The following is a 112,757-nucleotide window of genomic DNA, read 5'->3' as shown; positions in this document are numbered from 1 at the left end:
GGTTCATGCACACGGCCATATTTTATGAAACGTCCTGCCCTCTGTAAGAACAGTCCTATACTTGTCCACAAAACTGACAAGAATAGGACATACAGAGGGGGAAAGCATATGGTATGCTGTCTACATATTTTGAAGCCCCATTGAAGTGAATGGTCCACAAAATATGTGGATCGGATGCGGACAAAATCCAGGGTCGTGTGCATGAGCCCTAATTTCACATGATGCGGATTTCAGATCTGCACCGCAGTCTAATTTCTGCTCCAGATTTCTTCTGCAGCGCATGGATGACATTTGTTTAAGGGTACATTCACATGACCGAGCCGTGTTTAGTGGTCTGCAAATTGCAGGTCCGCAGAACACGGATACCGGCCGTGGGCGTTCTGCATTTTGCAGAACGCTCTGGGCTGGCGCTATATAGAATTTCTCGCCTATGATTGCAGACAAAAATAAGACATGTTTAATATTTTTTGCGGGGCCGCGGAACGGAACTACGAATGCGGACAGCACACGGCGTGCTGTCCGCACCTTTTGCAGACCCATTGTAATGAACGCAAAATTGCGGAACATATGCGGACCCATTCATACGGTCGCGTGAATGTAGTCTAACCCTCATCCACTTTACTGCTACAAAATGCTGCAGATTTTCCGCATGAATAAAATGACAACAATCATAACTGTAACCTTCGTCCAAAGCAAGTCATGGTGCCATATTCAACAAATAACCTATAAATAGTTAATAATACCACACAAACTTCAAATGGATGAAAAGGCCGCGGTCTTTATTAAATTCTTGCGGGTTACATAATTCAACCACTTTAAACCAATATAAAACCATATTGAATAATATTAAAGTCCATATACTGAAATAATTTAAGTCCACCCAGAATTCTGAGCGACTAACCCCCCTAAAAATGAAACAAAGACCGCGACAAAATGCAGGGAGGGTGGGCGGGACAAGCCTCTTCTCTTCTCTTGACACGACGACTGATCTCCACAGGTACGGCACCTTCTTAAATAGGTAAACTTCCCGCCACACCGCACTTTTAACCAATCCAGCTCCTAGATAAAAATAGAACAAGGCCCAGCAACCGGACAGCAACAGATTTAACCAATGACAAACACTGACCCTTCAGCTAAACTGACCAATCCTGAAGCTGCCCGGTATCCAGCTGGCTTACTTCACCTGAGGAGAAATAAACACATACACCACAAAACAGAGAAAATGAAAGGGGGGGGGGCAGAACCAAGCCCACCGGCACCATATGTCTCAATGGCACCATGAGGTGCAAAGCCCATTCAGGCCATGCCCCTAACAATTTATGCTGCAGATTCCCGGCATGGATTTTACTCTGCAATGTGCGGGTGAAATCCTCTGCAAATCCACAGGTAAGGCTATGTTCACAGTAGCATTTGGAATCCGGTAGTCTGATTTGGCTGAGGATACGACTGTGTACCACTGGATCCTGATTGAAAAGCGTCCGGATGCCATTATAGTCAGACAATTTTTTTTTGCATGCAGCAGTTTTTGTTCTGGCCGTCAAGCCAGCCATACAAATTCCTATGCAGGTTGTAAATGGAAAGAAACTTATTGGTTATATTCTCCATCTCATATCTGCATCACATCTTGGGATAAACCTACACTCGCCATTTCTATAGCAGAGCGTTAATTACAAACATTAGAAATGCGGCAGCACTCAGCGGAAGCCGGAAACAAATCCTTCTAATGGCAGAGCGCAATGACGGACGAGAGTGTTCATTGAAGGGGTTATCCGACTCTTTGTATCTGATGTTCTGGGTAAAGTGTACATGACCTCGGACCCCCCACCAATCAGCTGCTTGAGAAAGCCCCGGCGTTCTTGTGAGCTCCGCTGCCTTCTTGCTGGTTACTGTAGGCCACTGACATCATGACATCGGTCACGTGGCCTGGGTGCAGCTCAGTCCCATTCACAGGAGGGCAGGGGACTTCTCAAATAGCTGATCTGCAGGGGTCCCATGTCTTGGACCCCCAAGCGGTCAGATGCTGGTCTCCTATTCAGAATAACGTAGAATAAACCCTTTAAGGTGGCCGTACAAACCAGAGAAAAGGCAGCTGAACCTCGCGACGTTAGCCGACTATTTATTTATTTATTTATTTTAAGCACTTATATAGCGCTTGACAGCTAGAAAAGGTGCATGGGCAGCACAGATATTAGATTGTCAGCAGATTGTCTATGGCTATCTTTAGTGTGCTCAGCAGATTTATTCTGTAAATTCGGAAAGCTGTTATCATCAGAGGAATCTTCACATTCCCTGCAGAGATAACTGGCAAATGAAATAATTACACACAAGGAGAATATGTACTTTCAGACATTGACTTACAGGATAACTACCAATAGGTGGCGCATGAGGGGCATTTTTCTCCTCAGGAGGACTTCTGGAGTTATTTTGGACACTTTACCCATAAAGACTTCCAGCTGTCTTCGGGATCTTGCAATGCAAAATGGTCCTTTTTGTGAGACATCCTGAAATACAATCAGTGTCATATAAGGATCCCACATATTCTCCACCATAAGAACTACTGTTTGCACCAGATCTGGCTGATAGGATATGTTCACATGAGTACGTTTTCTGCCACAAATCCACCATCAAAACGCTATCGATAGCTTTCCATTGATTTATTTGAAATACATTACCATGTGGAGATCTGCTACTGAAGTGGCATGGTACTTCTTAGGCTACATGCACACGAATGTTGTATGTTTCCGTGTCCATTTGTTTTTTTTTTGCGGATAGGATGCGGACCCATTCATTTCAATTGGTCCGCAAAAAATGCGGATAGCACACCGTGTGCTTTCCGCATTAGTATAACAGTTCCGTAGCCCCGCAAAAAAAATAGAACATGTCCTATTCGTGTCCGTTTTAGGCATTGTTACAATAGATCCGCCCAAAAAAAACGGAGGGCATACGGATGAGCAATTTGCGGACGACAAAACACATACGGTCATGTGCATGTAGCCTTAGAAGCAGATTATTAGTGGAGTTTATATAAAAGTCAATGGGGAAACAGAAAAAAACACTAGTAAAGTTTAGAAGCAAGTTTGTAGCTGTCTTTCCTCCATCAAAACCAAGAGCTGGATAGGAAAAATGCTGGCAAAACCTCTGCTAAAAACTCTTCCAAATCCTCAACAGAGTACTCTTTTAAGACTACATTCACACAACCGTATGTGTTTTGCGGTCGGCAAATTGCGGATCAGCAAAACACGGATACCGGCCGTGTGAATGTAGCCGGCCCTATGATAGACATGCCTATTCTTGTCCGCGATTGCGGATAAGAATAGGACATGCTGTATCTTTTTTGCGGCGCCGCGGAAAGGATCTACGGATGTAGACAGCACATTGTGTGCTGTCCGCATCTTTTGCGGCCCCATTGAAATTAATGGGTCCGCACCCATACTTACAAATCCATTAAGGCCCCTTTCAGACGAGCAAGTGTACTCATTAACTGAGCAAAGGGAGAGGTGGCAAGTGCTAGGGACAGTGTAGAAAGCTTTTAATTGTACAATATTGGATAGATACAGTGTAGGGAGAGTTTTTAGACACTGTAGGGAGTGCATGGGGAGATTACAGGTACAGTACAGGCTCTGTGTAATCTTGCTGTGCATCTGGTTCAACTGCTGTACCATTCATTTTTTATTTGTTCTGTTAGGCTGGGTTCACACGGGCATTGCGGGTGACGTGCGGGAAAAGATGCGGGTGCGTTGCGGGAAAATGTGCGATTTTTCGCCGTGAGTACAAAACGTTTTAATGCTTTTGGAACGCGCGTGAGAGAAATCGGCATGTTTGGTACCCAGACCCGAACCCGGACTTCTTCACAGAAGTTCGGGTTTGGGTTAGGTGTAGTGTAGATTTTATTATTTTCCCTTATAACATGGTTATAAGGGAAAATAATAGCATTCTTAATACAGAATGCTTAGTAAAATAGGGATGGATGGGTTAAAAAAAAAATATATTTAACTCACCTGATCCACTTGTTCGCGCAGCCCGGCTTACCGAATACAGCACTGTACATTGTATAGCAGCTGTGCTTGGTATTTCTGCTCAGGCCAATTTACTTGAATAGGACTGAGCTGCACTTAGGCCAAGTGACCATTGAACGTCCTTAAGAGTAGAATTTGCATCTGGCACCTCAGAAGAAACTGGACCAGGAAGCAGAATACGCAGAATGTTGCCCGTAATGATGGACAAACAAGTTCGCGGCGGGTCCCATTCATTTTAATGGCAGGCGAACCTAAAAAACCTTCAGTTCATATTTGCAGCCAAGAAATAATTACTAGAAGTGCACAAATAGTCCCACAACATGGACAGTGACATACCAGATGTATTATTGGAATTTGCAATCTCCATTCATTATTTTTTTTAATGCGAAATATCGGCCATATAATTTTCGCGTACGCGCATGCGCAGATGCACTATACAGTACCCAAATGCACTATAAAGAAAGTATATTGGTATATAAAACCCCGCTTCAAACTGTTTTTTGGGGGGGTGACAGGCATATTAAACCAGTAGAAATTATTTGTTCCAATAGCGCTTGTCCCTCTATATAACTGCAGTATCGCAGCAGAACCGCACACAACTGCCGCACAATACAAATGCACTATAATATACTTTCTAACATAGAAAGTATATTATAACATTGTACAAGGAAGGCAATCCATTATAATATACATGAAGATAAAACGTAACCTTTAATGTCACTATGAGGGGCCATTCACACGTCCGTAAGTGTTTTGCGGATACGCAAAACACGGACACCGGCAATGTGCATTCCGCAATTTTCGGACCGCACATCACCGGCACTATAACAGAAAATGCCTAATCTTGTCTGCAATTGCGGACAAGAATAGGACATGTTATATTTTTTTGCAGAAACGGAAGCACAGATGCGGAAGTGCAGACCCGCAAATGCGGATGTGGATCCGCAAATGCGGACAGCACATTTCGGCCCCATTGAAAATGAATGGGTCTGCACCCGTTCCAAAAAATTGCAGAACGGATGCGGACCCATTTTGCGGACGTGTGAATGGAAAAGATATCCCTCAAAATGAAAATAAATTTAATTATTAAAGTTAAGCAAAAAGCATAGATGTAGTAGGCAATAACAAGTGCTCGGCGGCACTAAATCAGGTGCTCGGCGGCACCAAATCAGAAACCATATGTCATACCACAATCCAGGGGGTTCCAGTGCACATCCATGAATCCCGGAGGGAAAGCAAAAAACATCCATCCCTGGGATAGATGATGATGTGGTATTGAAGGACAGGGTGGGCGAAGAACTGTCCCTGATATTGCCCTACAAGGGGGGTGCTATTCTGGCCCTGATAGCCTAACCACAGACCACCCGCCCTGATAAGAGCGACCCTGTCCGGAACCTTACCCTATATAAAAATGGCCCTAGTAAGCCCCTAGCCCCTAGGCCTCTGACTTCCAGGTGATCACTATATAGATCTATGTGTTTTTGACTCATTATAAAAGTATATTATAAGTATATCGCACCCCTCTGTGTATCACACCTATCGATAGCACACCTTTACTAGTGCTTAAAAGGACTTTTGTGGCCCTATTAGCTAGCGTTTGGTGTCCCTAACAGCCTGTCCCTGCTCCACACAGCAACCTCTCCCTACACTGGCAAAACACTGAATGTAAAATGGCGGCCAGATCAGGTTTATTTATAAGGTAGGGGGTATGTCCATGTGCTGAAACGTCTCAATTGGCTGTCCTGTACCAGCTGATGGATGTGTCATGGGTTAAAGTTCTTCACGATATAAAAGAATATGGCGGGCCCGAATATCTCCATGTGTTCGCATGTTTGGCGAATCGCGAACACGCAAACTTCACTGCGAAATGAACGCTGGGCAAACCGCAAGGCCATCTCTAATTGCCCGTACATAATTTAGAACCAACTTCTGTTGGTCCTGAAGATGTATGTGAGGTAAAGCGTATCCTTGATGTCAAGAAGGCTGGGAAGAATACGTTCTATTTGGTGGATCAGAATGGATTTGGTCCGGAGGAGAGGTCTTAGAAGTCTGCTGAGAATAACAATGTACCAGGTCTTGTCAGAAAACTCTCAGATAACATCTGTGATAAGGACCAAAGAGGAAGAGGTGTAAGGGAGGCACACCATGATGTAGCAGTCCTTACCCACAGACATTTCCTCTCTCCTGATGGGGTACTCAAACAGGCTCCCTTTAAGAGTGCCATGAAATATATCCGGATCCTGGTTGTGTCAGGTACGAACTGACCCTTCTATGACCAGCTTAAAGGGTCATTGAGTTTTCCAAAACTTTTAATATGTGCCGAGATCCCCACCAATCACTAGAAAAAGGAGAGAGAAGTCCTTGTGAATCTTTCTCTCCTCGTTGCAGAAAATCTGTGGGCCCATCTTGATTCTGCAGTGAGCAGAGAGCGCGAGGGCTTCTACATCCTTTTTTTAGCGAGCGGTGGGGGTCTCAGCACACACTCACCGATCTAAACTTTTGATATGTCTCTAGAATAGCACAAATATAGAAAATTCAAAACTGTATCAATCAACTCAACCTTCTGGCCTGTCATCAGTCATTAGGTCTGCGTACATACAGGTGAAACAAAAAAAAAATTGAATATCGTGCAAAAGTCCATTTATTTCAGTGATGCAAATTAAAAGGAATTGTATTAATGCAGCCTAAAATTAGAATTTTGTGAAAAGGTTCAATATTTTAGGCTCAAAGTGTCAGACTCTAGTCAGCTAATTAGTCCATACCCCCTGAGCGACGGGTACCTCAAAATGGTGACTTTCGGGTTTCATAAGCTGTAAGCCATGTAAGCCAAATTATAACAAATAAAGGCTTGAAATATCTCCCTTTGCATGTAATGAGTCTCATATGTTAGTTTCACCTTTTAAGTTGCATTACTGAAATAAATGAAGTTTGCAGGATATTCTAATTTTTTGAGTTTCACCTGTACCTGGCCCCAGTGATATTGTGTCCATAATGAAGTGTTATTACAGATTATATTGTTGCAAGAGATATAGGAAAAGGTTAATTACCATATTGGTTTCTAGTCTGCTATGGCAGCACTGGTTAATTATAAGCCGTATTATACAGTGCTGCCCATAATTATTCATACCACTGGCAAATTTTGACTTAAAGTTACTTTTATTCAACCAGCAAGTAATTTTTTGATGGGAAATGACATAGGTGTCTCCCAAAAGATAATAAGACGATGTACAAGAGGCATTATTGTGGGGAAAAAACATTTCTCAGCTTTTATTTACATTTGAGCAAAAAATACAAGATGTTCCGCACTGTGGAAAATCTCAGGGGACGTGGTCGGAAGCCAAAAGTGACACCTGTGCTGGCCAGGAGGATAGTTAGAGAGGTGAAAAAGAATCCAAGGATCACCACCAAGGCCATCCTGGTGAATCTGGGCTCTGCTGGTGGCAATGTCTCAAGGCAGACAATCGAACGGACACTGCACACTGCTGGGTTCCACGGATGCAGGCCAATAAGGATGCCACTTCTCCAGATAAGGCACACAAAAGCTCGCTTGGCCTTTGCAAAAGCTCATCTGGACAGAGAAGAAGACTCCTGGTCTTCTGTATTATGGTCAGATGAAACAAAAATTGAATTGTGTGATCACAATGATGTTTCCTTCATTTGGCGTAAAAAAGGAGAAGCCTTCAACCCAAAGAACACCATCCTCACTGTCAAACATTGTGGTGGGAACCTAATGCTTTGTGGGTGTTTTTCAGCCAATGGACCAGGGAACCTAATCACAGTTAACGGCACCATGAAAAAAGAGCGATACATGAGGATTCTCAATGACAACATCAGGCAGTCTGCAGAGAAACTTGGCCTTGGGCACCAGTGGACATTTCAGCATGACAATGACCCAAAACACAGCAAAAGTGGTGAAGAAATGGTTTACAGACAACAACATTAATGTTTTGGAGGGGGCCCAGCCAGAGTCCAGACTTGAATCCAATTGAGAATCTGTGGAGGGAGCTAAAGATCAGCTAAAGATTTGGAGCTCATTGCTAAAGATGAATGGGCAAAAATACCTGTGGAGACATGCAAAAAGCTGGTCTGCAATTATAGGAAGCGTTTGATTGCTGTGATAGCCAATAAAGGCTTTTCTATTGATTATTGAGAAGGGTATGAATAATTTTGGACTGGACACTTTTTGCTCAAATGAAAAAAAAAGCTGAGAAATGTTTTTTTTCCCACAATAATGCCTCTTGTACATCGTCTTATTATCTTTTGGGAGACACCTATGTCATTTCCCGTCAAAAAATGTCTTGCTGGTTAAATAAAAGTAACTTTATGTCAAAATTTGCCTGGGGTATGAATAATTATGGGCAGCACTGTACATGGAGCATATGTGACAATGTGTAACAAGTTTTAACAAGTATTCAGGAGACAGCTCTGAGCAATTATTAGGACACTCCTATATAATAACCAGAGTAAAGAAACATTTGTTATGAATTATTAGCAAAATCAAAACTTTTAGAATGCTTTTTATATAGTTCTTATTCCTGCTCTGTATAATCGACTGTTAATGCTGCAGACATCCTATAAGAAGCATACAAGTGGCATGCCTGCAGTGCAGGTTTGGACTGGCTCACCAGAACACCAGGCTGGTGTGCCCAGGCTCTGATTCCGCACTGGGCCACAAATGTCCAAGAGAACCAGTCACCTGCCACTAGGATCTATTTCTTTGAATCAAAACCCATGAAACTTTATTGATAATATTGCGGTTGAACCCTGAGAATAACTTTCTCTGGTGGGCCCAAGGATACTCAGTCCGACACCAGAGGAGATGAGAATCCTTAGATAGTATTAGAATCCTAATACCCCCCCATCTCTATATCCTTTTAAAAACATGTTTATTCATTTTATATTGCCATTCCATGTGTATTTTATATTATACTGTATAAGATACATGGGTGCTCCACCTTGTAGGTATGCAATCCAATTTGTATTGCTTTGTCTTGTAATATCAACTGTTGTCACTAGATGTCACTGCTGTAGAAACTAAGCGGTTAGAAAAGGGGCTGCTGGCAGGAAATCTGTCAGTGTGTGGCCGTGCCACCTGGCTTGCATGTGTGCCTGTTCTGAGCAAAGAAAAGACTATGTGTGAGGCATGGATTAGGTCCTAAAGAAGGAGGGGGAGGCTCAGAGGAGTCTAAAAAGTGCTGCAGCTGCAGAGAGTCATGTTGGTGATGACATGGTTGCAGTAAAGCTAGGTTGACATCTTTTATAAACAATAGTGCATCATACAGTGATTTTTTAACTGGTAAAAAGATGGACACTAAGTCAGTGTAGTCAATAATTTGATGGATCCATCACAGCTGAAATTCTGTATTTCTGTTGCTATGATAGAACAAAAAAAAAATTGAATTCCTAATAAAGATGGGGACTCCAACTGAACTCTGGATGGGCATGATTTGATGAGAGACTAAGACAGTAGGGTGTGAGATTTTGGATTTATGGAAGTATTTTGTTGGTGCTCTGATGCAGCTGTTCTGTGGATGTGCCCTGTGTGTCATACCCCAGACCTGGGGGTACTACTATTGTGTTCTTGTTTCCTGCATTTTATATGTTTTATATGCAATCTGTTGTACATTTCATGTGTACCATTTCATTTTATTCAGCAGGGGAGGTACTGGTTGGCAACGGCTGGCTGTAACAGGGTTAGAGTGCGCTGGTAGAACTTCCTATTTACGCCAATAGGCTACCGGTTGGGCAGGGTGTGCGGTAGGAGGTGTAATGATAGCATTGGCGTCCAGATACTAGTGCCAGAGGGGGTTTAAATATTCCTGTGCCACATAAAAAGACATTAATAAATAGCACATAATATTTGGTGGGCCCAGGAGATACAAGTTAAAGAGTAACTAAACTTTTAATAAACTTTTTGGAAAAATGTCCCTAATGCCCTAATTTGTAACATATTTTATTAATGGATTTTGAATTTTTAATAGCGATAGCCCCCCCCCCCTAAAGCACACAGGGAAGTGCGCTTAACCCCTTAGGGACCCATGACGTACCGGTACGGCATGGATCCCGAGTCCTTAAGGACCCATGACGTACCGGTGCGTCATGAGTTTAAATTGAGATTGTGGCGCCCCAGGGGTTAATCCGCACAGGATGCCTGCTGAAATCATTCAGCCGTCATCCTGTCACAATGCTTGGGGGGGTCATATGCCCCCCCTGTATCGGCGATCGCAGCAAACCGCAGGTCAATTCAGATCTGCGGTTTGTTGCGATTTCTGCTGTTTCTGATCACTGCGGTCCCTGAAACTTTAGTGTGGCACAAATATATAGTTATCACCCCCCCTGCACCCCTGCATGATTTTAGCCTGGTGGGAGGTGCAGGGGGGGGGTGTTGCGGGCGGTGTGGGTGGTGCGGGAGGCGGGCGGTGCGGCAGGCGGGATCGCGATCCCCCGCCCGCCTCCCACCGAATAATCACATTGCTGACACCCTGCTATAAACGGCTGACATCTGTGAATGGATGTCAGCCGTTTAACCCTTTCCATACAGCGGTCCATACGGACCGCTGTATGGAAAGAGTTAACAGTAAGATGCGGCTCCCTCCCTCTGCCATCGGGGGGCTGCTGTGCCTTTGCAGCCCCCCGACAGGATGGGGTGACAGAGGGAGGGAGCCCCGGTCCTTACCCTTCCCCGTCTGCGAAGTTGTGGCCACAACTTCGCAGCGGGGGAAGGTTCCCATGGCAACAGGACGCCTTCTCAGGCGTCCTGCTGTCCATGGTGCTGAACAGATCTATGCTAAAAGCATAGATCTGTTCAGTGTAAGTAAAATACAGTACAGAGCCCTGTTCTGTACTGTATTATACAGACATCAGACCCACTGGATCTTCAAGAACCAAGTGGGTCTGGGTAAAAAAAAAGTAAGAAAAAGTGAAAAAAAAGTGAAAATCAAAAAACACATTTATCACTAATTAAAAATGAAAAAAATAAAATTCCCTACACATGTTTGGTATCGCCGCGTCCATAACGACCTGATATATAAAACGGTCATGTTACTTTCCCCGCACGGTGAACACCATAAAAATAAAAAAAATAAAAACTATGAAAAAATTGAAATTTTGCCCACCTTACTCACTTATAAAAGTGATAACAAAAAGTCGCATGTACGCCAAAATAGTGCCAATCAAACCGTCATCTCAACCCGCAAAAAATGAGACCCTACCTAAGATAATCGCCCAAAAACTGAAAAAACTATGGCTCTTAGACTATGGAAACACTAAAACATGATTTTTTTTGTTTCAAAAATGAAATCATTGTGTAAAACTTACATAAATAAAAAAAAGTATACATATTAGGTATCACTGTGTCCGTATCGACCGGCTCTATAAAAATATCACATGAGTTAACCCCTCAGGTGACCACCGTAAAAAAATAAAAATAAAAACGGTTTAAAAAAAGCAATTTTTTGTCATCTTACGTCACAAAAAGTGCAATAGCAAGCGATCAAAAAGTCATATGCACCCCAAAATAGTGCCAATAAAACAGCCATCTCATCCCACAAAAAATGAGACCCTACATAAGATAATCGCCCAAAAACTGAAAAAAACTATGCCTCTTAGGCTATGGAGACACTAAAACTTTTTTTGTTTTAAAAATGAAATCATTGTGTAAAACTTACATAAATAAAAAAAAGTATACATATTATGTATCGCCGCGTCCGTGACAACCTGCTCTATAAAATTACCACATGATCTAACCTTTCAGATGAATGTTGTAAATAACAAAAAAAAAACGGTGCCAAAAAAGCTATTTCTTGTTACCTTGCAGCACAAAAAGTGTAATATAGAGCAACTAAAAATCATATGTACCCTAAACTAGTACCAACAAAACTGCCACCCTATCCCGTAGTTTCTAAAATGGGGTCACTTTTTTGGAGTTTCTACTCTAGGGGTGCATCAGGGGGGCTTCAAATGGGACATGGTGTAAAAAAAACAGTCCAGCAAAATCTGCCTTCCAAAAACCGTATGGCATTCCTTTCCTTCTGCGCCCTGCCGTCGGCCCGTACAGCAGTTTACGACCACATATGGGGTGTTTCTGTAAACTACAGAATCGGGGCCATAAATAATGAGTTTTGTTTGGCTGTTAACACTTGCTTTGTTACTTGAAAAAAGATATTAAAATGGAAAATCTGCCAAAAAAGTGAAATTTTGAAATTGTATCTCTATTTTCCATTAAATCTTGTGCAACACCTAAAGGGTTAACAAAGTTTGTAAAATCAGTTTTGAATACCTTGAGGAGTGTAGTTTCTTAGATGGGGTCACTTTTAGGGAGTTTCTACTCTAGGGGTTCATCAGGGGGGCTTCAAATGGGACATGGTGTAAATAAACCAGTCCAGCAAAATCTGCCTTCCAAAAACCAAACGGCGCACCTTTCACTCTACGCCCCGCTGTGTGGCCGTACAGTAGTTTACGGCCACATATGGGGTGTTTCTGTAAACGGCAGAGTCAGGGCAATAAAGATACAGTCTTGTTTGGCTGTTAACCCTTGCTTTGTTAGTGGTAAAAATGGGTTAAAATGGAAAATTAGGCAAAAAAATGAAATTCTCAAATTTCATCCCCATTTGCCAATAACTCTTGTGCAACACCTAAAGGGTTAACAAAGTTTTTAAAATCAGTTTTGAATACCTTGAGGGGTGTAGTTTATAGAATGGGGTAATTTTTGGGTGGTTTCTATTATGTAAGCCTCGCAAAGTGACTTCAGAGCTGTAGTGGTCCCTAAAAATTGGGTTTTTGTAAATTTCTGAAAAATTTCAATATTTGCTTCTAAAGTTCTAAACCTTGTAACATCCCCAAAAAATAAAATATAATTCCCAAAATAATTCAAACATGAAGTAGACATATGAGGAATGTAAAGTCATCACAATGTTTGGGGGTATTACTATGTATTGCAGAAGTTGAGAAACTGAAACCTTGAAATTTGCTAATTTTTCAAAATTTTTGGTAAATTAGGTATTTTTTTATGCAAAAAAAATAATTTTTTGGACTTCATTTTACCAGTGTCATGAAGTACAATATGTGACGAAAAAACAATCTCAGAATGGCCTGGATAAGTCAAAGCGTTTTAAAGTTATGAGCACTTAAAGTGACACTGGTCAGATTTGCAAAAAATGGCCAAGTCCTTAAGGTGAAATAGGGCTGAGTCCTTAAGGGGTTAAAATCCACGTTTCTGTGCACCGTTGACTGCTCAGCGGTGTACAGAGTACGGACTCTACAGTTTATGAATGGGGCTGTAGTGAGTACGGGCAAGAGCGCACATTGCTGCTCCTGCCTGTGCCCCCCTGGGGTTTACTAAATCCTGGCATAGCACATGGCTACCCTGTAACCATGTGCTATGCCAGGATTAGCGGAGCGGCTCCTGCCTGTGCCTGCTTTGCTAAGCTAAAAGCTGACATGCAGGACTTTTAGCTCCTGCCTGTATTACATGCGCTACGGCCCCATTTATAAACTGTAGAGCCCGAACTCGGTACACCGCTGTGAAGTCAGCGGTGTACAGAAAAGTGCATTTTAAACGCACAGGGATAGGTGCGCTATAGGAGGGATATATTTATTCAAAATTCAAAATCCATTAATAAAATAATACTTTTTGTAATGTATTAGGGAATTAGGGACATTTTTCCAAAAAGTTAATTCAAAGTTTAGTTACTCTTTAAACTTCAGTATAATAGATTTAGATCTGTAGCACTAGTATAAGACGGGCATACATTAGTTAGTATTTAACATTGTAAATTTTATCGATCAAGCAAAATGGACTCTTAACAGTAGCTGGAATCATCGGCTGGGTGACATCCGTGATTTTGTATACAAAAAGTTTACACGGAAACGACCTATAGACATCCACCAATTGAATAGATAGCCGGTGAGATAAATATTGGACTTTTTTTTCTGTTTTCTTAGCAGCTTGCACCCTTTAGAGTGATAATGTTATATGCAGAAGGATGTGACAAGTCCAGTGAAGTGGTAAGTAACTGTAGGAGGAGGTTACTTTAATCAATGCTAATTCTCCATCTTTGACACTTCGCTAGACTCTCCTCTCAGCATGGGGCACACAAGAACTTCCTGAGGCTGAACCACCAACATCCTAGGGGCTTTAGTCACTGTTCTCATCCCCCCACCAGACTTCAGGGTGGAATACAAGAGTCAGCAGCAGGGGAGGAGGATTTGGGGCTGGGGAATAATAACCAGGCCTCTCAGTTATTTGAGTCACAGTAATAAGAAGCAGCTGCCGGCAGCTGGGCCGCCCCCTCTGCCTCCCTCACTTTTGCCTGAGCTCTTGTGAAGTGGGGAACAACGTGACACCCTTTCCGCCGGTGCAGATTTCTTATGCCAGGTAAGCGGACATCTGCTAGTTAATGCAGCCTGGAGCTCCAGATGGTGTCTGGGGATGGCTTACGTGTCCATCTTCATGGAAACAGTCTGATAATTCAGTAGTGAAATCTGTTCTTAGACCTTTTGCTATGAGGATTATGCTGCCTGTACCACTACTAAGGGTATGACAACACGGTCACATTTTCTGGAAGCCAAAACCAGGAGTGAATTCGGAAAAGAGGACAAGTCTTATCTGTCCTTTATACTTTCTCTCCTTTTATGATCCATACCTGATTTCTGGCTTCTAAAACGGCATCAGGAAACCTGACCAAGGGGCCATATCCTAAAGCTATCCATTATTATACTAAGGCTACATGCACACGACCGTTGTTTTGGTCCACATCCGAGCCACAGTTTGCTGTCCGCATCCGTTGCTCCGTTCCGTGGTCCACAAAAAAATATAACCTGTCCTATTCTTGTCCATTTTGCGGACAAGAATAGGCAGTTATATTAATGGCTGTTCGTGCCATTCTGAAAATTGCGGAACGCACACAGACGCCATCCACGTTTTGCAGATCTGCAATTTGCGGAAAGTACACGGACGCCACAACGGTCGTGTGCATATAGTCTAACATATACCATTGTGCTTACAATCAACAATGCACAGACCCAAAGAACAAGTATTGATTAAAAAAGTGAGATCCTCCTGCTCATCAGAGCGGACAGTCTAAAGTCAGTACTGACACATACAGACGAGGACGGAAGACGTGTGTAGATTTGGATGGCCATTGTTGCGTAGATTGCACATTGTCACCGTCATGGTTGCAATGCTGCTTGTGTTGTTGGAAGCCGTTGCCATGCCGGTGCTGCTTGCACTCTGTTCCTGGTTAGGCTCAGGCTATGGGACTGCTGCCTGTGTTAGATGCGGTTCAGATCTCTTGGAATTTCCTGCTCTCATGTTACTGCCACAATTGTGCAGATTTCGCCCCAGTCAGGCATTGTTATGGGATGATCCAGCTGTGGCTCTCCAGCACACACTGAGCTTTATGTAAACTCTTTCTCCGAAATATTTCGTGGATGAGGTAAGAGTTTTTTTTTTTATTAACGTTCGGAAAGTATTTTCGCATTCAGTCTTGCTGGATCTTAAGATTTCTGCTTCATACATAGAGAATAGGAGTAGTAATCCATCAGGAACTGTACAAGGGCTATTTAGTGATTCAATGTGTGTTGCCCCAGGCTACACTTTTCACATGTTGATGTTTGCAGAGCAGGAATTGTTGTGCCTGTGGTTCTTCTAGACATAAGTGTAAGATCTGTTCACAGAAATCTGATGGACCCACTGTAATTCAGTGGGATCTGTTATGAGATAGATCATATTGCATCAGTCCTATGCAATAAATTACAATTACGAGGATATCTGCATTCTCAGGATGCAACACATAATGGACATACAAACATCAAACAGACGTGTCTCTCATCTTATTCCATTTTGATACTCCGTTGTTGCAAAAAAGTTCTAGATTGGGGGCAGGGGTACAATATAAAAGCATGAAAAAAAGCGCTAAATAGGGGGCAGGGGTACAATATAAAAGCATGAAAAAAAGCGCTAAATAGTACAGTTTATAGTGTCCTCCTAATAAGAAATTTGCAAATGTTAAGGTTTTCTGGGAGTACAATATTGATGCCCTATCCTCAGGATAGGTCATCAATATCAGATCCAAAACCCCAAAGCCGGAGACCAGTCCGTGCATGGACTCCCTGGAGAAGCAAAAGGCAGACAATGCAAAAAGAAAACAAATCCAACGCTCAGTGTCTCACCTAAAAACGATATTTAAAGCAATTAATGAACGCAATACCGCGTGGCAGGCCTACGTGTTTTGAACCAAACGGTTCTTAATCATGACATTATTATGAAGAACATTCACAAGATATTTAATACATGGAACAGGTCACATGTCCAATCACTCACTAAACACCAGGTGAACCAGTTGCAGCACAAATATCCAAGAAGCCTCTAGATTGGTTATTTTTTTTGCCCACGTTGTGGTGGAGAAGATAACAAAAAATTAACCAATCGAGAGCCTTTTTGGACATTTGTGTTGCACTCTAGGATCCCTAAGGGGTTAAATTAGAGACAGGATCTTATTTGCTGCTTTTAGTCCCCGATGGTGTTTTCTGTATGATTTGGTCATGTGACTCGTACCATGTTTTAAATGTCCTGTGAATATTGTTCATATTAGGGTCCATTCACACGTCCGTTTTTCTTTCCTGATCTGTTCCGTTTTTTGCGGAACAGATCAGGACCAGTTCTGGACCCATTCATTTTCAATGGGTCCTGGAAAAAATCGGACAACACAATGTGTGCTGTTCGTTTCTGTTGTTCCGTTCCGCATGTCCGATTAAATATAAAACTTGTCCTATTTTTTTCCGCAAAAATCGGATCCTGGTACAATACAAAGTCAATGGTTCCGCAAAAAAACGGATGACATTCGTATGTCATTACGTATGTCATCCGTTTTATGCGGAATCCGTTCCTGGAAATTAAATCCTGCCCACAGAAATCACTTAAAAAAAATTCAAAGAAATCCAAACAACTTTATTTGCTTTGTGAAATTTATACATGTTTCCGTTTTTTGAGGATCCGCAAAAAACGGATGACATACGGATGAGATACGGAAACATTTTCAGGAACAACGGATCCGGCAAAAAACGGACCGAAATTCGGGATATAGAAAAATACTGACGTGTGAATGTAGCCTTAAGGTCATGATTAAGAACAGTCTGATCCGAAATGCGTAGACCTGCTATGCAGTATTGTGCTCATGGAATTGCTTTTAATGGACTGCAATAAATAATATTTTTAGGTTGGACAACAAGTCCTGGAATTTACTTATTTTGTACCAGTATTAGATTGGAGAGGTTTCTACTCCTTGCACCCCACCAATGAGCTGTTAGAAGGGACTATGGCGCTCCGTTAAGTGATACAGCCTTTTCCTAGGCCAGTGACATCACATTAATCAGTCACTCACATGGACCTGGGCTGCAATACCAAGCACAGCCATATACAATGTACGGCGCTGTGTTTGGTATACTGTGAGGAGGCCATAGCGCTTGCCTGAGTTCTGTGGTCCTTTCAAACAGTTGATTGATGGCTGTGCCAAAAGTCCCCCACCAATCAGATGTTGATGACCTCTCCTGAGGATAGATCATCATCAATATTGTACTCCAAGAAAACCCCTTTAACTGTTCCCCTATCAAGATGACCTCCTACCAGTTCCCTCTGTCAGATAAACATGGAGTAAACAGATCCTCTAAAAACCACATGGGTGGTCATCTTGTTTTATTGTGTCATTTGTTCCATAGGGACGACCAGTTCACAAATACATTTCTGTCTTGACATGTGCAAAAGGATATCTGAAAATAAAATTGCGTAAAAAGTATGTAAAAAGTGTCTGGAGTCACTGTGCAGTCATGCATATGTAAACCTGGCAATAACAAAGAAAGTTACTAAATAATTAAATGGTTTTTCAGACAAAGGCATGCTAATGAGGAAAGCCCGGCGACATTTTTCACTTCATGGTTAAACGCTGTTTAATGTTCTAGTTCCAGCTTCATTTGTGATAGGGCTACCTCTGTTGTGTTCTTTGTGGGATAACTACTTGCTTCTTTTGTCCCCACAGTCAGCAGACTTGACAGTTGTTAATGATGAGTGTGCTACCCCCAGTGCGGAGAGATCGGATTGTGGCAGAGATCCCCCAGGTAAGAAGAAGTGTTACTGGTTTATACCCTAATCAACATTGTCCTTCTGTTTTTGCCTAAAATTATAATTTATCAGATACAAATAAATGTTCATCTTTTTAAGCAGTTTATTTAGCATTATTTTACAACAGACTTGTTACCAGTGGTTGGACATTCCACAGTAATATTTATTTTACGCAGGCCGTTTCTTGGTTGATGAAATAGCTTGTTGATTGACTCCTGTTTGTCTCCATTTACATGGAGCAATCATTGGGACGGTATGTGATCCTCTGGATAGGTCCTCAGTATCTGATCGATAGGGTCTGACAACCGGTACCCCCACCGATCAGCTGGCAGTAGCACCACGGCCTTCTTTCATCTCACCTAACACAGCGCCATACATTGTATAGTGGCTGTGCTTGGTATCGCAGCTCAGCCCCATTCACTCCAAAGGGGTTGAGCTGCACCTAGGCCTAGGTGAACGTGACGTCATATGGCCTAGGAAAAGCAAGAGAAGGCCTCGGTGATACTGTGAGTGCTGCTGGTTTCTCAAACAGCTGATCAGCGGGGCTCCCAAGTGTAGCATACCAAACCACAGGGGAAAACACATGAGGCTCAAGGTGGGACAATGGGTTCAATAGTTCATGTACTCACGGTTAGCAGATGCCTCCCTAGGCTGGCGTACAGTGGATGGGAAGACAGCACAAAATCCTCCGGGGCACTCTCGGTTGCAGGGAACACCAGCCAGATGAAAGTTGAGGTGCCCTTCATGGTAATTGGTGTTAGGTGCTTTTGCGGCTGGGCCCCTGGTTCGTGATGCCAGCAGTATTAGGTGCAAATGTTGAGAGTAGCAGTAGTAAGAATGAGGAGTCGGTTGTTGTAAACCAGTTGAACATTGACTGAAGAATCAATAGTCTCTGGACAGTTGGTACAGTTCGTCAATGGAAAGCTTTTTGTATGGCATAAGTAATAATAAGTTCACTGGTAATCCTATTATCAGGTAGTGGCAGTTGTCAATGAAGGAGTTGTCCTTTTTAAAGTAGACACTTTACAGGCAAGGATCCTGGTGGTAATCCCAAGTCCACTTTATAACACTCTGGTACTAAAGTATGCTGATATATATAGTTACTATGAGCTATCCTTTAAGGGCGTTCCCCTCGCGGCAGGCAAACACGTCTGCTTCATTATTTGCAGGATACTCTTATAAATAGGTTTTTCCACTATGAACCGGAATGCTTGTGTAGTGGACAAGGACAATTCTACACACTAACTGTCCATTTGTGTCCAGGCACTCGGAAAGCTACTCCTGGTCACTTGTGCTAATGAGGTCCATAAGCTAAGTTTAGCTGTTATAAATCACAGAAAAAAATGCACCAAATGGATATGCCACTGACTATACTAGCTAGTCATACAAGCAGATATTAAAAGCTGAGACTTTTGCCAATATATTCCTGTCAGGAACACATCGGAGCCCATCATGCACCACGTCACGGTCTCTCAGCATGGCAAGGGTCCTACCACTACGCTAACTATGGTCTGAAAACAGTCTGAAGGTGATGAAATCACCTGGTAACCTCCATCACATGGTCTGATATGGGTGTGGCTTACAGTCTTGCTTTATCCACATTGCATTAGTTGTCCTGCTATGCGGTTGTGTGGAAGCTTGGCTGTGAGCTGGCTTTCATCACCTTCAGACCGTGCTCACACCATAGTTAGCGTAGTGGTAGGACCCTTGCCATGCTGAGAGACCGTGACGTGGTGCATGATGGGCTCCGATGTGTTCCTGACAGGAATATATTGGCAAAAGTCTCAGCTTTTAATATCTGCTTGTATGACTAGCTAGTATAGTCAGTGGCATATCTGTTTGGTGCATTTTTTTCTGTGATTTATATAATTATATTTTCATCTGCACAATGCTCCGTTTTGTGTAGGATGCCTTTGTGGTGCATGTGGACCGCGCCGGCATCCTCCATTGTACGCATTTTTTGCTGGGGATGGTCGTTTGCTGCGGTCCACATGCGGTGGGACTGCTCCCCCAATGAGAAACACGCTACAGTGTTTGGGTTTTGAGCAGTTCCCCATATTTGCCACTATATTTCTGTGATTAAGTTTAGCTGTTACCCTCGCTAGGCTCTCTGCATCTTTGTACATAGACTCACTTTCTAGTGCTTGGTTGCTGTGGTAGTCTTCTCCAGGCTTGATCAGGGCCCAGAGGAAAGGAAAACAGCTACATGGTGACTTTAGCCTGTGTCTCTCCTCCATAAACTTGCTTCTCCTTCTCTCACACTCCAACTTCAACTAACTCACTTCCTGTCTAAAAAAAAAAAAACCCCACAGAAATAAGATAATAATGCCCGCCTACCGAACGCCTGTGGATTTTTTTGTCTATGTAGTATTTGCTTGAGGGAGTGGCACCTTCAAGTGTGAATGCGCCCCTATTTTCTCTTGGGAGTAGCATTCCTCTGCACTTTTGCCCTTCCTATCCAATAGAGCGCCTTGATTAGGTGGTACATATGGGTGTGCTTGCTCCTCCTCCCATTGGTTGCTTGATGCACATGGAGGTAACTAGGAGCAGCACACCATATGTGTGGCGTCTGCGCTCCTGAACATAGAAGCCCAACGGTTTAGGTAGGTTTAGCGTAGGACCCGCCTGACCTGAGACCACCTAGGCGTTCGGTAGGCGGGCTTAGATGTGTTTTGATCAAAATATATTGACTAAGTGTCTCAGATATTATCATATCAGAGTGAGGACTTTGTCCATATATAGTGCTTGCATCTACTTTACTAAGTGCATTATTATCTTATTTCTGTGGTTTTCTTCAATAATATGGCCAGGGACATCCGCACATTTGTACAGTATATCATATCGTGCAGGATTTTTTTATCTTAGTTTTTTCTGTGGATTTCACTTCCTGTCTAGACACACGCAAGCTACATAAATTAGGTGGTGCCAGCACCACCTAACGGCGAGTGGGTGTAATGACATTGCCAGCCAGATAATATAAAATACCATACATTGCAAATAAACATATATATATATATATATACAGTACAGACCAAAAGTTTGGACACACCTTCTCATTCAAAGAGTTTTCTTTATTTTCATGACTATGAAAATTGTAGATTCACACTGAAGGCATCAAAACTATGAATTAACACATGTGGAATTATATACATAACAAAAAGGTGTGAAACAACTGAAAATATGTCATATTCTAGGTTCTTCAAAGTAGCCACCTTTTGCTTTGATTACTGCTTTGCACACTCATGGCATTCTCTTGATGAGCTTCAAGAGGTAGTCACCTGAAATGGTCTTCCAACAGTCTTGAAGGACTTCCCTGAGATGCTTAGCACTTGTTGGCCCTTTTGCCTTCACTCTGCGGTCCAGCTCACCCCAAACCATCTCGATTGGGTTCAGGTCCGGTGACTGTGGAGGCCAGGTCATCTGGCGCAGCACCCCATCACTCTCCTTCATGGTCAAATAGCCCTTACACAGCCTGGAGGTGTGTTTGGGGTCATTGTCCTCTTGAAAAATAAATGATGGTCCAACTAAACGCAAACCGGATGGAATAGCATGCCGCTGCAAGACGCTGTGGTAGCCATGCTGCTTCAGTATGCCTTCAATTTTGAATAAATCTCCAACAGTGTCACCAGCAAAGCACCCCCACACCATCACACCTCCTCCTCCATGCTTCACAGTGGGAACCAGGCATGTAAAGTCCATCCGTTCACCTTTTCTGCGTCGCACAAAGACACGGTGGTTGGAACCAAAGATCTCAAATTTGGACTCATCAGACCAAAGCACTGATTTCCACTGGTCTAATGTCCATTCCTTGTGTTCTTTAGCCCAAACAAGTCTCTTCTGCTTGTTGCATGTCCTTAGCAGTGGTTTCCTAGCAGATATTCTACCATGAAGGCCCGATTCACACAGTCTCCTCTTAACAGTTGTTCTAGAGATGTGTCTGCTGCTAGAACTCTGTGTGGCATTGACCTGGTCTATAATCTGAGCTGCTGTTAACCTGCGATTTCTGAGGCTGGTGACTCGGATGAACTTATCCTCCGCAGCAGAGGTGACTCTTGGTCTTCCTTTCCTTGGGCGGTCCGCATGTGAGCCAGTTTCTTTGTAGCGCTTGATGGTTTTTGTGACTGCACTTGGGGACACTTTCAAAGTTTTCCCAATTTTTCGGACTGACTGACCTTCATTTCTTAAAGTAATGATGACCACTCGTTTTTCTTTACTTAGCTGATTTTTTCTTGCCATAATACAAATTCTAACAGTCTATTCAGTAGGACTATCAGCTGTGTATCCACCTGACTTCTCCACAACGCAACTGATGGTCCCAACCCCATTTATAAGGCAAGAAATCCCACTTATTAAACCTGACAGGGCACACCTGTGATGTGAAAACCATTTCAGGTGACTGCCTCTTGAAGCTCATCAAGAGAATGCCAAAAGTGTGCAAAGCAGTAATCAAAGCAAAAGGTGGCTACTTGAAGAACCTAGAATATGACATATTTTCAGTTGTTTCACACTTTTTTGTTATGTATATAATTCCACATGTGTTAATTCATAGTTTTGATGCCTTCAGTGTGAATCTACAATTTTCATAGTCATGAAAATAAAGAAAACTCTTTGAATGAGAAGGTGTGTCCAAACTTTTGGTCTGTACTGTATATATATTCAGATGTTTAAAGTGTCCCATTTACACACATATGTGGGACCCTGCATACCCCACTGCTAAAAGATAAGTCATCCTCGATGTTTCCAGTGACTGAAGCTGTGGATCTCTACGCCGTCTCCTGAAATACACAAAGTACACGCCAAAAAAATACAAATATGGTTACAAACATTTCAATATATATATATTCAGATGTTTAAAGTGTCCCATTTACACACATATGTGGGACCCTGCATACCCCACTGCTAAAAGATAAGTCATCCTCGATGTTTCCAGTGACTGAAGCTGTGGATCTCTACGCCGTCTCCTGAAATACACAAAGTACACGCCAAAAAAATACAAATATGGTTACAAACATTTCAATATATATATATTCAGATGTTTAAAGTGTCCCATTTACACATATATGTGGGACGCGGCACAAGTGTGAGACCCCCACTATCCAGACCATTGGTCATCACTAAAAAGCGCTCAGAAAACCCCTTTAGTGCAGTGTCATTATTGCCAGCAGCACGTCCATGTTTATATGAGGAGATGTTCTGCCAACAACCGATGATTTTTATGTCTGCTTAAAAGGTGCGATCAGCGGAGAAATTATGATTTGCTCATCTATTGGCTGATCATTAAGTGTGCTCACATGCTGCAACGACTGTGTATGAATGCCCATACAGTGGTTCATTTGCCTGATTATTGCCACGTATTACAGATTTTTAAAGGTCCTTTTAAACTGACCGATAATGATTCCAATTATCGGGGATAAGTGTTTGTATAAACAGTCCTTCCTGATAACTGGCCTGTGTAAAGCTGCCGGTGATCACTTGATAAAGGAGCAAACGCTCGTTCATCGGGTCATCATGTCTTTCACCAAAAATTATTGGGGAACATTTATCAATAATGATGTAATTTGTGCCAAAAAATACTAACATTACATTATTTTTTTTACCTCATATATCAAAAGGTGCACGCCATTTTTAAAATGCGACTTTAACAAAATATAAGCTTGATTATCTGCCTATTTCTCTTGATTTGCAACATTTTAACGCCAATAGCACGAAAATGTGACTTTTTTAAACTGAAATGCGCCATTTCAGCCACCTCCTGCCAGACCGCACTTGCGACTTTTGAAGCATATTTGCAACATTTCCACTGGTAAATTGCGACTTTTGTCTTAGATGTTTTTGTTAATGTTTTGTTGGATGTCAATTATTGACAGAACCCTGTCGTTTAGCTCATTTATATTAGATAGAAATAAATGCCTCCTGTTTTAATACATTAATATCACTTGTTCCCATAATGGGTTGGTTTTTCTTTCTTATTACAAATGTGACTTTTTGACAAAATGTCACATCTTTATGCCATAAATGCAACTTTTTACACCATGCACCTCCACATAAGTTGGCCTAATTGTCCGCCGATAAGAGGATGATAAATGAGGTGTAATATGCGCCAATTTGATAACTCCGCCCACTATAACTCATTTCTGGAGTGATGCATTCTTTATAGTGATAAATCTGGAGAAAAGAGTTGATATATTTGGCGCAAATTAAAACGTTATTCTTTTTGGCGCATTATATGCCTAAATTCTTGCGCAACATGCTTAGTAAATGTCCCCTATTGTTTCTGTGAACCACATCTGCTGTCCAGAAACATTCATTTTCTATGACAGGGGTATGCAACCTCTGGCACTCCAGCTGTTGTGAAACTACAACTCCCAGCATGGGAATTGTAATGCCGAAGGTTGCTGACCCCTGCTCTATGGGATCAAGTGATTGCAGCAGTGGTTGCCAATTCCCATACAGCGGAGGTGATTGCTACATGTTAATGCAGGTCTCACCTCTGACAGGCCAGCAATTATCAGAAATGAACGTCTTGTTCCTGTTAATTGAGTGCTGTGTTGGCCTAGCTAAAAGCTTGTGAATGAAAACAAGCCTGGAAAAGCATAAGGCCCCTTGCAGACGAGCATGTCCAGATTAGGTCCGGATGCGTTGCGTCTGCGATCAGGGAAAATCGTGCGAGTAGGTACGCAATTGTAGTCAGTTTTGACTGCGATTGCATTCCGATGTTCAGTTTTTATCACGCGTGTGCAATGTGTTTTGCACGCGCGTGATAAAAAACTGACTGTGGTACCCAGACTTCTTCACTGAAGTTCGGGTTTGGGTTCGGTGTTCTGTAGATTTTATTATTTTCCCTTATAACATGGCTATAAGGGAAAATAATAGCATTCTTAATACAGAATGCTTACTAAAATGTGGCTTTAGTGTTTAAAAAATGTAAAAAAATTAACTCACCTCATCCTGTTGTTCGCACAGCCAGCATCATCTTCTTTCAGGACCTGCCAAAGGACCTTTGACGTAATTGCGCTCACCACGTGGTGAGCGCGGTGACGTCAGCGCAGGTCCTGCTGAATGAAGATAGAAATAATTACGTCATCAAAGGTCCTTTGGCAGGTCCTGAAAGAAGAAGAAAGAAGATGATGCCGGCTGCGTGAACAACAGGATGAGGAGAGTAACATTTTTGGTCTTTTTTAACCCCTAAAGCCAATATTTTAGTAAGCATTCTGTATAAAGAATGCTATTATTTTCCCTTATAACCATGTTATAAGGTAAAATAATACAGTAAATTAACTTTTATCAATTTACTTACATCATCTCCTAGCAACCGTGAGTAAAAATCGCACCGCATCTGCACTTGCTTGCGGATGCTTGAGATTTTCACGCAGATCAATTCATTTCTATGGGGCCTGCGTTGCGTGGAAAAACACAGAATATAGAACATGCTGCGATTTTCATGCAACGCACAAGTGATGTGTGAAAATCACCGCTCATCTGAACAGCCCTATTGAAATGAATGGGTCCGGATTCAGTGCGGGTGCAATGCATTCACCTCACGCATTGAACCCGCACAGAATTCTCGCCCGTGTGAAAGGGGCCTAAATCTACTTTAAGATTAAAAATAAAAGGGTAACACAAAAGGGCAGGCTAAGTGAACCATATGTTGTTGTTTTTTTTATCTTCTATATTTTTATGCTTAGCACCCCATTAGCCAGAATTGCAATAGATGCCTGGTGCCTAAACTGGCCATCCTAACAGATCCCACCGGCAATCATGGAATATACGCTAATACAGTGATCACCAACTCTCCAGCTGTTGCAAAAGTACAATTCCTATCATGTCCTGATAGCTGCAGGCTGTCATGGCATGATGGAAGTTGTAGTGTTGCAACAGATGGAGAGCCACAAGTTGAGGAACATTGCCCTAACTTCTACCATAAGGAGAAGAAAGGATTGGACAACAGGGATTGTTAACCTATTCTTTTCTGTTGCTCCTCCTGAGTATCAGCCTCAGATTTCTGCTGCAGGCCCTATTGAAAAAATCTGACACATGTGAACATACCGTTGAAGAAAATCACAGAAATAAGATAATAATGCACTTAGTAAAGTAGATGCAAGCATTATATATGGACAAAGTCCTCACTCTGATATGATAATATCTGAGACACTTAGCCAATATATTTTGATCAAAACACATCTGTGCCCGCCTACCAAGCGCCAAGGTGGTCTCAGGTCAGGCTGGTCCTACGCTAAACCTACCTAAGCCATTGGGCTTCTATGTTCAGGAGCGCAGATTCCGCACATATGGTGTGCTGCTCCTAGTCACCTCTATGTGCATCAAGTAACCAATGGGAGGAGGAGCAAGCACACCTATATGTACCACCTAATCAAGGCGCTCTATTGGAGCTTAGGTAGGTTTAGCGTAGGACCCGCCTGACCTGAGACCACCTTGGCGTTCGGTAGGTGGGCTCAGATGTGTTTTGATCAAAATATATTGGCTAAGTGTCTCAGATATTATCATATCAGAGTGAGGACTTTGTCCATATATAATGCTTGCATCTACTTTACTAAGTTCATTATTATCTTATTTCTGTGATTTTCTTCAATAATATGGCCAGGGACATCCACACATTTATATATCATATCGTGCAGGATGTTTTTATCTTAGTTTTTTCTGTGATTTTTTTGTACATGTGAACATACCCTAAAGTATCTGTGAAATGTATCATGGCTCTCGTAAAAACGTAAAAGCAATATGCCATAACTTTATGAGATTGGAATAACCCCAATCTAGACCACAACAGATAATACCATTAACTTGTTTTTCAGGATTGTACAAAATTAGGCTAGAGGAAGGAAAAGCTTAAAATAAAACCTGATAAGTCTTCTTCTCCTCTAGTTCTGCTGCTCCCGTGGCCCCTGGGTACACACACTTGACCGCTGCAGCCAATCACTGGTCTTACCCTTCTTGTGCCCTACATGCCAGCATCACTACTGAGTCCATGATTACTGCAGTGGTCACCTGGGTGTACAGTATGTCACCACTGCAGGGAAATCATCAAAACTGGCACAACAGTTGGGGAGGCGGAGGGTTTGCAACATATGCCTGAGGAGTGAGCGCATGGAGGATGGGAGTGGTAGTGGCTTTGGTTGCAATAATTATTCACAGTCGCAATCCTCACACCGATGCTCCCTAGGGCTGGGCATTTATAGGAGGGCACACCTTTTCGTCCCTCGGTGCAGACTCTGATGTTGGGGCTCCTGTGAGTTTGGTGGGGGTTCTAGACAGGAGATGTAGGTGCAATGGTCGTTGAATGGTGCTGGAGTCAGTAACCAAGCCAGTTGTAGAAAATAAATGTCTCTCTTTCCTGAAGTGCAGAATGGGAGTTGTAGTACATCCAACGGTATCAAGGCCACTCACAGTGCAAATCTTCAGAGATAGTGTTGTATTGATGTGAGCTCGGATGTGGATTATAGTACTCCTTTTCCTCTATCTTTTTCTCTCCCTCTCTGCAGAGACTAAGGCAGGGAATAAAAACACAGTGCCATACTCACTGACTCCAGTGCTCGGCCATGCAGATTCTGGACCTTCTTATCCGTTCTCTTTCCTTTCCTTCAGGAGTACTGTCAAGTAGAGATGGTTTCCTCTCTGTGGATCTCTCAGAGATTGTGGTTTTCTAGGATTGAGGCCTAGTACTCTTAGAAATGAGCACATGTAGCTTCCTCTCTCTTCCTCAGCTAGACTCACATACTAGAACTGCATACTGAGCTAGGGGGTGGACCTAAATCTAACCTCCGAGAAGGGGCTGAGTCAGGACTGTTAACCCCGACAAATCCATACAAAACTACTCTGGTGCATTACAAGACATTAACGTATTAAATAACATTACATAACTAGAAAAGTTTACAAACACCCGATTCTGGGGTACTGCAGATTTATGGTTCCTTTTTCAATTGATGCCATGTCTTTCCTTTAGGCCTCATGCTGTATTGCGGTCCGCAAACAGCAGGTCTGCAATATGCGGGCACCGGCCGTGTGCTCCCCTTATCACGGATGCGGAACCAATTAACTTGAATAGGTCCGCAATCCAGGCCTGCGCTGCGGAACGGAGGCATGTAACCCCACAGAAGCACTGCAGAGTTCATGTTCATTTTTTGCGGTGCGGACGGCTCACAGACCCATTCAAGTTGAATGGGTCTCAATCCGTCCCGGCCGCCGGACGGATGTTGCCCGTGCATTGGGGACCGCAAATTGCAGTCCCTTATGCATGGAACGGCCACACAACAGCTGTGTGCATGAAGCCTCAGCCTGATTTTTCCCCAAACCCAATTACCGCTTTAACCCCTTCATCAACCTAAACCTCCAGGAATATTAAGTGGTAACCCTTAAACCACTCTAGACCTCGAGAAATATAAGGTTTTAATCAGACCACCAGACATATTAGCTAATTAACCCCTAAACCGCTGTAAAAAAAAAACATGGTGTGTATATAAAGTTGGCAAAATGTGTATAATGGGGGGCATACTATTCTCGAGGGACCACTTAGTGAATAATCTGTACTATGTTGTCTTGGGAGAACAAACCATACGTGTAAATTAAAGTTTGTGTTCTACATGTCACAAATAACGTGTAGCTGTTGCTGCTTTGTCATGTCAGTTGTATGGTGCAAGTACTTTTCATAGACTAATATGTCAGATCTTTGTCTCGTTTCCACCACACTGCTGTGTAACATAACACCCTCTCTCCTGACTCAGCCTCCAGCGCATTCACCTTGTGTGGTCCCAATGTTCTGCATGTGGCCTTAGATCTTCATGTCTATGCAAGTAGGATGAGCAACGCAAAGCAAGCAGCCTAATGACTGCTGCCAGGCAGGAAGTTACAGTTCACTTTTTCTGAGCTCAGGCTTGGATCTCAGACAAAACCAACATCTCAGCCCAACACCAGCAGAGAGGATGAGAGTGTGCAGTTTTAGAGGAAAGTTATAGCTAATACTAGACAGACTCTGTGCATATAACTACCGTAGCCTCAGAGGTATACATTCACCAGATGTAAGTGCAATGGCCGAGCCCAGCGCCTGGGGTATCCCTTGCCCCTTAGGAGGTTTCTACAAAATATGTCCCTCTTATAGAGCAAGTAAACGTGACGCCAGTTGCGGTTAAGCAACAGGAACATGGAGTCCCCTTTGTAGATGGCAATGTTGGTACCCAGTGTAGGAAGGCCAGAGTGGTGTTGAATAGGCCACAATATCCCTGGAGATGTTGTGTAGCACTTGTGTCACGGTGCTCCTACCTGAAAACGGGTGGATCCCAGACGTGGTTGACCAAGGCAATGCAAAAGGGGAATGAAGAACTTGGATGGGGTAAAACAAAGTTGAGTCCAGACTTGGTAAATGTTGAACAGTTGCCTTTACTTGGCATAAACAATAATCCATACCGTTTCCAGACTTTATCTTGGTTTCCAATAGGTTTCAGCAGGCAAATGGCAGGCAAATACTTTCTCTGCAACAATCTCAGCTCTGCTATGCTGTAGCTTCCTCAGCACTGCTATGTTAGCAGTAGTAGCAGTCTCTTCGGGTAGATATTCCTAGGAACTTCTTGTCCTAGTATTTAGTAACTCAAGCTTCGGCTCAGCTTGGGTGAAGGCAATGCAAGCCCAGGAGGGGACATGCAACCAAACTGCACTTTAGAGGCAGAGCCTCTGGGCCCAGCAGAGCAGGAAGAGCTCTGCTAGCCAACACACAACCTCTCCGCAGGAGGGGGTAGGCTAGACTGACTACTAACTAAACTACTCTCTTTCTTCCTCTAGAGGGAGAGAGAGACTGGACAATCCAGTCCATTCCCTGCTTTAGCACTGCCAAATGTTTGCTGCCACCTTGTGGTCACTAGGCGCATTACATGAACATAACTATTAAATGGAGTAAATATGCACAATATTAGAAGATGACATAAGATACATGAGATAACAGGAATTAGCACATAGGAAATGGTAGCAAGGTGTCAAAAGGAGTGGTAATGGCACTCTGGGCCATTACGTAAGTGCGGCATCCATCACCCATAGACTCCCAGAGTAAAAAAAAAGTATAATACATAAGGTAATTTTTTTGTGTTTACCCTATGTATAAGGCCCCATTCACACGACCCTGGTTTTGGTCTGCATCTGATCCAAAAATGTAGACAGCACACCTTTCTTGTCCGTTTTACATTCATATGACCAATGTATTTTGCAGTCCGCAAAAAATACAGATGACGTCCATGTTTTATCCATTTCTTTTGCAGAAGCATTGTAACATGGACTATTCTTGTTCTATTTTTTTTTTTGTGGGACTGCGGAGCTGACAAACGGATGCAGACAGCACATGGTGTACTGTCCGGATTTTTTTGTTGCCCCATTGCAATGAATGGGTCTGCATCCAATCCACAAATAATGTGGATCGGATGCAGACCAAAAATACAGTCATGTGAATTGGGCCTTAGAAAGAGCAGTCTTAAAATACGAGAGACTAAATTGAAAATCAGCGATCCTAAGATATCTACAGAATTGCACCGTAAAGGGAATGTCACTCCAATTTTTCGACCATTAGCTACAGTAACATGAATAGTACTGCAGATAAGGAGTCCAGGTCACTATTTTTTATTTTTCTACTGCCAGCTGTCAGCGCTCAGAGGCACATGGAAATACATTGTAATGACTTCTGTGCATGCGCATGAGTCCTTTTCATTATGTCGGAACAGCACAGCAGTGTGGACTGTGTATTTCAGTGCAGCTTTGAGCGCTGATAGCAGGGAAACCAGGGTCAGTAGGAAAATAGTGATCTGAACACCTTATCTGCAGTACTACGTATGTATTACTGGAGATAGTCCAAAATCAGGGTGATGGATTCCCTTTAATGTAGTTTATTTCCCATGTGTGTTAATTTCCTTATAATTTTTTTTCTCAGTGGTTTAGATGCTTTTAGTTTATAATCCTTCCATGCTCACTGTAGTAGACAGATCTATCCATGCACTGAATAACTGGTGAGCTTGTGATCAGTGTCAGACTGGGGTGCCTAGGGCCCACCAGTAAAATTAATTTTGGGGGCCCACCGTACGGATACATTCAAATATTAGCTGCTCACACAGCAGCGAGATACTACCCGATGATTGATTATAGGGGTCCCTACAGCGACTTTGAGAAGGTAGGTCCTGGGGAGAAGAGGATACTGGCTAGCTTTCCTCTATACCCAGAAGTCATCTCAGCTCTGATCGTGTCTATAATAATAAACTGGGAAGTTTCTTTAATAATCTTTCTTTAAGTCTACTGTGTTATGTGCCACTGGTGCAGAGCCCTGGTGGGCTCAGGCGCCCACCAGGGGATTGACCAGGACCCCTGTGGACCAGTCCGAGCCTGCTTGTGATGAGCTTGTGCTGATAAACCCCAGCCAATCTAAATATACAGAGCTACACTATAAGGCACTCCAGAGAACCTCATACTGCCATTAGATAATGCAGCTAAGATGTGGTCACTGATCATAACTGTGTCCTAAAGGAGAAGAGCTAAAACTGGCTGCCAAGAAACAAACCAATAGCAATAGCAGGCCACAATGGGATACCCGCTTTAGAAGCTTAGGTATAATTGTGTAACAGTTTTGTCTATATATGTAAGGCCCCAGAGTGGCATTACCACTTCTGCACCCTGCTACTATCTCTAATGGGCTAACAAAATGTCATCTTATGTATTTTGTTCAGGTCCACTACACTGCATTTCCAATGTTTTGCAACTGTTATGTTCAGATGTAATGTGCCTGGTTCACCAGCAGGTGGCAGCAAACATGGAAGAGATACAGTTAGGTAGAATGGAGCTTTCCATTCCATTCTAACCCCCCTCTGTGGAGGAGTGGGTGAGTCCCACTTCCTGCAGGGAGGGTGGGGACTAGGGAGAGTTAGTCTAGCTTATCCCCTGCTAGGGGACAGGTGTGCAGGGCATGTCTCTGCTGGACATGTCCAAACCAGCCAGAGCACCCTAAGCTCTGCTGGCCATGGAGGCCAAAGCTTAAAGCCTCAGAAGCCAGGAGCATAGTTCCCTGGCATAACCTAGAGTCAGACTACAAAGAGAAGTGCAGCATCAAGAAGAAAGCAAAGTTATACAGCCAGCCTGTCAGTACAGCAGAGCCAGAGAGAAACAGATGTAGCAGAGAAAAGTTTGCCTGCCAGTTTTCGTGCTAAAGCCTGCTGGAACCAAGACAAAGCTTGAAGATTGTTTCTGATGAACGTTTATTCAAGTAAAGCTGCTGTTTAACTACATACAAGGTCTGGACTCCATTTTTCTTGCAAATTCCTCAATTATTCCCCCTATTTATTGCTTCGGAGCGAAAGCCTGGGGTCCAGCTGTATCCAGGAAGGAGCACCGTGACACATATAAAAGGACATTTTAGGCCGCACTATACCACTCGGCATTCCTATACCTGGGTCACATTACATAGAGGGCCCTAGGGAGAGGCGCCTGTTGTATATAACAAAATGTATCCTAATTTTCCTTTTTAATTTGATTAATTTGTGTTATGTGTTGTTTTTACAGTGTTTCAAAAAGGAGGCATGTCTTAACACCAGAGACTCCTTTCATTCTAAAGTTATCAGTGCCTGCAAGCAGCAGAGAACCGGGACTGTGGGGTAAGCAAAGTCTAGATGAAATATATATCAATTAGACTGATTTAGCTCCTCAGTACGCAAAGCGCTCGATGTACATTTTGTTAACAAACTGCATTGTGAATCCCGGCAGTCTGTTCTAACAGAGGACCAGACAGCTGGAGTTCACTGTATCCGGCATAGCCAGACACCACAATCCACTGCCGAGTCAGTGGCGGATCCAGAGCCTGGTCTCGGGAGGGGCACTTTCAGATTATTTTCTGTCCGCCGCCACAAAACAATAGTGCTTATAGAACAGACTACACAGTGTATGCTATATGTGTATAACAATCATATTTCACATGAACACTCACAGTTACTTGGCTTGGCCCTTCGGGATCTCGGACGCCACTTCCACACTTTGGCCGGGGGCTCGGCGGAGCTGATGTGTTTTATCCTAATGAGAAAGATTTCATAATAAGTATTTGGAGAAGGGGCAGAGGGATAGCAGAGCAGGGAGAGGATGGTGCTGCTACTAGGGGGCTCATACCATGGGGGAGTAATAAAGCCCACCATAATGCCCCCCCCCCCCCCAGTAGAAATAATTCTCCTTATAATGTGACAGTGCAAAAAATACCCCCTTGTAATGCCACCAGTTGAGCTAATGTCCCCATAGTGCCCCCATAATGTGCCAGTATAAAATACCCCTATATAGTGCCCCTAGTAAATGACCCCATAGTCCTCCACACCCTCCTTCCTCCTAGTACCCCCCATAATGTACCAGTATAAAATGCTCCAGTAGATGCCCTCAGTGTCCCCCATAATTTGCAAGTATAAAATACCCCTTCTTAGTGCCCCCCGTAGATGACCCCATAGTACTCCTCTCCCCCCTTCCTCATAGTACCCACCATAATGTGTCCCAGTATAAAATTGTACTGTACAGAGAGCCCATATAAAATACCCCTTCTTTGTGGCCTCAGTAGATGCCCCTATAGTGCCCCCAATCATGTGCCAGTAATAATAGCCCCCCTGTGCCAATAATAGCAGCCCCCCTGTGCCAGTAATAGCAGCCCCCCCCCCCCCGGTGCCAGTAATAAGAGCCCCTCTGTGCCAGTAATAACAGCCCCCAGTAATAAGAGCCCCTCTGTGCCAGTAATAACAGCCCCCAGTAATAAGGGCCCCTCTGTGCCAGTAATAACAGCCCCCAGTAATAAGAGCCCCTCTGTGCCAGTAATAACAGCCCCTCTGAGCCAGTAATAACAGCCCCCCGCCAGCACTAGGCCGGCAGCCTATCAGAGGAAGGGAAAGGGACACGCCTCTCCCTTCCCTGCCGCAGCACAGGCAGGCATCTGTATCGCTGTCCTGAGGACGGCAATACAGATAACTGGAGATGAGCGCTTCCACAATGGAAGCGCTCATCTCCCTGTGCCCCGCTGCCGCCGCCGCCCGCCGCCAGCTCGGGGGGGGGGGGGGGGGCAATTGCCCCGTTGCTCCCCCCCTGGATCCGCCACTGTGCCGAGTTCCCATTCACTATAATAGGATCTGGCCTCTTCACAGCCTATATGCCAGCTTTCGGCCAGACAAAAAATGCTGCATGTAGTGTTTTTTGTCCGGCAGCTTTCCGGCATGTATGCTGGATACAGTGCCTGGAACAGAGTGCTGGAGTTCACAATGCAGATATGAACCCGGTCTTAGTGGAGACCGGGAGGCGAGTGTATAACAAGCCCTATGGTTGACTATGGTGTCTCCTTTGTACCTGCATTGTATTATGCTTTTTGTGATATCTTTCTCCTTGGTTATTATTACCTATCACCACAGCCCCTGATGAACCACGCTTTGGCGTGGGGGAGGAAACGCGTTGGAATTTATTCTGGATAATTATATAACAAAACATTGAATGGTGGTGTATATTTCTGTTATCCGTCTTGATACCAGTAGATTAGTGTAGCAAGATTTCAACTTTGCTAGGTATCAGTGGTTTGATAATTGTCCCTTTTTAGTTCGGGAAACCACAATGGATGTAGTTCAGAGTGTTCTTGGGAGAATTCTGAAGACAGTAGGATCACCCTTATCAGTGCAATTGTTCCGCTTTAGGATGGGCACCCAGGGTGATATTAGGGTTTTGTATCATTTGGGGCTCTCAGCATTTGGAATTTTTATTTTCACTTAAAATAAAGGTTCTGTGAGCATACTGTTTTGTTAGCCCAGAAAATCACTGTACCCTATCCAGCTGCCATCTACTGGGCATCAATCCAGTATAACACACACATAGGGGGATAACACTTAGGAGTGAATTATTTGATCTAATCCACGCAAAAGATGCGGACAGCACACCGGTTGCTGTCCGCATCCGTAGTTCCGTTCTGTGGACCCGCAAAGAAGATCCGCCGACAAGAATAGGCATTTCTATCATAGGGCTGGCCATATGCTGTGTAAATGGACCCATAAAGTGTACACCCAGACTGCCCCCCATGAACTATGGAGCAAGATAGAAAAACTACCTAAAATACTAGATGGAACTTTTTGCACCAAAATGCAACTCATTTTAGACAATGTCAAGAGTCAAAGAGACAAGTCCATAATGAATCTGGGCCATTGTGTGCACTTAGCTTATAAAAGACTAAACAAAATATAAAATTGGTTGTCTGAGTTATAGAAAAACCTGGGAAACCCCTGTAAATGGCCTGAAATAACAAAAGAATGGATACTCACCTGTTTTATTTCCTGCTCTGGTCCTCCCCACCACTGATGTCATCTTCCTGGCTGCAGCGGGGACATTCTGGCACACAGGTCACTCTACAGCCAATCACTGGCCTCAGCAGTGCACAGGATGCTAGGGAGGCTCATCCCCGTCCCCGCCTGCCATTGGCTGCTCCCCCCTGACGCCGGATGTGTTCATCTGTGTACAGGGAGAAACAGCAGGGACCAGGAGTCGTGCGGGGAGCGGGGTAAGTATATTCCATGTGAGGGGCCTGGCACATGTGGGGGGCTGTGTATGACATTGGATAACCCCTTTAAGTGAATGGGCCTGGGCTTTAATACCAAGTACAGCCACTATATAATGTATGGCGCTGTGCTTGGTACGCAGTGAAGAGGCTGCAGCACTTACTGGAGCACCATGACCTCTTCAAACAGCTGATTGGAGGATGTGCCAGGCAGGGGCGTTGCTATAGGAGAAGCAGGGGAAGCGGTTGCTTTGGGGCCCTGATCCAGAAGGGGCCCATCCAGGAGGAGGAGGACTAAAAGATTTGGTCAGGGCCCCCTCAACAGTATTGCACAATTAAATTATATACAGTGACAGTATAGACAGTGTAGCGAACGGATGGAACAGCTGCCGGCCCTGGTCTGAGAGAGCGATCTTTACTAGCCACGGGAATGGGGGCGGCATGAAAGGAAGGGGTTGTGAAAAACTGACTGGTGGAGGGGGCCCCATTCAAAAATTTGCTGTGGGGCCCAGTCATTTCTATCTACGCCACTGGTGCCAGGAATCAGACTCCTACCAATAAGATATTGATGACCTATACTCAAAAAACCTTCAATCCCCTCACGTTCTTTATATGTTTCTATATTGTTTGTGCTGTTTCTTCTTCATCTGAGCGGTGACTGATATAAGTGGGATATTTGTTTCCTCCTTTCAGGGGTCAGTTGTAAGGCTTGGTTTATGATCCACTCACAAGAACATTCCTCTGAGTTCATTCTAATACACCCTGACTTTCCCAAATATCTTCTAAGTGGGCGTGCTCCTGTTATGGGCGTGCTCCTGTTATGGGCGTGCTCCTGTTGGATATGTTCTCCCCACAGTTGTGCACGCTCACTGCAGGGACATAAAAGTGTCATCTTTACATAGAGATTGCTAACCTGATTCTACCTTCGGTGGCAGATTTACTTCTGGAGAGAAGCAGAACAGAGAGGTCACCTAGTTACTAATAGCAATAAATGCAGCATATACAGTATTTTAAGACTTCATCAAGGACACATGCAAAATTATTACACAGTCCCTGAAAGCAAACATAAGACAGTTAGTTACTTATACTTTATATGTGTGTAAGGGCTCATGCATGAGCACTGACCGTATGACCGCCGTATGCGGACGCAGGGCTCATTAACTTGAATTGGGTCCGCGATCTAAATACGACGGTCCACACTGCTAAAAAGTAGTGCATACACTACTTTTTTGCGATGTGGAGTTACGGGAAGAAAACCCACGGAAGCACTCCGTAGTGCTTCCGCAGGCTTCCGATCCGTGCCTCTGTTCAGCACCGCACCGCGTCTCCCGGATTGCAGACCCATTCACGGCCGGCGCCCCTATGTTGCAGACCCATTTGTATAATGCTTCTTCATTGTTGGCCAGTCACTGATGTGTTCATTGTGTAGCGGCCGTGCCTAGGTCTGCAGCACAGTCCCACTCATGTGAACGGGATTATGCCGCAATACCAGGCACATTCACTACACAATATGGAAGATTTATGAAGCTGTATAAAAGGAGGGTGTCTTCTCTGCCCATAGCAACCTATCACAGCGCAGCTTTCATTTCTTATTGTGCTCTTCGAAAAATGAAAGCTGTGCCGTGATTGGCACCAAAGACAGTCTTTCTTTTAGACAGTCTTCGAACGTACGGAGCTGTACCTGGTAAACAACAAAGGGGCCGCAGGGCTCGCCACAACACCACAGCTCCTTCACAATCAGCTGACCATGATGATGAGAGTCGGACCCCCACCGATCTGATATTGATCCCAAGAAAAGACCATACATTTTAAAGCCCTGGAAACCATGTTTATAGTGTATTATTAGTCTCTGAATTTTACTTTAATTTTACTTTTTACTTTTCTTTCCCAGCAGATTTAAGATTTCCAAAGTCATTGTGGTCGGAGATCTTTCAGTGGGCAAGACGTGTATGATAAATAGGTAAGATTTAGATTTTTTTCTGCTAAAAAATAGCTAAAGTAAGTCTAGATGTCCTGCACAGCATGTCCGTATTGTTGTATTAGGCGTCTCAACCTTTCTCTGGCAGTAGCACTGGAAAATCATTGCTTGAAAATGCTGAGCTTTTAGATGGAGATGTATTAGGCCCCTTTGACACGGGCAAGTTTTCCGCGCAGGTGCAATGCGTGAGTTGAACGCATTGCACCCGCACTGAATCCGGACCCATTCATTTCTATGGGGCTGTTCACATGAGCGGTGATTTTCACGCATCACTTGTGCGTTGCGTGAAAATCGCAGCAAGCTCTATTTTGTGCGTTTTTCACACAATGCAGGCCCCGCAAGCATCCACGAGCAAGTGCGGATGCGATGCGATTTTCACGCACGGTTGCTAGGAGACGATCGGGATGGGGACCTGATCTTTATTATTTTCCCTTATAACATGGTTATAAGGGAAAAATAATAGCATTCTGAATACAGAATGCATAGTACAATAGGGCTGGAGGGGTTAAAAATAAATAAATAATAATTTAACTCACCTTAATCCACTTGTTTGCGCAGCCGGCATCTCTTCTGTCATCTGCGAGGAAAAGGACCTTTGATGACGTCAATGCGATCATCACATGGTCCGTCACATGATCCATCACCATGGTAAAAGATCATGTAATGGACCATGTGATGAGCGCAGTGATGTCATCAAAGGTCCTATTCCTCACAGAACAATACAGTAGAGATGCCGGCTGCGCGAACAAGTGGATTAAGGCGAGTTAATTAATTTTTAATATTTTTTTTAACCCCTCCAGCCCTATTGTACTATGCATTCTGTATTCAGAATTCTATTATTTTCCCTTATAACCATGTTATAAGGGAAAATAATACAATCTACACAACCTTGAACCCAAACCTGAACTTCTTTGAAGAAGTTCGGGTCTGGGCACCACAGTCAGTTTTTTATCACGCGCGTGCAAAACGCATTGCAGCCGCGCGATAAAAACTGAACAACGGAACGCAATCGCAGTCAAAACTGACTACAATTGGGTACCTACTAGCTGATCATTGGGGTCTCTAGGAGTCAGACCCCACCAATCTGATATTGATGACCTGTCCTAAGGATAGGTCATTAATATGTAGGACTTGGAAAGACCTGAAGCTCATATACATTAAGGCTATCCTACTCAAATATAAATTGTTAAAGACTAGTGATTTTTTTTTTTTTTAAGGTTTTGCAAAGATGTCTTTGATAAAAATTATAAGGCGACAATTGGGGTGGACTTTGAGATGGAGAGGTTCGAGATCCTGGGAGTTCCTTTCAGTTTGCAACTGTAAGTACAGTAACTCATTAGATACTTACTGTTAGTCCTAATCAGGATGATAACCTGAGAACCATGTGTACACAGATGATTTACTATCATAGGAACAGTTTTAGAGGAAAGTTCCTAATGTCGCAAAATGCTGTAAATGTATTCCTCCACTATGGGGTTTTTCTATCTGAACAGAGTTTACAGTGAAAGACCATTGATAGCTGTGAACAGTTCTGATACTGAGCCATCTCTGAACATAAAGCAGACCATAGACAGGACCCAGAAAGATGATCAAAATTAAGGTTATTTAGTTTAGAAAAAAAGATGGAGCGATGGAACTATCTATATACAGTGCTGGCCATAATTATTCATACCCCTGGCAAATTGTGACTTAAAGTTACTTTTATTTAACCAGCAAGTAATTTTTTGATGGGAAATGGCATAGGTGTCTCCCAAAAGACGATGTACAAGAGGCATTATTGTGGGGAAAAAAACATTTCTCAGCTTTTATTTACATTTGAGCAAAAAGTGTCCAGTCCAAAATTATTCATACCCTTCTCTAATCAATAGAAAAGCCTTTATTGGCTATCACAGCAATCAAACGCTTCCTATAATTGCAGACCAGCTTTTTGCATGTCTCTAACAGGTATTTTTGCCCATTCATCTTTAGCAATGAGCTCCAAATCTTTCAGGTTGGAGGGTCTTCTTGCCATCACCCTGATCTTTAGCTCCCTTCACAGATTCTCAATTGGATTGAAGTCTGGACTCTGGCTGGGCCGCTCCAAAACGTTAATGTTGTTGTCTGCTAACCATTTCTTCACCACTTTTGCTGTGTGTTTTGGGTCATTGTCATGCTGAAATGTCCACTGGGCCCAAGGCAAAGTTACTCTGCAGACTTCCTAATGTTGTTGTTGAGAATCCTCATGTATTGCTCTTTTTTCATGGTGCCGTTTACTGTGATTAGGTTCCCTGGTCCATTGGCTGACAAACACCCCCAAAGCATTAGGTTCCCACCACCATGTTTGACAGTGGGGATGGTGTTCTTTGGGTTGAAGGCTTCTCCTTTTTTACTCCAAATGAAGGAAACATCATTGTGACCAAACAATTCAATTTTTGTTTCATCTGACAATAACACAGAAGACCAGAAGTCTTCTTTGTCCAGATGAGCTTTTGCAAAGGCCAAGCGATTTTTTGTTTGCCTTATCTGGAGAAGTGGCGTCCTCCTTGGTCTGCATTGTGCACTGTCCGTTGGATTGTCTGCCTTCAGACATTGCCACCAGCAGAGCCCAGATTCATCAGGATGGCCTTGGTGGTGATCCTTGGATTCTTTTTCACCTCTCTAACTATCCTCCTGGCCAGCACAGGTGTCACTTTTGGCTTCCGACCACGTCCCCTGAGATTTTCCACAGTGCGGAACATCTTGTATTTTTTGCTCAAATGTAAATAAAAGCTGAGAAATGTTTTTTTCCCCACAATAATGCCTCTTGTACATCGTCTTATTATCTTTTGGGAGACACCTATGTCATTTCCCATCAAAAAATTACTTGCTGGTTGAATAAAAGTAACTTTGAGTCAAAATTTGCCAGGGGTATGAATAATTATGGGCAGCACTGTGATCACTCAAAAACGCAAGCATCGATTTCAACGAAACTTGGTATACACATCCCTTGCTAGCTGGAAAGAAATATTGTTTGGGTCACAGCTCTCTAGCACGTACCATTCCTGAGATATTCCCAAAAAATGCAAATATGGCACATCACATGACCTACATTAGATAATAGAAGCCTGCAGGTCTTTCTCTTCATATCCCAACTGCTATACACAGGGTCACAAATCTCTTATCAGCCAATAGAAGCGTACAGGGCCACGCCCCCAATCTGGTTAGGCCACGCCCCCTCCAACTCAGCAGCCAACAGGGATTGAAAAAATGAAGGTAAAAATCAACTTCTGTCTGCTGCCGGGGTGGGAGGGAGGGTGACGTTCTCCCTGCAGCTCACACTCAGAGAGCACAGACTTCGGCACAAAGGAGCCAATACATTCTAATACTGTACAAAGGGCTCGCTCCATACAGTATTCAAATGAAGTATTATGCGAATCGACTTCGGATGTTTCATCAGAAGTCGATTCGCTCATCCCTAGTGAATTCACTAAAAGAGAAAGGGTCTGGATGTATTTTTGGAGTGTAATAATATTACAGGTTATAGTTATTAGATTTCTGGAGAGGTCCAGGGAATTTTTCTGATTGCAAGCTGACTTGGACAAACTTACTGTTTGGGCCTCCGCTTGGCAAATGAGGTTCAATATAGATAAATGTGACGTTATGCACCTTGGCGCAAATAATCTGCATGCAGCATATGTCCTGGGGGGGGGGGGTAAAACTGGGAGAGTCACTTACAAATCATACAAATATATAAATGGACCATACAGAAAATATTGAGGGAAGCTATTCTGTGTTAAACCCCCTCTAAAAACAAGGGGCCACTCCGTACACCTGGAGAAAAAAGATTCAGTCATAAGAAGTGACAAGCATTCTTTACAGTAAGGGCTGTGAATCTCTGGAATAGCCGCAGGCGCTGGTCACAGCAAATACAGTAGATGGCTTCAAAAAAGGTTTAGATGAATTTTTAATTCAAAATAACATTGAGGCAGGTGACAATGTATAGAAATCTTGTTCTATGCACCCTTTCCCTTTGGCCCAACCCCTTTTTAAAAGGAAGATGGACATTGATCCAGGGATTTGTTCCGTGGGTCAATATAGCAGGATTACAGGTTGCACTTGATGGACTTTTGTCTTTTTCCAACCTTAACAACTATGTAACTATGGAGTCAGGCTTCTACCTTCCTCTGAATCAAGAGCATGAACTGGATGGACATATATATATTTTTTCAGCCTTATAAACTATGGGACACATTTATTAGGACCGGCATCTTAGATAGATTTATTAGGACCAGCCCCATTGCTAGCGGAGGATCCACCGGAGTTATGAAGAGGCGCCGGCCTCTCCATAACTTTGGCGCAACCAGCACCAGTTCTAAATGTAGGTCATATATTATCAATATATCATCAATATTAAGCCACACCCCCTTTCTGCTAGGCCAGACTCTTTCCCCAATTAAGCCACACCATCTTATTGAGCAAGATGCGGTGCATTATTCTTTTTGATGCATTTACTTCATAAACTGAACATTATGGGGCACATTTATTAGTCCCGGCATTTTAGCCAGCAGCCTTAATCTGGCGGTGGATCCGCCGCAGTTATGAAGAGGCGCAGGCCTCTTAATAACTTCGGCGTATACAGCGCCAGTTCTAAATGTAAAACAACTTCGAAGCTGTCTTACATTTGGACCATTTTCTACACCTAAAACAGGCGTAGAAAATAGTGAATGAGACGAGCCTGCTGGTCCATCCCCTTCCCCGCCCATGCCACACTCACAATTTTAGAACTGGTGTGAGCGGGGGGAAGTCGCATATAGCGGCGCAACTAACCATTGCACTGCCATCTGCGTCTGACATACACCAAAGTTAGGCGTATTTCAGCTTAGCCCTATATTGCTATATTACTATTTAAACTCAATTGGACCAGTACGTCAATATTTTGTAGTATTGGAATATTGCCCATTAAAGGGGCTTATATGGAAAAAAACATTGCAGCTATAAATTGATCTCACAGCTCAGCTGAATCACTGTCTATTATGGAATATGCATTGGAGGACATAATTGAAGCAGAAATATTTTAGGGCTTAGTGAGTATTTCACCATATTGACTATATCCCAGTGTTAGTAAAGTTGACATTGACTTGCATTAACTATGTCTACTGACCATCAAAAAATGTTCTGGTTCGGCAAAAAATACATGTACAGTAAATGTATTTTTTTAGAAAGTCAACCCACTTTCATTTGCATTTGATACAGTAAATAAGTAGTTTTCTACTTTTTTATTTTTCTAATAGATGGGACACAGCTGGACAAGAAAGGTTTAAATGCATTGCTTCGACATACTACAGAGGGGCTCAGGGTATGTTTTTGATCACTAGTTATATAATTTGCACTATCAAAAGGTTTTCTGGGATTACGGTATTGATGGTCTATCCTCAGGATAGGCCAGCAACATCAAATTGGTACTGGTCTGACTCTTGGCACCCCAATCAATCAACTGCTTGACACAGGGCCTCTTCATTGCTTACATTGTTCCATACACTTGTACGTCATACGCTTAGTATCGTCTATGCTGCATATTTCAGCTTTATCCCATTCATTTAAATGGCACAATGCTGTAATGCCCAGCACAGCCTCTAATAAGCATATAGCCCATTTGAAATGTGTAAGGTCCCTTTCACACGAGCGTGATTTCCGCGCGGGTGCAATGCGTGACGTGAACGCATAGCACCCGCACTGAATCCTGACCCGTTCATTTTAATGGGTCTGTGTACATGAGCGTTGTTTTTCACGCATCACTTCTGCATTGCGTGAAAATCGCAGCATGTTCTATATTCTGTGTTTTTCACGCAGCCCTGGCCCCATAGAAGTGAATGGGGCTGCGTGAAAAACGCATTGCATCTGCAAGCAAGTGCAGGTGCGATGCGTTTTTCACTGATGGTTGCTAAGAGATGTTGTTTGTAAACCTTCAGTTTTTATCACGCGCGTGAAAAACGCATCAAAACGCACTGCACCCGCGCGGAAAAAACTGAACAACTAAACGCAACCGCAGACAAAACTGACTGAACTTGCTTGCAAAATAGTGCGAGTTTGGCCTCATGCACACGACAGGTTTTTTTCACGGTCCGCAAAAACGGGGTCCGTGGGTCCGTGATCCGTGACCGTTTTTTCGTCCGTGGGTCTTCCTTGATTTTTGGAGGATCCACGGACATGAAAAAAAAGTCGTTTTGGTGTCCGCCTGGCCGTGCGGAGCCAAACGGATCCGTCCTGAATTACAATGCAAGTCAATGGGGACGGATCCGTTTGATGTTGACACAATATGGTGCCATTTCAAACGGATCCGTCCCCATTGACTTTCAATGTAAAGTCTGGAGTTCTTTTATACCATCGGATTGGAGTTTTCTCCAATCCGATGGTATATTTTAACTTGAAGCGTCCCCATCACCATGGGAACGCCTCTATGTTAGAATATACTGTCGGATATGAGCTACTTCGTGAACCTCAGATCCGACAGTATATTCTAACACAGAGGCGTTCCCATGGTGATGGGGACGCTTCAGGTTAGAATACACTACAAACTTTGTACAAGACTGCCCCCTGCTGCCTGGCAGCACCCGATCTCTTACTGGGGGATATGATAGCACAATTAACCCCTTTAGGTGCGGCACCTAAAGGGGTTAATTGTACTATCATATTCCCCTGTAAGAGATCAGGGCTGCCAGGCAGCAGGGGGCAGCCCCCCCTCCCCAGTTTGAATATCGTTGGTGGCACAGTGTGCCCCCACCATCGCCCCCCCCTCCCTCCCTCTATTGTATTAAATCGTTGGTGGCACAGTGTGCCAACCACCATCGGCCCCCCTCCCTCCCTCTATTGTATTAAATCGTTGGTGGCACAGTGTGCCAACCACCATCGGCCCCCCTCCCTCCCTCCCTCCCTCCCTCTATTGTATTAAATCGTTGGTGGCACAGTGTGCCAACCACCATCGCCCCCCCCCTCCCTCTATAGCAGTAACATTGGTGGCAGTGTGCGGTCTCAACAGTAGAAGATTCATACTTACCTGCTTGCTGCTGCGATGTCTGTGTCCGGCCGGGAGCTCCTCCTACTGGTAAGTGAAAGGTCTGTGCGGCGCATTGCTAAGGAACTGTCACTTACCAGTAGGAGGAGCTCCCGGCCGGACACAGACATCGCAGCTCCCAGGTAAGTATGAATCTTCTACTGTTGAGACCGCACACTGCCACCAATGTTACTGCTATAGAGGGAGGGGGGGGGGCGATGGTGGTTGGCACACTGTGCCACCAACGATTTAATACAATAGAGGGAGGGAGGGGGGCCGATGGTGGTTGGCACACTGTGCCACCAACGATTTAATACAATAGAGGGAGGGAGGGGGGCCGATGGTGGTTGGCACACTGTGCCACCAACGATTTAATACAATAGAGGGAGGGAGGGGGGCCGATGGTGGTTGGCACACTGTGCCACCAACGATTTAATACAATAGAGGGAGGGAGGGGGGGCGATGGTGGGGGCACACTGTGCCACCAACGATATTCAAACTGGGGAGGGGGGGGTCTGCCCCCTGCTGCCTGGCAGCCCTGATCTCTTACAGGGGAATATGATAGTACAATTAACCCCTTTAGGTGCCGCACCTGAAGGGGTTAATTGTGCTATCATATCCCCCTGTAAGAGATCGGGTGCTGCCAGGCAGCAGGGGGCAGTCTTGTACAAAGTTTGCAGTGTATTCTAACTAGAAGCGTCCCCATCACCATGGGAACGCTTCTGTGTTAGAATATACTGTCGGAAATGAGTTTTCACGAAGTGAAAACTTAGATCAGAAAAAGCTTTTATGCAGACGGATCTTCGGATCCGTCTGTATGAAAGCAACCTACGGCCACGGACACGGATGCCAATCTTGTGTGCATCCGTGTTCTTTCGCGGACCCATTGACTTGAATGGGTCCGTGAACCGTTGCCCGTCAAAAAAATAGGACAGGTCATATTTTTTTGACGGACAGGATACACGGATCACGGCCTCGGCTGCAAAACGGTGCATTTTCCGATTTTTCCACGGACCCATTGAAAGTCAATGGGTCCGCGAAAAAAAACGGAAAACGGCACAACGGCCACGGATGCACACAACGGTCGTGTGCATGAGGCCTTTCACTGAACACACTCTGAACGCATCCGGCCCCAATCCGCAACGCCCGTGTGAAACCAGCCTAAAGCCGACCATGCATTTGCATGGGACAAAGCTGCAATACTTATCGCCACTAAGTGTATGACATGTAAGGCCCCTTTCACACGGGCGAGTTTTCCGTGCGGGTGCGATGCGTGCGGTGAACGTATTGCACCCGCACTGAATCCTGACCCATTCATTTCTATGGGGCTGTGCACATGAGCGGTGATTTTCACGCATCATTTGTGCGTTGAGTGAAAATCGCAGCATGCTCTATATTGTCCGATTTTCACGCGACGCAGGTCCCATAGAAGTGAATGGGAAGCGTGAAAATCGCATAGCATCCGCAAGCAAGTACGGATGCGGTGCGATTTTTACGCACGGTTTCTAGGAGACGATCGGGATGGAGACCCGATCATTATTATTTTCCCTTATAACATGGTTATAAGGGAAAATAATAGCATTCTGAATACAGAATGCATAGTAAAACAGCGCTAGAGGGGTTAAAAAAAATAAAAAATAATTTAACTCACCTTAGTCCACTTGATCGCGAAGCCGGCATCTCCTTGTGTCTCCTCTGCTGAACAGGACCTGGGGTGAGCATTAAATAGAGGTTAAGGACCTTTGATGACGTCACTCCGGTCATCACAAGGTCTTTTACCCGTCGGCTTCCGTTTTTTGCGGATCCGCTGTTTGCATGTAGCCTTAGTGTTCGTTGGGTTTGACTGACCTACGTCTATTTTGTATACTGTTGACAGCAAAAAGTTGTATTCTGTAAAATAAAATACATTTGGGTCCATGTACATTAATGGAATTACTCCAGATTTCTGGCTCTGTTTTAGTCACACTATTTGTAACGTAATTACAGAAATTATCCAATTTTCTAGTGGAGACTACACCATGTTGTATTCCTAAATTGACGTGCCCAGGATACACTGTAATATTTGACCAAAACACCACTAGGCGACACAGTGGCCTTAGTAAATGTGCTCCTGCTTCATTACCAATATTTAAAGATTTATGGGGAGATTTATCAAGACCGGTGTGGTATGCTGGTCTTCATATCCCCTGCACTGCTGGAGAATGCTCTTAATTTATGGTGAGGCGCAGACTGTGCCCCTAAACCGAAATCTGCAGCAGCTCGTAGCTGCCATACATTAGCCTTTATTTACACCAGAAAATTGGTCAGAAAGAAGCTGGATGTGCTCGGTCGCTGGGCCTCCCCCATGGCAAGACCGGCGTACAAATATTAATTTGAGGCTAAGTTTAGTTGCACATCCACATTTAAAAAAATTGCAAACATGACATGAGCTGATAAATCTCCCGCTAGGTCTTCTCAACCACATGCTAACATCAGCATCTTCTGTCTTACAGCCATTGTTATAGCCTTTGATCTGACAGATATTTCATCATTAGAACATACTAAGTAAGTGAATTCTCTCCGAATTATACGCTATGGGTACATATGGGACATATGCCGCCGAGATTTCTTTGGAATTGTGTCTAATTCATGTTACTCTACTAACAGGCAGTGGCTTCAGGATGCTCTAAAGGAAAATGACCCTTCATCAGTGCTACTATTCCTGGTTGGGTCCAAGAAAGATCTCAGTGTAAGTATTGTATTACCACAACACGACTCGTCTAGTCCTTGGGGAACCCTGGAGTCATGTTTTCAGGATTTCCCATAAAGAAGACATCTATATACAGCAATATTATAATACTACTCGTGCAACTTTAAGGAAATCATAAAAAATGGACTCTTCAGGGTTTCTTAATAATTGCAATGAAATATCAGTACAGTAGAACAGTTAAAGGGGTTCTGCAGTTTGTTTTAAGTGAACGGAGCTTAGCCGCGCCCAGGCCAGTTGATACTAGTCGGGAAGTCACTGGGCCAGCGGTAAACAGTGAGAAGGCCACGGCACTCCTGGAGCGCCGCTGCCTTCTCAAACAGCTGATCGGCGGGGGTCCCGGGTGTCGGACCCCCGCCGGTCAGATGCTGATGATCTATCCAGAGGATAGATCATCAGTTTAAACAAACTGCAGAACCCCTTTAATTTTGGATTTCAACAATTATTTTGATTTATTTCATTCAGACTCATATTCACTTCATATGTCTCATTTTTCAGAGGGGTGTTTATATTTGCCATATAATTAATACCTCACCTTAGTATTGATGATACTTTCTAGAAGTAAAGTAATCATGCAACTAGTCATTTATATTGTTTTAAGGTTTGTCCAGGATATAAAAAAAATTCTAAAGGCAGGGAATGGTTTAAAATTAAAAACAAAACAAACAAAAAACATAAAACCAATACTAACTCATTTAATCCTCTGCCACTCCAGATGTCCCCGCCATTCTGTTGACTTCCATGTAGTTGGTATTGGCCTCAGCAGCCTCATACCTTCAATACAGATGAGACTGCTGAGGCCAGTTATTGGCTGCAGTAGACGGCACATGATCGGCAGCACGGAAGTAAACAGAGACAGGCGGAGCCACTAGAGCAGAGTCACGGACGTACCGAGACATATGGACGTCCCAGTGACAGTGAGTGGCAGGAGATCTTTGAGACTGGCAACATGTGGTTTGATTTGACATGTTTACCTTGTGGATCAATAGGCGTCTGTGTTTCTGGTACTGGCCACACCCTTAACCTCCAGGTGTTGCCATTGTGGTCATTTAACTTTCCCCATTTATAGTTGTTTCTCCCACAATGCTGTGCGGTTTATAGCTTCAATTGGACCTGTGGATACCTAGTGTTTGGATCTCAGCTGAGTTCCTGGTGCTGCCATAGCTTCTTGGAAGTTAAAGAGGACCTTTCACCTTGAAAAACATTGTGAACGAAGTATGCTGCCATGTAGAGCGGCGCCCAGGGATCTCACTGCACTTACTATTATCCCCGGGCGCCGCTCCGTTCTCCCGTTATGCCCTCCGGTATGTTCACTCTCTAAGTTATAGTAGGAGGAGACTGTCCTTGTCCTGTGGGCGTCTCCTCATAGGCTGCAGCGCTGGCCAATTGCAGCGCACAGCTCACAGCCTGGGAGTTTTTTTTCGGAGGGCATAACGGGAGAACGGAGCGGCGCCCGGTGATAATAGTAAGTGCAGTGAGATCCCCGGGCGCCACTCTCCATGGCAGCATACTTCGTTCACAATGTTTTTCAAGGTGAAAGGTCCTCTTTAAGTGTTACCTTTCCCTTTGTATTATTGTTTTTCTCTGTGTTGCATTTCCTTGTCGTTTTGGTATTAGGCCTTAGGGAGACTCCCGTTCATCCTTCCTTTTGGAGGAACATGTTGTCTCGTTCCTGTCATTAGTACCAGGGTCCTTTAGTGTTAGATAGGACTTTAGGTATTCCTGTGTATGAACTCACCTACCTCTGGGGTCTGTTCATACTGGTAGTCAGTCAGGGCTTTGGTTGGGGTTTTCACTAGGAGGTGTCCATCTTCCTTCCCTAGTTTTCAGGCCTTATTTCTCTTCCCCTTTCCCTCCTATGTTCGGTGTGGGGTTTGCCTCCGACACTAGAGCGTGACAAGCAGTGGGGGATTAAACAGGGAAGTATTGGAGTTTTTTTTTTTCTTGCCTTTAGAAACATTTGTTATATCTTGGACAAACTCTTAAGGGAATTAGCTGAAGACGAGCACAGCATTTATGTCCATATTTCACGTTTTATTAACTGGTATTACATAAAAGCATTAGCTAGATATCTGGTTGAGCATGTTTTTCCTCCCTTTAGTCCCCCTCTCAATATGCTCAAATGGAGCGGGATGCCTTAAAGGTGGCTAAGGAGATGCAGGCAGAATACTGGTCTGTGTCCTCATTAACAGGTATGGTGATGCCATCTTCAAAGTTTTATCTCTTGATGGTTGTGGATATAAATAACATTTTCAATATTTCATAATTTAAAGGTTTATTTGGGGAACTTGAGGGTCTTTTATTGTATAGGCCACCAAGCAGCAGAATAAAGGGGTTGGGGCACTCCAGTAAATGCAAAAGATGAAATCCACAGTCAAATCTGCAGCAGATATCCCATGCCAAGGATTTTGGTGCAGATTTATAGTCTAGTTCCACATAGCATGAATCTAGCCAAACTGTGGTTAAAGGGGTTTTCCGGGATTTACATATTCACAGCCTCTCCTTAGATTGGCGGGGTCCGACTCCTAGGTCATGCGATATCAAGCTTATAGGTCACATGGCCGAGGCACAGCTCACAAGCCCATTCGAGTGAATATGGTTGAGCTGCAATACCAAGCACAGCCACTATCAAATGTACGGTGCTGTGCTTGGTAAGCTGCGAGGAGGCCACATCACTCACCAGCGCTTCTGTGAGCACTGCTGATTAGCAGGGGTGTCTGGAGTCGGACCCCCGCCAATCTAATATTGATGACCCATCCTGAGGATAGGCCATCAATATGTAAATCCCCGAGAGCCCCTTTAAAGCCCCTTTTTTTTCTAATCCTGCACAACCCCTTTTAAGGCCCGTGTTTAAGAAAAACTGAAGCACATGATGCATTTTACCATTCAGATTGTTAATAATTTACCTTGGGAAAGGTTTGACCGGTGAATGCGGAAATTATTTTAATGATCCTGCATAGGAAGTTAATAATTTACCTTGGGTTAATTTTTACTTCATTATCATCCTCCAGATCAGGTCTTCTTATTGTTTTTCTACTGGGGCCTCACCAGCCAGAAAAGAGATGTCTGGACCAGGGGCCCCATTGCAAAAACTGTATATTGGCCCCTTACTGTCTTAGTATAGTGAACTGTCCATATGTCGCTTTGACAATCAACTGGTAATAAAATTCATTAGCTCTGCCCCTTACATCCAGTGTGGGATTGGGGTGCCTCAAGCCCACCAGTAAGATACATTCCGGGTGTCCAATGTACAGCTACACTGTAGACTAGACCTCTAGGGCCTCCTATGTACTGGGCTCCTATGCAACTGCATAGGTTACATACATGGTATATTCACCTCTGGTCTGGACTTCACCAGCAGGAAATATATCTTTCATCTGTCACTTGAATCCAGTATTTTTTTAGCACGTCAGTTAAGATAGTGTGCCAAACAGGGTGGACCTGATTGTTAAATGGTCGCATGATTTTGAAAGAAAATAGCCCTGTAACCCATAAAACAATGTGGCATTTGGCCAGGCAATTTCGGGACTAAATCCTGTGGCCATTGAACAAGCAATGTAAAAACCACAGTTGCTGCATAAGGCTGGGTTCACACCTGAGCGTTTTACAGCGCGTTCCTACGCGCTGTAAAACGCACAACAGGCAAGAACCAATGATTCCCTATGGGAATGTTTCTCACCTGGGCGTTTTACAGCGCGTACGATCGCGCTGTAAAACGCCCGACGCTCAAACAAGTGCTTGAGCTTTTTTTGGGGCGTTTGTCGCGCGTTCCCGCACATAGAAATTCGGGAACGCGCGACAATGTGTGAACGCCAGTCTCTGTATGCGCGATTGTAAACGCCCGTACAATCGCGCATACAGAGCGCTCGTTTTAGAACGCTCAGGTCTGAACCCAGCGTAAGAGCAGCGATGAGAAATCTGAAATCTGCTCCATTCAACGTATAAGGGGCTGACACAACCAGCCGGATACAGTGCTTGGCTGTTTCCATTAGCCCCAGAGATGTTGAATGGAGAGGCATGGTCAGATATTCATCTTGTGGACACTTGATAAATGCCTTTAACTCCTTTAAGGCTTTATGCACATGACCGTATTTTCTATCCGTATTTTCCACGGATCGCATGCAGACAGCACACAGATGTCATCCGTGTGCTGACCGCATCCTTGTGGCCATGCCGCATATTGTAGAACATGTCCTATTCTTTTCCATTATGAATAGGCATCTCTACAATAATGGCCGGAAAAAAAGTGCACACCGACGGTATCTGTATTTTTCGGATCCGCATTTTGCAGACTGCATTACGAATATGGTCATGTGCAGAAGGCCTAAGTCTGAACTCAGCTTAAGAGAGGGGACAACTACGGTACTAAGACCACTGCAGTTGTCACATTCATTATACAGGACTTGGAATGGGCCCCATACTAGCTGTGTCATGTATACGACTACCGTAGGGGGACACATTTAATATATATGATCACATAATATTGCTTCAAAAAGGATTCACTTTTAAATTGTATGTTCTTTCAGGAGAAAACGTGAAGGAATTCTTTTTCCGGGTGGCATCCTTAACATTTGAGTCCAGTGTGCTAGCTGAGTTGGAGAAGACAAATGCTCGAAGGATAGGCGATGTTGTGAGTAAGTATTACTGGTCAGCTGGTGCTCCCCTCATGATAACTGTATGTGCAGATTCATGCCCAGGGGTAGAGATATTCTTTTTCATTTGATTCTTTATAAATCCAATTGAAACAATGCATAGAATTTTTAGTTGAGTCCAGAGATCATAATTCCGTAGTAGGATACCATACAGAGAATAATACAGATGTAGCCGGGTTAACACACAAACTCTTAACTCAAATTTCTTAACTAATCGCGTTGTCTTGAAGCAAAAGCCATTGAAAAGCAATTAAAGGTGTTTGCTTAACGCATTTAGTTTAGATAACACGTCTTATAAAGCACGTGTGTTAACTCTACTACATCTGTATGACCAGTGCCTACTGCAATTAAAGTGAATGTCCATCTCGCTAGCACCGCCATCTGGAAGTGGCTCACTTTTTTATAAGCCTTTTGAGATAATAAGAGAAAATTGGCAAGCCAAATATCCATCCATAGACAGCTGTTTCAGGGTGTCTGCCTATCATCAGTAAGTATTGAGTGGGATTCTGTCTGGCTGAGTGTGATGCTTTGAACACCGCTTAGGCAGGGTGATGGCTCTCCTTAAAGAGACCAGCTGTGTATTGAGACTTTTTAGCAAGGAGACTTATTGGCAATGCTTCATGGGGAAAAATTATGCAGAGTTATCTCCAAGAGAAAGAGAACCATCTCACTAGCGCCACCTTATAAGTGGTTCCCTAGGAGTTAAAGTCCGACTTTTTAACAAGCTTTGGGACATGACCTCTTTGCATTTTTTTTCCGTGGGGCATTGCCAATAAGTCTCCATACAATAGGGCACTGCTAAAAAGTCTCCATACACAGCTGGTTTCTTTAATGACAGCCAGCCCTCTACTAAACTGCATTCAAAGCATCAGACTAAAGCCTCATTCACACGTCAGTGTTTCACAGACGTGTGCTGTACGTGTTCTCCACGGACAGCACACGTCCCCATTCATTTTAATGTGTGTATTCAGACATCAGTGTTTTAGCTCTATTTTGTCTGTGTTCACTGATCCATCACGCCCATTATAGTCTATGGGTCCGTTAAAACCTTACTCCAGCATCTTACTCCATACTGATGAGGGGCAAGCACCCTGAAACAGCTGTCTACTGATGGATATTTGACTTGACTACCTTCCCTTGTCATGTTCCAAGACTTGTTAAAACGTCAGATTTTGACCCATAGGGAGCCACTTCCAGAAGGTGGCACCAGCAAGATGGTTCTCTTTCCCTGGGAGATACCTCTTTGAATATTTTTTTTTGAACACTGCTAAAATTTCTTTGTACACAGCTGGTCTCTTAAGGAGAGCCAGCATCATGCCCCAACAAAAAAGTTCAAAATGATGTACTGATTATTTCTTTATTATACTCTTGTAGGGACAGGAGCCTTTTTATTCTGATATAGAGCTCTAAATCCTTTGCTTAGAACTAAAATTAACAGGGTATTCCATTAAAAAAAAGAAGCTGGTCATCAAAGGTTAAAAAACAATGAGCTTATACTCACCTTGCCGATCCACTGCCATTCTGACGGTGCCGAGTGGCTGAGGCAGGTCGTTGTTGCCGCCATTTTCTGCGGTGTTGATACAGGAGCAGGAAGTAGAGGAAGCCTGCTGCCTAGTATTATTATTGAGTTCAGTGTATAAACAGTATGCAGTATTTGTAGTGCCCTGAAGCAAGGGTACTTTGGACTATGGACATTTGTGGATATTTACCCCTATTGCTACTACACAAAGCCAACAACTCACTACTTTAGTGCACCTGAAAGGGTTAACTTGCACTATGATTTATGCCATTGTTTACACATACTATTTTATATTGTTGAACTGCATTTTATATCAAGTTTGTACTGTTATTGCATTATATTTGCACTGCCCTGTGGAAAGAGTTGATGTACAGCCAGCTAATTGTGGGAGACTTTGGGACTTTCTATCTATGCACTGAGAAGTTAGAAACCACCTCAAACCCACCACTGCATATGCCTCTAAGGCCTCTTGCACACGACGTGTGTCCCCCGTGGCCATATTGTGGCCCGCATACGGCGGGTCCGCAACACATGGGACACCGGCCGTGTGCATTCCGCATCATGGATGTGGACCCATTCACTTGAATGGGTCCGCAAATCCGGAGGTGCTGAACGGAACGGAACCATGGAACGGAAGCACTACGGAGTGCTTCTGTGGTGTTCCGTTCTGGGCTTTCGTTCCGCAAAAAGATAGAACTTGTCCTATCTTTTTGTGGAACGAACAGACGCGGACCCCATTCAAGTGAATGGGGTCGCGATCCGCATGCAACTGGCCCGCGGTCGGTGCCCGTGCATTGCGGACCGCAATTTGCGGTCCGCAGCTCGGGGAGCACACGTTCGCGTGCAAGAGGCCTAAGCGTCCCTTAGGGGTAGCAGCAATCATTTTAAGAAGTGTCCTGAAGTAAGTAAGACTCTACCAGGATTCTGTGTGATGTCTCTGATAAAACGGTCATTTCTTCTATTTTTTTAGGAATCAACAGCAATGACAGCAACTTGTACCAAAGTTCAAAGAAGAACAAGTCTAAGTGTTGTCAGTGACAACGGGCAAACACATCATATGATTGCACTGCAAAGCACCAAAGTGTTGCACAGACATGAAAGAAGGAGGTTGCATATAAACTACATATACCTGTAAATGACTATATAGTTCTTGGTGCTCTGCTCTGTTCTAGGAGGTTATTCAGGGCCCCTCTTGTAATATTGCTGGATACCGCAGGTACATTTTAATTGCATGCTGCCAGAGGATGAACAGTAGTACACTGCAGGGCAAAGTGCTGCTATTCATTTTCTAAGACCATTTAGTTTGTTAAAATATAATATGTTGATGTTTTTCATAACTCGTTCTTAGTTAATCAATATTCTGATAAAAGGGAGAACTAAATGCCAATCTTCCTTTTTCCCCATACATAGACGGTGCCTATTAAGATCTACAGAGCTAACCAGGTGAGCCTGGTTAGGAGCCACCAGTAAATTGGGGAAGTTGGGGGTTGTTTTCCTTTAACCCTTGTGTGTAACACTATGCACAGTATTTTGTGTCATTTTGAAGAACGTAACAATGCAAAAGTCTTTTATGACATAACCAAGAAATCATTGGGCACATTGCAATAAAATTTCTTTTTGTAAAAGTACAATTATATTTTTATGGAAATGACAATGAATTATGATATGAAATAAAACTTTTACATTCTAATAATTTAAAAAAATGACTGTATTATGTCTAGTAAGTAAATGTCCTGCCACATGTTACTTGGGTTCATTCACTTGTCGCATACTATTTATGTAAAAGTATAATCATTTACTTAACCCCTTTAAGAGAATCTGTCACCATTTTCCACCCCCCAACTAAAGTAAAAGCTAGATAGGTTCAAGAACTAGTGTCTTAAAGAGTCCCTGTACTTTCACACAATTTCATTTAATAGAGAATGGTGTAAATAACAAATTTCTAAATCACTTCATTAAAAAATACACCTGTATCCACCTGAAAAAAAGCTGTAAAGTCATGGACACTAGGGGTATCAGTTCCACCTAAGGCAGTTCGGTGCGGATCCGTCTTGTATCTGCACGGACGGATCCGCACCGATAATGCAAACGCTTGTATCCGTTCAGAACGGATCCTTTTGTATTCTTTAAAAACAAAAAAAGTCTAAGTCAATGGGGAACAGATCAGTTTTCAATTGCACCATATTGTGTCAGTGAAAACGGATCCGCCCCTATTGACTTACATTGTAAGTCAAGACGGATCCGTTTGGCTCTGCATCGTCAGGCGGACACCAAAACGCTGCAAGCAGCGTTTTGGTGTCCGCCTGAAAAGCGGAACGGAGACCAAACGCCAGGGCCGATCCTACACGGGGTGCAGTGGGTGCCCTGCACCCCAGCGCTGTCACCCGAAAGGCGCCGAGCGCAGGGCCGGACTGGCCTGCCGGGATAGCGGGAAATTTCCCGGTGGGCCGGCAAGCCTGAGTGCCGCAAGGCCGCGGCTCTGGTGACAAGTGGGGGCGGCCGCGGCCGGCGGCAGGGCAGAGCAGGAGATGAGCGCCTCCATTGCGGAAGCGCTCATCTCCATAGTCATCTGTATTGCCGTCCTCAGGACGGCAATACAGATGCCTGTGCTGCGGCAGAGGAGGGAGAGGTGTGTCCCCTCCTGTTCCTCTGATAGGCTGCCGGCTTAGTGCTGGCAGCCTATCAGAGCTCAGGCCGGTGCAGGCGGCGCAATGACGTCATCGCGACGCGTCGCCTGAGCCGTATAGCAAGGGACACAGACGGAAGAGGCGGCCTGCATCGCATCGCATTGCTGGAGGTAAGTATAAGTGTATTATTATTTTTTTTTTTTTTTATATAGGTACAATACTGGGCTGGCACATGATAAGGGGGGCTACTGGGCTGGCACATAAGGGGGGCTACTGGGCTGGCACATAAGGGGGGACTACTGGGCTGGGCTGGCACATGATAAGGGGGGCTACTGGGCTGGCACATGATAAGGGGGGACTACTGGGCTGGCACATGATAAGGGGGGACTACTGGGCTGGCACATGATAAGGGGGGCTACTGGCACATGATATGGGGGGGCTCTGGCTACTGGCATATGATATGGGGGGCTCTGGCTACTGGCACATGATGGTGGGGGGGCTCTTATTTCTGGCACATGATTGGGGGCACTCTGGCTACTGGCACATGATATGGGGGGCTCTGGCTACTGACACATGATATGGGGGGGCTCTGGCTACTGACATGATATGGGGGGTCTCTGGCTACTGGCACATGATGGTGGGGGGGCTCTTATTACTGGCACATGATTGGGGGCATCTATGGGGGCACATCTTACTGCAGATTATTGGGGGGCACTATAGGGGCATCTACTGAGGCTAAAAAAGAGGATATTTTATATGGGGGCTCTGTATAGGGGCATTTTATACTGGGACACATTATGGTGGGTACTATGGGGAAGGGGGGGCACTATGGGGGTCATCTACGGGGGCACTGAGAAGGGGTATTTTATATTGGCACATTATGGGAACATTAGCTCAACTGGGGGCATTACAAATGTTTTGCATATTATAAGGAGAATTATTACTACTGGGGGGGCATTATGGTGGGCTTTATTACTCCCCCATGGTATGACCCCCTAGTAGCAGCACCAGCCTCTCCCTGCTCTGCTATCCCTCTGCCCCTTCTCCAAATCCTTATTATGAAATCTTTCTCATTAGGTTAAAGCACAACATCAGCTCCGCCGAGCCCCCGGCCAAAGTGTTGAAGTGGCGTCCGAGATCCCCAAGGGCCAAGTCAAGTAACTGTAAGTTTTTATGGGGGTTCTACAAAAGAGCTATCGTGGGGCAAAGTTCATATTCGTGTTTACACACGTGTTTTAAAATGAATGCTTTCTCCTATTATAAACAAGTAAATAATGACGCAATGCTGTGGGGCTGGTGTGCAACTTTTTCCAGGGCTGGTTTTTATCCCCAGTCCGGCCCTGGCTGAGCGAGCCGCCGGGACTTTTTTTTTTTTTGACTTTTTTTATTTTTTTTTTAAGCCGAGCCGCCGATTCGTGGGGCTGAAGTTGGGGGCTGAAGTTGTTGCCATAGAAACATTGTAAAGGGGAGGAGTTAGTAAGATAACCACGCCCATGTGGGGGCGCCAGAAATATTTCTGCACCCAGGCGCCTGTGACCCTAGGATCGGCCCTGCCAAACGCAGCCAAACTGATGCATTCTGAACGGATCCCTATCCATTAAGAATGCATTGGGGCTGAACTGATCCGTTTGGGGCCGCTTGTGAGAGCCCTGAAATGGATCTCACAGGCGGACCCAGAAACGCAGTGTGAAAGTAGCCTAATTTGCAGTCCACTGCCTGTTGTCAGGGAAGATCCGTCCCTAGTAACAGACTCAAAAGAAGGCAGAGAGGAAGTAGTGGTGTGTCAGAGCTGGCTGAGACCATGAATTGCTGATAAAATAATTGCTTCTACACTGCTTCTGAAGATTACAGGAGCGTCCAGCCTTTCGGTAAGTGTGATCTCTCCCTCCTTATCTGTTCTGTGAGCTCCGGAGCTGAAAACAAACATAGTGAGAAGTAAAGGAAAGGACTTCTCTGCAGTACAGTGCTGGCAGAATCCACAGAAGGGAGATGCCCCCTGCTTGTGAGAGAAATGCGTCTAGCTGAACAGCTGAAGTAGAAAATACTTAGGCTGAAAAAGACATTAGGGAAGCCAAAAAAAAAACTATTCCTTCAGAGTTATGATTGTACAAAGTAGCACAGCCATTATGCAAAGTTTTTTGAAATCTCAGGTATCTTTAAAATCTAATTTGAGTTGGATACTCCATAGCAGTCAATCACTATTATTCTGTAGCACTTAGGAGTCCCCTGTATTATTTCAAAGAGATAGGAATCCGGGGTGTACAAATTACCCATGGTAGTCCCCTTCTTTCCCTTATGAGTAATGTCAACCCCTCAGCTGATGTCACAGGCCACCTTTCTTTAAATCCCTTATGAGCTAGCTGCACATACCAAATACTGGTCGGAAGTCACATCATTTTCAGTGCTGGACTCGGATTCAGGATTGAAGACATTAAAGGGGTTCTACGGGCCTTTATTATTGGTGACCTCTCCTCAGGATAGGTCATCAATATCAGATCGGCGGGGGTCCGACACTCCCGCCGATCAGCTGTATGAGGAGATGGTGCACCGCAGTGCACACTGACGTGTGAATGAGGCTTAAAGAGGTTCTCCCATGACTAATGTAAAAAATTAAAATCAGACATCATACAGTACATGACAGTCTCTTTCTAATAAAGCTAGAACCAGCCCTGTACCTCCCATGGATCCAGAGATCTCCCCATTCATTGCTCTGCTAGATTTATATCAAGCTGACAGCTCAAGGGGAGTGTCTTTTCTGCTGCAGCTCAGGGTGTGTGTCTCAGCTCTCCCTATCACAGCTCAGGAGGTGTGTCTCAACTCTCCCTATCACAGCTCAGGGGGCGTGTCTCAGCACTCCCTATCACAGCTCAGGAGGCGTGTCTCAGCTCTCCCTATCACAGCTCAGGAGGCAGATAAAGGATGAATCTGAGCATGTGCGGCCATCTCAGTGAGCAGGTCAAGAGAAATAAGAAACAAAACAAACAACAGGTGGCGCTATACAGCTACATTTTATTGCATAACTCAGTGGCTATGCTACATGTTTAATGACATACAATTACAAAAGTATTCAGATCCAGGTACTGGTTTGAAACCTGTAGAATATTTTTCATAGGACAACCCCTTTAAGGAAGGTGGCAGAAGAGAACAGCAATTCTTTCATTGTTTTGGGGTTTTGTTTTTACGGCATTCATGGTGCAGTATAAATAACATGTGAATGGAAAGGCAAAAATATAAAAAAATGGTGGCTCACTCACTGTTCCACTTCTGGAGAGGTGCACTACCCCACAGCATTCCCAAGTGCTGGTATATAGAAAGTGGAGATTGAGAAATTGGTAGGGGGTCACTCAATATCAGGCAGACACATGTATATATTGTATCCAAAATAAAATCTTTAGTAAATCTTTAAGATGAGTAAACATAAATGTATCACATACACATCATAACATATCATAAAAAAATTAAAAATACAGCAATTTACAAAAAATCCCAATACGCATAATCCGGTATAGGAGTGGAACAATCGGGTCTATATCGGAATCGTATCAGTTCAGCTGAACTGGCCCCAGGATCATATGTTCGTATGCACTGATAGATGTTATACGTCACACAAAGTCAATGGTATTATATTAGTTGTTTTACATTACCAAATCTTCATCTGTTATCGCCAATGTCCACCATCATCTGCCTGAAGCTGTAGGTAAAAATTTCCCCCGCTCTTGTAGATACGGTGCGATAGTGTAACACAGTTCACCGTTGTGACCTGCCAGGACCTGCGTGGCATCCCACGTGGTTCACTGTTCGGTCATGTGATTTAAAGTTTTTGAGCGGAAATTCGGATCACCTGTAGATGTGGGTAGTCGATTCAAAGATCGCTACTATCCCCAATATTGGAATGTGCGATTTTTGAAGTATGCAGTTATTGGAGCGCTCCTTTCTTGATGAGCCCTCAGCAATTCTTTCATTGTTTTGGGGTTTTGTTTTTACAGCATTCATTGTGCAGTATAAATAACATCTGAACTTTGTACTGTGGGTTGTTCCGATTATGACAATACCAAATTTATACAGTGCATTCGGAAAGTCTTCAGAGGCTTTCACTTTTTTCACATTTTGTTATGTTTTGGCCTTGTGCTAAAGTATAAAGAAAGTTCACATTTCTCCCTTCATTATACACTCAGTACATCATCAGGATAAAGTGAAAACAGAATGGTTGAAATCTTTGCTAATTTATTGAAAGGGAAAAAAAATTGGCAGTGATTATAGCTTCCAGTCTTTTTTTCATGAGGCCACAAGGTTTGCACACCTGGATGGGGACCATCGGTGGACAGCCATTTTCAGGTGTCTCCACAGATGTTCAATTGAGTTCAATTCAGGGCTCTGGCTGGGCCACTTAAGGACATTCACAGAGTTGCTCTTAAGACACTCTTGTGTTATCTTGGCTGTGTACTTGGGGTCATTGTCTTGTTGGAATGTGAACCTTCGGCCCAGTCTTAGGTCCAGAGCGCTTTGGATCAGATTTCATTAAAAAATCTCTGTACTTTGCTCCATTCAGCTTTCGCTATTGCCATCTAAGAGGTTAAACTTGGGGTTATTTCTGATCCCTGCCACTGCAGAGTGAGTATAAGGTGCCGCTGAGTTGTTATGGCATACGGAGGCCTAACAATGGTCTCCAGGTCTGCCATGTACTGAAGTCTATTAAAGAGCTTATCCTGGAAATACTATAGATGACTTATCCTGAGGGATCCTCAGCTGTTAGGAAAGGCCAGGCAGAGCGCCGTGGCTTGTTCCTAGGCCATCTGATGTCACTGTACATCTGTCACATGGCCTAGTTACAGCTCAGCCCCATTGAAGTACAGCCGCTATACTACTATGTACGGCGCTGTGCTTGGTGACCTGTTGGGAGCCTGCATCTCTCACCAGAGTTCCGCTGGGCACGGCGGCTCCCTGGAACAGCTGATCAGTGGGGGTGCTAGGACTCGGAGCCCTGCTGATGTGATAATGATGACCTATCCTGAGGTTAGGACATCACGATCATTTCCTGGATAGCCCCTTTAAGCTTTGATAGAAGCATTGCTTATTATTCTGCCTGTTAGCACTGATAGTCAGGTGTAATATACTGCTCTATGTACAAGTAATATCTTTAAAAAGAAAAAAAAAAAAATCTTAAAGTGTAAAAAAAAATTGGTTAGAAGCCTGGTATGTGCAGGGGTGATGTGTAGTTTAAGATTTCACACCACAGTTTTTAAAGAGAAGCAAAAAAAATAAAAAATTTGATCTTCTCTCAAAAGCAGTTCTTAAACAAAGGTCTGCCAGGTCCCAAAGATATTGGGGCAAATTTACTAATGTTATTTGACCTAAACCATATCGTAAAATGTGCAAAAATTTGCTGCATTTCTTGAACATAGGGGGAGATTTATAAAACATTTTCCAAAGGAGCTCTGATAAATGAAAGGTGGAATCTGATTGGTTGCTGTGGACAACTAAGCCAGTTTTCCTTTACACCAGTTTTGATAAATACTTTGGTGTATTTCAGTTGTGCCACTATCTGCAACTTCCCCCCACTCACCATGAATGGGTTATTGTGCATTCCTCGGGGCCTACTTACTCCACATAAAAACTCCCTCTTTTTACCCCCCAACCTCTCACGCCCCTTAAATGAATACACACAGTCTGAGTTGGATTAAATCGGCCACAGCAGCCGTTTATTAATAAATAAATAAATACATAACATATATAAATATATATATAAATATATAACAATAACTTTTTCCATACCCCCTGACGAGGGAGGTCATAGAAGCCCCACTTCCATCTTGCCTCCAGCCGCAAAACTCCAGCTCGGAGACACTAACTGACGGACGCTTCTCTGAAAGAACCTAAAAATGCCCCAACTATGAGAGTCCAGCCCCCCCTCCTGGGGGCCCTCCCATTTTCCACACCATTCAAGACCACCAGCTTCTATGACCTTTCCCCACCACGACTGCCGCGACATCACTCACCACCATCATCCTCCCCACAGAACACCCAAAAACAGGGCGGGTGGGAGGGAGATGTCCGCTCTCATGCTCCTCTTCTCCCGAAATGGCGCCGGTCAGTTGGCTCCGCCCCTACCCTGCGCCACTCCGCCTCCTCACTATCCTAACCCTTCCTAGCCACTCCTCGGCCCCGGAGCCCAAAACCCCTCATGCAGGCCTACCTCCAGCGTCTGGCCTTTCTGGTCTAAAATTCTGGGCGTGGCATGGGCGAGAAGAGGACAGGCCAGGAGGCCCGTCTCATTTACCATTTTCTACGCCTGTTTTAGGCATAGAAAAAGGTCTAAATGTAAGACAGCTCGCAAGCTGTTTTACATTTAGAACTGGTGCTGTATACGCCGAAGTTATTCAGAGGCCTGCACCTCTTCATAACTGCAGCGGATACACCGCCAGCTTAAGGCTGTATTAAGACTGCCGGCTTAAATGCTGGGCTCAATAAATGTGCCCCATAATGTTCAGTTTATGAAGTAAATGCATCAAAAAGAATAATGCACCGCATCTTGCTCAATAAGAGGGTGTGGCTTAATTGGGGAAAGAGTCTGGCCTAGCAGAAAGGGGGTGTGGCTTAATATGTAAAAATGTGCACCAAAATTGCATCATAATTTAAGCGCAAAATAAGCCGACCAACGTGTCTAGTCATGAACCAAATTTATCATCCAGCACCAGCCACTGTGATAAGTCTAGCGGATCGTTAAACTGCCTGTTTAAGTTTACACTCTCTGCATTTTAGTCAGGATTAGTAAATCTGCCCACATATATGCAGATCCCACCAAAGAACACCTTCATTTGTTTAGTTAAACAGCTTGTTAAAGCTTACATGAAATGTACACTGACAGGCAGATGTCTGGTGTTTGCTTTATTTCAGTATTAGGCAGGTAAAATATCCAATAGAGAATTTATTTTCCAGGCGGATTAATCTCTACAAATAGTTCACAGTCTTGAAACAGTGGGAAAAAAAATTAAGAAATATTACTACTTTCTTCTTCTTGCAATGCGGAGGTGCTGTGAGTTCCAGCTGTAAATGAAGACACCAGGACAATCTTACAGTCTCTGATGCACTTCTGACCTGCATCTCATGGAGGCGCACTCACATCACAGTTTCTGCATCATAATGCTGTTGTATGGTAACTACTTATTCAGGCTTTCAATAAGACGTTACTGGAATAGAGATGGAACTACCTCATTCCGATGAATGCAGATACACTATGGTAATGTCCTAACTTTTCTGCTGTTTTTCGAAGGCATGAAAGCTCTCCAAGAAATGTCTGTTAAACTGGCTTCTTATGTCATCAGGAACACAGTCAGAACATTTGTAGTTTTCTCTCACCCATTTGCCTCCATCACTGTCCTCAATACAGATGGTAGCAACTCCTATATAAAAAAGACAATCATTAATCCAGTGACTTGTATGTATATAGCCCACTCCCATCTCATCATCACACCAACCAGCCTGTTTACCACTGCTCTAGACTATTGTAGCATGTAAGGCCGGGTTCACATCACCGTTTAGTTTTTCATTATGCTGATCCATCAGAAGAACAGAAATCAACAACTACAAAAAAGTATCCTGTATTTTAAGCATTCATTATGCTCAGTTTTAGCCTTTTTCTTCCGAGATCCGTTATTTTAGACAGAAAAAAAAATATTGTGTAGGACTTTTTTCCCATCTAAAATAACGGATCACAGATGGAAATGGCTACGAATGCAAAATGTGCATAACTGAGCATAACGGCTGCTTTAGAGGATCCTGTTTTTTCTGTTCTTCTGACATATCAGAAAAAAAGGAACACTTAGGGTCCATTCACACGTCCGCAAAATGGATCCGCATCCGTTCCGCAATTTTGCGGAACGGGTGCAGAACCATTCATTTTCAATAGGGCCGGAATGTGCTGTCCGCATCCACATTTGCGGATCCGCACTTCCGCATCCGTGCTTCCGTTTCCGCAAAAAAATAGAACATGTCCTATTCTTGTCCGCAATTGCGGACAAGAACAGGCATATTCTATTAGTGCCGGCAATGTGCGGTCCGCAAAATGCGGAACGCACATTGCCGCTTTCCGTGTTTTGCGGATCCGTGGCTCCGTGTATCCGCAAAACACATTGCGGACGTGTGAATGGAGCCTAAAGGATAATGTGACCCTAACCTAACATATACAAAATATAGCATCAATTGCATAGAAGTTAGTTGTTTCATTCTTCTATTTAGAGACTGTGACTGCATGTTTAGCAATAATCTATTGTAATCCAATGTATGTTGTATTTTAACACTGGGTGCATTAAACTAGATTAACACATAGTCACTCAGATCCAGTCATATTTTTGTGTTCTTTTTTTTTTTATTAGTTATTGGGTATATGGCTGACGGTGCTCGTGACAAGTTTCCACATGGCATCAGCTGGTGAGCGTCTCCATACATGGATTTACAATTGTTCCATGCAAGCTCCCAACAAAATCCCAAACACACTTTACCCCCTTTAACATTTTTGGTTCTTACCTGCAACAATCCCACCTTGATCTTCCACCAGTTTAATAGCAGCTCTCATAGTTCCTCCTGTCTCAATCCACTGATCCACTAACAAGATGCGCACACCTAGAAACACATATCCTGGGCATGAAACCTCTTTCTAACCTTTACACCCAAGAAAAGTATTTAGGATTATTTGTAGCACAGGTACGAGCCATTCAGCATTGCATTAGTCTATAGTTCCTTTAGATTAAAATCATACTGGACAAAAGGGCTTTTGTGATGCCCAAAATGTAGGAATTAAAGGGGTCATCTGGTGTAGAAAACCCACTTTCAAATACAGTACCCTAAGGCCGCTTTCACACGAGCGAAAACGGACAAGAATAGGACATGCTCTCTCTTTTTTGCGGGGCTATGGAACAGATATACAGATGCGGACAGCACACTGTTGGCTATCCGCATTTTTTGCAGACCCATTGAGATGAATGGGTCTGCATACTATCCTCAAAAAACACAAAACGGATGCGGAAACAATATACGGTCGTGTGAATGTAGCCTATTAGAGAACTTTGAGTTAAAGGGTTTCTGTCACCAGAAGTGCCTAAATTAAACTGACATTAGCGATGTGCTAATGTCACCTGAACCTAACTAGCTTATTCCTAGTTTTATCCATGACCCCGTTACTCCATAAATGTAACTTTTATAATATGCAAATTAGCCTCTGGGAGCGGGGGGGGTGGGGGGGGGGGCGCCTTGTTCCTGCTCCTAGAGACTCCGTTCTCCCACCTCTGTCACCTCCCTCCAAGTCTTGATTGACAGGGCCAGGCAGCGTTCGCATCCTCCTGCCAGCCCTGAGTGCATGGTAAATCTCGCGCCTGCGCCATGCCATTCATTATTCAGCGCAGGCGCAGTAAGGAACGTCCTTCCTTCACTATGCCTGAGCTGAATACTGAACGGCACAGCGCAGGCGCGAGATTTACCATGCACTCAGGGCCAGCAGGAGGATGCGAACGCTGCCTGGCCCTGTCAATCAAGACTTGGAGGGCCATTCAAGCTATAAAGGCTGGGCAAACCAATTGGGTGAAGAAAAGGTGGGAAGAGAGATACTTAGTGGGTGGAGAGATTTTAGAAAACATATCCTATTGAAAAATTGGAGGGAAACCCAACTAAAAATTATGCACAGGGCAATATATGCCTTTAATATACGTCCCTCGGCCATTATGCCAGATAAACAAAGTGTCCTAAATGTAGTGAACCAAAGTCTGATCTATATCATGGGTTATGGAGCTGTCAGAAACAGTTTTTTTTTTGGGTTGATACCCATTCTCTAATCAAGACGTTAAGTAAGCTCACGATACCCATGGATTGTAAAATGGCCATGTTTCATTCAGGTGGTGGAGGAACTCACCCCACAGGGGGCAGTGTCACTCATCTACCACCTGTGGCACACACTATTATCATGGCGGCAAAAAAAATGCATCCTAGCAGACTGGTTACTTCCACAGACCCCAAATTGGTTGCTATGACGCCGTACGCTCCCTGCTGCCACCGCAGTACAGTAATACACTGGTATAGATCATACCAGTGTAAGTAATTTTGACAAAAAAAAATAAATCCTTTGGATAGAACAGTTAATAGCAACCAAAGATAAAGAGAGTCAGGCAAAAAGATTTTTATTTTTTGTTAAATCAATTTTTATTTACCAAAATAGGTAAAAAGTTAACAGTAACACAGAGTATCACATTACTAGGTTTGTACAAAGACAGGAGCAACCTGAGATACATAAAATCACATTATGTAAGCACAGGAAAAGGTTAATGACAGAGCGTGAATCATCATCAAGCAAGTACAAAGCATTTTATCATGTGGTTAATACTTCATTGGCCGGACTTCTTTGCTTAAATTGAACGAAAACAAGATCCCATAATGCCTCAGAGAGGTAGCCTCCAATTTCGATTAACAGGGCATTTAGGGTGTAGGTGGAGCGTTCAAGTGTGAAATATCGGCTAATTAGTGGAAGGGGAGAATCTGTATGCAAAAAATATAAACAATAGGAGGGCACTCAAATATCCGGGACCACCAAAAACAGTTGCCTATGACCACATTTAATATAAAAAATTATTTACATAAAATTGTACATACATGAAATAAAATATGCAAGTGTGGTACAAATGTGCCTTCTTGGGCATAAAAAGCCTGGACGGCACCAAACAAGCAATATAATGGTACCAAACAAGTAATGTAATAACCGCTCTTACAAACTGTGGGCTTGATCCTAGGTAGGCACTCTGAGTCCCAATGTAATGTCCTCTGGGGATCTACACTGGTGTTGGTCTATAAGTTAGACCGCGCTGCCATAAGTAACGTAGTGATGGTATAACGATGAGTATAGCCCCATGGGGCAAGATACATTACCCCTCTTCTTTTGCTTGGCAGAGATGGAGAGCAGTCCTTGCTTCGCCGCCCGGACTCACCTCGGCGTCCCGTGTGGTCTCTAGGTCTGATACGCGGCGTCCCACGTGACCTGGCGGCACACCACGTGATACACGCGGCTCATTAGGGAAAAGATCGATTAATGCTATGTTGGGTCCTAAAGTCCGGACCATGCAGTTATCCACAACTCCAGTCGATAGAGATCCAGGGGGCTACCTATTGGTATCGGCACCTCAGGAACTCGAAAGGAGGACTTGAAAAAGGAAGAACTTTGCTGTCTCGAACCGGACGCGTTTCAGGGATCATACCCTTTACTCAGAGAATCTGTATGCAGACCACAAACGCCACTGTTTCATGAATTGAGCATGAGTACGGGATTCCCATGCAGATATTTCCTCAAAACAATAAAGCTGGTCTATCGTCTGTTTCCATTGCTCAATTGATGGGAGGGATGTCTGCAACCAAAATTTTTGAATGATTAGCTGAGCCGCTGTTTGAAGATGTGAGGGGGCGGGGGGGATGGTTCCTTCTTCTCAAAATGAGAAAGTAGGGCCCTGGAGGGCGAAGCCTGTATGGAGGTGTGGCAGATTTGGTTGCTGATATGAAAAATGTCACTCCACCAATTCTTTATTGAGTGACAGTCCCACCAAATGTGGTGAATAAACGTTTCCTTGTCCCCATGGGATCTCCAACATCTGTCTGAGGCATCCTCGGAGAACAAGCAGGACCTGTCTGGTGTTATATACCACCTAGTGAGGAGTTTATAGCTATTCTCCTGAATCCGGACACACCTAGAGATTTTATGGGGGAACCGAAAGAGTTTGGGGAGAATAAGAAGGGGAAATTCTCTTCCTAAGTCTTTCTCCCCGCTACGGATGAAATCAGGCTTTGTAAGTATTGGGCCATACCTCAATCTGTTGTAAAGTTGTAAAACTAACTTTTTAGGAGACTTCAAATCTATTATTAAAGACTCGAACCATCCCAGCGGACGAAGTAGCTCGCCTCTTAGATTGTTATTCAACAAGAAAAATATAAGGAAGGAGATTAGAGGTAGACCGCAAGGTTTGGGTTTTAGGATCTCTTTCATCTCATTGATACCCATAATTTTACCGTTGGGTTCTATGAAGGAAGTTAGGGGATGGATGATTTCCGTAATTCCCGTGGGGTGGAATATAACCTAATTGGGGTGGAAGTGCCTACTATATCACTGACTGGAAGCAGAGGAGAAGGAAAGGGGACAAAGCAGTGTGTAGAACATAACCATTTCCAAGCGTCTAGGGTAGCCCGAAGCACTGGGTACGAGGATAAGGGGGTAGAAGGTAAGCTTGAATTTCCTAAAAGAAGGGAACGCAGGGAACTACCCATTAAATGTTGTTCAAGGGGGACCCATAGTTTATCCGGATTAGACCGTAGCCATTCCACTACTCTAGACAAAAGAATTGCTTTACCGTATAGTTCAGTATCTGGGAGACCTATCCCTCCACTCCCTACTGGCTTAGAGAGAAAGGAGAGTGATAGTCTAGGTTTTTTTCCGTTCTATATAAAGGATCTAATTTTTTTCCTGATTGAGTCATAGTAGGGCTTAGGGATTGGAATTGGGAGAGCTTCTTGGAGATAGGTGAGGCGAGGCAAAAATATTTTTTAAGAAATGGAAATCCTTTATTATATGTTGTTGTGATGACAAAGAGAGAGAGAGAGAGAAGTTAGTCAATCCCTATAGATACACTCAATGGTATCTGCTGGAAGAGCTTAAAGGTACTTTGGGGAAACTAAAGAAAGCTCCTAGTTAGCAGACAAAAATGAAAACGTTACTCCGCTGAGTAAGAAAATGTATGGCTACATGTTGTCTTCTTTACTTTATTGCAACAGACTCAGAAGGTAAATTTTTTAAGGTAATGTATTAATGTGTTTACGTTGTTATAACATCTGTGTTATTTCATGTAAAGCTTAAATATTAAATATATAAAAAAGGAATAAATTATATTTTGGGGGAAAAAAGACTTGAAAGGAGGTGACAGAGGTGGGAGAACGGAGCCTCTAGGAGCAGGAACAAAGCCCCCGCTGCTCCTAGAGGCTAATTAGCATATTATAAAAGTTACATTTATGGATAAATGGTGGAATGGATAAAACTAGGAATAGGCTAGTTAGGTTCAGCTGACATTAGCACATTGCTAATGTCAGACACTTTGATTTAGGCATTTCTGCTGACAGAAACCCTTTAAAGGGATTGTGTAGTGGGTAAATCCTCAGGATAGGTCCTCAATATCAGATTGGCGGCTCCCACAGATCTGACTCCTGACAGATCAGTTGTTTGAAAAAGTAGCGGCGCTTCCCCTTCATAATTACCTGTGCGACATCTCGCTTGTAGAGACGGTGCAGTGTAAATACAGCTGCTCGTACCATTCAAGTGAATGTATTGTCATTACACTGCAGCACCTCTACAAGCAAGACAAGACGCAGGTAATTATGAAGAGGAAGTAATGCTCTCACACGGGCGGCTGCTTCTTCAAACATTTGATCTGTGGGGGTGCCAGGTGTCGGACCTCCGTCGATCTGATACTTATGACCTATCCTGCAGGTAGGTCATCAATATTTACCCACTGCTCAACCACTTTAAAGAGGAGAATCATTCACAACCCCTATCTGTTAGCCAGAGTAGAGAGCATCTCCCACCACATCTGACTACCATTTAAACAGCCCATTGATTTCAATGAGCACCTTGTAATGTTTAATTTCCCCTGTGGTGGCGCTGCTGAGAAACTGGCCACTTGCTGCCCCTACATATTATGGCCGATCACATGGGTGACAACTTGTGTTCAGCTTAATTTTTCAGGGTTTTAACAAAAAGAATGGACCATCTAATTCTCTTCAAATGTAACCATCCATACATTTTAGACTGCTATTCCTCCTGCTATTCCTTCATGCAAATGCACACTCGGCTGAGTATGGATGTGTTCTGAATGGGGAGAGTAAGTCACTGTCAGGCTCCTCTCATAACAGTTTAGCTCCATGGAAAACAAAATGATTGGGCATATTGAAATCCAACTGCCTGATTATCAACCGCCCCCCCCCCCCCCAACATCTCATGTTGTAACCTATGTGGATAGGAAACAATAGATGCAGAATTGCCCCCTATGTCTATAATATACATGTATAACGTGCTTCACACTCTAAAGCAGGAATGCCCAACCTATGGCCCTCCAGCTGTTGCAAAACTACAACTCCTATCATGCCTGGACCGTCTACAGTTATCAGGGCATGTTGGGAGTCATAGTTTTGCAACAGCTGGAGGGCCGCAGGTTGGGCATCCCTGCTCTAAAGTCTAGTGATCCCAAAGCAACCTTACAAACACAAACCACATCATGTAGCTGTGTTTGGTAATTGCATGGGGTAATATCATCTCTGCGCAATGACCTGATCTTCTCAAGATGGGGAGTTGTTGCAGCAAAGTAGCGATGTACAGTATGTCCTGCTGCCTCTAGACCAGGGCTGGCCAACCTGCGGCCCTCCAGCTGTTGTAAAACTACAATTCCCACCATGCCCAGCTGTAGGCTGATAGTTGTAAGCAGTCTAGGCATGCTGGTTGTTGTAGTTTTGCAACAGCTGGAGAGCCGCAGGTTGGCCAGCCCTGCTCTAGACCCCTGATGATCTCTTACCTGGCTTAATGGCATCAGTCCGGATCTCCATGTTTTTTTCCTTTCCAGAGTAGTCAACATATGTCTGGCTATTTGTCTTGACACATAGGTGGCCAGCTTTCCTGATGGCTAAAAAACCTTTCCCCAAATGTGAGGCGATAGCAGCTCCTGTGCGGGAAGAATAACGGGCACATTTGTTAAAGCCAGTAACCTCGGAAAATATAATATATAATCCACATAATCTCTACTCAAGCTGTCTGTTATTTTCAGTGGCAAATGCAGGATTTTTAAAGGGGGGTGTCCAAGCATGCTGGTACCCACAATGTAGACAGCCCCCTTAGCTGATCTTAGAATAATTAAGTTATACTCAGTGGCCCAGATTCAAGAAGCACTTGCGCGGGAACAAGTGTGATTTGCGCCGCGCAAGTACTGATTTGCTCCTATGCAAATTTGCGGCTGATTCTGTAAACCAGTTAAGCCTGAAAAGCGGCCATTTTCCCGCGCACGCAGCCTAGCTGTTCCTGCGCAATTTTCGTGCAATTTTGCACGGGGTGTAAGTTGCGCCTTCATGGAATTCCCTCAGCGAATATGCAAATTAGGTACTGCCGATGATTCAGAAACATGCGCGTGTGATGTGCATCTTGCGCTGGAAGCGTGCAAGCTTTTTTCCCTGGGCAAACTTGCTCCTGTTAAAAGCAGGGGCAAGTTAGCAAAAGATGGCCAAATGTCTCATATCATTTAATTTCTTCTGGATGTCATCCCAGGTACGCACTTCATTACCCAGGGCATTGATGTCCAGGGCAATGGCTTCATATATAGCCCTCCTTTGGGCAATGGTGGTGTTTGCCCGCTGGGCACCATATAGGACTTCCTTATGCTGCTGGAGTGCAGCAATCAGGATGTCCATCTCTGCAGCCACAAAGTTGGCCTTCCTTATTTTGGTCCCTTTGGGAGGTGCCATGTCTTGCAAAAGGGCTGAATTTCCTTGCTCAGGGGGGGGTAGGAAAAAGCAGGATGAAATTCAGCAAAGAACCTGCGCAAGTCTGCTCCTATTTATTTGCTCAGTGCAAGCAGCTGAGCAGGATTTGCCCTGAAATTATGCTAGCAAACCTCTGCTGAGCCGAAAATTCCTCATTTAAATAGGGGCACACCCACTTTGACTTGCACGGCCTTGCGCCCTCAGCTTTGCCTTAAACAGGAGCAAATTAAATGAACAAACGATTCCTGAATCAGGTGGCAATTTGGCAAAATTGCTCCAGCGCAGAGAAATTCAGCTGAGCGGCTCAGGTGTAAGTAATGGGCAAATCTACCTGAATCTGGGCCAGTATTTATGGTGTTCTGGGATAATAAGGGGTTAATGGTGATATTCACTACTGGTCTAGGAGGGTTATATGTTATTTCTAATACCCCTGGAGGCCGGGTATGGTTATAGGGTTGCCACCCAGCCAGTAGCTCAGGGGCCAGGCCAGTAATTTAGTTCCCCTGTTGGTGCCGGTAATTTCTTTCTACCGGAAATAATAATTGCCGGTATTTTCCTATATGGGCTGTTACTAATGAGCGCTTCCATTGTAGAGTTCTCATTTGTACAGCCTTTAACTCCCGCCCCCCACTTGTGTTTTAAGAAGACGAAAAAAAAAATACCTCACCTCCTCTATTTGATCACGCAGCGGTGAACACTCGCTGCTGACTGGATGTGCAGGACAGGACCTGCGAGATGTCATCACACTGGAGCGCAGGTCCTGTCCTGTACTTCCAGTCAGCAGCGAGTGTTCACTGCAGCGTGATCAAATGGAGTAGAGAAGAGAAGGGGTCATTACTATTACTGGGGGGCACTACTGGGGGCATTACTGTTACTGGGGGGGCACTAATGGAGGGCAATACTATTGCTAGGGGGCACTAATAGTGCATTAATATTACTGGGGGGCTCTAATGGGGACACAATTATTTCTGGGGGATGCTAATTGGGGCATTAATATTGGGGGGCACTAATTGGGCATTATTAATTCTGGGGGGAACTAATGGGGGCATTACTATTACTGGGAGCACTACTGCAGCAACCTTATATAGTTAAGGAGCTAACACCTAATATTCCTGTTGGTTTGGGACGGTGAAAGGATTAATCGTGGTGGTATAAGTCAGGAAAGTGTATCTATCATTTACCTTTATGTAATCTAAATAGAGCTAGAATTCTTTACTGCAGTCACAGCTCTGTTTTTCTGATTAAAGAAAAAAATCCAAAGCCCCTGTTTTGCTTCATACAACCACTGGGAAAAAAACAGCAGTTGCCACTAGGGGGAGCTCAATGATAAATGCATCTTCAGTTAACTCCCTCTAGGGGCAAGAGAACAAGTTTTGTCATAAAAAAAAAAAAAAAAAGACGTCATCATGGAAAATCAGTGTAATCTGCAGGCCCATGTTATAGAGCAGGAGGAGCTGAATACTGTAGATTGATATATAATTTTATGGGAAAAGATTCAGTAAAACTTGTAACTGTCATTTAATTTTCTTTCGTAATACACCTTATTAGGCAATTTTTTTGCTTATTAAAATTTTTCCGTTAACAAGTCTCTGAGCATTGCTAAGGAAATTCTGTCTTCAGTTTGTACTGTATAGTGAATACAGATAACAGGATAGGTCATCAAAATCTGAGTGGTGGGGGTCCGACTCCCTTCCCACCAATCAGCTATTTGAAGATGCCCACTGGTGAGTGCTGCAGCCTCCTCACAGCTAGCTAAGCACAGAGCAGTACATCGTATAGTGGTTGCGCTTGGTATTGCGGCTCAGGCCTATTCACTTTAAGCCATTTGACCAATGAATGTAATGTTAGTAGCTAGGAAAATACCAGAGCGCCGCAGTGGACAGCTCACTGGTGGAGGTGCCAGGAGTCCCCTCTTGGTAGAAGTAGGCTGGTCCTGCTTCCGGTCATAAGGGGGAGTTTGAGTCCAGAGAAAGAGGAGATAGGAAGCACATGCAGGAGCTCATATTCAAATGGACCATAACCAGTTCTTTTATAAGACCTGCACTCCAGGAAGAGTATCATAATCAAGAACACTGCTTTCAAAAACCTTTATTGCACCTAGACAGCACAGTGATCTGCAAAATCACAGCATTACAGACCCTGCTTCAGGTGAGGGACTACAATTCAGACACCCTTCACTTAGACATGCCTGTATCACATTGTGGGCACCTATATCCACAAGGGCCTTCTAGTGCGATTTAGTTGCCACATAACCAGCCACCATATTTATATAGTTATAATGAAGTAATATTTAAGTATTTTTATTTTCTCCATTTCTGGAGGACCCCTTTAAATAAATATATTAGGATTTACACTGAATTTTCCCCAAAAAACTATGTATAAATCTGTTCAGCTCCCTCCACTCTATACCATGCTTCCTGCAGATTGCACTTCATTTTCACAGCGACAGTTTCACTTTAACTGAAGACTCTAAAGGTTGGTGTATTTTTTTGGCACCAGAAACACTCCCTACCAAGCCAACCCCCCCCCCCCCCCCAACACACACACAATCCTACATTTTATAAGAGTAGCTAGATGTTCTAAAGTGTTCTAGCAGTGATGTGCCATTCTTGCACACATGGTATATATAGCGCTTGGACAGGGAGTTATTTATAGAGGGGAGCAAGGGTGGTTGTTGTTTTTTAAACACACTGCTGCCTACCAGTAATTTCCTCTATCACTTTGCCAAAACAAACAGAAGAAATTTGATTATTACTGTGTGAGGTATACCTAGGATGAATCCCATGGCATCAATCCCAGCAACAAGATCTATCTGGTCATTCTTAAAGGGTTGTAGAAGATCTTCAATGCAATCCTGCAGGGCCTATATAAAGATTAAAGCCTGTGATCAGTAATGTTGAAACAGGTTTTTCAGCAGATTCATCCTAGGCCTCATGTACACGACCGTTGTGTGCATCCGTGGCCGTCGTGCCGTTTTCCGTTTCTTTTCGCGGACCCATTGACTTTCAATGGGTCCGTGGAAAAATCGAAAAATGCACCGTTTGGCAGCCGCATCCGTGATCCGTGTTTCCTGGCCGTGAAAAAAATAGGACCTGTCCTATTTTTTTCACAGCCAACGGTTCACGGACCCATTCAAGTAAGGCCTCTTTCACACGACAGTATGTCCATTTCAGTGTTTTGCGGTCCGTTTTTCACGGATCCGTTGTTCCGTTTTTTGCTTCCGTTGTGGTTCCGTTTCCGTTCCGTTGTTCCGTTCCGTTTTTCCGTATGGCAAATACAGTATACAGTAATTTCATATTAAAAATTGGGCTGGGCATAACATTTTCAATAGATGGTTCCGCAAAAAACGGAACGGATACGGAAGACATACGGATGCATTTCCGTATGCATTCCGTTTTTTTGCGGACCCATAGACTTTAATGGAGCCACGGAACGTGATTTGCGGCCAAATATAGGACATGTTCTATCTTTAAACGGAACGGAAAAACGGAAATACGGAAACGGAATGCACACGGAGTACATTCCGTTTTTTTTTTTGCGGAACCATTGAAATGAATGGTTCCGTATACGGACCGTATACGGACCGCAAAAAACGGCCCGCAAAACGGAAAAAAAAAACGGTCGTGTGAAAGAGGCCTTAGGCCTCATGCACACGACCGTTGTGTGCATCCGTGGCCGTTGTGCCGTTTTCCGTTTTTTTTCACGGACCCATTGACTTTCAATGGGTCCGTGGAAAAATCGGAAAATGCACCGTTTGGCAGCCGCATCCGTGAGCCGTGTTTCCTGGCCGTGAAAAAAATATGACCTGTCCTATTTTTTTCACGGCCAACGGTTCACGGACCCATTCAAGTCAATGGGTCCGTGAAAGAACACGGATGCACACAAGATTGGCATCCGTGTCCGTGATCCGTGGCCGTAGGTTAGTTTCATACAGACGGATCCGAAGATCCGTCTGCATAAAAGCTTTTTCAGAGCTGAGTTTTCACTTCGTGAAAACTCAGATCCGACAGTATATTCTAACACAGAGGCGTTCCCATGGTGATGGGACGCTTCTAGTTAGAATACACTACAAACTGTGTACAAGACTGCCCCCTGCTGCCTGGCAGCACCCGATCTCTTACAGGGGGATATGATAGTACAATTAACCCCATCATATCCCCCTGTAAGAGATCAGGGCTGCCAGGCAGCAGGGGGCAGACCCCCCCCCCTCCCCAGTTTGAATATCATTGTGCGGCCCCCCCCTCCCCTGTTGTTAACTGTTGGTGGCACAGTGTGCGCACCCCCCTCCCTCCCTCCCTCTATTGTTTTAATACATTGGGGCCAGTGTGCGCGCGCCCCCCAACCCCCCCTCCCTCCCTCTATTGTTTTAATACATTGGGGCCAGTGTGCGCGCGCCCCCCCAACCCCCCCTCCCTCCCTCTATTGTTTTAATACATTGGGGCCAGTGTGCGCACCCCCCCCAACCCCCCCCCCCCTCCCTCCCTCTATTGTAATCATCATCGGTGGCAGCGGAGTAGAAGATTTTCATACTTACCTGGCTGCTGGCTGCTGCGATGTCTGCGTCCGGCCGGGAGCTCCTCCTACTGGTAAGTGACAGGTCTGTGCGGCGCATTGCTGTCACTTACCAGTAGGAGGAGCTCCCGGCCGGACGCAGACATCGCAGCAGCCAGCAGCCAGGTAAGTATGAAAATCTTCTACTCCGCTGCCACCGATGATGATTACAATAGAGGGAGGGAGGGGGGGGGGGGGGGGGTTGGGGGGGGTGCGCACACTGGCCCCAATGTATTAAAACAATAGAGGGAGGGAGGGGGGTTGGGGGGGCGCGCGCACACTGGCCCCAATGTATTAAAACAAGAGAGGGAGGGAGGGGGGGTTGGGGGGCGCGCGCACACTGGCCCCAATGTATTAAAACAATAGAGGGAGGGAGGGGGGTTGGGGGGGCGCGCGCACACTGGCCCCAATGTATTAAAACAATAGAGGGAGGGAGGGGGGGTTGGGGGGGCGCGCGCACACTGGCCCCAATGTATTAAAACAATAGAGGGAGGGAGGGAGGGGGGTGCGCACACTGGCCACCAACGAGTTAACAACAGGGGAGGGGGGCCCACTGGCCACCAATGAGTTAAAAACAGGGGGGGGGGGGGGTCTGCCCCCTGCTGCCTGGCAGCACCTGCCAGGCAGCAGGGGGCAGTCATGTACACAGTTTTTTTGTATATTCTAACCTGAAGCGTCTCCATCACCATGGGAACGCCTCTGTGTTAGAATATACTGTCGGAAATGAGTTTCACGATGTAGCTCATATCCGACAGTATATTCTAACATAGAGGCGTTCCCATGGTGATGGGGACGCTACAAGTTAAAATATACCATCGGATTGGAGAAAACTCCAATCCGATGGTATAACAGAACTCCAGACTTTACATTGAAAGTCAATGGGGACGGATCCGTTTGAAATGGCACCATATTGTGTCAACATCAAACGGATCCGTCCCCATTGACTTGCATTGTAATTCAGGACGGATCCGTTTGGCTCCGCAAGGCCAGGCGGACACCAAAATGACTTTTTTTTCATGTCCGTGGATCCTCCAAAAATCAAGGAAGACCCACGGACGAAAAAACGGTCACGGATCACGGACCTACGGACCCCGTTTTTGCGGACCTTAAAAAAAAACGATCGTGTGCATGAGGCCTAACCATAATGCAGTGATAAGAACCCACTGAGGTGCTATCATGTTAAATGTACACCCATAGCAGGATCTGCTTTTTTTGAAAGGTACCTCAATGATAAACAATGTTGGATTTTTTGCTATTTGCGTGTCACAGTTGTAATCAGGGGAGTATCTAAAGGCTCATGAGCCCTGGTGCAAGAGTTCAGCTTGGGCCCCCCTTCCCTCAGTGCTTTGTGGCCGGGGGCAGGGGTGCAGGCAAAGCAGTGGAAGTATTAAAAAATACATGCTGAGATAATTTTTCACTGTCCCGGTTAGTCCTTGGTGAGTTGCATCGGCAGGAGTGGTGATTTCTGATTAGTGCATTGATCAAAGCAGCAGCATTTTGCTATTGACCGGGATTAAGCATGTTGAGTATACGGAAATAACTGATCGAATTTACGATCACAAACTTGTGGCTATATGTGTACACCTTCTGAACATATTTTGAGCGAGATGAGATACAAGACTTACTACGTGCTCAGTTCTGGTCTGTGCTGCCCCCCTGTGGTAATATTACATCCGCTCCACTATCCTGCAGTGTTATATATTGAACTAATGGTAATATTATAAATACCACATGGTGACTATACAGAGACAGATTTGATGTGGACTAATAATCTATCAGGTGATTACTGTGTGAATGTCACAGAATTTATACCTACATATTACAGGGGGGTTATCCTTTTCTATTTTTATTCTATTTTATCTTATTTTATTGGAATGTATCTGATTTATGGGTGTGTTTATGTACTTTTATTATTGATATTAAATTAGCTATATATTTAACCCTCTGCATGACCTCAGATTTAAAGTCTCTAAATGATGTAAAATAAAAAAAATGATGCTATACTTACCTCTTTCTCCAGGGCCATTCTCTGCGCCGTGGGCAGGCTCTGACTGGCCCATCGGGGATGCGGGGGATTCCTCGGTAGGCCCCAGTCTCCTGCGCCAGGAGATAAGACGGAGGAGTAAATATTTCTCTTGTTTCTCAGGAGAGATAATTATTGTAGCCACTAGATGGCAGTATCGCACAGTGATGAAGCCTCCTACTGGTGTAAATTGTACAGGAGGCCTCGCAGTATCTTCTAAACTTCCCAAGCTGCTGGCAGTGAAGGAAGATAGAACATGTCTGGCCATCCTCCTGCTCTCCCTGCTGTCAGAAAACTGTGGTTGCTGGAGAGAAGGACTCATCTGCGGTTCTGGACTGATTTCTCAGGTGTGTGACAGTAGTGAGACTGTAAGGGTCAAATAGGGGATTTGTTTATAGTAGACTCAGATCTGTGTATGTGTGCTGCTCTCTGCAGAGTTCAGAGTGGCATCAGGGGGACTCTGCCCTAGGTCCCGCCAATGCCTCTGCTTTAGGTGCACCCCCATTAGTTCCACAGCTCCAGATGCCCCCCCAATGCCCCTACTCTAAAAGCACCTCTAATATTGAATCTTCTTCAGTTGCCCCCCTAATACCCCTACAGCTGCTCCAGGATCACCACTATTACCCTGCCTCAGGCAACCCTAATGCCTCTGCTATAGGTACACCCCATAAATGCCCCAGCTCCAGATGCCCCCACTCTGTTTGTGCCCTTTGCTCACGTTGCTCCTCTAGCACCTTTGCTTGGGCTTTATTAAAGGTTATGAGTCTGACCTGCAAAGGGGGTTGGACTTATGACGGAAAAATTCTGCACAGTGCGTCACATTCTCCAGTATTGACACGTATGGTTTACATAGCGGTAGTGATGGTATTCCGTATTTACAGGCATCACTGCTGCCATGTAAAGAGATACTGGTGGTGGAGGATTTAAAGTGGTTGTCGAGGTTTTCAAGTGATCCTCTCCACACCATATACACAACAGACAAGAACACACATATATATTAATAATACATTTTATTGACTATCATCATAAAAGACAACAAAATAGATAATAGTTAATATAATATAAATAGCAGTAATGCAGTAGCGCTGCGAATCAGCGGCAAACCAAGGATACACCGGATAAATGTACCCCCTTTATACACACCTCCTAATGGCTTGACAATACAATTAATACGGAGAAAAACATCTCAGCAGGCCAAAGGAGAGCGTGTATTGTAATAGTAATACAGGTGATATCTAACATATAAGAATAGTATCAGATGTCAATAAACATATATAAGACACCTACATGCGTTGATCCATCTGGAGCCCATGTAACAAAAACCTGCATGTAACCACCAGTTAAGCATATTATGGGGTACAAACCTTAGAGCCTTGGTGAGCATACCCCTCATCCTCTCCACACCATATTGCATAACTATATGATTAGTGGGGTCCGATTCTGCAACCCCCACTGATCCCAGGAACGGGTCCTGTTCCCCCTTTTTGATGGTGTGGCAGGCCACACATATGCCCTGCTGCTCCATTTATTCTCTTTGGGATCTCTGCCATCTCCAGAGACCCCATAGAGAATGGATGGAGAGGCAGGGCATATGCTCGCCCTGCCACTCAACCAAGAAGTGGGATCAGTGGGGGCTCCAGCATTTAGACCCCCACGGATCACTTAGTTAACCCCGATCCTGTGGATAGAGGATAACTAGAAAAGTGGACACAGGCCCTTTAACAGGCGAGCATTTCTATATTAGTTTGACACATATTTTAGGCCAGATTTTAAATTTTAAATTTTTTTTTACACCTAAAGAAAACCTAAGGGTAGGGAATGTCAAAAGGTCCAACACCTATGACATGACAGGTGATAAGTATCTGATTGATGAGGTTCTGACTGCTGAGACCCCCATGTTTAAGGGAACGTGGTCTTAAGACCCTTGTGTACATAGATTGGCGGTAATGTAATTGAACGTCTCAGGACCCCTTTTTTCATAATCAGTGGGTGTTCCAGCAGTCAGACCCCAGCAATCTGATATTTATCACCTATCCTGTAGATAGCCAATAGGCCATTATGGTAGGACAACCCTTTTACTTATAATGTAGATTATGTACAATAAGAAGGTTAAGATTCGGTAAATTTCATGCCAGACATTTATGCTTAAAGGGTTAAAGGATTTGTCTCACTTCAGTAAATGGCATGTATCATGCAGTTAATACAAGGCACTTACTAATGTATTGTGATTGTCCATATTGCCTCCTTTCCATCACATTATACACAGCACGTATCCGTGGTTATTACCACCATGTAATATGTAATCCAGCAGTGGTGGCCATGCTTACACACTATAGGGAAAGGCTGGAAGTGCTCATAGGCCAACACCTTTACCTATAGTGTGCAAGCACGGCCACCGCTGCTGGATTACAGAGTGGTCAAAACCATGGATATGTGCTGTGTATAATGTGATGGGAAAGAGTCAATATGGACAATCACAATACATTAGTAAGTATCTTGTATCAACTTTCTCTACATGATAAATGCCAATTGCTGAAGTGAGAGAACCCCTTTAACCCTACACTTAATAGGGTTAGGCATAAATGTCTTGGGGTATGCATTCCATGTTTCCTATATGTGATTGGTGTGTGCTATATATGTTCTATGTATCAGTGGTGTATGTGCAGTATGTGATATATGCATCAGTGGCATGTGAGCCGTGTATAAGTTTCTTGTGTAGACAATTCAATAATCCGCAGCACTTGCCGGTAAATGATGAAAATAGTGGTGATTTATTCACTCAAGCAGCCAGTATACAGCAACGTTTCGACCTCAGTTGGTCTTTATCAAGCAGTGATAAAGACCAACTGCTTGATAAAGACCAACTGAGGTCGAAACGTCGCTGTATACTTTCTGCTTGAGTGAATAAATCACCACTATTTTCATCATTTACCGGCGAGTGCTGCGGATTATTGAATTGTCTGGATGAGTTGGGACCCCCGGCCAGGATCCCTATCTGCGCACACCATTTGGCTTGTAAGCCATTTCCTGGTCAGTACCCAAATGAGTGGGATGAGTAGTGCTGCCAACCCCATGAATTTTCTAAGTTTCTTGTGTGCCACATGTGTCCAATGAGTGATTGGTGTGCGCTGCATGCGTCTTGTTTCTGACTGACCTAAGTGCAGGATATCCATATACTGTATGTGTAAATTCGGCCACATGTATGTTTGTGCATTTTGCTGTGAATGTCTGCATCATACTTCATCTTTAACATTTCTGTTATCACTGTAAGTGCTCATGAACACGACAAGGGCTGCAGTAAACGATTAGTTTAGAAATTGAGTATTCTACCGATTATTTTTTACGATTAATCGAGTACTCTAATAAGAAAAAAAAAATTAATAGACTGTTTTCCTTTTTGACCACCTCCCGACCGCCTAACGCAGGGATGCGTCCTGCGGGCGGCCGGGTTATTCCTCCTGGATGCATCTACGAGTCATCTCGCGAGACGCGAGATGACGCGCATATGTGGCCCGCACATGCGCAGTGCGGGTCGGCAAAAGGCGCACAAGGAGTTGGTCACCAGCCTGCCAGCCAATGATCAGCGCTGGCAGGTTGGTGACTTTTAAAATAACGAACCACCAGCCATATAACACATTGTATTTATAAATATAATGTGTTAAATGGCTTCTGTGCTCTCTGCTGGGTCCTTTTCGTCGGTTGGTCCCAGCAGAGAGCACAGATCACTGTAAGCACACCAAGCACAACACATTTAGCCCCAGATCACCCCCCCCCCCATCACCCCATTTAACCCCTTGATCACCCCTGTCAATCACTAGTGAAAGGGAAAAAGGTGATCAGTGTAAACTGTCACTTTTTTTCCCCCACCAGTATTGACTGTTAGGTTTAGGATAGTTTAGGCCCCTTTGTTATGTAGTTAGCGTCGGTTAGCGCCCAGCCCACCGCACCGCAGTCACTGATTCGCTGATTTGCGTATCGCTAATCAGCATTGGTACTTTATAGTATCTGTAAGTGATCAGAACTGATCACAGTCAGATCTATAATAGTATTAGTGTCACCTTAGCTCACCCTCCACCCAAAACCGCAGTGTTTGCCCGATCAGGCCTGATCGGTTGCCCACATGTGCGTTCACCCATGCCCGCCCCGCCGCAGTGACAAAATTTTTATTTATTTTTTATCACTGCACAATCACTACACAAGCGCTGCGGCGATAAAAAAAAAAAATCAGTTTTGATATTTTGGGCGGAGCTCCTATGTCCTGGCGGACGCCTTTCCCCTCTTTTTTTTTTGCACATTTTTGGCAGAGATTTTTTCATCCACATTGATCGATGCGAATGAAGAAATCTGTGCCGTTCAATTTTTCTTTCAGCCCAGAGGCTGAACGAAAAAAAAAAAAATCTCATTACCCGTAGGGAGAATAGCAGAAACTCCTAATGCTGGCAATACATGTAATGATTGCAGAGACCCTCAAATGCCAGGGCAGTACAAACACCTCACAAATGACCCCATTTTGGAAAGAAGACACCCCAAGGTATTCGCTGAGGGGCATATTGAGTCCATGAAAGATTGAACTTTTTGTCACAAGTTAGCGGAAAGGGAGACTTTGTGAGAAAAAAACTAAAAAAATAAAAAATCAATTTCCGCTAACTTGTGCCCAAAAAAAACATCTTCTATGAACTCGCCATGCCCCTCACGGAATACCTTGGGGTGTATTCTTTCCAAAATGGGGTCACATGTGGGGTATTTATACTGCCCAGGCATTTTAGGGGCCCTAAAGCGTGAGAAGAAGTCTGGAATCCAAATGCCTAAAAATGCGCTTCTAAAAAGGTACTCATTGGAATTTGGGCCCCTTTGCGCACCTAGGCTGCAAAAAAGTGTCACACATGTGGTATCGCCGTACTCAGGAGAAGTAGGGCAATGTGGTTTGGGGTGTATTTTTACATATAACCATGCTGGATGAGAAATATCTCTGTAAATTGACAACTTTGTATAAAAAAAATGTAAAAAGTTGTCATTTACAGAGATATTTCTCACACACAGTATGGGTATATGTAAAAATACACCCCAAAACACATTGCCCTACTTCTCCTGAGTACGGCGATACCACATGTGTGACACTTATTTGCAGCCTAGGTGCGCAAAGGGGCCCAAATTCCATTGAGTACTTTTAGGTTTTTACAGAGCATTTTTTTTTTACGAATTTGGATTCCAAACTACTTCTCACGCTTTAGGGCCCCTAAAATGCAAGGGCAATATAAATACCCCTCAAGTGACCCCATTTTAGAAAGAAGACACCCCAAGGTATTCTGTGAGGGGTATGGTGAGTTCATGTAAAATTTTATTTTTTGTCACAAGTTAGTGGAATATGAGACTTTGTAAGAAAAAGAAAAAAAATCCATTTCCGCTAACTTGTGACAAAAAATAAAAACTTCCATGAACTCACTATGCCCATCAGCGAATACTTTAGGGTGTCTACTTTATGAAATGGGGTCATTTGTGGGGTGTTTCTACTGTCTGGGCATTGTAGAACCTCAGGAAACATGACAGGTGGATTTACCCAAACCAATAAATATACACTTATTGCATTTTTTTTTTAATCAAAGACATGTAGAACAATAAATTTTGAGAAAAATTTATATAGAAATGTAGTTTTATTTGAAAGATTTTTACAACAGAAAGTGAAAAATGTCATTTTTTTGCAAAACTTTCAGTCATTTTTGATCAATATAAAAAAAAGTTAAAATGTCAGCAGCAATGAAATACCACCAAATGAAAGCTCTATTAGTGAGAAGAAAAGGAGGTAAAATTCATTTGGGTGGTAAGTTGTATGACCGAGCAATAAACCGTGAAAGTAGTGTAGTGCAGAATTGTAAAAAGTGGTCTGGTCATTAAGGGGGTTTAAGCTAGGGGGGCTGAGGTAGTTAAAAACTCATCAGACCCCCTGCCATCAGTCCCCAACACCCTTCGTTCCCCCCTGTGCGGTCAGCCCAAGTGCATCATTTCCCCCAGTGCCATCAGCTCTGTTCCCCCAGTGCCATCAGCTCCATTATCCCCCAGTGCTACTGAGCTGCCCCCTCAGTGCCACCAGCTGCCACCCAGTGCCATCAGCTTGCCCCCTAAGTGCCTGTGGAGCAGCATCATGCCGGATAGATGCCAGCTACCACAATAAGCTGCATAACCCACATACCACTGTAAACTGGCACTGAGCCCTGATACCACATGTACAACAGAAAGCCAGGACATAAAGTGCCACCTAGGCTGTAAGTCTCGCCCCCTACTCTGCACCAGTGCCAGCACATGGTACTATCAGTACCAGCCCTGCTCCCCAGGCTCCTCACCTCCTTGATCTTGTCCCGCTTCTGCTTGACATCAGGATCCGCAGGCTCCTTGCCCACCACTCTGATAAGCACTTTGACGGGCCGGGAATTTAACCTGCCCGCAGCCATGCCCCTGCCCTGCGCCCGCAGTCAGTCCTTTTCCTCCTGAATCTCCCCCTTGATCTGCTCGGGCGGGCGGCCGGTTCAGCGTGACCTTGGCTTCCCGCAGCGCCCTTTCATGTTCCTCCCGGATCCGGGCGGGGGGCAAGGCGACCCCCGTTCTCTTTATCCTGCAGCCCAGGACCAAAGGGGGTGCGCTGCGGGGGCTGCTGGAAGAACAATCGAACCAGAAAGGCAACAGACTGCCGACCGGCATGGCAGCTGGACGCGCACAATGTTTCCCTCAGCGGAGTGCAGCAAGATACACGCCGGCAGGTGACCACGGAGCGGCGAGTGATAGCAAGCGCTTCACTCCCGCTTCGTGGTCACATGACACAAACGAATCCTCGATGCCAAAAATTTGCATCGAGGATTTTTTTGTGTCGAATTACTTGATTAAATAGAGTAATCGTTTCAGCCCTAAATACGACCGTTGGATGTTTTGCAGTCTACAAAACAAATTGTGGATGTGGACATACAGACACGGAATGCACATGGAGTTTTTTTATTTTAATTTTATTTTTTTTGTAGCTCCATTAAAAGTGAAGTGAACAGTACAGACATGGAAAAAATATATATTTAGTGTGCAGAAGCCCCAGAATCAGTTACACTGGTGGGCCCTAAGCACCCCAGTCCGACACTGGCCGCAGGTATAGTGCAGAATGCTTGCTTACAGACTTCAGTTGTGCAACGTCCTAACCCCGGCGTCTGGGGTATCCCTTGCCCCTTAAAAGGTTTTTACGATATATGTCCCTCTGATAGAGCAAGTAGTTGTGACGCCAGTTGCAGTTAAGCAACGAGGACATGGCGTCCCCTTTAAGTATATTAATGTTAATATCCGGGGTAGGAGTGGTGTAGGTGGGCCTACAATGTCCCTGAAGGTGTTGTATGCACGTGTCACGGTGCTCCTACCTGGATATCTTTGGATCCCAGACATGGTCGGACGAAGCAGTGCAAAAAGGGATGAATAACTTGGATGTTGAAGGAAGTAGAATAAATGGAGTCCAGACTTGTAGTAACGTTGAACACAGCTTTACTTGAGTAAATGGTAATCCAAACAGTTTTACAGACTGGTCTTGCTTTCCAGCAAGCTTTGGCATGAAGTTCTGGCAGGCAAACACTCTCAGCGCTGCTACATCTGAACTCCTTTGGTTCAGTTATATTGGCTGGCTTAAATAGGAACTTTTCCTTTCTGATTTCTGTAGTAAGCTGTTACTTAACTTTCTGTAGTCTGACTCTCACTGTAATCCTAGGAAAACTTCTTCCTGGCTTCAAGCTTCTTTAGCTTGGCTTTTAGGCAATGCAAGCCCAGGAGGGGACATGCAACCATGTAGAACTCACAGGCAGGGCCTATCCGGCAGGGACGAGGCCTGCTTCCTTCCCCAGTAGGGGATGAGCTGAACACACAACCTCACCCCAGGAGGGGTTGTTTGGAACTGACTCCTCACTAATCTCCTCTCTAGAGGGAGCCAGAGAGATGGAAAGAAGGTTTTATCCTCTGCTAACCAGCACTGCCAAGTGTTGCTGCCACCTACTGGTAAACCAGGTAATTGCATGAACATAACCAGTTACACAGGAATAAATATATAAATTGGGCAGCCACACCCCCTTCTGATATTACAGGAACACAATCCACGGGAAATCAAATATATTTAAATAGATAAAAACTGCTTTAATATTGGTCCTGTACATATATTTTAAAACAAAACAAAAAATAAATTAATTAAAAACATGGATAACGAAATCCCCCTTTAAAAAAAAAAAATCGTGATGGTATAGCACTAGATTAGTATACATATAATCAACTAGAAAAAAGATTTTCAAATATCAGACAACCATGAGGTAATAGTTGTATTGATTATTAGGCAAACTGCGATTAGCACGTAGTACACACTATGTGGACCGTTCTTCAAAACAGTTGATTCTGATGCTGAATATAGATGATACCCAGTACAAATCCTCTCTATGATTAACAACACAGAGTCAATGCAGCCGAGTATATTTACTCCACATATAAGTGACAGATAGCAAGTTTTCCAAATAGGCCGTGTTTAACAATGGAGAGTGGATACACAGTCTGCACAGTCTGCACAGCGTTAGTTGAAACAATTAGTAATGATCTGGAGTAATAATAGTCATTAATGGAGTAGTGATGGTCATTAGTGAAGTAATGCACATTTATATCTCACATTTAGTTGTAATCCTTTTCTGTAGTGACTAGTGTTGAGCGAACTTTTGTTTTAAGTTCGGCATCTAAAGTTCGGGTTATCGAAGTATCCCGTTATGAATTCCGCTACCAGGGACCATAACGGAATTTAGAATCCATAACGGGATACTTCGATAACCTGAACTCGAACTTTAGACTCCGAACTTAAAAAACACAAGTTAGCTCAACACTAGTAGTGACGTATCACATGTCAGTTCGGCAAAATGGATTCCACTGAGCATGCAGATAATGTTTGTCCTGCGCAGTCAAAACTTTATAATATATAAGTATGCTCTAATGCAAAGATTGAACGCCTCAACCGTAGTGAGGCTCATACAGGGTAGCCGCCGGCAGGCTGTACTGTGTGTGAGAGCGTCCCTTGTATTCTGCACGCTGTCCCGACAGGTCACGTGGTCCGGTCACGTGATCACAAAAGTCAGTCAGGTGCTGTAGGTCATGTAGCTTGTACTCCGTGCACGGAGGTTGAATAGTAATCAATATTGCAGCTACGCCTCGCTGTACACGCCTCTATATTCAGCATCAGAATCAACTGTTTTGAAGAACGGTCCGCATGGTGTGTACTACGTGCTAATCGCAGTTTGCCTAATAATCAATACTTACAACTATTATCTCACAGTTGTCTGATATTTGCAAATCTTTTTTCTAGTTGATTATATGTATACTAATCTAGTGCTATACCATCACGATTTAGGTATTTTTTTTTTAAGAAAAAAAGGGGGGGGGGGATTTCATTATCCATGTTTTTAATTCATTTTTTTTTTGTTTAAAAAAAAATATATATATATATATGCACTAGACCAATATTTATTTCTATTAAAGCAGTTTTTATCTATTTAAATATATTTGATTTCCCGTGGATTGTGTTCCTGCAATATCAGAAGAAGGTGTGCCTGCCCGATTTTTATATATACTGTATATATTTTTAGCCTTTTCTTGCTGGACTGAGGGTGGTCCAGTGGGCGGAGAACCCCCCATTATCCATTTCTCTCTACTGTGTGAGCCCTTTCAACTATACTGTTTCTACAGGAATAAATATGCACATTATTCAGAGATGGAATAAAATACATTCTGATGACATAAGTTAGCACATTGGAGACAGTAGCAAGGTGCAAAGAGTGGTAATGGCACTCTGGGTCATTACAGTTGTGACATGCAGGTATATGGCACATGACTGCTGCAGCCAATCACTGTCCTCAGCAGTATACCACTAAGGACAGTGTGGGTAGTGAGGGCAGTCTGCAATCAAGCCGGACTGGCAGCATAGAAAACGGTGCTGGAGAAAGAGGTAAATATAGCATAATTATTTAGCTTACACCATTCAAAATTTTGAATGATCTCAGACTACATTTTTAAATAAACTATACCACGGGGGCATTTATCAAGACTGGTGTTCCTATACACCAGTCTTGATCCCTGTATGCCCGAGTGACATGTGTCTAATTTATTAAGAGGCAGATGCCTCTTATTAAATTAGTCACTCACATCTCTGGCAGTCTGTGTGCCAGAAACCGAAGTCTTAAATCTTAAGACTTCAGCTTAAATCCGGCACAAATTAAGGTGCAAATATGGTGTGCACCATAATTTTCAACCTTTTTATGCCACAATAAAAACTTTTATGGCATACAAAGTTTACTAAATGCCCCTCTATGCATTCCTTTATGGTATAAAACTAACCTGCTGGTGGCAGTAAAGTCTGGATGGGTCCAGCCAAGCGTAGCTTGGTCCTTTTTCATTAGGAGCCATTAATGATAGATACCAGCCACAGGTTCTGTTCTCTGGGCTCTTGTACAGATCCAAGTGGATAGGTGATGTGTTGCTACCTTCAAATAATATAAAATAGAAAATTTTACTTCTTAGAACATTACAGTTTATATTTCATATTCCCTAGAAGGTACAGTGAAGTCCCCAAATTTCCATGTTTGGAAGCCCCTGATGAAGTGGTGTGAAAACCGGGTTGGACTTCTTTAATTCTACAATTAGAATAAAGTGTGGATTTGTGATCCTGGGGTGAAGGTGTTTCACCATAAGTTTTTCTCTGTTCTCCTTGAATTGAGACACTAAAGCAGGAGGGAAGAGGAAAATGGTTGCTGGAGGTCTGGCAGCAGTATGTGGACATATAAACCACAGAACTGAAAACAATGGGGTAGGAGTAGGACACAGGAAGAATGTAGGTGACACCAAAATGCTGAACTCAACTTTATCTCATAGAGAGGCAAAAAGGCTTAAAGGGGTATTCTCATCTTCCCTTTTCATACTTACCTTCCCTGAGCGCGACGTTCACTTCCTGTATTCTTCTCCCGGCCGGGCCGTGCTCGCCCAGAAGACTGAAGATTTTTCCCGGCCGGGCTGCGCAATGTCCTGAACGCGCACACCGCCGCGCATGCGCCATGGTGACTTATTCCTGGCCTGTATAGTACAGAGCTGGCATGCGCTTTCGTGGCTCTGTACTATACTGGCCAGGAATAAGTCATCATGGCGCATGCGCGGCGGCGGGCGCGTCCAGGACATTGCGTGCCCCGACAGGGAGAGAATCTTCAGTCTTCTGCGCAAGCGCGGCCCGGCGGGATTCGACAGGAGAGGTGGCCGTAACCAGGGGAGACCAAAGACAACATCAGGGAAGGAGGGACTTATTTTAAAAAAAATAAATGGGAATCAGGTAATAAAATGTATTTAGAAAAATGATCACTGTCAAATCATTAACAGATTTGTTTTGGGGTCAGCAAACCAGGGATCAAGGCCGTGTGCCAGCGCCACTTTTTTTTACCCCTCTTTTATGCTAATTAGCTTAGCAATATAGAGATCTATACATCTTGCTATTTAGTATAGCTGTAATAGCTGATCCGGGGCGGCTCTTACTGTGAGTAGTCAAAGTGCTGGGTGGGTGACTACTCCCCACGTTCCAGGCCGGGTCTTGACTGATCTTTATAAAAAAAAACTGTCAGCAGTGTAAGCTGGTGGTAATTACCTCTCTCTCTGACAGAGGAGCTCTGGCAATCCCTGGATTGGGATCTGAGCCGTGTGCTAGGCTGGAGGCCTGAGTTTGGGAGGTCTGCGCTGTCCTGAGCAATGCCAATCGAATGTAAACTAACACCTAGGATAACAGGTGACTCTTTTGCTGTATGAACTGTCTAGGTGTGAACGAAAACCAAAACTGCAAATGAACTGTCGTACTGTTTTGTTGCCATAAGTGTGAATAAAACACTGACGTTTTTGAGTTACAAACTGGTCTTTGCCTTTATACTGCGTCCGCTTGTTCAGTGCTGGCCAGACCTGGGGCTGAAAGCCTGGGGGAAGGCCAAGCATGACTACGTTTGGAGGGAGGGATAGTGTGGGTAGGCGAGCATAGGGTAATAGGGGGGCAGGAAGGGGCGGTGTTTTAGGGGAGGAGGTTTAGGTGTTATATAGGGGTCGTTGGGGCGGGAAAAAGGTGCCATTTTGGGGAGTCAGAGAAGCGAGCAGCCCCCACCCACCCTTGGGCTGCAGGATTCCGAAAAGTAAGGGGGTGTTCGGGCAGGTGGGGGTTGTGTGGCTATGGAGGGGGTGGAGTTTTTATTTGGCCGAGCAGGGCAGTGTTTTTGTCATGGCGACCGGGGCAGGGCGGTGGGGGATCCTTGGAGTTAGTGGTTATGGTGGCTTTGGCGTGGTGGGGAGGGAGCCAAAGGAGGCTCTGGACTCCCCAGGGATTGGTTTATGGAGTGGCGTATGGCGGGTACCTGCACTCGTTGTTGCCCAGGGTTACCAGTTCTGCCTCTGAGCTGGCGTTTATCGGCTAGAGGTAATTTAAAAGGAGGGGTGGGGCAGTTACCCATCAGATTTGCGGGGCTCCAAGGACTCCCCCCAGGATTGGTAACAGGCTTTAGGTTGGGTTTAGGTTCTGGAGGCAGGCCTTCAGGTGGGAAGGCCTTGGGTACGGGGTTATTTAATATTTATGTTATTTATGTTAATAAAATGGCTGCTGTGGCCAATAAAATCCACCTTTTGTGTTCTGTCTTATTTGGAAAGGGGGTATTGGCAGGGTGAACGAGTTGACAATAAGATAGTCATGTCTACCAGAGCGAATTCCCAAAAAGGACAGATATGATATGTACAGATCTAGAGTCACCGATAAAGGGGTTCTGAGTAAATAATAATTTAGAAGCATTTCCAGCATCCACACTTTGTAGTAGGGCACCCTATTTAAATATTTGTCTCTGCAGTCACCCCTACCAGCAGCTGGAATGGGTTTTTGAGAGATTTCAGCACCTCTACTTCCATAATTCCATTACAGTAGGGTGGCCTGCTGCTAATATAGGTATACAGCTCTATCAATAGTTATTTATTAGGCCATCTAACCATACCTCCCAACTTTTTGGATAGTTAAAGACGGACACTTATGGTTCACTGTGTGAAAGATACATTTTTCCTGCATATTTATACACTTCAATAGTCTTCTCTTACAAAATGGCGCAAAAATAATTTGAATATAGAAATTTCTGAAATCCCAACTGCATTAAATAATGAAATAAAATACAAGACGGGCTCAAATATATACAGTAGATAGACAAACACTTTCTGGGTAATATTGTAATTGTAATAATGGAAATATATACCTCAGATGAAAAAGAGGGACATTTAAGGAGCAAAGAGGGACAGAGGGACGGGTCAAAATTAGGAACTGTCCCTGTATGTGCAGTACCCCAGACCTGGGGGTATCTGCAATTGTAAAAAGTTTTGTATTGTTATATTATGCATTTCATGTTATTTTACCGTGCATACCAGCAAGAGAAAGTGTGGAATAAAAAAGTTGGAAGGAACAGGGCTATCCACTCCGCTTCTCCCCTATTGGTAGGAGGGGGAGTTCCTATCTAGCTACAGTGAAGAGAGGAAGCACAATACAGAGCTCCTGCTCCTGGGAACAATATATAGGTCTTTGGAGAGACCAACAAAATTCAGCTTCAAGAAAGCACCTGGAACAGATACTGCTGCAAGGTGAGGGACTATGGCTCAGACGCCCATCACCTATACCACCACTGGGCCAGATAAAGTTCAACTCTGAACCTTACAGTGGATAACTATACCAACAAGTGCTAATATACGGTCATCAAAACTGCCACCAGGGGCAAACTGGGAACTTAAAGTGGCCCTGGAAAAATTACTAAAAGTGGCCCCATTTTGTAGTCGGCTCCAAATTGATGGAAGGCAGGGCCAACACAAGTAAGCGAGGCCAGCAATACCATAGTGTGGCACATTATACTACCCCAACAGAGCCAAATACCACGGTCCATCATAAAATACTGCCAGCAGCACAAAATACATCCCCAAAGACTTCCACTGCCGGCCGTGAGGAGAGCTCAGGTGACTCCCTGGGCACCGGGAATTTTCCCTGTAAGGTCTATGGCCAATCCACCCCTGACTGCCACCATACCTCCTCAACTGGTGCTAAAAGCTGCACTTTTAGGGTCCATTCACACGTCCGTAAGTGTTTTGTGGATCCGCAAAACACGGACACCAGCAATGTGCGATACACAATTCGCGGACCGCACATCGCCGACACTATAATAGAAAAATGCCTTTTCTGGTCCGCAATTGCGGACAAGAATAGGACATGTTCTATTTTTTTTCAAGAACAGAATTGCGGATCTCAAAAATACGGATCCCGGAAATGTGGATGCGGATCCGGGAAATGCAGATCCCGGAAATGCAGATCTGCATCCGTTTCAGCCCCAGGACCCAAATTACGGACGTGTGAATGGACCCCTAACTTACTGCTACTCGATGTGCCGTAAGTTATATTTTGTATTCCTGTATGTTCACTTGTGGCCTGTTTTTTCTCACTACATTTCCACTGCATTGATCCCCAGGGAGCAAGGCCACTACCACTCCCATCTGCTTGCATGGGAGTGGTGGTGGCCTCCTTAGGAGCCGCAGCAGCAAGTGACAGCAATATTGTAAGCAGCTTCCGACAGCTTATCAGTTATTTATCCAGGTTATATTACCAATATCCACAAGGCTAAATTGTCTTGCATCCTCCACGCAATCGCGGCATATTTCGTGGTACAGTGGTGTACGCCATATCACTACGGTGCACGCCATATCACTGCGGTGTATGCCATATCACTGCGGTGTACGCCATATCACTGCGGTGTACGCCATATCACTGCGGTGCACGCCATATCACTGCGGTGCACGCCATATCACTGCGGTGTACGCCATATCACTGCGGTGTACGCCATATCACTACTGTGCACGCCATATCACTGCGGTGTACGCCATATCACTACTGTGCACGCCATATCACTGCGGTGTACGCCATATCACTACTGTGCACGCCATATCACTGCGGTGTACGCCATATCACTGCGGTGCACGCCATATCACTGCGGTGCACGCCATATCACTGCGGTGTACGCCATATCACTGCGGTGTACGCCATATCACTGCGGTGTACGCCATATCACTACTGTGCACGCCATATCACTACTGTGCACGCCATATCACTGCGGTGTACGCCATATCACTACTGTGCACGCCATATCACTGCGGTGTACGCCATATCACTCAATATGGAGAACAAATGCACTAATTGCAATCACATTAGTCCCTGTTTCACACACACAGAAAGTACATGTATTTTGTCATTGCAACATGTGAAGAAAGCATGCAGCATGCGCTAGGGCTCTCTCTGCTGCCTGTCAAGGCTTCTCTGTCGCACCCTGTCAACAGGGGGAAGGGGAGTTTTTTAACTTGCAAATTTTGCTTTGTGTATGTTGTATGTCTGCGTGATTACATTCTGTCTATGCCATTGACGCACTTTCCGCACAGTCAGAGCAGTGTTCACCTTACCTGGCATTTTAAACCGTTACAAGTTGCTGTAGACGCAGTCTGCTCCCTGGTTTGCTTTTTCTTCTCTCAGCTATGTAACCCAATCTGCTGGTGGGCTTGTGACCGGTGTACGCCTACTGAGCAGTCTTTGGACTGACCGTAGGAATGCTAGGGGAGAGGAAAGGGCAGAAAACTGTATTACTGTAGAGAACATGTTCTATGTTTTAAAGGGAATCTGTCACCTGGTTTGAGCATATTAAGGTGTTACTACGTCCATGTACAATACGATACCTTATTTCTTGCTGTAGTCTTCATTTGGTGTTTCGTGGTTTCATTAGGCCTCTTTCACACTTGCGTTGTCCGGATCCGGCGTGTACTCCACTTGCCAGAATTACACGCCGGATCCGGAAAAACGCAAGTGTACTGAAAGCATTTGAAGACGGATCCGTCTTCAAAATGCTTTCAGTGTTACTATGGCAACCAGGACGCTATTAAAGTCCTGGTTGCCATAGTAGGAGCGGGGAGCGGTATACTTACCATCCGTGCGGCTCCCGGGGCGCTCCAGAGTGACGTCAGAGCGCCCCATGCGCATGGATGACGTGCCATGCGATCACGTCATCCATGCGCCTGGGGCGCCCTGACGTCACTCTGGAGCGCCCCGGGAGCCGCACGGATGGTAAGTATACTGCTCCCCCGCTCCCCGCTACACTTTACCATGGCTGCCAGGACTTTAGCGTCCCGGCAGCCATGGTAACCATTCAGAAAAAGCTAAACGTCGGATCCGGCAATGTGCCGAAACGACGTTTAGCTTAAGGCCGGATCCGGATCAATGCCTTTCAATGGGCATTCATTCCGGATCCGGCCTTGCGGCAAGTCTTCAGTTTTTTTGGCCGGAGCAAAAAGCGCAGCATGCTGCAGTATTTTCTCCGGCCAAAAAACGTTCCGTTCCGGAACTGAAGACATCCTGATGCATCCTGAACGGATTTCACTCCATTCAGAATGCATTAGGATAATCCTGATCAGAATTCTTCCGGCATAGAGCCCCGACGACGGAACTCTATGCCGGAAGACAATAACGCAGGTGTGAAAGAGCCCTTAGCGATAAAATCCACTTTTTATGTTATGCAAATGAGTGTTCAAGGTGCCCAGAAGGGGCATTATTATCCTTTCTGTAGCCCAGTAGCTCCCACAGACGGGGGGTTAGAAGGGAATGGAAAGCTCCATTCTACCTAACTGTAACTCTGTCGTGTTTGCTGCCACCTGCTGGTGAACCAGGCACATTAAATGTGAACAAACATTAGAAATGCACAGTGTATAGGACCTGAACAAAATTCAAAAGATGACTCTTTGTTAGCCCATTAGAGATAGTAGCAGGGTGTAGAAGTGGTAATGCCTGATCTGAGAGAGCGATCTTGACTAGCTGCAGGGGTTGAACTGGAGGAGAGGGTTTTGAAGAAGTTGCGGGGAACATTTAAAAATTTGCTGTGGGGCCCAGTTATTTCTAGTTACACCACTGCTTCTCTACTTTCTCGCTGTTTAAAGGGAATCTGTCACCTGGTTTGAGCATAGGGGTATTCTCATCTTAGCAATCAGTGTTAATTTAAATCCTTTTCCCCCACTGAAGACTTCTTCCCATACATTTCATAAAAAATATCCTACCATTATAATGCTAATTTCTTCTTTCTCTGTGTTGTGTTTATTTGCGCTTCCCATGGATACAACCACATCTCCCCTGCCGCATCCATGGGCCGCGCCTGCGCACTGCAGCGTCTGCGATCCTGTGGCCGGCCTGTGGAAGGACTTGTAAACACGCACGTCAGCTGCTCTTTCGGGCGGCCGCGCAGTGTGTGGACGGACATCTGAGGACCGGGAGGCTATTTCATAATAGGTAAGTATAACCCCCCGTCTGTGGAAGGGTGGGCACCAGTTCTAGTCAGTCTAGCTTACCCCCTGCTAGGGGGCGGTGTGCAGGGCACGTCTCTGCTGGATGCGCCCAAGCCAGCCAGAGCACACTCAGCTCTGCTGGCCATGGAGGCCAAAGCTTAAAGGGAACCTGTCATGTGGATATTTGATTATAATCTAACTAATTATATACAATCATTAACTACTAAAAAGTGCCTTAGATGTATTCACTTACTGGTGTGACAGATGGTTACCTCATAATATACACACAAAGATGCCGCATGCTAATGAGCTGATTTGAGTCCAGTGTGATGTCATTGAGTTCAGCGTATATTTAATTCAGAGCTATAGCCACTCCCCTGCCCACCTGCTGATGATTCATATGGAAAATAACTGTCATTCAGGCGCAGGTGGGCGGGGAGAGTCAGGAGCTCATCAATATTTATGACTCATCATTATCAGCTGGAGCTTTTCAATACAAGATGTTGACAGATTGACTGGGTCAATTAAAGAAAGTGACCCAGCATTTTGAAGAGAATCAGTCACTTATTTATGTTGCCCTTAGTTAGGACACCATAAAACTGGTGACAGGTTCCCTTTAAAGTCTCAGGAGCCAGGAGGAAAGTTCCCTGGCCTAATCTAGAGACTGACCAGACTACAAAGAAAGTAGTGCAGCATACAGAAGAAGCAGAGTCATAAATCCAGCCTGTCAGTACAGCAGAGCCAGAGAGAAAAAGATGTAGCAGAGACGAGTTTGCCTACCAGTTTTAATGCTGGGACCAAGACAAAGCTTGAAGATTGTTTCTGATAAACATTTACCAAAGTAAAGCTGCTGTTCAACTGCATACAAGGTCTGGACTCAATCTTTCTTTCAAATCCCTCAATTATTCCCCCTATTTTTTGCTTCGGAGCCAAAGCCTGGGGTCCAGCCGTATCCAGGTAGGAGCACCGTGACACATATAAAGGGACATTTTAGGCCGCACTATACCACTCAGCATTCCTATACCTGGGACGCATTATGGAAGGCCCTAGGGCAGTGATGGCTAACCTTGGCACTCCAGCTGTGGTAAAACTACAACTCCCAAGATGCCCCCCTTGCTTGGCTGCTCTCAGAACTCTATAGAAATAAATGGAGCATGCTGGGAGTTGCAGTTTCACCACAGCTGGAGTGCCAAGGTTAGCCATCACTGCCCTAGGGGGAGGCGCCTGTTGCAATGTATATAATGTCATTGTATAATACTGTTGTGGGGGCCCTGACAATAACATTGTTTTTAATCCACCTCCTGGGTGGGACCCTTTTGAGTTTGGGTCCCAAAGCAGCCACTTCCTGTGCTTCTTCTATAGCTACACCCCTGTAGAGAAGTAAATAAATGCAATAAATCTATGCACATACTGCAGTAATGAATGCCATAATCAATGAAAAGTACATTAATGAATTGCATGCTTAGGATATTCCCGGCCCATATCCCATACTAAAGCACATGAATATTAAAGAGAGGGGTTACTCACTAGTGACGCCTCCTAAAAATCTAAAGATAGGGAGCCAATGCAATATGGTCACTCTGGTGGACTCAAATGGGTGCCATGTATGTAAAAGGGTGCTCCAGTGAGGACTGTTAGAGCACTGATCTGTCCAACTTCCTAATGATTGTATCCTTTAACTGTGATACACCAGTGAATCAACTATTTTCTATTGTCATGTTGTCACGATCTCTAACATGACAGGTGTCAGAAGATCTAAGAGACTGGCTGCACGTGATGTGATCTGACAGCTTCTTTGGTTTCAATGTTGTTGCTGGTATGACCACACCTCTTGTCTCAGGTGTAGCTTAGTGGTCATTACTACTCCTTTATTTAGTCTGGCTTCACCCATCATGCTATGCGGTTGATAGCTTCAGTTTGGTATTAGAAGTGCTGGTGTGTGGTCCTCTCCTGAGTTCCTGCTCATCCATTTACCTCAGAAGTTAAGTGTTACGCTGGGTTCAGACCTGAGCGTTCGGGATGGAGTGCTCTGTATGCGCGATTGTACGGGCGTTTGCAATCGCGCATACAAGAGAACGCCCATTGTCGCACGTTCCCGCTGAAGTCTATATACGAGAACGCGCGACAAGACGCCCCAAAGAAGCTCCTGTACTTCTTGGGGCGTCGGGCGTTTTACAGCGCGATCGTACGTGCTGTAAAACGCTCGGGTGAGAACCATTCCCATAGGGAATCATTGGTTCTTGCCTGTTGAGCGTTTTACAGAGTGTAGGAACGCGCTGGAAAACGCTCAGGTCTGAACTCAGCCTTACTTCCCTTTCATTTTTGGTTGTTTCCCCTCTGTCTTTTGTTACTAGGCCTCAGGGAGACGCTGGTTCTTTCATATTGGAAAGGGCCAGGCCATATCAAGCCCAGACACTACTCCAGGGCTATTCAGGGTCTTGGGTTCCAGTGTATGAATGTTCCTACCCTCAAGGTCCATTCATACGGATAGGAGTCAGGGCTAGGATTAGGGTTTCTATAGGTGGTGACCGTTTCTCTTTCCCTAGCTTTGAGGCCTAGTTCCTTTTGCCTTCCCTCCTGTTGGTGTGGTGTCCCCTCCCACATCACTACGTGACACATGTCATGCCTTGCTTTACCATGTTGTACACACTGTTGCCTTACATTTTCATTGTATGTACTGTGCCTAAAAGTGGTCTACATGGCTTCACTGTATTAGATTGAAAGTGTGCTGTCATGCAGTGCTTGCATGTAATTCATTGTATTTTGTAATACTCACTCATGACACTAGGTCATTTATATAAGGATTTGTAGCAGTTGTGGGGATTCGCTCTGGTAGTTAGGATAAGCGGGCGCAGTACAGAGGCAAAATACAAGTTCGTAATTCAAACTTCGCAAGTTAATGGCAAGTTAATATGACAAAAAGTCACCTTGGTGGCAGTTCTACCTCAGAAAGTTCAAATACAGGCTTTAGGCAGCCTGTTCCCTTGACACACGGGTCTCAGCTCTCCAGCACAGGCCTCAGATCCCAGCACACAGACATGGCTTCTGAGCCCAGCTGCCTATTTAAGGACAGCCAGGTGCTGCCAAAACACAGACCGGCGCTTAAAATCCAGTCTGGCATTTGACCTCAGCTGGCTGTAAATCAGCCCAGCAGCACATGCTGGGAGGAAAATACCTGTTTTCCTAGACCAAACCTCTCACTGTGTCACACAGTGTATAATAGGTTATGGAGCTGAAGCCACATGGAATGAGAGTTTGAGCTTATGCCCAGGTGTGGTGCACATGCAGCGACTGGGCCGCAAGGGTGCAATGTGTGAGTGTGGTAACCTGATGGGTGTAGCAGTTGGTTCTCACATTTCTGCTGCTCCCTGGGCCAGTGTGCAGTGATGATCATATGAGTGCGGGACAATAGCCCTGCGGGTGGCCCGATGTCCACAGCACCATTGTAATCTATGATGCTGTGCGCTCTCGTGCATACAATCAATGCTGCTCCGGGACATATGGCCCGCTCACGGACCGTATATCTCGGAGGGCATACGGTCGTGGGCAAGAGGCCTTAATTTGATTCTGTTGCACATTGCCTGTTCAAACCTGAGGCTGCTGGACTGCTGATAGTAGTCTGCTGCCCGCCCTGCTCTGCTCCAAATAAAAATATCATCATATTGACATTTATTGGGCATTGGGGCACAGGGGCAGGCAGCAGCTTAGTGCTATCAGCATTCATATTGAAATGTATTTTCATATTCAATGTCTGTTTCTCTTTAGAGGATGTACAGTAAAAACGGATTACTGAGTAGACCTGAGGGATTAAAACACTGGGTAGATAACAGAAAGTAGGGTCATAAGGATTGATTCACATATATCTGCTCTGTAGCGCGTTCTGTCTATCCTGTTTGGCAAAATCTATAACCCATGCAGCTTCATTGCCACGTGTGTTGTGCAAAATGCCACAAGGGGGCCCACTGAGGCTTTATCGCCCAAGGGCCCACATGAACCTGGAGCAGGCCCTGTCCACTGGGCTCACTTTATACTCTCTCATCACACTGGGATTCTTCTGTTCAGGCTTACCCTTGGTCTGCACACAACTCAGAGGAGTAGCTCAATGTCAGCTTACTTCAGGTCCAGCCCTGGCTTTGGCCCTCCACTTCCTTTATCCGTCCCTCTTTATTCTGGCCAAGGCGTCTGACTTCTGTGGGTCTGATGCCCGAGGTAGTCTTCCTTAGCTGGGAGCTAAACTTGTGCTGCCCTTGCTGCACTGATCTCTCTGACTGACTTACATCCTCTCTTACTCTGTACTGTACTGCTATATGTGACACCCCAGACTGGTGTTACCACTACTGCACCCTGCTACTATCTCTAATGGTCTAATATAATGTAATCTTATGTATGTCTTTCCAGGTCCTCCACACTGTGCATTTCTAATCTGTTTGCAACTGTTATGTTCATCAATGCGCCTTGTTCACCAGCAGGTGTCAGCAAACACAGCAGAGCTGTACTTCCATTCCATTCTAACCCTCTCTGGAGGGAAGTGGACTAGTCCTACTTTCTGAAGAAAGGGTGGGGACCAGTTAGAGTCAGTCTAGTCTCCCCCAGCTAGGGGAAGGGTGTGCATGGGCATGTGCCCATGCCAGCCAGAGCACCTTAAGCTATGCTGGCCATGGAGGCCAAAGCTTGAAGCCTCAGGAGCCAGGAGGAAAGTTCCCTGGCACAACCTAGAGTCAGACTACAGAGAAGAAGTGCAGCATACAGAAGAAGCTGAGTTATACAGCCAGCCTGTCAGTACAGCAGAGTGAGAGCAAGATATAGCAGAGATGAGTTTGCCTACCAGTTTAATGCTAAAGCCTGCTGGAACCAAGACAAAGCCTAAAACTGTTTGGAGAAATGTTTATTCAAGTAAAGCTGCCATTGAACTTCATTTCAAGGTCTGGACTCAGGTTATTTCTTCAAATCCCTCAATTATTCCCCCTATTTATTGCTTCGGAACCAAAGCCTGGGGTCCAGCCGTATCCAGGTAGGAGCACCGTGAGACACAAAGAGACATTTTAGACCGTACTATACCACTTGGCATTCCTGGGACGCGTTATATAGAGGGCCTGGGGGGAGGTGCCCATTGCACATACCCTGCTATAGATACACTACTGATACGGAGTGGGACATTGTACACATCTACCGCCCACTGCGGTGTGTCAGATGCCAGGACATGTGCATCTGAGGAGAAAGAGGTGTGAAGAGTCATAGTAGTAGAGTCTGAGTGGCTGGAGAACGGCTTGGAGACTCCAGTGAGCTGTTGTTAAGTCAGTAAAAGAGGGTGCTAAGCTGAGAGCCAGAGAGAGCTGAAGATTGATTATGGCAGCTGTATAGAGATGACTGTCCAGAAAAACAGCCCAGAGAAACAAGCTGCGGCTGCAATGTCTAAACCTCCCATATATATATATAACAAAAAGGGAGAAAAGAAATGAAATGAATCGCACATGCAGCTGCTATGCTTTGATCTAATCCCTGCTACTTTTGCAGAAGACAGCACTAAATAGCGCATGTGTACCGCCTCCTATGCTACATGCTGAATGAGGCATTAGTGTACATTTTGATCAAAAGGCATAAGCCCACTCACCACGCCAAGGTTGCCTCTATGAGTGGGTCCTAACCTAAAATTGGCCTGGCGCTGCACAGCGCCATCCCGGCCGGCGGCAGGATCCAGCAGCCAAACAGCACCCCTGCTGTCTGACCATGCCATACCTAGCACTAGGCCTCACCAACCCACCAGAAAAACAGCACAGTGGCCCAGTGCAGCACCGCACCATGTGAACAGTTGTCAAAGCTCACCTGCTCTGAAGCTCACAGAAACTCCAACTGAGACCATGGTAGGTTAATTTAACCCCTACTGCAGAATACTTGGCTAATTAAAATCACCTGGCCGAATGGAAGGAGTGCTGATCCAGGGACAGAATCTCTTACATTAACCTACCATGCTCTTAGTTGGAGTTCCTGAGAGCTTCAGCTAAGGTGAGCTTTGACAACTGTTCACATGGTGCAGTGCTGCACTGGGGCCACTGTGCTGTTTTTCTGGCGGGTTGGTGGGGCCCAGGGCTAGGTATGGCATAGTCGGGCAGCAGGGGTGCTGTTTGGCTCCTGGGTCCCGCCACCGGCCGGGATGGTGCCGCAGCATTGGTGGTTGCTGTGCAGCGCCACGCCAATTTTAGGTTAGGACCCACTCATAGAAGCAACTTTGGCGTGGTGAGTGGGCTTATGCCTTTTGATCAAAATGTACACTAATGCCTCATTCAGCATGTAGCATAGGAGGCGGTACACATGCGTTATTTAGTGCTGTTTTCTGCAAAAGTATTGCATAGCAGCTGGATGTGCGATTCTTTTCTTTTCTCCCTTTTTTTTTTTTTTTTATAAATGTCCAAACCTCCTGCAGTTCAGCTGGTCAGCTCATTTAAAAAAAGGAGGTCCAGGCATTATGGACATGATAAGGAAGCAAAAGTGTTCCCTTATTATGACCATGAGAAGGTGGCCTTACTTCTAGGGCTGTTACCAATGCCAAAATGAGATTCTAACTACAAATTGGCAAATATGTGCTGGTTTTACATGGTCACAATTTAATCAAACATTGTTCCAGCACAGTGCAAATCCATTAAATCAGGAGTTATTGGTATACATTAAAAGACAAACCTAAAATATGTACGGTAAGCAATTTCTGCATGTGCTTTCATAGTAAGCCAATGAATCCTGGCCTTATGGATGTGCACTGTGCTGGAACTATTTTTGCAACCCACAATATCTGAGACACGTGTAAACCTGAACTGATTACCTGATCACAATTTGATGTGAGTCCTACCATAGCTGGTTATACGTGACTGCATCATGCTATTTGGCAAACAATTTAATGTGCTTGTATGTGCCAGTACTGCACAGAATTAAAGGGGTTGTCCGGGTTCAGAGCTGAACCCGGACATACCCTTATTTTCACCCCGGCAGCCCCCCTGAGCCTAGCATCGGAGCATCTCATGCTCCGATGCGCTCCCGTGCCCTGCGCTAGATCGCGCAGGGCACAGGCTCTTGTGTTTTCAATAACACACTGCCGGGCGGTAACTTCCGCCCAGCGGTGTGTTCGGTGACGTTACCGGCTCTGAGGGGCGGGCTTTAGCTCTGCCCTAGCCGTTTTACTGGCTAGGGCAGAGCCAAATCCCGCCCATCAGTGCTGGTGACGTCACCGGGCTTCCTGTCAGCCCCATAGAGAGCCCCGGTACGTCACCGGAACTCAGAAAAATGCCTTTGCCCTGTGCAATTTAGCGCAGGGCAAAGGAGAGCATCGGAGCATGAACTGCTCCGATGCTCATGTCAGGGGGGCTGCCTGGGTGAAAATGGAGGTATGTCCAGGTTCAGCTCTGAACCTGGACAACCCCTTTAAGGCCTTCACTACTTGTACCCAATAATTGCCTCATGTACAGGCGCCTCCCGATCAGCTGTTCAAAGGAGCTGCGGCGCTCATGCGAGTGCTGGCCCCTCTACATTGTTTACCTCAATCTACTTAGTAGAAGCTATTGCAGCTTCATCCCGTTCACTGTAATAGAAGGAATCTGCAATATCCTACAATACTTCTGCCAATTAGAAGGTGCAGGTAGATGGACCCATGTAAATATTGAACAGCTAAATTGTAAGGTGGGGGGGGGGGGGGGCGGGTACTGATGTGATGCATATCCTGAAGATAGGCAAACAAGGCTTTTGTGCCTGAAAATTCACTTTAAATAAAATACCCTATATCAGTGGTGGCGAGCCTATGGCACTGGTGCCTCTTTGTGGGCACCCTGGAAAAAGTCTATAGTATACCAATATGCCTTAGACTTCCGCCATTCATCAGTACAGGGCACGCTATGAACGGCACAGGCAGCGCACTAAATGTAGGCAGGCTATTATAGCTAAAAGATAAAGTACATGGAAGATATACTATATTGATATTCAGGTTAAATTGCCGTGTTGGCACTTTGCAATACATAAGTGGGTTTTGGGTTGCAGTTTGGGCACTCGGCTTCTAAAAGCTTGACCATCACTATCATATAGTATATCAACTATATAAGGATTTTATACAGAGTAAGGCTACATGCACACGACCGTGCCGGAAGCCGTCCGTGTGCCTTCCGCAATTTGCGGAACGGGAGGCCCATTGTAGACATGTTCCAGGGAACCTTCTAAGCAGTTTGAACTAGCGGGAGGCGGACGGTGTCCCGGGAGCAAAGCATCGTAAGCATCACCAGCGGGAGCTTGAAGAAATACGAAGAAATATCAGCGTCCTGTAAGTAGAATCTGAGTGTTGGTATACGATTTCCTTGATAGTACTTCACTATTGGATATACAGTGGGATGCTAAAGTTTGGGCAACCTTGTTAATCGTCATGATTTTCCCGTATAAATCGTTGGTTGTTACGATAAAAAATGTCAGGCTACTTTCACACTTGCGTTCGGTGCGGATCCGTCTGCATAACAGCTTTTTCAGATCTGATTTTTCGCACCTATAATGCAAACGATGGTATCCGTTCAGAACAGATCCGTCTGCATAACAGCTTTTTCAGATCTGATTTTTCGCATCGTGAAAACTCAGATCCGACAGTATATTCTAACACAGAGGCGCTCCCATAGTGATGGGGACGGGTCAAGTTAGAATATACTAAGAACTGTGTACATACCTGCCCCCTGCTGCCTGGCAGCACCTGATCTCTTACAGGATGCTGTGATCCACACAATTAACCTGAGGGGTTAACCTGAGGGGTTAATTGTGCGTATCATAGCCCCCTGTAAGAGATCAGGTGCTGCCAGGCAGCAGGGGGCCAGACCCCCCTCCCTCCCCAGTTTTAAATTCATTGGTGGCCCGTGCGGCCCCCCTCCCTCCCCAGTATTAAATTCATTGGTGGCCTGTGCGGCCCCCCCTCCCTCCCCAGTATTAAATTCATTGGTGGCCAGTGCGGCCTCCCCTCTCCCCCTCCCCTAAATAAAATCACTCCCCCCCATCATTGGTGGCAGCGGAGAGTTCTGATCAGAGTCCCAGTTTAATCGCTGAGGCTCCGATCGGTTACCATGGCAGCCAGGACGCTACTGCAGTCCTGGCTGCCATGGTTACTTAGCAATTTTAGAAGCATTATACTTACCTGCACTGTCTGTGGCCGGCCGGTGCTCCTCTTACTGGTAAGTGAAAGGTCTGTGCGGCGCATTGCTTATAGCACAGACCTGTCACTTACCAGTAGGAGGAGCGCCCGGCCGGTCACAGACAGCGCAGGTAAGTATAATGCTTCTAAAATTGCTATGTAACCATGGCAGCCAGGACTGCAGTAGCAACATTTTTTATTTTTTGTCACAAGTTAGTGGAATATGAGACTTTGTAAGAAAAAAAAAAGTCTCATATTCCACTAACTTGTGACAAAAAATAAAAAATTCTAGGAACTCGCCATGCCCCTCACGGAATACCTTGGGGTGTCTTCTTTCCAAAATGGCGTCACTTGTGGGGTAGTTATACGAAGTAGTTTGAAATCAAAATCTGCAAAAAAATGGCCGGTGAAATCCTAAAGGTGCTCTTTGGAATGTGGGCCCCTTTGCCCACCTAGGCTGCAAAAAAGTGTCACACATCTGGTATCGCCGTACTCAGGAGAAGTTGGGCAATGTGTTTTGGGGTGTCATTTTACATATACCCATGCTGGGTGAGATAAATATCTTGGTCAAATGCCAACTTTGTATAACAAAATGGGAAAAGTTGTCTTTTGCCGAAATATTTATCTCACCCAGCATGGGTATATGTAAAAAGACACCCCAAAACACATCACCCTACTTCTTCTGAGTACGGCGATACCAGACGTGTGACACTTTTTTGCAGCCTAGGTGGGCAAAGTGGCCCACATTCCAAAGAGCACCTTTTGGATTTCACAGGCCATTTTTTACAGATTTTGATTTCAAACTACTTCCCACACATTTGGGCCCCTAAAATGCCAGGGCAGTATAACTACCCCACAAGTGACCCCATTTTGGAAAGAAGACACCCCAAGGTATTTCATGATGGGCATAGTGAGTTCATGGAAGTTTTTATTTTTTGTCACAAGTTAGTGGAATATGAGACTTTGTATGGGAAAAAAATAAAATAAAAAGAATCATAATTTTCCGCTAACTTGTGACAAAAAATAAAAAGTTCTATGAACTCACTATGCCCATCAGCGAATACCTTAGGGTGTCTACTTTCCGAAATGGGGTCATTTGTGGGGTTTTTCTACTGTCTGGGCATTGTAGAACCTCAGGAAACATGACAGGTGCTCAGAAAGTCAGAGCTGCTTCAAAAAGTGGAAATTCACATTTTTGTACCATAGTTTGTAAACGCTATAACTTTTACCCAAACCATTTTTTTTTTACCCAAACATTTTTTTTAATCAAAGACATGTAGAACAATAAATTTAGCAAAAAATAAAATCGTTAAATTTCGATTAATAACAAAAAGACTAAAAATGTCAGCAGCAATGAAATACCACCAAATGAAAGCTCTATTAGTGAGAAGAAAAGGAGGTAAAATTCATTTGGGTGGTAAGTTGCATGACCGAGCAATAAACGGTGAAAGTAGTGTGGTGCAGAAGTGTAAAAAATGGCCTGGTCATTAACGGTGTTTCAGCTAGGGGGGTTGAAGTGGTTAAGTGGGTCAATTGTAAGTTTCCCTCCTCTTTTAATTTTCTCTGAACAGTAGCAACATGGGGGTCTCAAAACAACTCTCAAATGACCTGAAGACAAAGATTGTTCACCATCATGGTTTAGGGGAAGGATACAGAAAGCTGTGTCAGAGATTTCAACTGTCTGTTTCCACAGTTAGGAACATATTGAGGAAATGGAAGACCACAGGCTCAGTTCAAGTTAAGGCTCGAAGTGGCAGACCAAGAAAAATCTCGGATAGACAAAAGCGACGAATGGTGATAACAGTCAGAGTCAACCCACAGACCAGCACCAAAAACCTACAACATCATCTTGCTGCAGATGGAGTCACTGTGCATCGTTCAACCATTCGGCGCACTTTACACAAGGAGATGCTGTATGCGAGAGTGATGCAGAGGAAGCCTTTTCTCCGCCCACAGCACAAAAAGTGCGCTTGAGGTGAGCTAAAGCACATTTGGACAAGCCAGCTTCATTTTGGAATAAGGTGCTGTGGACTGATGAAACTAAAATTGAGTTATTTGGCCATAACAAGGGGCGTTATGCATGGAGGAAAAATAACACAGCATTCCAAGAAAAACACCTGCTACCTACAGTAAAATATGGTGGTGGTTCCATCATGCTGTGAGGCTGTGTGGCCAGTGCAGGGACTGGGAATCTTGTCAAAGTTGATGGACGCATGGATTCCACTCAGTATCAGCAGATTCTGGAGACCAATGTCCAGGAATCAGTGACAAAGCTGAAGCTGCGTCAGGGCCGGATCGACCCTAAACACTGCTCAAAATCCACTAAGGCATTTATGCAGAGGAACAAGTACAACGTTCTGGAATGGCCATCTCAGTCCAGAGACCTGAATATAATTGAAAATCTGTGGTGTGAGTTAAAGAGAGCTGTCCATGCTCGGAAGCCATCAAACCTAAATGAACTAAAGATGTTTTGTAAAGAGGAATGGTCCAAAATACCTTCAACCAGAATCCAGACTCTCATTGGAACCTACAGGAAGCGTTTAGAGGCTGTAATTTCTGCAAAAGGAGGATCTGCAAAATATTGATTTCATTTCTTTTTTGTGGTGCCCAAATTTATGCACCTGCCTAATTTTGTTTAAACAATTATAGCAGACTTTCTGTAAATCCAATAAACTTCATTTCACTTCTCAAATATCACTGTGTGTGTCTCCTATATTATATATTTAACTGACATTTTTTATCGTAACAACCAACGATTTATACAGGAAAATCATCCCAATTTAGCATCCCACTGTATTTATTATTTCTTGGAGAGAGATCTGGTTGAACCACCAGGATTAGTGAAGACTGCTGAGGGGTAGAGTTGTGTCTGTGTGGTGTGGAAATATTGAAAAAGAGCAGCGCGGATCATATAGAGATATATTTACAAAGCAAGTGAGCTACAAATAATGATCCACTTGGGTTTTGGAGAAAAGGCTTTAGATGCAACCATCTGCTCCAAAATTGCAGCAAATACTTTCTACCACAAAGTAAGGTCACATACACACACAAACACACAGGGGGGAGGATAGTGACCACTGCGCTCCACCCTCACCCCTGGCCCTGCCTACTTGCTTCGCAAGTCCTGATGACAGGGGACAACTGTACGGCAGTCCCTAGCTTAGAATACGTGCTGGAAAGACAGACAAGACAAACAACTCATAGAGAACGGACCGAGTCAATACCAAGCGAGCAACGAAGTACAAATGGATTAAGCAGAGAATCGTCAGGTGGAAGCCGGGGTTGGGATACCAAGAGAGCAGCGAAGTACAGGAGGAGCAGGTGTAACACCCCAGAGTTGTGTTACGAAACTCTTCTACCCCGCTACTATCTCTTAAGGGCCTTCACCTTGTCATCTAATGTAATTTTAAATTATATCCTCACAACTGTGCATTATAAACCATGTTAAGTGTATATTGTTGTAATTTCCATGTTCACCAGCAGATGGCAGCAATGTGTTAGTAAGGAATTAGGTTCAGTTTAGTACATCTAAGCTGGAATAGTTCATTCCAGTTTAGCTCCCCCTCCTGCAGCATGGGGAGTGAAGGAAGTTAGAGGAGTGTGCCAGCCACTCCATTGGGGAAGGCTGTGTGTGTTAGGAGCTCCCAGATATAGAGAACCAAACCAGGATCTTGTCTCAGCTGAGACATAGAGCAAATCCCCAGCCTGAGCCCTGCATCCTCAGCTGGAAAAAGCAAGCAGACAAACTCCAGTCCCAGGAAAAAAGCATACCCTGAGAAGATAACTGTGAGTAAAGTCCAGAGACCCAGGAGAAGCCATATTCCTCCTCAGCTAGTCAGTCCCCGTACTGCAGAAGATAGAGAGTGCAGAAGCCAAATTCCTGCCACAGTATAAAGCTAACAAGCAGACGTCCTTTCCTGCAAGCTCTAGGTTGATAGAGCAGAAGATACATTCCTGCCAACCAGGGGTTAAGCGAACTTTAGGGTTTTTGGAACACGGACCCGAACCCGAACATTTTAGTAAAAGTTCGGTTTCGGTGTTCGGCGATTTCTCAGAGCTTTTTGAAAGGCTGTAGAGCAGCCAATCAACAAGCGTTTAACTGTCTGACCTTAGAAGCCATCACAGCCATGCCTACTAATGGCAAGGCTGTGATTGGCCAGTGCAGCATGTGACCCAGCCTCTATATAAGCTGAAGTCACGTAGCGCTGCACGTCACTCTGCTGTTACTAGTGTAGGAGAGAATCTGTGATCAGAACTCGAATCTAACTCAGCGATCTACATACATTTTAGTTGTGTGGGTGCAGTGCACAATCTTTTTACCCTGCCCTGAGCCCAGTGACAGAAAAAAAAACTTTTATCCGTCTGTTAGTTAGGTGGGCGGCGGTGGCGGACATTTTATGCAAGCTCAGTGCACCAGCACTGAATCTGAGCTTTTGTGACATTCAAATCCAAGCTTAAAATACTGCACTAATAATCTGGTTTTAAAAAATCACCCTTTTTTGGCAATATACAACATCTGGTGCATTTGCAGAATTAGTCAGTGAGCAATTTAAGCTAGAAATACAGCCATAATTTTCTGGGTTTTTAAAAACACCCTTTTTTGGCAAAATACACAATTTTACAGATCTGCACGTGTGAAATTCAAGTTTAATATATACAGCTTTCATATTCTGTTACTAAAAAACAAACTTTTTGGGCAATATCCAACATCTGGATTAGTCAGTGTTCAATTTAAGCTAGAAATACAGCCATAATTTTCTGGGTTTTTAAAAACACACTTTTTTTTTTGCCAAAATACACAATTTTACAGCCCTTGCAGCATCAGCACGTGTGAAATTCAACGTTTATATACAGCTGTCATATTCAGTTATTAAACAAAAACCTATTTTGGGCAAAAAACTTAAATTGCGGTATATTCTCGGTTATTCCTGGTTATATTCTTCTATTAATAAAACACCCTTTTTTGGGCAAAATACACAATTTTTCTGCACTTGCAGCATCAGCACGTGTGAAAATCAAGGGTTATATACTGCTGTCATATTCAGTTATTAAACAAACACCAGTTTTGGGCAAAATTTTTTATTTTGCAGCCTTTGCTGCATATGTCATTGTGAGATACACCCTTTACATACTGTGGTTCTATTCAGTTATTTGAAAAACACCCATTTTGGGCACAAATCTTTAATTGCGGCCTAGTCTGGATCGGGTCGTGTGAGATACACCCTTTACATACAGTGGTTACATTCAGTTATTTGAAAAACACCCATTTTGGTCAAAAATCTTTAATTGCGGCCTAGTCTGTGTGAGATACACCATTTACATACTGTGGTTCTATTCAGTTATTAAACAAACTTCCATTTTGGGCAAAAAAAAATTAATTGCGGCCTAGTCTGCATCTGTACATGTGAGATACAACCTTTACATACTTTTGTTCTATTCTGCTATTAAATAAACACCCATTTAGGGCAAGAGCCAAATAAATATGAGGAGAGCGTCAAATAAGGGACGTTGCCCAGGTCGTGGTGCTGCTGGTGGAGCTCCTGTTGCAGGGAGAGGACGTGGTCGATCTGTGCCAGCTACACGCACAAGTGAAACACTTTCCTCAGGTGCGAGTAGACGACAGAACCTGCAGCGGTATTTGGTCGGGCCTAATGCGGCTGTACGAATGGTGAGGCCTGAACAAGTACATGCGATAGAACATTGGGTTGCTGGCAGTGCCTCCAGTTCCTTCACATTGTCTCCCACTCAGTCTCCTGCTGAAAGATCACAGTTGGCACCTGCAGTCCATGTCCATCAGTCTTTCACCTCATCCCTTGCAAATCAGCCAAGCAGTCTAAGCCCCAAGTCATGCAGCAGTCTCTTCTGCTTTTTGATGACTCTGTTAGCAGGGTTTCCCAGGGCCATCCACCTATCCCTGCCCCAGAAGTGGAAGAGATTGAGTGCACCGATGCCCAACCACTTATGTTTCAAGATGAGTATATGGGAGGACCATCGCAGCACGTCTCGGATGATGACGAAACACAGGTGCCAACTGCTGGGGCTTTCGAAAGTGTGCAGACCGACAAGGAGGGCAGGGGTAAAGACTGGGTGGAAGATGATGTGGAGGACGATGAGGTCCTCGACCCCACATGGAATCAAGGTCATGCGAGTGACCTATGTAGTTCGGAGGAAGAGGCGGTGGTCGCACAGAGCCACCAGCACAGCAGAAAAGGGAGCAGGTTGCAAAAGCGGAGCGGCCGTCCCCTAGACAGTATGCCTGCTACTCCCCACCGCAGCAAGGGACCGAGCACACCAAAGCCAGCTCCAACGAGTTCTCTGGCGTGGCAGTTCTTCAGACAATGTGCTGACGACAGGACGTGAGTGGTTTGCACGCTGTGCAATTAGAGCCTGAAGCGAGGCATAAACGTTCTCAACCTGGGCACAACGTGCATGACCAAGCATTTAAGTGCTAAGCACGGGCTGCAGTGGAGTAGACACCTCAAAAACCAAGAAAGGTCTCTGGCTCCTCCTGCTTCCTCTTCTGCTGCAGTCTCTGCCTCTTCATCCACCTCTGGAGTGACAGTGCCACCTGCCACCCCGCAAACAGAGGATCTGCCAGTAACACCACCACCTGGGTCACCAAGCATCTCCACAATGTCCCACGGAAGCATTCAGCTCTCCATCTCCCAAACACTGGCGAGGAAGAGGAAGTAACCCCCCCCTACCCACCCGCAATCCCTAGCCCTGAATGCAAGCCTTTCTAAATTACTGGCTTTTCAAATGCTGTCATTCCGTCTGGTGGAGACGGATAGTTTTAAAGGCCTTATGGTGGTGGCTGTCCCACACTACATCGTGCCCAGCCACCACTACTTTTCCAGGCGAGCCATCCCTTCCCTGCACAGCCAAGTGGGGGACAAAATCTGGTGTGCACTGCTCAATGCCATCTGTGGCAAGGTGGAGGAAGAGTTCGCCAACACAGCTGGGGCACCGCCAGCACCTCCGAAGGCAGGGTTAGCATGGCCGAAATGTGGAAAGCTTTGTCAGCACGTCACAACAACCAGCAACACCAGCTGATATGGAACATCTTAGCAGGAGGCAGCATTTCACCAACATGGTGGAGCAGTATGTGTGCACACTCCTACACGTAATGAATGACGGGTCTGCCCCCTTCAACTTCTGGGTCTCCAAATTGGGCACATGGCCTGAGCTTGCCCTTTACGCCTTGGAGGTGCTGGCCTGCCCTGCAGCCAGTGTATTGTCTGAACGTGTGTTTAGCACGGCAGGGGGCGTCATCACAGACAAGCGCAGCCGTCTGTTCACAGCCAATGTGGACTAGCTGACGTTCATTAAAATGAACCAGGCATGGATCCCACAGGACTTGTCCGTACCTTGTGCAGAATAGACATGTATACCGGCCTTAACCAGCCATTGTTATACTGCAACGCAATTGCTCATTGTTGTATTTTGGATATTTCACACTCTTGGAGTGTACCCTAATTAAAAAAATAATAACAAATTAAAACCAGTGTTGGCTACCTCGTCCTCTTCCACCGTCCCTTCCACCTACACCGCTACGTCAACCGCCTCCTTAAACTCCTACTCCATATGGAACTCCACCTCAAAACTCACATTTTTATTTTTTTATTTGTACAAAGTTTATTTTATGTCATTTCACTACTTTGTCTGTTACATTTTTGGGTGAGATTCACCAATTTTTGGGTGTGATGTACCACTGCTATACCTAGTAGACAGGTTAAAAAAAAAAAAAAAAAAAAAATTGTCTGTTACATTTTCAGGTGAAATTCACAATTTTTGGGTGTAATATACCCCTCCTCTACCTAGTTGACAACTTAATACATTTCAATAATTTTTCTTTTACATTTTTGGGTGACGATAAACAATTTTTTTCTGTCATAGACCCCTGCTCTACCAAGTAGACAG

At 44.5% G+C, this 112,757-nt stretch overlaps 2 protein-coding genes across 4 annotated transcripts; one reads left to right on the top strand and one right to left on the bottom strand.

Annotated features, from left to right (window-relative positions):
- Positions 1-14,220: 14,220 nt before the first annotated feature.
- RAB34 (RAB34, member RAS oncogene family) lies at positions 14,221-55,242 on the top strand. 3 transcript variants are annotated; one of them, XM_044286811.1, is made up of 11 exons: positions 14,221-14,391; positions 18,050-18,128; positions 32,671-32,762; positions 37,554-37,622; positions 38,858-38,959; positions 42,890-42,954; positions 47,142-47,193; positions 47,296-47,377; positions 49,497-49,587; positions 51,922-52,029; positions 54,537-55,241. In XM_044286811.1, the coding sequence occupies exons 2-11, from the start codon at positions 18,072-18,074 to the stop codon at positions 54,602-54,604; spliced, it is 786 nt and encodes a 261-aa protein (XP_044142746.1). In that variant the 5' UTR covers positions 14,221-14,391; positions 18,050-18,071; the 3' UTR covers positions 54,605-55,241. The 3 variants fall into 3 exon arrangements, with proteins under 3 accessions (XP_044142746.1, XP_044142748.1, XP_044142747.1); XM_044286813.1 differs by having other exon boundaries at positions 14,222-14,391; positions 37,557-37,622; positions 54,537-55,240; XM_044286812.1 differs by lacking the exon at positions 14,221-14,391 and adding an exon at positions 15,336-15,451 and having other exon boundaries at positions 54,537-55,242.
- Positions 55,243-61,997: 6,755 nt separating this feature from the next.
- Positions 61,998-93,903, bottom strand: LOC122932935 (adenine phosphoribosyltransferase-like). The gene is made up of 6 exons (XM_044287624.1): positions 93,833-93,903; positions 88,685-88,830; positions 74,503-74,596; positions 70,776-70,922; positions 64,717-64,812; positions 61,998-63,593 (listed from the first exon to the last, which is right to left on the bottom strand). The coding sequence occupies exons 1-6, from the start codon at positions 93,837-93,839 to the stop codon at positions 63,439-63,441; spliced, it is 645 nt and encodes a 214-aa protein (XP_044143559.1). The 5' UTR covers positions 93,840-93,903; the 3' UTR covers positions 61,998-63,438.
- Between the last annotated feature and the right edge of the window lie 18,854 nt (positions 93,904-112,757).

Source organism: Bufo gargarizans, chromosome 3 (assembly GCF_014858855.1).
Source record: "Bufo gargarizans isolate SCDJY-AF-19 chromosome 3, ASM1485885v1, whole genome shotgun sequence".
Classification (NCBI taxonomy): Eukaryota; Metazoa; Chordata; class Amphibia; order Anura; family Bufonidae; genus Bufo; species Bufo gargarizans.
The sequence above is the reverse complement of the archived record's forward strand: the minus strand, read 5'-3'. Positions and strand labels throughout refer to the sequence as shown.

Coding starts and splice junctions, on each gene's coding strand:
- RAB34 (XM_044286812.1), top strand. CDS start 18,072: ATGATGAGTGTGCTACCCCCAGTGCGGAGAGATCGGATTGTGGCAGAG. Junction 38,960..42,889: donor GTTCCTTTCAGTTTGCAACT/GTAAGTACAGTA, acceptor TTTTTCTAATAG/ATGGGACACAGCTGGACAAG. Junction 47,194..47,295: donor TCATCATTAGAACATACTAA/GTAAGTGAATTC, acceptor CTCTACTAACAG/GCAGTGGCTTCAGGATGCTC.
- LOC122932935 (XM_044287624.1), bottom strand. Junction 74,597..88,684: donor GACTTTACTGCCACCAGCAG/GTTAGTTTTATA, acceptor ATCTTTATATAG/GCCCTGCAGGATTGCATTGA. Junction 63,594..64,716: donor TCAAGGTGGGATTGTTGCAG/GTAAGAACCAAA, acceptor TTTTTTATATAG/GAGTTGCTACCATCTGTATT.